The 144,179-nt window shown below is 38.2% G+C and overlaps 7 protein-coding genes and 1 long non-coding RNA gene across 13 annotated transcripts in view; 1 reads left to right on the top strand and 7 right to left on the bottom strand.

Moving 5' to 3' along the window:
* Positions 1-12,488, bottom strand: part of LOC111585931 (histone-lysine N-methyltransferase SETDB1-B-like) — a 13,438-nt gene extending 950 nt beyond the window's left edge. The window contains exons 1-8 of one of the 3 annotated variants that reach the window (XM_023295583.3): positions 9,394-9,709; positions 8,664-8,774; positions 7,787-8,056; positions 6,247-6,420; positions 5,044-5,245; positions 4,839-4,912; positions 3,987-4,117; positions 791-930 (exon numbers count right to left, since the gene is read on the bottom strand). In XM_023295583.3, coding sequence (XP_023151351.3) covers positions 928-930; positions 3,987-4,117; positions 4,839-4,912; positions 5,044-5,245; positions 6,247-6,420; positions 7,787-8,056; positions 8,664-8,774; positions 9,394-9,607 — 1,179 coding nt within the window. In that variant the 5' untranslated portion in view covers positions 9,608-9,709 and the 3' untranslated portion in view covers positions 791-927. Of the gene's footprint in view, positions 1-739; positions 931-3,986; positions 4,118-4,838; positions 4,913-5,043; positions 5,246-6,246; positions 6,421-7,786; positions 8,057-8,663; positions 8,775-9,393; positions 9,710-12,171 lie in introns of those variants that run through there. The other 2 variants (XM_023295584.3, XM_023295581.3) reach the window with 2 other exon arrangements.
* A 6,309-nt stretch (positions 12,489-18,797) lies between these two features.
* cers2a (ceramide synthase 2a) lies at positions 18,798-42,007 on the bottom strand. Its single transcript, XM_023295577.3, has 11 exons — positions 41,615-42,007; positions 31,603-31,776; positions 31,371-31,488; positions 29,487-29,605; positions 27,958-28,015; positions 25,906-25,956; positions 25,691-25,783; positions 24,868-24,996; positions 24,536-24,642; positions 22,738-22,891; positions 18,798-20,517 (listed from the first exon to the last, which is right to left on the bottom strand). The coding sequence occupies exons 2-11, from the start codon at positions 31,773-31,775 to the stop codon at positions 20,377-20,379; spliced, it is 1,143 nt and encodes a 380-aa protein (XP_023151345.2). The 5' UTR covers position 31,776; positions 41,615-42,007; the 3' UTR covers positions 18,798-20,376.
* A 5,627-nt stretch (positions 42,008-47,634) lies between these two features.
* Positions 47,635-96,878, bottom strand: celf3a (cugbp, Elav-like family member 3a). 4 transcript variants are annotated; one of them, XR_004846127.2, is made up of 18 exons: positions 96,738-96,878; positions 94,019-94,189; positions 93,812-93,871; positions 87,956-88,488; positions 86,700-86,852; positions 84,382-84,464; positions 70,001-70,049; positions 65,772-65,900; positions 62,638-62,717; positions 59,093-59,236; positions 56,984-57,128; positions 55,955-56,104; positions 55,662-55,721; positions 52,951-53,055; positions 50,612-50,755; positions 50,371-50,503; positions 49,813-49,909; positions 47,635-47,849 (listed from the first exon to the last, which is right to left on the bottom strand). XR_004846127.2 is itself a non-coding variant. In XM_055017764.1 (18 exons), exons 6-17 carry the CDS (start codon positions 86,842-86,844, stop codon positions 50,376-50,378), a joined length of 1,362 nt encoding a protein of 453 aa, XP_054873739.1. In that variant the 5' UTR covers positions 86,845-86,852; positions 87,956-88,022; positions 88,252-88,488; positions 93,812-93,871; positions 94,019-94,189; positions 96,738-96,878; the 3' UTR covers positions 47,635-47,849; positions 50,371-50,375. The 4 variants fall into 4 exon arrangements, 3 of the variants coding, with proteins under 3 accessions (XP_054873739.1, XP_035797546.1, XP_023151344.1); XM_055017764.1 differs by lacking the exon at positions 49,813-49,909 and having other exon boundaries at positions 87,956-88,022; positions 88,252-88,488; XM_035941653.2 differs by lacking the exon at positions 49,813-49,909 and having other exon boundaries at positions 50,361-50,503.
* On the bottom strand, positions 96,052-112,429 carry rprd2a (regulation of nuclear pre-mRNA domain containing 2a). Its single transcript, XM_055017763.1, has 10 exons — positions 111,946-112,429; positions 105,056-105,185; positions 104,647-104,798; positions 104,380-104,432; positions 104,112-104,238; positions 103,790-103,965; positions 102,146-102,488; positions 100,078-100,269; positions 98,941-99,132; positions 96,052-98,833 (listed from the first exon to the last, which is right to left on the bottom strand). Exons 1-10 carry the CDS (start codon positions 112,118-112,120, stop codon positions 97,068-97,070), a joined length of 3,306 nt encoding a protein of 1,101 aa, XP_054873738.1. The 5' UTR covers positions 112,121-112,429; the 3' UTR covers positions 96,052-97,067.
* A 4,827-nt stretch (positions 112,430-117,256) lies between these two features.
* Positions 117,257-125,804, bottom strand: ciarta (circadian associated repressor of transcription a). Its single transcript, XM_023273250.3, has 6 exons — positions 125,588-125,804; positions 121,356-121,706; positions 121,201-121,276; positions 121,012-121,090; positions 120,752-120,905; positions 117,257-119,622 (listed from the first exon to the last, which is right to left on the bottom strand). Exons 2-6 carry the CDS (start codon positions 121,704-121,706, stop codon positions 119,260-119,262), a joined length of 1,023 nt encoding a protein of 340 aa, XP_023129018.2. The 5' UTR covers positions 125,588-125,804; the 3' UTR covers positions 117,257-119,259.
* Positions 125,805-130,028: 4,224 nt separating this feature from the next.
* On the bottom strand, positions 130,029-132,883 carry mrps21 (mitochondrial ribosomal protein S21). The gene is made up of 2 exons (XM_023273225.3): positions 132,199-132,883; positions 130,029-130,448 (listed from the first exon to the last, which is right to left on the bottom strand). Exons 1-2 carry the CDS (start codon positions 132,279-132,281, stop codon positions 130,268-130,270), a joined length of 264 nt encoding a protein of 87 aa, XP_023128993.1. The 5' UTR covers positions 132,282-132,883; the 3' UTR covers positions 130,029-130,267.
* A 270-nt stretch (positions 132,884-133,153) lies between these two features.
* LOC129350742 (uncharacterized) lies at positions 133,154-137,375 on the bottom strand. Its single transcript, XR_008604234.1, has 2 exons — positions 137,234-137,375; positions 133,154-134,963 (listed from the first exon to the last, which is right to left on the bottom strand). It is a non-coding gene; the product is annotated as an uncharacterized LOC129350742 (long non-coding RNA).
* Positions 137,376-138,791: 1,416 nt separating this feature from the next.
* The window catches only part of crabp2b (cellular retinoic acid binding protein 2, b), a 7,124-nt gene continuing 1,736 nt past the window's right edge, over positions 138,792-144,179 (top strand). Inside the window, exons 1-3 of the mRNA XM_023273235.3 lie at positions 138,792-138,999; positions 143,207-143,385; positions 143,736-143,852. Of these exons, the coding sequence (XP_023129003.1) occupies positions 138,918-138,999; positions 143,207-143,385; positions 143,736-143,852 (378 nt within the window). The 5' untranslated portion in view covers positions 138,792-138,917. The remainder of the gene's footprint in view (positions 139,000-143,206; positions 143,386-143,735; positions 143,853-144,179) is intronic.

Below are 144,179 nucleotides of genomic sequence, written 5' to 3'. Positions count from 1 at the left end.
ACTGAGAGATGCCCTGAGAAAAGCCTGATGTGATGCAGAAAAGGTAATAAAGTGGTTTGATGGGTTGGGAGTAGAGCCAGGAGGAACGGGGCTACCTCCTCCTGGTGAAACTGCCCATCCATCATTAATTTTTGGAAAGTACCGAGAAGCCCAGACACCATTAGGAACGGAACAGGTGGTATAACAGTGACAGATTTATGAGGCCTGTCGTAAAAGAAGGATGGGCCTGGGGCGTGGAAACCACCAGAACCGGACAGTATAAAAGCCAGTGCATCAGGAGGGATCTTCAGACATACCCCGGGGTATCTCTCAGTGTGTTTGACCTGTACTTTGAGGAATAAACACACTTCTTTGAATCTGAAGACTGACTCCTTGACTCTTCACTGCCTCCATTGGAGAGACATTGCAACTATCACATTTGAACCTGTAAACCCTTTAGAGAATTAGAACTTAGAGTCAGAACTGAAGAAGCTTCAAGTTGTGAAGACATTTATTCCACAACAGCAGCAGCTGATTTTTTTTTTTTTTTTAAATTTCCAATGTTATTTCAATGCAAATCTTTTTCAAATTTCTTTTTTTTAAAAACTTCTTTAAATTGCAGCATGTGCTCTGACTTGAAGGGGGGTTTGCTGTTATGTGTGCCTTTGTTTTTATCTTAGCGGTATATATACATGCTTTAAAACCTGCCTGAAAATCAATAACAATAAAATATGTAAAATAAACAAACCCAGAAACGTACCTGAAAAATGACCTGCATCAAGCTGCTGTCAACCAGCTGCACCTCACACCTCTGCTGCTCTCCGTGTAATTCTACATTAAGGCTCCGTCCAGCGCTGTAATGGGCTAAATGAGGGTACGGCCAGTCTTTAAGGTACTGCTTCATGAAGCACTTGTGAGGGCTGTCTGGAATGTCATCTAGGACATCTTCTACTGTTGAAAAAAAAATTAGACAAGAAGTTTGTTAATCCTCTTCCTGTTGGGACCAGAAGAATATAACGTATGGGGTCATCCATGCTCAAATTGTAAGCTTTTGTGAGAATAAACACACATTCATTCATCCAAAGGTCTACTAGTGGTCAAAAACTCGACAGTGTACCCTAAAGGCACCGTCTGATATAAATAATGAGGAAGCAACAGGTGGAACTACCTGCACATTATTGTCTCATATGCATAATCTGCACAATGTGAATATCAACAGATATTCCTCTTTTCGTTAACTATAACACCTTCTACAGCAACAAGTCAAAGAAGCACAGAATTTCACAGACGGGTCAATATACATTATTGTGGGACTTTTTGTAACATAGTTGACAGGTATCATAGTTGACATTTTTGCTGTTTCCAGGCTTAAAATCAACATGGCTACCTATAACCAAACACCACACGGCATTTTTACACAAAGATTCTTCTAAATATTATATACACACATAGACAAAAGTGTTGGTTCCCCTCGGTTAATGAAAGAAAAACCCACAATGGTCACAGAAATAATTTGAATCTGACAAAAGTAATAATAAATAAAAAATCTATGAAATTTAACCAATGAAAATCAGACATTGCTTTTGAACTGTAGTTCAATGGAATTATAAAAAAACACTCATGAAACAGGCTTGGACAAAAATGATTGTACCCCTAGAAAAGACTGAAAATAATGTGACCATAGGGACATGTTCAATCAAGGTGTGTCCTCTAATTAGCATCACAGGTGTCTACAAACTTGTAATCAGTCAGTCGGCCTATTTATAGGGTTACAAGTAGTCACTGTGCTGTTTGGTGACATGGTGTGTACCACACTAAACATGGACCAGAGGAAGCCAAGGAGAGAGTTGTCTCAGGAGATTAGAAAGAAAATTATAGACCAGCATGTTAAAGGTAAAGGCTAGAAGACCATCTCCAAGCAGCTTGATGTTCCTGTGACTACAGTTGCACATATTATTCAGAAATTTAAGATCCATGGGACTGTAGCCAACCTCCCTGGACGTGGCTGCAGGAGGAAAACTGATGACAAAACGAAGAAACGGATAATACGAACGGTAACAAAAGAGCCCAGAACAACCTCTAAAGACATTAAAGGTGAACTCCAAGGTCAAGGTACATCAGTGTCAGATCGCACCATCCGTTGTTGTTTGAGCCAAAGTGGACTTCATGGGAGACGACCAAGGAGGACACCATTGTTGAAAACAACTCCTAAAAAAGCAAGACTGGAATTTGCCAAACTGCATGTTGACAAGCCACAAAGCTTCTGGGAGAATGTCCTATGGACAGACCAGACAAAACTGGAACTTTTGGGCACATCAGCTCTATGTTCACAGACGCAAAAATTAAGCATATGAAGAAAAGAACACTGTCCCAACTGTGAAACATGGAGGAGGTTCTGTTATATTCTATCTATTCTAGAGAGAAATGTGCTACCCAGTGTCAGAAAGCTTGGTCTCAGTTGCAGGTCATGGGTCTTGCAACAGGATAATGATCCAAAACACACAGCTAAAAACAGCCAATAATGGCTAAGAGGAAAACATTGGACTATTCTGAAGTGGCCTCTATGAGCCCTGATCTAAATCCTATTGAACATCTGTGGAAGGAGCTGAAACATGGCGTCTGGAGAAGGAACCTTCAAACCTGAGACAACTGGAGCAGTCTGTTCATGAGGAGTGGACCAGAATACCTGCTGAGAGGTGCAGAAGTCTCACTGACTGTTACAGAAATCGGTTGATTGCAGTGATTGCCTCAAAAGGTTGTGCAACTAAATATTAAGTTAAGGGTACCATCATTTTTGTCCAGGCCTGTTTCATGAGTTTATATTTTAAAATAATTCTGTTAAACCGTGGTTCAAAAGCAATGTCTGATTTTCATTGGTTAATTTTCATAGAATTTTTATTTATCATTACTTTTGTCAGATTCAAATTATTTCTGTGACCATTGTGGGTTTTTCTTTCATTAACCGAGGGGTACCAACAATTCTGTCTATGTGTGTATACAACTGAGGAAAATTTTAACTGAAAGTTATTTATCAAGATAATTATAAGTACTTTTGCTTCCCTGGGGTTCCCTTCCATGCACATCTGCTGTAACTACTTTGGTAGAATATATTTGTCTTTCTCTGTGCATGAAAACAAAATATTGTAGTAAACCTGTTGACATTTGACTCACACACTACTTTCTATTAAATAACTCAGAAAGTCTTGGAGTCTGTCCAGTTTTTTCTTCAGGAGGAAATGACATCATGTGGAGCAGGTCATGTGATCTGGAATTAACACACTTCCTTGAGAGGTGTTTTTGTAATGGGGAACTTAGTTGAAAGGGATTTCTCGGACACAGATACATTACAAATTTGATATATTGGCAAAAAAGAAATATCTGTCATGATTATCTCAACTTATTAAAAAGAACGCATTCAAAATAATTTTTGAATAATCTAATTTTATTATTGTTTAGCTAATTAGAAGGTGGTTGTTATTCAATTCAGACGGTTATTTAGTTGGCATTTTAGTGATATCCAGTAGGGGTGGGATGAGACAATTTCCACGAGACGAGACATCTCACGAGATTGAGTTCACGAGATCGAGACGAGATTTTAACTACCGTTTTTAATAATACATGAAACCTATTTTTCACAATATATTTTCTTTTTATTAAGCAGACTGCAACGTCATTAACAAATTTAACTCTAAATATCAGCTCTTAACAATCAGGAGTGTAATTCTCTCTGCAATAAAATTGTTTTTTAGCTGAGAAGGTTAACAAACTAAAAGTGCTTTCTTTTTAAAGTGCAAAACAAAATGTGCAAACATTTGTGGATAACTCAAAAAATAAATAAATACTAATCTGTTGTTGTTTCGAGGTTGTTTTTGGTGGCGTGGTCAGGTTCAGGCTTTTGTGATAGTTCTGTAAATGTCTTTGCATACAGCTCGTGTTAGCTCCTGTATATGGCAACATCTTTTTGCAGTGTTTACAAACGGTTTGTGTCTTGTTTGCGGATATTTTACCATCTTTTTCTTCCACCGGAAAACCAAAGTGTTGCCACACTGGAGATTTAAAAGTTGGGGATGGATCCTGGATTTCTCCTTCGTACTCCATTGCATTTCTGGCGGTTCTCTCTGTCTCGACTGCAGCACGTCTGTGCACACACCGGCACACACGTATCAAAACAACCCGCGCACTCATTGCGCACTGTTGCCCCTTAGTGGTGGGGGGTGTCATTGCATAACTCAGCAGTAGTATATTGAACAGGCCAAGATAAAATAAATACTAAAGGACTGTTACTTAAACTACAATCTCGTGGAAGGCGTGCACGGGAATTCTCGTGACATTTTGATCTCGCGAGATCTCGTGCCACGAGATCTCGTCCCATCCCTAATATCCAGTCATTTTTTATTAATAAATGATTGCTTCCATAATAAATAATAATGGAATTTGTAAAGACGTGATCATAATGAACATAAAAAACATCAGTTTTTTAACTTTTAATAAAAATGTATGCAAGATATATCCCATGGACTGCAAAAGTCCCTCAATTATATGACCCAGATATTTTACACTAAAAACCTTGCTTAATGCCACATTTTGTCAGTTTTCTTTTAAAGTAGAACATCTACAGAAATTGAAAACAGTTTCTCTGAAGAAACACCACAAAACAACATACAAGTGAGTATGACACAATTATGCTATTCTTTAGACAGATTTTGTGCTGAGGATGCTTTTTATGGAGACATTATAGAGGTATGTTTCTAGTCTAAGCCTGTCTCAAACAAAGGCATGGCTCTCTGTAAATAAAGGCTCTGAATATGACTGGAGAATTTGTTGGTGTGATAAACAGCTGATAAAAACAGTCGACTTACATGGTCTGCACACCAGGCGAAGGGAAGGTAAACCAACATAGACGGGTGTGTGATCATCCATAAAGACCAAGAACCTGGAAAATTAAACAGAGTTTGCATCAAGATCAAACTTTTAATAGTGCATCTGAGTATTTCTCTCTTTTAAATAAGCCAAAGACACTGTTGGATCGCAGATGTAGGGACAAAGACACATTTAGATGCATACCTTAAGCGGTTCTTTCTGCTGGGGAGCTCACCCAAAACGCCAGGCCGGAACCGGAACTTGTTCTCTTGACACTGAACCACCACACGGGCGCCGATGTACAGCTGCTCCAGCTTGGGTGTTTTGTCGAAGGCGATGTGGTGTCCAGATACTAGACTCTTTCCCTTTTCCTCAAAATTAACTTTGTACTTCAACCGTCCATCTTCTGCGAAAGAAAAACAAAGAAAAAGTAGTTAGTCTATTGAGGTTTAATTTAATTGTGAGAAAACTAAGAAGCATAATTCATTCTAAATATACACTGGGGGATATTTAGCAGCTCCATTTCTGAATATACAAACAACCCGATATGTATAAAAATTTCAAATATAGCACAAAACCCTAATTATTAAACACAGCAAACAGCTGGATAAAATAAATAAGGTCAGAAAAAATGTGGTGGACAAGTTTAACAAATGAAACTTGTATCAAAAGAGCTGCAGTTTTTAAGAGTAAATAACCTGTTACTTTATTGATTAAATATAAATCATGGGTCACTGTAGTCACCTTAACTTGACTCTTATTGAGTGTATATAAAATCACAGGCGTATCAGATCTACATGATGACTTGTTACCTTTACGGAACAGCTGCATTCATTTATTTTTTGTTGTGTTGTTCCACCACACATCCATTGTCTTCTTCACTATCGGTTATTATATTCTTAATTTATTTATAGCACTTAATCAATTAACAATTAATAGTTAACACCTATACAACCCACACAAATGAAATTGACCAAAAAATAAATATTAAGGCAACAAAGAAGTATCATCTTCTCCTTCTGTAATTGTTATTCTATGATTCCTCAAGAATCATTTAATCTATAAAATTGCAAAACAAATATCCCACCACACTGCCACAGAGCCCATAGTGACATCCTTAAATAGCATTTTTTTCTCGACCCACAATCCCGAACTCTAAAATTAATAATTACTAATTTTTTGTGATTCAAATAATGCATTTACTAAATGTTTCAGCCAACAGCTAAACATCAGAGTTTTCAATGAGCTTTATTATTCTACAACTGAAAACAGTTTCTTTCAAGCTGTTTTGGTTTTATTTGAGTCTGCAGCTATGAAAACACAACGCTTGTTTTAGTGTTTTGTCATTTTAGCACATTCATTGCTTTAAATTGTATTATTATTTTTAATTCAGTGTATTTTTCTTACCTTTCGTAAGTATTTCCATTATTTTTCCCCGCTGCCACCTCATGGGTCTCTTCCTGGCCAAGACAACCATGTCCACTTCGACTTCTTCCTCTGGCAAATTGAGGCGACTCTTGGTGGCTTCATCAGAGCAATGGGCGAAAGCTGATGATACTATAATGGGGGTTTCTGGCACAGCTGCAAAAAAAAACCCCAAAACACTATGTATAATTGTAAGTCCTTGGTGAATGCAAGTATATTGTTATAAAATTAGAATTATGTTATGATTAAATGCTCTTCATGATTTCAAACTACTGTATAACTGTGTGACTGTGAACTCATATAACCCAATGTACCCAGTAAATTTCCTTGATCTAACTTTGACCTTGAAAATATAAAAAGTTGGTCCTGCAAGCAGCCGCCTGAAACTGGCTGCTCAGAAACTGATAATACAAATGTAACTTGGTTATGTGCTGCTTAGAAACTAAACTGCTTCCACCGATTGCCAGTCACTCGTTCAGACTCTGCTCTGTTCAAGTGATTCCTTGCGCAAGTAAAACTTTGCTTTGATTTGAGAGACGACTCTGAGTATTAATTTGGAAAAGTCAGGACTCCACTGAAGAATTTTCTTGACACATATCCTTGTGAGACCTGGTCCACTCGTTCATGTCCTCTGTACTTGACATTTGTTTTTGTTCTTGTTCTATATCTTTTGACTCATTTGAGCTTCCCGACTAAATCCTGATGTGTTCAATAGAGGACATCCTGGCCTTTCCAATGATATCTCATGATTGGGTGGGAAAATGGGAACTTTGTTTTTATGCTGAGATAAAATGGAGACAGCAGCAAAACTCGCTTGCCAGGAAAAGAGAAAAGTTTATATTATATATTTTATATATAATGTTAACATAGTGTTTTACTTCAGGTAATCATATATTTTCTTGTTTCTGAACATGTCAAGAATACAAATTGGGGTCAGAGTTCAGTTAAACTTTTGGTCAGGAAAAATAATAGCCCCTTTATGAATGTCAGCTGTTATGGACATGAGAACGATTTAATATATTTTCTATATAAAGTAATTAATGTAATAAATAAATAGTTGTTTATGACTATGTTTCATTCAACCACTTAACTTTTACACTATTGTTATTTAATTTAGTTTCTTAAAGTTCCATTAGAAAATCAATTGGCATGTTTTCTTGTCAGCCTGTTTTGATTTCGAAGTGTCGCTGTTTTTTTAATTTATTGTAAATTCATCCTGTTGTCCACTACAGTGGACATGCTGTAAAATCTATTCTATTTTTTATAAAATTCTAAACTGTGAGTTGTTGTTATAGCTCGGAAAAAGGCAGGAAATTACAAAATACTTACATTTTGAAAGACGCTTTTTCCTCAGTTCTCAGGAGGATAAACCATACCCGACCCCACTTAGCTTCTCAGATCACACACGTCATACATCCTGAGGGTGGCGTGGTTTTAACATTTTAAAGTAGATTCTTTTTCCAGTGGTTTTCACCTGTGACTGTTAGTGGTGATCATGTGTGGATGCTGTGTGTGTCTTTACCATTGTTGCTGCTGCCCGCTGGTGATGTTTTCTGTGTACTGTTCTGGGCTAAAAGTTCTGAATCACTGGAGTCGTCTTCTGGTTCCCACTGCATGTCAGAATCAGAGCTGCTGAGGGACTCATCTTCACTGTAGAACTGCTCAGGTGTCGGTGGCCGCAGACCGCTGATCTTGGATTCAGGGAGTTTGGTCAAAACTACCACTGCTTTTTTCTTTAGATTGAGAGAGTTCTCCCACTGTGTCGTCTCATGTGGAGATTCAGACATATTTTCTGCAAAGAAAAAGGCATTAATGAAATTGTGATCTGCAACAAAGAAAGAAAAAAAATATAGCTGGCATTATTGCATCCTGAATTCCTTTCGCTTTGCTGCAGTAATTGACTGGAATTCCCTCCAAAAATCTCTGAAACTGCAGAAGCTGCAGCAGACCCTCGATGACCGCTGCACGTTGACTGTTTTCACTGAATTGCTAGCATTAATTTATGCTGCTTTTAATCTCTGTTTAAACACGTGTGCATCCTTTTTTGTATATGTATTGTTTATTTGTTTTCTTTCTTCCCACTGGGGCCTCTTGCCAGGTCATCGTTGTAAATGAGAAATTGTTCTCAACTGATCTTACCTGGTAAAATAAAGAATTTTAAAAAAACTATTTCGATAACTAGCAGTCACACTTAAAGCAAAATGCCAAATATTTTCCGGTTAAAGTGTCTCATACATAAGTGGATTTTAAGCTTGATTGTGTTATTGCTGAAAAACAATGATCACTTTGAGCTTTGGAAAGATAATGAGTCAAAAATAAAAACAACTGTGCAGCCCCCAACTTCAACTGGGTTAATAAACAACACCATTATTTTTCTAGTGACACAAAAATGTACTTACCATTTTCATCTCTTTCACCATCAGACTCTGTCCTTCTCTTGTTTTTTATCCTCTCTCTGGTCTCCTTAAGCTCCAACGTTCTCGTCTCCGACTGCCCAACCTCCATAACCACTGCAAACAACACATTTCAAAACATCTAAAATAGGAGGTTGATTGATTTCTGGTCTGACATGGGACTGATTGATTGGCGACATTTTACACACGCAGGACACAGTTGACCACTTAGCATCAAGATTTATTACTAGGGGTGGGACGAGACACAATTTTCACGAGACGAGACATCTCACGAGATTGAGTTCACGAGATCGAGACGAGACGAGATTTTAACTACCGTTTTTAATAATACATGAAACCTATTTTTCACAATATATTTTCTTTTTATTAAGCAGACTGCAACGTCATTAACAAATTTAACTCTAAATATCAGCTCTTAACAATCAGGAGTGTAATTCTCTCAGCAATAAAATTGTTTTTTAGCTGAGAAGGTTAACAAACTAAAAGTGCTTTCTTTTTAAAGTGCAAAACAAAATGTGCAAACATTTGTGGATAACTCAAAAAAAAATACTAATCTGTTGTTGTTTCGAGGTTGTTTTTGGTGGCGTGGTCAGGTTCAGTCTTTTGTGATAGTTCTGTAAATGTCTTTGCATACAGCTCGTGTTAGCTCCTGTATATGGCAACATCTTTTTGCAGTGTTTACAAACGGTTTGTGTCTTGTTTGCGGATATTTTACCATCTTTTTCTTCCACCGGAAAACCAAAGTGTTGCCACACTGGAGATTTAAAAGTTGGGGATGGATCCTGGATTTCTCCTTCGTACTCCATTGCATTTCTGGCGGTTCTCTCTGTCTCGACTGCAGCACGTCTGTGCACACACCGGCACACACGTATCAAAACAACCCGCGCACTCATTGCGCACTGTTGCCCCTTAGTGGTGGGGGGTGTCATTGCATAACTCAGCAGTAGTATATTGAACAGGCCAAGATAAAATAAATACTAAAGGACTGTTACTTAAACTACAATCTCGTGGAAGGCGTGCACGGGAATTCTCGTGACATTTGGTCTCGCGAGATCTCGTGCCACGAGATCTCGTCCCATCCCTATTTATTACTGATGATAACTAAGGGGTAAATGCCACTGGGCCTAATTTATTTAAAAGACCCTTAATGTTTTATTAGCCCATTACATTAGTTCTTTGTTGTCTTTGAAAGTGAACCCTTAATGTACATGCTCAAATGACTGGATCACTCTGTAGGTGATAGCTGTTTTTACTGAATGTGCCCCTGCAACATGGAAAAACATGCTGAACAACCTAAAGCTTGCTTTGTTTTTATCCTTCAGTGCACATCTGATTTCTCATCTTATCTTATTTTACTTCCAGCTGTTCTTGTTTTAGTTTATTCTGACATTTTAAATGCTCCAAATTATGTTTTAATTGTTTTACTAACTTTGCTGTACTTTACTGGTATCCAAGTTTCTTATTCGTGTGCCTACGTTTATGCTTTTCTGAATCAGCTACACTGTCAGTAGGGACTACATAACCATAATGTATTGTAAACTTAAAGAAACTTTATATGTAAAATGATGACAATATTTTTTCTTTTTTAAAGTAATTCATTAAGATAAGATAAGATGAGATAAGATAAGATCAACTTCATTCATCCCAGAGGAAATTGTTTTGCCAGAGTACAATACAATAAACAATAAACAGAGGTTAGTGGAATATGCACACATACACAGAGGTTAGTAGTAAAATAGAAATTACAAAGAACGCAAAGCACAAAATGCAAAGTGTCTAAATGTGTTTGTGTGAAGTGTCTTAAGTGTGGAAAGTGTCTAGAAAAAAATGCAAATAAAAAATAAAATAAAAGATAACACAAGTACAAAATGTAAACTGAAAACTAATAACAAGAAACAGATTAACAGAAAATGAACTGAAAGTAAGAGTAAACAGATGTATCGCAGTAGAAATATTGCACCTGAACAATGATAATACAGATGGTGAGTCTATTTGGAAACAGTCCGATGATATTGCACATGGAAATAAGTTTGTTGATTATGTATCTCTTCTGCAAAAGGGGGAGGAATTGTACAATTTGAATGCCACAGGTAGGAGGGACCTCCTGTGGCGTTCTGTGTTGCACATCGGTGGTCTACGGTGCTCTGACAGGACGTCAGTGTGGCATGCATGGGTGAGAGGGGTTGTCCGTGATGCTGAGCAGCTTCCTCAGCATCCTCCTCTCAGACCTCCACTACAGACTCCAGCTCAACCCCGAGGACAGAGCCAGCTCTCCTGATGAGCTTGTTAAGTCTGTTAGTGTCAGCTGCCTTCAGCCTGCTGCCCCAGCACACTACAGCATGGAAGATGACGCTGGAGACCACCACCACATCATTAACTAAACTGACCATGATTCACAGTTGATGAGCAATAGAAGGGGACTGGACTGGACAGACAACACAAACAGCATCTACAGGAAAGGACAGAGTCGTCTGTACTTCCTGAGGACACTGGGGTCCTTTAACATCTGTAAGAAACTGCGGCAGATGTTTTACCAGTCTGTCGTGTCCAGTGTTCTTTTTTATGGTGTAGTTTGTTGGGGAGGGAGCATTAAGAAAAGGGATGCTGCACAACTGGGCAGACTGGTAAGAAGAGCTGGTTCAGTGGTGGGCACAGAGCTGGACTCTCTGGTTTCAGTAGCAGAGAGAAGGACCATGGAGAAGCTGCTCTCCATCCTGGACAACATCCAGCATCCTCTGCACAGGACTGTGATCAGGCAGAGGAGTGTGTTCAGCTCCAGGCTGCTGTCTCTGACTTGCTCCAGTAACAGGCTCAGGAAGTCTTTTGTCCCCCATCAGACTGTACATCTCATCACTGAGTGGTCAGGGGGGTCTCATTCTCCATCACATTAAGACTGATCCAATGTGATTGTTAAATGTCATGCACTTAATGTAGTTTAACACAACTGTGGTCTTACTACCTGTCAAAGTCACTTTAAATAGCGGTGCCTCAAAATGTGTACATACTGTATACTGACCTTTAATATATTTTATATTTCTATAGATTTTAAAATTAGAAGTCTTTTTTATAGTATTGTGCAGCATGTTTTTCAGAGTATACACTAAGCTTTAATGCTACTAACCTGCTTGTCTTGCCTGTTTGTTATTTGTGTTGTTACAGGTTGAACACTTGGATTTCCCCCGGGATTAATAAAGTATCTATCTATCTCTATGGCGATGTTCCAGTAAAAAAAAACAGCTGTTTGCAGCTAGAAAACTAATTTACCACATTCACAATGTCTAGACTGTATTTCTGTTTCATTTAATGTTATCTTCATTGAAAAAATGCTTGTCTTTCAAAAAATAAGGATATTTCTAAGCGACCCCTTTTGAACGTTAGTGTAAATTCTGAGACAGTCCAGATGTTTAACTCAACATAACATCTGTCAAAACTCACTGATGTAGAGACAGTAAAAGCTAACAGCGTAACAGTGGAGCCAAAACTCAGAGCTTACCTGTTGTCAGGTCTTGAATTATCCTCCTCAAAGGGAAAAAATCTGGCCACACCACAATACAAATAATTTTATTCGAAGCTAGCTGTCAAGCTAGCACCACTAGCATACCTGCTAGCTAGCACCAAAAATATAACGGTTCAGAAGACGCACCGTTTGACAGTTTTAGAGGATTTCAATCCCAGCTTCACGCAAATTATGTACAAACGCTGAATCTAATCAGCTAAAGAGGTACATTACAGTAAATTAGCATTAAACACGGTTTCATCCGTCTTCTGAAAGTCTTCTCTTTCTTCTTCTACTGCTTTTATTTCTTCTTCTTTTTCTCCTACTGCTTTTTCTTCTTCTTCGGAAACTATTAAATTCTGCATCACCGCCACCTGCTGTTCTGGGTCAGAATGTATGTTTTACGTCAAATTTACATTTTTACTTACAAAATTTAGTGTAAGAAACTGAAAAATGATTTTAAAACGCTGATTTCTTGAGTTCTTTTGTAGAATATCTATTATATGAAACTATGTTCGTCTCTTTCTGAGGTCTTGGATTAGCTACTTTCTGTCTGCCTCCTATTTCTGTCATTCTGATGCTTTTTTTGTTTCTTCTTATCTACTATAGTCACATTTATCTCTATTATGTCTACTTATTTTGGGCAGTGTACTGTTGTGTGTCCTAATCTAAGTATAAATATTACTATCTCATCACTGCACACCTCATTTATCCCTGTTTACTTTAAACGCAGAAAAAACTATCATTCTTTCCTTTCTTACTCAGATCGCTTTTGCCTCCTTTTCTTTAATTTCTGCTTAATAAATGCTCTGAATTTCTGTCCAGCTAAAGCTAACTGCCAACTCAGTGTGATTATTATTTGTTAATGTCAGTGTGTGCCACAAAAAAAACCTCACTGTAAGTCCTATCATTTGAATTCTGTACAATTTTGTTGTTTTTCTGTCACATTGTTGGGTTTGCTGTCTGTATGACTGAAAGTAATGGTGGTTTTTGATCCTCTATTCGCTGCACTGCTAACAATATTGCAAGAATTCCTTTTGTTTCACTTTAAGACATTGCCGCAAACTTGTATGTGGATTTAAAATCAGTTATTTTGGATTGTTAGCGGAGACTTAAAGGATGCTACAAACTCAGAGGCTACATCACATTCAAATAATTTACTGTACAAAACAACATTAACAATGTCATTTGTTAATGGTTCTTTTCATTCATTATCTTTTTCTGTGAAATTATTAAAACAGTAACAGTAGTTTTCATGACTCTTGATAGAAATATATTCATTAGCTTTACCAGACGGTTCTGGTCACGGATTAAAAGGCATTTCAACTCTGGTTTTTACCTCGTCAACATGTGCATATGCTGTTTTTTATATGCTGGAAGACTTGTCATGAGGGAAATGAGCAGTGGCTGAGGATGTCCACCTCAAACCTGCAGTGACATTCTCAAAAACACAGATTCAGACTTCTAGGGTTTCATACGTAACAAACCGAAGCAGCTAATCCTCTCAGCTTTCAGGTGGGGCTTCCATAATAATCCTTCTTCGGACTCGGTGTCCTCAGAGCATGTCTGTCTGAATCAGTCCCATATTACATCACGCCATTTTGTAAATTAGAGTAGTTTTACAGCGTCAGAGGAGGTGAGCTGGCAGCTCGAGTTGCAGCAGGTGGGTGAAGGCAGAGGTGGGCAATTCATAGATCTGCACATTCTAGAGGAAGCAGCGGTGTAGAGTTGCATCTGAGACACCTGAAGGCAGGAAGGGATTACTTCTTGGGGAAACCATCTAAATAAATAACTTGGATACACCGAGATGAGGTTTTAGGGGTTTAACACTAAACAGATGTTATGAAAATGATTGTATTTTGTGATTAAATGTTCTTATTCACTGTAATGCTAAATAACTGTGTGGTGTGTAACTCATATGAAGCTGTGCTCAGTAATTTTCCATGAAGTGCTGTAAAAAGGAACCAAGTCCTAACCGGCAGCGACCTAGAGATAAAACATATGAAGATGTGTAACTCATGCTTATGTGCCGGTGTAAAAACTAAGCTGTTTCTCTCCTTTGTCAGTCACTTTCTCAGACTGTGTTCTGTTCATGTGATTCCTTGTGCTAGTAAAACTTTGCTTTGACTTGAGAGATGACTCTGAGTGTTAGTTTGGAGAAGTCATGACTGTACTGAAGAATTTTCCTGACACCAGATGGGGACTTTACCATTTTAATTTAGGCATTTGGAAGCCACTTTATAAAAATGTGTTTTGACACCGGATTTCTCTTAACATTAGCTGACAAATATACTGAACAAAAATATAAACACAGCATGCAAATGATCTTTGTTTTTGACTTTGAAAACGTTTTTTAAAACGTGATTTCCATTGTTTTTGAGAGAAAATGGTTCCATTTAGCCAAATGTGCACAAAAAAAGCTTATGAGCTGTTCAACTTGTGACCAGTGAAACTAATAAGGAACGGCTTTAGAGAACAACGACCAGGAAAGTGATCAGCACACAGATACTCACATGACTATAAAAGTCCAGCATAAAATGCGGCTTAATTCAAATGGTATGATGCCACAGATGACAAGAGAAAGATGAGAACGAGCTTGTTGCTTGCTGGATGCTGGGACGTCTATTAGGGTCATAATCAGGCACTAAAATATCTAAAACGCCATCATTTGTCATCTAGGAAATCGTTTCAGACAGAATCCTGTTGTCCAAAAATGCCCAAAAAGTTTGCGAGGCTCTTCAGGAAGCGTGAGAAAAAATTCCACAAGCAGCATCGACAACCGCATCGTTGCATTGCAGATTAATGATTTCTGGTCCTCACATTATCATGCCCAAACTAGTATGTATTTCGTTGGTTTATGACGTCCATTCTGCTGTAGAGCTACCATGTGCTGGAATAACAAATACCGATTCCTTTACATTAAAAAATAATTGAGAATTTACTAAGAAACTATGTGGTGCATCTATCACTCAGATCATCATCAGAGGAAAATGAAAATGAGACATAAATGACTTGAAACAGAGGTTCAGGGTTGGGTTGGTGCTTCAGGCTGTGGGTGTGTGCTCAGTCTCAGTATTCACCCCTGGGCTGTTCAGAAGGAATTTAAGTCACAAACACTCAAATACAACCTCAGTCACTGTCTTGTGACTTCCACGAGAGTGTAGTTATGACTTCCTGCTCAAAGGGCCTGATCCTAGCGTGTCATGTAGACCTCTTTCTGGTTTAAAAATATATATTCTATTAGAGCAGTGAGAGTGCATCTTCATTTTCCTGCAGAGTCTTTTTACTTTACAGATTTTCTCTCTTCTCTCAGGTGATCTGCTCCTCCTGGTAGGTGGAGGTGGAGATGGAGCCGTAAGGATCCACCACCGTCTGGGCGCAACGAACCACCGTCACCAGCAGGAAGAAACACAGCAGGAAGAGGAAGAAGAGAGCAAAGCCGAGGTCCACGTCCACCTCGAACTGAGGCGGCGGGTGAGAAGCCTGGTCCATGACGACTCGCTGATCCTTCTGGAACTGGTTTCTTCTCGTCAGGTCAGCAGCATCACTTCAGGAAGGCCTGTATACACGTGTGCTGCTGAGATGATGGCGAGGACTTGGTGCAAGAAATGGAAATCAGAAAGAAAGATGAGGATAGACACGGGGAGGTTATGGTCTTGGATGCTTTGAATATAAATATAAATGTCTGTGGTTTTATTTCTGCCAAAATACAGGAGAAATAAACAAAAAGATCCCTAAAAAAACATTGGTTCCCCATTAATTCCTTAAATATGAGGGGTTTTTTTTTTTAACCCTGTAAAACCCACTCTTGAAAAATATATCAGCCTATTTTTTTATTATTATTTTCTATTATATATATATATTTTATATATATATATATATATATATATATATTTTATATATATATATATATATATATATATATATATATATATATATATATATATATATATATAAAATTTTGAAAAATATAGAAGAAATGAGCAATAAAAATATGTTTTTTATTTTTAGTTTAATTTTTTTCTATTTTTTTTAGTTTTATATTATTTTGCTCATTTTATTTTCTATATTTTGGTATATATATATATATATATATATATATATATATATATATATATATATACATATACATATAAACACATTGAATTTTGTTTATTATTTTAGTTTATTTTTTGCTCTTTTTTTAATATTTGGGTCTTACAGGGTTAAGAGCTGCATTTATTTGCACCACTGATTAATGTAGAAGTTACTCCTAAGATTAATTGTGTTCTGCAAAACATCAGAAAACTTTCTAAACTACATAATAAATCAGCCAGAACAATATATTTGCCTACAATAGAGCCCTGCATGGATATTGCATCCATTTATACGTCACTGATTCATAACTGCCATGTCAACAGTGACACTGACAAGTTGATTTTGATACTAAAAAAATCTACATCTCAGTATAAAATTTAGTCACAATTAGGTCTTTATGTTAAAACATACCATCAGGATCAAATTTGACTGAAAATGTTTACAAAATAATAAATTAAAGATCAAAATTTTACGTTTAAGTTATTAAAAATGCTTAAAGACAAATTTAGCATAATTACTAAATAGCTGTTAGTGATTATTGATTGATTTCAAACTCACCATCCTACCTGCGCTGTCATCCTTGTGTTCTTTGCTGCAGAGTCTTTCCACCACCTGTCCAAACCTTTGAAAAACTGTCACAGCATCTCCGTCTTGGTCCCCTCTGAAGTTCCTTACAACTCAAGTTACATAAGACAGTCATCAGTTACCAGAGTCTTTACTGTCTCCCCCTTTCATGATCATCACAAGAAAAATGAGCAGCCTGCAAATTAGCTCCAGCACTCCAAGACACATGCACACGCGAGATACACAAGCATACACTTGCACCTTGCGACCTCCCCCCGCCGTGTAAAGCTTTATTAATACTTAAGCAGGAATTGAATAACGGTCTACACAGTTCACAAGTGAATCAAACACCCCACTGCCTTTGTTCTGCTGTCAACAGGACCTTCATCACTGTCACCAATCAGACTTAACGCCACCATAACTGAGGCACCTTAGGTGCAACTAAGCTTATTCTTTTCACGCGGCTGAAAAGGCAGCAGAGAAAGGAGGGGAAGCTTAATGTGAACGGAAAGGCAAAGATTTAAAGAGGAGAAAGAGTGGACACTGAAGGGAGGCGTGGACAGGAAAGCCCAGACAGTCATAGCGGGAGAAACAGGAGATGCATTAGCAATTAAACTGCAGAGCCAGATGCAGGAGCAGAGTGGAAACTGACCCTGCCGCTTTAAAATGGAGATTGTTACAGTGAGGCTGCCAGTGGTGAGAACAGTGGGGAGGATGAAGTGCAGGGCACGCTGGTAAAGTGATCCTACTCCATAAGCAATTAGCCAAGGAGGCCTTTTAAGGCTGCAAAACACTGGAGGGGAGAGTGACAGAGAGGAGGAAGAAACAAGAAAAGAGTCCTATTAAGGGGAGAAATCTCAAACTTTTACCTTGAAACTTTTTTCTTTAAACTCTCTTGGCACCAAAGATCATCTTAAAAATGTGCCAGTCAGTGTGTCACCACCACACTGTGCCATCTGATAGTGTAATAGCTCCACGGTGCCTCCAGGTCTACTCTACACCAGTGTGGAACCAATGACTGATGCGTGGTGCTCCTGCCAGACTGTATTTACCCCACTTCCACAGGGTTCCTGAGTTATGGATACGTCATTTTGTTTTGTCCAAAGAAAGGAGTGCACATCCTCTGATTAACAAACCTGCACTTTAAAATGTCAAAGCAGATGAGGATAATCAAAGTCCACAAAAGGGGCTTTGTTTGCATGGAATACAAGAATAAAATAGAATTGAGTGGAACTAGTAAAGTGACCAATTTTTACTGTTTCAACTGTTTTATCAGTGCTAAAAGTCATAAGATGTGGGAAGTGGAAAGCTGGAAAAATTGCAGTGCTATTCATTTTTTATCAGATTGGTTTTGTAGAATTTTAGACAGATTTATACATGCAGGCTGTCTTAATAGATCACAACTATGCAGCAGGGCTTCAAATATTATGTGAGATAGAGGACATTACTTCCACTATGAAAGAGATTTACTAAGTTTTTTCGAGTTTACACTATTTTTGTGCTGCAAGAATCAGTTAATATGCTTAGAGAAAAAACAGGGGCAACAATTTCCATCCTGTTCCATCTTCTCCAATTCTGTAAAGATTTGCTGCCTTTTTTGAAGACTCAAAAATGAATCATTTAAATTATTATTTAAATCCAGCAGATTAAATGTTTAAACTAATCTGACCATAATCAGTTCGGTTGTTGACAAAGACTGAATGCAACTAATGAAAAGTCATTCCCATTTTCCTTTTTTTGGCTTTACTTTCCCACAACAGCAGAGAATATGAAACCAGTCAATATTTGACATGTATGAATGAAAAAGAACATTATTAATAGCTTAGGAACCTTCATTATATATACCTCTTATCCATTTCTTTGCATTTATGTCCATATAACTTGATAAAACCCTGAATGTTAAAGATCTGAAACTAAACTTTCAAGTCAAACTGTAGCTTCATTTTCAAATTAAATGAATAAACCATAAAGAAAAGACAGAATAGTTATCCACAATTATCTTTATCATCATCGTCATAATGATTTTACAACTCAGCAACACACTGCAGAATAAAAACACTTCAGTAGAAGCAAAGCTCTTTAGAGGAAGCTGCAGCTGATTGGTCGAGAGGCGCTCAGGATGTGGGATACCTGGAGAAGTGTCGGATGTGTTGGTGCAAGAAGTCGACAGAATCAGACAAAGGGACAGATTGTTTTTCTTTTTAACAATTAACTGAAATGATGAAGGCACTTGCAAATGATGAGGTTATACAAAAATGTAAACAAACCTTTGGTGTTTCATTTTTAATTTACTTAGGATTTCCTTTAGCTCTTCTTTTTTAATTACTGTATTTTTGTACAACAAAAACCAAAACTAATGAGAATAAATATCAAGCAAAATTTAAATCATATTCCAAACCTCTCTAAACTAAAAAGGAAATCACATTGAATCAATCGCCGTAACTAAGCTTGTTCACTAGATTTGCAGCCGATGTTGATCTATAGAAGAAACCATAAAGTGCATCTTTGGATGATAAACAACACTGAATGGAAATGCGACTGACTCTTCCAGCCCATAAAGAATTAATAAACAATTACAGATCGCTTTGGGTTACACTCAAACAAATTGCTCCCAAATTTAAACCACTGACTGGGTTGAGGGAAAAAAAACAAATAAAACATAAAGTAAAATAAAATCATACAACTCAAAAGATATGAAGCATAAACGAAAGAAACGTTTAAAAGGATCTCTGTGCGTTGTGCTTCCCAGAAAGACAGAGCATTTTAAGACAAACTTCCATACAAGGCACATTTCAGTACACGTGGCAGATGTAGCACCTTCTCTAAAACTGTTAAAAAATATTATTTATCACCAATTATTCAGCTTTAAACCTCACGGGAACAAATATATTTTTCAAACACCGTCTCAAAACCGTTGGCGTAAACTAAAGTGACAAAATGGCAGCTGCGGATTTATTATTAAACTGAAACTCTGGACTTTAGTAAAGAGGCTGAAATTCCTGTTATGGTCCACAGAAAGTCACTGCCACATTCACACGAGTGCTCATCACAATGTCACTGACTTCAGTTTGGATATTTAAAGCAAAAAAAACCAAACAAAAAAAACAATCAGTCAGGTTTGAGGGCAGTGACACTTAGAAGACTGTTAACTGACTGCAGGAAGGGAAGGAAATGCCCGTCCTAATGGCAGAATCTCCTGAAAACACTTCCAGTCATAAAACATAAAGCTACGAAAACAGGCAGGAGTTTGGCAACTTGGTCAACAGCACAAAATCCTGGTGAATAGCGAAAGAAACTGGAGAAAAGAGGGCAAGAAATAAAGAGAAGACACTCTGCTGCTTCGGCAGATCATCGTGGTTCTCCTCAGTAGCCTTTTAACTCTTATTTAATTTAGTGTAATCCACAGAGAGGTGAAATTATCCACACTGGACTACCAGAAAGGAGGATATGAGTGTGTACATGTGTGTGTTTGTGTGCCGCCCGCTGCCTCTTTCCGTTCTCGTTCACATTCTTTGGCTTTCAGGTGTCGCTCCTCATACAGCCTCAGCTCTCACTGTCCCATCAGTCCGTCTTACTGTGGTTATTGTTGAGGACGGTGTGGCCGTTTTGCACGTGGCCGTTTTTAGACTTTCCCCTGTGCTCGTCTTCCTCGTCCTCGGACTCCGTCTCCTCCTTGTCGCTCCGCTCATCTTCAACAATATCCTATCAAGACAAGGCGAGGCAACTTTATTTGTAGCACATTTCATACAGAAGGGCAACTCAATGTGCTTTACATTAACCCTCCTGTTGTCCTCATTTACAGGCACCAAAAAATATTGTTTCCTTGTCTGAAAAAAAAAAAAATTCTGCAAAAAAGTTAACTGAATTTCTGAAAATCTGCAAAACCATCAGGAAGAAAATTCCAATGACTCCTTAAAAATTTCCCTTAAAAGTTTTATTTTGAAAAAAAATCCCACAAATTTGGCAAGAAAATTCTTGTAAATATTTTTTTAAAATGAGTAAAAATCTTTTTAAAAAAAATTTAAAGTGATTACATATATATCAGTAAAACTTCTAATATTTTCTTTAAGAACATTCACATAAAAATCAACCAAAATCCAGCGAATCTCGCTGGATTTTGGTTGATTTTTATGTGAATGTTCTTAAAGAAACATTTTTAATATTTCTTTTTTTCCACCAAAAAATACTCAAGGATGTCCCCAAAATGTTGAAAATGTGGACATCAGAAGTTTCACTGTGAAACTATTTTTTCCCCACATTTTCAAACTTTAAAACGGGTGAATTTTGACCTGCAGGACGACACGAGGGTTAAAACATTAAAAGCACCGGAAGCATTCAGACAAGCATAAAAGAGCACAATTAAAATGACAAATATAATAAAACATAAAAAAGAAAAGGAAAATTTGAAATATATTAAAAAATAAAATTACACTTTGCATTTAAAAATGAGGTAAAATAAGCTATAATAGGAAAGCAGCGGCAAACAGAAAAGTCTTGAGCTTTGATTTAAAAGAATTGAGAGTTGGGGCGAACCTACAGCTTTCAGGGAGTTTGTTCCAGATCTATGGAGCATAAAGAGTAAACGCTGCTTCACCGTGTTTGGTTCTAACTCTAGGGACTGAAAGCAGACCAGGACCTGCTGACCTCAGAGGTCCAGATGGTTCATAAAGTGACAGCAGATCAGATATGTATTTTGTGCCTAAACCATTTAGTGCTTTATAAACCATCAGCAGGATTTTAAAATCTATTCTCTGGCAGACAGGAACCAGTGTAGAGATCTAAGAACTGGAGTGATGTGATCTACTCTTTTGGTCCTTGTTAGGACTCCAGCAGCAGCATTCTGTCTGAGCTGCAGTCGTCCTGTAAAGTCCTGTAAAGACACCGTTACAGTAGTCTAGTCTGTTAAAGATAAATGCATGGAGCAGTTTTTCTAAGTCCTGCTGAGACATTAGTCCTTTCATCCTTGATATATTCTTAAGGTGATAGCAGGCTGATTTTGTGATTGTCTTAATGTGGCTGCTGAAACTTAGGTCTGAGTTGATGACTACAAAAAGGTTTCTGGTTTGCTTTGTACATTTCATCAGGCAGAATGTAATGTGTCATTTGTATACATCGGAGTGATTGTGTTTAGACCATGACACACTGTGTGATTGTCAGCCATCCCAGACAAACGATAACAATCGTGATGATATCTTTGGTTTTGGCTCTAAATCGATGGTCCTACGTCGCACTGTGAGACAGGTTCAAGGACAGCCGTTGTCATGGTCTTGCGAACAAAGACAAGCTGTGATAAAATTCTGACAGTGATCGTCTCACGGTGTGACTGCTGCTGCAACCTACGTCAATTAACCAACAGAAATGCAGTTTGAAATGATGTACCCAAATAGATGATTTGCGGTGACAATGGCAAAACGCATCAAAGCTAGTATGTGGGATTTAAACAAAGAAAATTTGTGGCAGCAGAAGTCTTTCTGACGTGTCCTCCAGCTCGAACCACAACCGGACAAAAAAAGACGAAGCATGGAAGGATATAGCAGCAGAATTGCAGCATCCATATTCTCCTCCTTCTCTTTTTTTGGGATTTCTCTCCAAACACATAAATGTCCCAAGGGCGAGGGCTCCCTTCATGTTTCACTAGTTTCCCTGCTTCGGTTGTTTATTTTTCATGGATGGACGGCGCACAATTCTGACATTTTATTCTTGCGCATTCACGTCGACTCACGTACATCGTAGGCTGAGATTCAGCTGCGTTTTCATCATGCAATCTGCACACAGCAAACTTCACGTCGTGTCCAAAGATTATTAGATTCATGTCGTACAGTGCAGCAAGCTGTGAACTTATAACTATTAAAATTGCACAGTGTGTAGAGGCCTTTACATGAGAAGTGTTGCGTAGAAAAAAAAAAAGTGGTCGTTTCTTACATTTCCAGGCAGGAATTTGATGACCATGCGTAAGATGAGCCCGGCCCAGAAGATGTGCAGAATCTGCAGCACGAACAGCAGCCCGTTGAAGAAGTAGAAGCCGATGAAGGGGGGGTAGAGAGTCAGCGGGTACACCCACGTCGTATGTATGATCCTGGACACAAAAGAGGACAAAGAGGCCAGTCAGAGCCACCTACAGTCACCCTCAACAGCCCATTGATGGAGGCCAGGAGCACAGACAATAGCGCTGTTGTTGTGATTACAACAAAAAAGTCTGAAAAGGTTTGAAGTTTCTGCAGAGAAAAATATGAATCAATGCGTGTTCCAGTCAGTTACCTGTGCGGTAATACACTGAGGAGGACAGGAGATTTATACTGCATAATAAAAATGAGCATCCGTAGCTGTGAAATACATCGTTGTGTCTCGCTGCTGCTTCCCACCTAAGATGGCATTTGTTTGTTTTCAACAGCATGTACACAGCTGCTATTGTGACACACAGGGAGGTGACAGAACGGCGGATGTTTAACCCACTTGTTCTTCAAACAGTTTTCTGGTGGAGTGGACGAAGTGAGTTCTGGCAAGCTGGAGGATGAAAGGCTTTAGTCTATATTTTGCTTATTGTCTACAAATCTGATGGAAAGACTGAACAAATAATGTATTAAGTGAGTTCCATTCATCATAGTAATCTGAGAGAAGCCTCAGATTTTGAACTTCTCAATTCTTGAACTACTAATCTGTGGCACGCTGTTTGACCAGGTTTCATCAATTGTCATATTATATTTAATCTCAAAAATTTACTGCATTTCTCATTTAAAATTCATCAAAAATTAACAGTTTGCTCTAAGCACATTCTGTGAAAAACAAAATATTTTGTGGTCCAAACGCAGTCAGGAAGCCATTAGTGATTAATCTGCAACCAACAGTCACCTAACACAAATTCATTGACTTTTTCTGGGTCAAACTGGGTTGAACTGCAGGCTGTACTTCCACAGAGCAAATATATGGAACTAAATTAAAAACACAAATATCTATAGTATGTAGAGCTACTATTTTTTCAGTATTGGTAACAAAATGTGGGAACTTACAAGCATATTCTATAAGCTGATTACAGGTTTGAATTTTTGTTTGTAAAATAAATGATCCAAGAAATTAACTTTCCCCCTTTTCAGGATTCTTGGTATTACAACCTTGTTATACTGCACTAAAGACGTGTTTGAGTCATGCTGTTTCCATAGAGGTGCAGGAATAATGTATAATACAGTAAAAAAAAAAAAAAAAAAAAAAGTCCACAGTGACTTAAAACATGACAGGAGTAGAAAACAAACAGAAATTTCCTGGGGTTTAGAGGGTTGGAAAAGGTCATAAAAGACTAAATAACATCTTAAAACATTTTTTTTTTTTTTTTGCAAAAAGCATTTCTTGGGGGACTATTTTCAGACACAGCATTGAAATGACAGAAGTGCCTGTGTTCATTACACTGAAGGCACATGTTATCCAGTGCAGTAGTGCAGCTTATGAATGTTTGAGCACAGGACATAATATTTTAGACTGATAAGATGTACTGTTAGTGCATCTCTTTTTGTTTTTTAGTAGCTTTTCTGTTTCAGTCACGCATTAAAAGCCTAATTCCACATTACTGCAGGTTTTCAGTTTTCTAAGTCTGAGCACTGCAACCTTGAGAAGAGCAGCTGCTGTTACCAAAGACGTGCAAAGCAGTCATCACTCGAGTCTTGTCATCCTACAGGAATATCAGCGGCTCATTTCAGTGACAGAAAGTGTGATGCAACATCATTTTTACCAGAAGGGGAGGATGACGAGGCGTGTGATGATGAAAACCGCAGCGAACAACGTGAAGATGAAGTTGCAGGTTTTTCTCCAACCTGCGTAGTTGAACATTTTGGCTGACTGGAATTTTTAAAAAAAGAGAGAGAGAGAGAAGACGATTAGCTTTTCCTTTTATTCTCCTCTAGAGGGCAGACAGTGAATTGTGAGAGGAGCTGAGTGCTCTTAAGCTACTCAGCAGGGAGCTTTAATGGTGTCTGCTGCTGCGTGATTGTAATTAAACTCTTAAAACATGCATTCCCTGTTGCAGCTGGATGAAAATAACAATCCAGATTTTTAGAGTCATACCTCCATTAGATAGTCAGCGGCATCATGCACCAACATGATCAAAGTTCCTGCCCGGATGTAGTTGACCAGCCAGGAGAAACCGATGAGGGCGATGGTGGCCAAATGGTGAATTATCTGCTCTTTGAAATCCTGCAGAGACGGAAAGAGACGATACAAAACCCCAAATCCACCAGAGTTTGGTCACTTATTGATGAGGCTGTAAAGATTGGTCACTAATCGACAGCGTGCCACTGCTTGCTGCTGGTATTACAAATGATTAACTCTCTGCACACAGCAGATTATGCTGATTTTGGGCTATAAAAAGAAACTAAATCCACACGACAAAAGGATAGAAAAGAAACTCAGCTTGAAGTTACAAAATAATGTCGTCAAATTCGAGGCTGATTTCAACAGAGATAAGCAGAAATCAGTTGTTTTGGTTTAAAAGATTAGCTACTATTTCTCAAGTGGAGCTATAAAATTAATGCTGGCACAGACCACTGTCCACAACAACATTCAAACCTGCACAGTGTGATTTCTAACAGAGCATCTCAAGAAACAACATCTATCAACTGAAGAGGCTTACTTACTCCTTGTGACTTTACAAAAACCGAGAAGTGGAAGTCAACAGTATCTTTAATGGCCTTCTCAACGCTGACAGCTCCACTCAATACAACACATAAAGTCAGGACTTAACGGGGAAATCAATACTCAAAACACGCTACCAACCGCTCAGAGCATTATTTTATGCACTCAGTGAGCGATCCGTCTGGATGGAGGGCTTCCGAGGGGTTTTACAGTATGGAAAGCTAACAAAGTTTATAGACAAAGCCGTATCATTTACCTTCCGTTTGACATCTGACGCTACGCTGAAAAGCAGCGAGACATAGAAGCCCAGTTCGATCATGTAGTACCAGTACTGTGAAGGCAACAGCGGCTGGATGCAGAGAAACAAAGAGTTCAGAATTTGATCAATTATTCATTTCTATGCTAAACATATCAATCAATTAAAATACTTTGGGATGTATCCGTGTGCATAACAAATATAAAATGAGTTACCATTTTTGGGAAATCCTCCCACATCATCTTCATTTCGTAGAACCATGGTTTCTGAGAGGAAATAGATGGTTTTTAAGTGTCCAACACAAAACCACACTCATGTATCAACAATAAGCTCAAAGAGTCTGTTGACTATAGCTGCAAATATAAGCTCCAATTCTCTATATTTCTGTGTTATTGTCAGTCATGTGTAATATGTAGCAACTATAATTCATTATGTTAAAGGTCCCATATTGTGCCCCTTTTTATCCAATGAATGAAAGTCTCGCATGTAACCAGAATGTGTCATTTAGTTGTTTTGGACTGCAAAAATGGTTCATTTCACTATGATTGTATGACCTTTAGTTTTTGCTCTGTTAAATGGAGTTGAGCTGCTGCTGTCCCCGCCTCCTTCAGGAAGAAAACTCTCTCTGCATGTGTTTGACAGCACGGAGCTAAACAGTTGACCACCAACAGCAGGATATCTGGTGTATTTTGCTCGTGGCTGAGTCCTGCGAGTTCTTCTTTAATGCATGCAGTTACTGTTCATGCTAGTTGCCTAAAGTTAATTACGGGAGCTTCGCTTTCGGTGCCTTATTGGCGTTCTGTCTCTTAATCGATTTGTTCGGATAGTGGTTGTCTGTGCAGAAGTCACAGATGATGTATGTTTTCTCTACTGTATTTAAGCTTTCTGTGTGTACTGTTAGGATGTTTTCAGTTGGTATGTTGATAACATTGATACTAGCTACTTTAGCTTTTTGTGTAGATCCGAGCTGAAGCTATCTATGTTGTAAAATCTAGAGTTAATTAGCATTTGCATTTGAGAGTACCATTGTTTGCCTGTCCGTAGTCATTTTACTATATTATTACTCCACCAAGGAGGTGGAGCCTCGGCGGAGTTTGTGACGATCGGCGTACGTTCATCTGTCTGTCTGTCTGTTAGCAACATTACTCAAAAATGGACTAATGGAGTTGGATGAAATTTTCAAGGAAGGTCAAAAATGACACAAGGACCACCCGATTAGATCTTGGCAGTGATGCGGCTTGTAGTCTGGATCCACAGACTTATTAAAGATTTCTGTATCATTGCGAGATAGCAGAGTAACCATGACAACAAGTGAACACTACATCAGCTGCCTGCTGACGATGCGTCAATGAACGCCGACCATTGCGGATTTAGCCGTCGGAAGAGATACAAGGAACAACTGATTAAATTGTATGGGTGTTTCCGAGTCCCATCAATTCCGCCCGCTACGTATTTAGGTCACATGATTCGGTATCTGTACATAACGTACACATGCATAACACATGCCTGTGTTCAGCGCCAGGTCACTTTGTTTGTGGGTACATCTATATTAAATGGCCACATTCTATAGTGCCGTGATTTCTGCCACAAACATTTTCAAGATTTCAGCTGTCAGAAGTGACACAACGAATGAGCAGCCTTGGCGGAGTACTGCGTTCTCTGAGTGCTTTTGTTGTTTATTGCCTGTTGCTACATATAAGGAGGCAATACAGGAGGTCCTCAGTTTACGACATCCTCTACTTGCGTCGCTATGATGGAACTGGTTCAGTGGAATTAACTGGCGAGCGGAGTGGACGAATACGTCGTCACGCGTTGAGCGGAGCGGATGAATACTGCATATACACTAGTCATGCGACGCTATAAGACGGCTTTGTTCACATTTCCCGTCACACTGGATTATGCTTCTACTCAGCCCTATAGGGCAAAACTCAAACACTGAGACATTTTGAGAGCAGGATTATAAAAATATTATACAAAGTCTGAGCTTGAAGACTACTGGAACTAGCTGGAACATTGCAACTCAGTAAAATTCTTAACAGTCGATAAAGTTGTGGAGTTTTCGAGAAATGACACAGCTTTTACTTTACACCTACAAGTTCATAACGAACACAAAACACAATGAAAATGGATTTTCGCCATATGGGACCTTTATATCAATATCAGCATCAGTAAAGATGTTTCTACTCATGATAAAAGTGTGTCTCGTGTTTGGAAATAACAGATTTTTTTTTGTTTTGCTTATTGTAAAAACCAGATGGACTACTCACATCAACAAGGACTGCCAGGCCAGCAAAGAAAGCAAGAAGGTAAAAGGTAAATCTCCAACTGTAAGAGAATGCACAATGATCTCAGAAAACACCGCTCTAGCAAAGCATCATTTCACAGAGAACAAAACCAGCAAACCTTCCCACCCGCGCACAAACAATATTCAAACAAAGGCACAAAGCTTTTGGGTTTCCAGGATGTGAAGAAAGAAAAATCAAACAAAAGAAAATCTAAGGACATGCGCCAAGTGTGCTCATGTTGCTGCTGAAGATCACTGAAATAATCAACCTGTGCTTAAAGCTTCTGGCAAACGTGTAATTTATTTTTTATTTGACATTTAAAACAACTGATATAGAAGGAAATGATAAATGAACTGTTTAAAAAGCATCACATATCACATCCAGCACACACGATGAATCACATGGGGAAGGAAACTTCCTCTAACAGCTGCTGGGAAACACCAGGGTTACATTCAGTGCGTCCCTCATCACTTTACAGCTTCAGTGACTATCGCATTGTCACTGTGGCTTGTGTTGCAACAGCTTTTTGAGAAATCTCTGCTCCCATTATATGTGGGTGCGTCTGGGTTGAAAGCCAAGACACTGATGAGGAAACAGTCACTGGTGCACCACGGAACACTTAAATACAGCGTAACTACAAATGTTCTGCAGCGGCAGCTCACACCGAAGCTTTACAAGAACACACTCAATAAACCACTGTTACTGTTTTACTTTCACACCCACAACTGGGGTGTTTCTAGAGGTCCAGGATTTCAAGGTCAGTGTTGTAAAGCACTTCTTTCTAACATTTTCAGCATGTGACCTCATTAAACAAAGCAAGGCCTTTTCAATGCCGTTCTCAGGCTGCTTCATGTCCAAGCCAAGGACACATTTTCTCTTCCTGGATCAATTCTTTAGAGTCATTTCTGCAGGTGCAATCAGTCATGCCCAAGATACACTTTTCTGTACATCCATGACCTCTGAAATATACCTTGCTGGCACTTAAAGAAACTGCAAAAGCACATCAGGACCTCTTCAAAATCAGCGTTTTTTTCTCTGAGCACCTGAATTTTCATAAAAAATTTCCCACTGAGGAAAAAAGGTGCTGCAGCCAGTGTCTTTTTCAGAGCGCTCCACCTTCTTTGTGCAGCTGTTTCGAGCGTTTGAAGATCGTAAAGTTTTAAGGAGGGCACAGGTGTCGTCACCGTCGCTTTCTTCAGGCAACCAATCATAAGTGAGGAACTTGTCGCTGTGGCAACCCAGAAAACGGAACAGTGTGTCTATCTCGAGCTATATGAAAAGTCAGAAAGTACCACACCAGTGTTAGTCTGTCACACCACCGTGATATGCTGTCAAGATGTTGTTGTCATAGAAACAAGAGATTCTAGGAACCTGGAAGCATTTTTCTGCCAGAAAAAAAACTAAACTCCATGGGCACACATTCTTAAAGAAGAAAACACCATCGTGAGTAGTTGTATATCAATAAAAGAGGTGGAAGGGTGAGTTTGAGGTCTGGAAAGACGTTAACCTACCTCGCTTCCCGAAATTTTTTGACCTTGCTGGGTCGGTCCTGGTTTCTCCGCCGCCTGAACCACCTCTGGGCCTGCCGCACCGAACAGCCCGTCTGTTTACTTAAACTCTCTATGGAGCTCTGAGGATTAAAAGCAGGACACGAAGAAGAAGAGTCAGCGTAGGAGCCATGAATGAATAGCTGTTTTTTATATGGTTAAGAGGCATACTGATTGTTGTTTGTGTTTGTTTGGTTATGATATTATTTTGCGATCATGTTGGATAGAGGGATAGCGGGTCACATGAATATGGGTGGGCATAATTAAGCAAATATGTTCACCTCTTCATCTTTCTTGACTTTTTTTCATTATATGAGAGGGGGTGAGCTGGGTCGCCGGATTTTTTGTTGACAAAATGTAGCGACTTTAACGAACAAGAATTGCTGAGGGACGAGGCAAACAAAAGAATTCACTAAGATTTCGAAAGAATAAATGTAACATTTTTTGAAAGAAAAAAGATAAACAACTCATGATGATGTGCACAAAGTCATAATCAAAGTAGTCAAAGTGATCAAAGAAAAACAGTGGTCAACAAAAAATGCGGCGACTCAGCTCACCCCCTCTCAAACAATGAAAAAAGTCTATCCAACACAATCACAAAATAATATCATAACCACGGAAACACAAACAACAATTAATATGCCTCTTAACCATATAATAAAACAACAATTCATTCATGGCTCCTTTAGTCAGCGCTGCATTTAATGTCTAGATAAAGTCCTGCACCTGTACAGAAACAGCTCAGTCATAGTAAGAAGTAGAGAGAACTAAAAAATGTCTTTTGTGCAGTATAATAAAGTTATAATACCGTAAACTATTTTTAAAAAGACAGAACTTCTTTGATTATTTACTTGACAAAAAATAGAAAAAACTTTAAAGTGCCTCTGGGTGTTACAAACGCTGGGAAAAAAGGATGGTTCTATACACTGAAGGCGTGTTACTACTTGCATTTTCTAAATTGGTTTCTATACAGGTTTCCCACCTGCTTGCTGTCAGCACCTGCAATTCAGCCCAAAGTCCCTGAATTTTTGCTAACTGACTGTTGGCTACAGCAGAATCAATCGTAGCATTACGGTCGTGTCAAGGAGGGCAGAATTCTTGGCTTTTTACAAAATCTGGTCAGAAGAAATCTTAAATAAGACACATAGAAAAGGGTGATTTTGATGAAATATATCAGTTTTAAGCTGAGATTTGGTTCATTTTATGGTAGAAAATCAACAGCAGCAGAGATTTTCCAGGAAACTAGACTCTTATCTTAAAAATAAAAAAGCCAAATCAATCTACAGAAAGCAAAATTTCTGATCCTTTTTTCCAATCGCAGTAAATATCACGTACAACGGCCTAAAGCTGCTCATGCCAAGACTCATATTACACACAGTGTCAATCAGGAGTCTGCTGCTGTTTCTCTCTTACCTCATTATTCTTATGAAACCAAAAGTCGCACATGATACCTTCAAGGACTGCCAGAAAGTCCAAATTCGGATAATTTTTCCTATTTTCACTGTTTCTGGTGCTGATAAATTATGTAATTTTGGCACTTAAAAAAAAAAATAACAAGCTTTACCAACCCTTTGAAGGGTTAACATGGCGGTCTATGGGCACCATTTGAGAAAAAGCAGTTTTTGCCACTTCCATTCTCCAGCCTCAGAAGTTGCCGCTTGTTTTGAAGTCATGAACTGATGTTAGTAGACTGTCCACAATAAATTCAAGCATGTGAAAATATGTTTTCCATCTAAACATCAAACACCAGCATCTCTGACTTCTGTAAAGCTCAAGGTGCGCTAGTGTCGGAACACATACAGACAGACTAGAACGCCTATGAGGCTCCGGTGTTCGCAGGAGGACTACCTGTGTGGGGTGCTTTGATGTGCTGCAGAAATAGGACTCCAGGACGGGATTAGGAGAAGCACGGACGCGCTGCTTGTCGCTCACTTTCATCAGAGAGGCCAGAGGAATCGCTACCGTCCTGGAAAGAGGACATGCACACACCATTTCACATTTGTCAGCAAGAAACATGCAAATCAGGCAAGTAAAAGGGTCGATTAGCAGGCAAATGATGCCGCGATTAGCGATTACTCACCGCTCAAATATCTGTCTGATGACTAGGAAGCAGAGGGCGATGGGTATAGTCGCCCAGAGGTCCTGCGTTTTAGGGAAGACTTTGCCATCGTGATCCTTCAAGTCGTCCCAACCGTGGCCTTCCGGGAACCATATCCAGTCGGCCCATATCTGCTCTCTCAGCTCAGAAAACATCCTACAGACAAAGCAGAGGCAGACTGATTCAGAAGGTAATTAAAACAGGTATTAAAAAGACGATTTTGTTTGCTCTGCAACCTCTATTCAGATTTTCCATTAGATAAACACATCAGCCGACTCAGCTGTGACAATATCCTGAGAGGAAGCAGAGGAAACAGAGAGGAGCTGAGAGGAATAAGTATCGATCGGAGGTTATTAATCTCACTGAACATCTGCGACAGGCATCGTATCTGCTGGGCATTTCCAGCTCCAGATGAAAGGGAGTAAATGAAGGGAGGATTTTAGCTTTTTGCTGCACACAAAGCAAAGAAAAACCCCTGGAGAAGTCATCTGGGACAGTAAACTGAACTCAGCTTGACAGCCATTTCCCTTCTATAAAAAAAACAAAAACACTTCTGCACCTGGGTGACAGCGACCATGTAGTTTTAACCCTCCTGTTGTCCTCATTTACAGGTACCAAAAAATATTGTTTCCTTGTATGAAAAAAATACAAAGATTCAGCAAAAAAAAAAAATCCCCAAATTTCTGAAAATGTGCAAAACCTTCAGGAAGAAAATTCCAATAATTCCTCAGAAGTTTCCCTTAAAAGTTTTATTTTAAAAAATCCCCCAAATTTGGCAAGAAAAGTCTTGTAAATATTTTCAAAAAATGAGTAAAAATCTTCCAAAAAATATCCTAAAAATATCTAAAGTGATTACAAATATATCAATAAAACTTCTAATATTTTCCTTAAGAACATTCACAAAAAATCAGCCAAAATCCAGCAGAATTCGCTGGATTTTGGTGGATTTTTTTTGGTGAATGTTCTTAAGAAACATTTTTAACATTTTTTTCCACCAAAAATGTTTAAAGATTTCCCAAAAATGTTGAAAATGTGGACATCAGAAGTTTCACCGTGAAAATATATTTTTTCCCCACATTTTCAAACTTTAAAACGGCTCAATTTTGACATGCAGGACGACATGAAGGTTAAAAAAATGTCACTACAGTTACAGGGTTGGGCATCTCCAAAAGGGTGGCAGAGAGGCCTTAACAGACCTTTCTAAGGTGCAATTAATTTATCATGTTCTCGCTGATTAATAGCACACTGTATCTTAACCTGGTAGAGGAAATTGCACAATAAACAGCTAACAATCTCTTGAGCAAGACGACTCGTGATGCTTCCTGCTGACTGTTAATTCATTCCCACTATAACCACTATGGGAAAACAAAGCAAAGCACTGGAACTTCACAAAGCAATTCAAGTTATTAACATAGCAGCAGATCAGAGAGTGAGTAACAATATTGTGAAGAGCCCCTATTATGCTCATTGACGTGTTTATACTTCTATCTGGGGCGTCTCCTAGATTACATTTACAGGCTTTAAAGGTTCCATATGGCGCAGATCCATTTCTATCGTGTGTTTTGTGGTTGTTATAAACTTGGTGGTGCAAAATAAAAGCTGTTAAGATAAGAAGACGTTTACTTCCGCCAATGCTCAAGCCCCTCTACAACTAGAGGCCTCTCAGCTTTACAGGCCAGTTAGAACTTTATTGAGCTGCTATGTACCAACTGAGGAACCAAAAGTCTTTCAGCTCAAACTTTAGAAATTCCGGCCACCTTCAAAGGTGACCCATTCAGAATGAGAAGCCGTTTACAAGTCCACCAGGTTTATTTACCATCTTAAACCGCTTCTGTTAACTCAAATATGTTTCAGCCACAAACCAAATGTTCTGCTGTTGGCTGCAAGAGTGAATACAACAGTATTAATGCACTTCCAGCATCTGAAGAACTGAAGAGCCTGAGGATTAGTTTTATTTATTTTGTACAGCAATGTCCCCACAACAATAGGAAAGTCCTTAGTGTTAGCATGTTGTGTAGCTAATGTGGCTAACGTTATCATTAGCTTTAATCGTATGCAGGTCAGAGCTCTGTGGAAACTGTCAGACTGAGGGATGTTCAGTGGTGGTTGAAACTTTATGACCCATTTAAAACAAGTAAACAAGGACTTAATGATTTACTGTGTTTGCATGTTGTGTGCTTAACTAAAAGTAGTTCTGTATATCTGTTTGCTTCTCTCCTCACATATAATGCATTTTAATACAATTAAATTCCCAATAAAGCTGTTTTCATTTACATATTTTGCTGCCACTGATTTCATATATAACTGGGTCAATATATAATTGAAAGACTTTTGAAGTCCATGGGATATATCTTGTATACATTTTTATCAAAAGTAAAAAAAAAACCTAATGTTTCTTATGTTCATTATGATCATGTCTTTACAAATTCCATAATTATTTATTATGAAAACAATCACTTATTAATAAAAAATGACTGGATATCACTAAAATGTCAACTAAACAACCGTCCAAATTTAATAACAACCACCTTCTAATTAGCTAAACAATAATAAAATGAGTTTATTCAAAAATAGCTTTGATTGTGTTCTTTTTGTTAAGTTGAGATAATCATGACAGATATTTCTTTTTGGCAATATATCGAATTTTATATGAAAAATAAATTGTATCTGTGTCCAAGAAATCACTTTCCACTAAGTTCCCCATTACAAAAACACCTCTCAAGGAAGTGTCTTAATTCCAGATCACATGACCTGCTCCACATGATGTCATTTCCTCCTGAAGAAAAGACTGGCCAGACTCCAAGGCTTTCTGAGTTATTTAATATAAAGGAGTCAACAGGTTTACTACAATATCTTTATAAACAACTTTCAATTTCAATTGTATATATAATATTTAGAAGAATCTTTCTGTAAAAATGCCATGTGGTGTTTGGTTATATGTTGATTTTAGGCCTGAAAACAGCAAAAATATCAACTATGATACCTGTCAACTATGTTACAAAAAGCCCTGCAATTATGTATCGACCCAACTCACCACACAGATGAGTAAAAATACAACAGCTGTGGATTCGGCTGAGGGGAAAGAAAAAAATTGCAAAGACACATCAACTCACCTTAAAGCAACAGCAGTCAAACATCAACTATCCTGTCTTTTAATCAGTGTGTTGATTTCAGTAAACCTGCTTCCTCTCTCTTGGGTCACACATATAAACCCGTCCTCCTTTCCCTCAAACTGTCCACGTTTCTACTCAGCTGACTGCAGATCGGGTTAAGTTCTTTAAATGCTTCACACAGAGAACGGCTCTCTGTGGATTGCATTAAAATACGTTAATGAGTGCAGGTTTGTATTCAGTGCTGGAGTGAATTAGGGGATTTGGGTGAACATGCAGAAGGATTTTTTGTCTAACAGGGGGAACTGGAAACCAACCTGGAGGGCTACACGAGCTCTGGTGTGGATCTCACTCCTGAAATGCAAAGTACACCTGAAGTTGATGTGAACTTAAAACAGCTTGCTCTCTTTGTACAGGACAGCAGATCAAAGCTAACTCCCAAACTGGCAACATTACAACCAAGTAAAAGCAAAATATGCACAAATAATTAGCAATAGAAATTCTCCAAGAGGGTCTTATGTATGACATGATAAGCAGCAGCCTTTCAGCAGCAGAAGTTCTAAAGTGCTGGTGGATGATCTCCTCGAGGATTTCCTGACTGGAGGAGATCAATCATTGGCAGAAGAGCAGATCTGGCACCAGCAGCTACAAGCTAAAGTAAACTTACATTTAATTTTGTTGGCTGATCATCTAGTACAAAGTGCAACAAACAAGTGCAACGGGTGTTTCATTTAAAGCAGAAAAAAGCACATTTAGACTGATCCACTGCATGAACCTGTAAATGTATTTAGACATTAACTGGTTTAACTGGTTGGTGGCGTCATTATTTCTTCTTATGCTGCTTGCTACTCTGCAGTTGTTCAATTTAGTTTTACTCTGCCAAGGAGGCAGAGTTATGTTATGATCGGTGTACGTTTGTCTGCCTGTTAGCAAATTTACTCAAAAACGGACTAACAGATTTGGATGAAATTTTCATGGAAGGTCAGAAATGACACAGGGACCACCTGATTAGATTCTGGCAGTGATGCAGCTTAAAGTCTGGACCCATGGATTTGTTAAAGATTTCTGTATCATTGTGAGATAGCAGCACAGCATCACTGTAACCATGACAACAAGTGAACACTACATCAGCTGCCTGCTGTGGATCACATGATTGTGATCCTTCTAAAAATCCACCACTGCGGACTTATCGGGACTCATAGTACATGTCCACAGGATCCAGTAGAATAGCATTACTTTTTTTAAACGACAACGAAGTAAGGAAAAGGTGCTTTTTTCCTTATTTTATTGTCGGTTAAAAAAAGTAATGCTATTCTAAAGTGAGAAACAACAAAATGAACATAATCCAACGTTCACAAGATCCGTCAATTTCACGCATCTCATTCATTGTCTATGTGAAACGCATCGCATTGCATGCTGGTTCCGTTGCAAATGCATTTCGAGCTGCGATCCGGTGCGTCTCCCCGGAGCTCATTTGCATAAAGTAGACCTGACTTCTACTTTATGCAAATTCGGTGCGGCAAATGGAGGTCTGAGGCATCGCGAAACTTTCGTCAAACGTCTAAACTAGCCGTCGTTGAACTAAAACGAGGATATTTTCAGCTGCTGCACAGGTTATTTCTCCCCTCAAATGCTTTCAGAAATACTTTTCTCTGAACTGTTGTCATAATAAAACAGAAAGTTTGCAATCTTTTATTATGAGAACAGTTCAGCAAAAACTATTTCTGATAGGGATGGTCCAAATAGCAATTTCTGGACTCCAGATATTCGAGTCCAATTACTGACGAATATCCGAATATTCGGCTCGTCAGCCAGGGGTAGGGGGAGTGCATTTTTGAGAACTTTGATCTTGTTTCTCAGGGTGTTCAACGTCACAGTCCAACAGCGTTACCATTAGCATGGATGTCTGCATCTTTGGCTTTTGTCTTCTGTTTACTAACACGGGCGAAGTGAAGCATGACGTCAGAGCTGGTAGGTCCGGGTGCTACAGCAGGGAAATCCAAGCATTCAGATTTCAAAATAAACATACGGACACCACCACAACGACTGAATATTTGGATATTCGGGTCCAGCCCTAATTTCTGAAAGCATCTGAGGTGAGAAATAACCGGATAATCGGTAATCGATAATCGGACCTCCATTTGCCGCATCGAATTTGCATAAAGTAGAAGTCAGGTCTACTTTATGCAAATGAGCTTCGGCCCGCTCCGGGGAGACGCACCGGATCGCAGCTTGAATCGCATCGCAACGGAACCATCGTTCTCCTTGAGTACTAATCATCAGTTTTGCTGTCAGCCCTGAAAAGAAACACAAGTTGACCTCTAACCTCTGGCCTCCTCTCCCTCTGTGTGAGCGTCATCATGGCCTCGTGTTTCAAAGTTGTCTTTCAGTGTTTCCTACAAAAGAGATCCTTTAACTATTCAGCGTTGCTTCATTAACGTGGAGCACTCACAAAAGAGAAATTTTGAAAATAAAAAGAGGGTCAAATTCTGTGTCATTGAGGCCAGGAAGACTTGACTTTTAGTCCTTTTTTTGGGACGAGCTCTAAAACTTCCTGTAATCTCCACGCTGCCGGTTCATAGGACAGGCTTCTTATTAAAATGTACCATGTGACCACTTGCAGCACCACGGAACCCATTTTTTGGATGATGCAATACATATCCAGCTAATGATTGAACACTACTCCACTGATCTACAGCCACAAGGATCCACACAATGAGTTGCAGAGAGCGATACTGAACAAGAAACCTCACCTCCCCAGGGCACACAAAGATCTCCAGCCAAGGCTAATGGCAGGTTTGAAAAGACAAAGTAGCTCAGGGTGTGTCCGTATGAGCACGTAATTTACATATTCTCATCCTACTGCACGGTTGTTTCTTGGCAGATCCGCTCCGTACCACTACACATGCATAGTAGTTCATTTCCTGCTGCTCGTGTTTTGTTTCCTGAGTACACAACAGACTTTTTAGTCTTACTGGAACTGTTAACTGAGTTTTACTTGGAAATGAATGAGCCTTTGGTTGCACACAACTGGAAGCATAATCACTCCACATACAGCAAAAGCCAATGAGTTGTATTCTCTTATTTGACAGAAATGTAGGCACTTTTGTGTGTTTTATTCTCAGTCCTCATCATTTTGGTTTCTGTTGTTTTTCCTTTGGTGCTGGCTAAAACCTCTTCGGTGCATTATCCAGTGAAATTCCTCCGTGCAGGAAAAACCCTGCTTAATACAGCTATGACGCCAAGGCCAGGCTTCTTTCACAATGAGTAGCAGCTGTAGCTGGTCGAGTGTCAGAGCCGAGTTACAGTCTCTCAGAACTACTTCTTAGGATCTGCTCTCTAACCATAGAGGAAGCAAAACAGGTTTATTGTTATTCCAAACAGCTGCGAGGGAAAGTGGACGGAAAAGCCGACTGTCGACTGTAGAAAGATGGAAGGACAGAGGGAGACGAGATACTGCCTCAAAACTCACAGATAGTTTAGGCAGCAGCATCCTTATATGTGCAGTTACAGGATAAAATCTAAACCCATTGGTGGTGGCAGTTTGGTTAAGTGGAGCAACATAATACACAATAGTCATCAAATTAAAAGCATGGACAGGAGATGAAGGTGATTTTTCAACGGCAGCTTCATCAGGTTTTAGTAACTCCATGTAAAGTGACTGTACAGCGAGGCTAAACAAAAAAACTCTCATTTTATTAACAATAATAATAATAGTAATAGTCTGCAGTCCTGCATTTAGCAAGATAAATGCAAACAGGTGGCAAAACAAAATCTTTAAAGAATGTTTTGAGAGTCTTATTAATTTTGGGGAATGTATTATTTTTAATTATTGTTTTCTATTATTTATGTATACTTATATATATTATTTTTGCTATTTTTTTTCAACATTTGGGTTTATATTATTATTATTATTGTTTTCATTTTTTTGCATTTTTTTCTATATGTGGGTTTCTATATATGTATATATGTTTATTTTTTTGCTAATATTTTATTTTTTTAGATTTGGGTTTACATTTTTTTTTCTTTTTTTTGGATCTTTTTTTCCTATATTTGGGTCTTACAGGGTTAAAAACATTTTTGGCCTTAACGTCCATAACGTAAACTCCACAAAAAATATTATCAGTATAAACTTTCATTTTAGAATAATTCTGCACACAAAGTCCATTGTTTGTACAGCAGATGTAGCAATCTGCAAACAATAAAGTCACTTTTAGGATCTAAACGTTTTGACACTGTGTTAATATTAGGTTAAGGTGTTGCCTCTTTTGTGTTAACAGTGAACCTGTTTGCATTCTGGCTTTTGGCCGTCTAGAACTTAAATCATGTGTAAACATCTACACACATAGGTGTTTTTTTCCCACCACAGGTCACTGCACCTGCACCTGGAATAAACTAGACATAAACAAATACTGTCATGTTTTCAGAAATTTTCCTTGGACTTGTTGGTGAATGTAAAATCAGCCTTCTCCTCGACCACCTCTGGTTTAATTGAAACTTTATTTTCATACACTAAGAACACTTGAAATGGTACCTGTAGAATTTAAGACTGATATATCAAGTATTTTACAAGTTATATAAATATTTATTTCCTGTTGACCCACTTTGATTAAATTTTTTTGCACTTTGAAATTTGAGGCTACGTCCGCATGACAGTATCTCAGAAACTCCGGACAAGAAGATAAAACAATCTCATGAAAAGTCATAAAAAAGTAGCACCTTTGAACGCAAATTAATGAAAAAAATTTGAGATAATAAACGTAGTCTCCTTTGCATCATCCACACTGGACGTTGCCACATTCACGCCTCACACATTTACTGAGCATCTTCTTGTTTTTTGCCGGTAAGATGAAGCAGCTGAACGGCACATTTTGTTTTGTTGATTTTAAAAAATAATAATAAAGTGTTAAAATTGAATTCATTTTGCTGCCACTCTTAGATCCTACAATATTTTATGATATTTGCAGGTTTTATCATCTGAGAGGTTGACAAGCAGGAAGAGGTGAGGGGAGGTCAGAGGGGTTTCCAGAGATATAGGTCAGTATAGAATTGCAGGACTTTTTGCATCATAGTTGACATTTTTGCTGTTTTCAGGCCTAAAATCAACATGGCCGCCTATAACCAAACATCACATGGCATTTTTACACAAAAATTCTTCTAAATATTATATATACAATTGAGTAAAACTTAAAGTTATTTCTAAAGATATTGTAGTAAACCTGTTGACTACTTTATATTAAATAAGTTAGAAAGCCTTGGAGTCTGGCCAGTCTTTTCTTCAGGAGGAAATGACATCATGTGGAGCAGGTCATGTGATCTGGAATTAACACACTTCCTGGAGAGGTGTTTTTGTAATGGGGAACTTAGTTGAAAGTGGTATTTGTTATTTTCCATCTAAAATTTCATATTTTGCCAAAAAAAGAAATATCTGTCATGATTATCTCAACTTAATAAAAAGAACACAATCAAAACTATTTCTGAATCAGCTCATTTTATTATTGTTTAGCCAATTAGAAGGTGGTTGCTATTAAATTGGGACAGTTATTTAGTTGATATTTTAGTGATATCCAGTCATTTATTATTAATAAGTGATTGTTTTCATAATAAATAATTATGGAATTTGTAAAGACATGATCATAATGAATATAAAAACGTTATTTTTTTAAACTTTTAATAATAATGCATGAATGATATATCCCATGGACTTCAAAAGTCCCTCAATTATAGATTGACCCATATTCAAGAAACAGATGGCAGATCTTACTCATGATAAATCTGATGAGCTAATCAGGTTTATTTTTTTTTTCTTTTTGGATTTTGGAAGCTTCTCTCCAGAGCCACAGAATATATTCTATAATAGTTTTCACAGCATAACTAGTGCCCTTCATGACTAGTTAACTCCATGTGTAACAAGTCAGTACATTTTTTAAAGCGTTTTATTGTTATTTTTTAATGGAGTTAAGTAAAACCAAACGGCAGAGGCTGTCATGTGCTGTCCAGATTGTAAATTCCTTCGGGGCGAATACGCGAAGTTGATTATTTCAGACAAAAAAAATGACTTAAATCACGTCTAATATATAAAAAAATTAAACCCTATCAGACAGTTAAAGATGTTTACGGTGTTAATTTAACCGGGAGACGGTTGTAGAAGCTAAAATTTCATTTGAAGTGTGTGTCTGAGTCAGTCTACGCCGTTTGCGTAAACTCGTGCAGGGAGTGGCTGCGTGCGCACGCGTGGCGCAAGCGGGGAGTCTCCCGGACATAGCGGGACAGAGCCGTGAGATGGAGCTCCGAGTAACTTTCCAAACCTCAGAGGACCTGTCACTGATTGCTCCTTACAAAAGCGCCCCAAAAGGCACCAAGGCTACTGAGTCTGGTCGCTGTGCGTAAAACGAACCAATAACGGGGCAAAGTTCCTGCGCGGCGACATCTCCAGTTTACGCAGGAAAACTTTTTGGCGCACACACACTAAATTACACCCCCGGCGATATAAATGGCCGTTTATCTTTTGCAAACAAGTCGCCTGTTTCATCAGAGGCGACTGTTGAGGCCGTGTTGGTTCGGCTTTCACCTTCCTTTATCGCGGTGTTCCTGTATAAACAGCAGCGACATGAGGACACGCTGAAGGGCCTGTTAGCTCGAGAAAACTTTGATGAGCCTCTTTAAGCTTCTCTGGGAGGGTGTCAGCACAACTTTGATGCGTTTAAAACTTCACATAAACCCTCCTGGGAATCGCACTCTCCCGTTTCTGTCTAAAAATAGCAGCATTCGTCCGTGCGCAAAAGGAGAATGTTCGGTTTGAGCCTCTCCGTGAGTGGTTTTTACAATCTTTCCTGCCTCGGTTGCTTCGTGTATCATGTAACGGTGCAAGTCGCTCCTCTTACCTCTCGTCTTCACTGTTCTGGTAATGAAATGTGAAAATCTACGGCGGCTCTGTTTCTGCTGCTGCTTCGTCCTCTGATCCCGCGGCAGGATTTCATGTAGTTCTCGCCATTAAACGACTTCTTTCCTCTCTCTCTGATCGTTCAATGAGCTGCGGTCCGCCTTCTTTCTTTTCCTCCAACCTCAGGTTCGCCACATTCTCAGTGGAGAAAAAAAAACTATGTCGCGCTTTCTTTTCTGCTCCGAAACTCTCTCTGCTGGTCGTGATTTGATCCAAAGAGCAAGAAAAGAGTCGTTTCCACTTTTCCGTGAGTGCAGAGTTTATGTTTAGCGTTGAGGGGTACAGCTGAATTGGAGGCATATAGAGGATATCATGGTAGTGTGTTAAAAGAGTTTTTTTTTTTTTTTTTTTTTGGGGGGGGGGGGCTATTTAAAGTGACGTTAGACTGGCTGTTGTATGAGAGGCGATCAGTGCCACACAGAGAAGAACTTCCTCAGTGGATAAAGTAGAACACAGCACTGTTTGAAACGGCCAATTTCATCCCTGTCACTGTAAAAATACAGCTTTACCCCCTTTAACCCTGTAAGACCCAAATATAGAAAAAATGGAAAAAAATTAAATAGAATATATAAACCCAAATATAGAAAAAATTATCAAAAAGCAAGATAATAATAATAATAATACGTATAAACCCAAATACAGAAAAACTATTTGCAAAAAATAAAAATAAATGTTTATATATATATATATATATATATATATATATATATATATATATATATATATATATATATATATAGTTACAAAATTTAACTGATGTATTTTTGCAACAGTAAATTACAGGACAGGTTAAAGGACACTCACTGAAATATTTCTGTAGGAGCCATATTTCATTTTGTTCTTGTTTTTGTAATTGCCCACCCAAGACCCCAGGGGGCTGTATTTCTTTTACCTGAGGCTGACAGCCTGGGGTCAGATTAAGGTATTTAGTTGACTGTATGATTTGGTTCAGGTGTTGTGCACAGAAACAGGCAGAGGCACACAGTTTTCGACTGTGCTCGACTTTTTTGGGGGGTTTTATTATTTTGTTTATGACCAAGTTTAAGTTACGGGTGAAGAGCGATAATAAAGAACTGGGATTACTTTGATTCTTATGAAGAATCCATTTATTTTTAGTTGAGTGCACATCAAAACTCTCATATAGCCACCATCCACAACCAGTAGTGCCAAGTAAAGGACATAGCCACTGCAAAAAAAGAAATGCTAAAAAAATGTTTCTTTAGGAACATTCAGAAAAAAATCAACCAAAATCCAGCAAAATTCGCTGGATTTTGGTTGATTTTTTTTGTGAATGTTCTTAAGAAACATTTTTAACATTTCTTTTTTTGTACCAAAAAATGTTCAAAGATTTCCAAAAATGTTGAAAATGTGGACATCAGAAGTTTCACTGTGAAAATACTTTTTTTTCTCCACATTTTCAAACTTTAGAACGGATTAATTTTGACCTGCAGGACGACACGAGAATTAAAGAAAATATAAGAAGTTTTACTGATATATATGTAATCGCTTTAAATATTTTTAGTATTTTTTGGGAAGATTTTTACTCACTTTTGGAAAATATTTAGAATTTTCTTGCCAAATTTGGGGTATTTTTTTTTTTTTTTAAAAAATAAAACTTTTAAGGGAAATTATTGGAATTTTGCAAATTTTCAGAAATTTGGGGATTTTTTTTTCTTTACTGAAGTTTTTTTCAGACAAGGAAGCTATATTTTTTGGTGCCCGTAAGTAAGGACAACAGGAGGGTTAATACACCACCGATGCAGGTACTTCAAGTTTTGGCCATCAGGCGACCTGAGTGTGTGACTAACTGTGCGTCAGATCGTCAGCGTATCAGTGCTGTTTTTATTTTGACCTCATATAATTGGATGAATGCCGCTGCTGTCTCTCTCTCTCTCACACCCACTGTTGACTCAGTGCTGACATTGGTTCAAGTTACATTACACAAGACTGTCTGTGATGGAATTTCCATATTTTCCACCTTAGATTGATATCATTCCTTTCTGCGTAGCCGTGTGCAGCTTTCATGTAAAGGTTTGTCTCTTTTCTAATCACAGTTGGCGCTGGGAGGCGAGCTTGACCTTGCAGAGGAGGCCTTATCTGGTCTCTGTGGTGAATGTAAATCAGAAGGGCCAGATTAGGGAGGAAGAATCTGAGATAGACCCACACAAATAAGTCTGTGAAGTAACAGTTGGAATCGATCAAAATGGCAAAAACACGAGTAGGGGTATGAGAAACAGATTTACTTATAAGAAGGATTTAAAGCTTTTGTTCTATATACATACTTATGGTTTATTGCAATAAATAACTCTGACAGGTCAAAAAATATCCTTCTTATGACTATAAACATAGTTTTCCATGAGTCGGGCGTAAAATCTGTTTAACCCTCGTGTCGTCCTGTGGGTCAAATTGACCCGTTTTACACTTTGAAAATGTGGAAAAAAAAAAAATATATATATATATATATATATATATTTTCACAGTGAAAACTTCCACATTTTCAACATTTTCGAGAAATTTTTGAACATTTTTTGTTTTTTTCTTTAAGAACATTCGGAAAAAAATCAACCAAAATCCAGCGAATTTCACTGGATTTTGGTAGATTTTTTTCCAAATGTTCTAAGAGAAAATATTAGCACTTTTACTGATATATATGTAATCACTTTAGATATTCTTATAATTTTTTGGAAGATTTTTATTAATTTTTAAAAAATATTTACAATTTAGTTTTTTGTTTTTTTTGTTTTAATTTTTATTTCTTGTCAAATTTGGGGATTTAAAAAAAAACTTTTAAGGGATTTTCTTCCTGAAGATTTTGCAACTTTTTAAAAATAAATTTGGGGATTTTTTTGCAGAATTTTTGGATTTTTTTCAGACAAAGGAACAATATTTTTTGGTGCTGTAAATGAGGACAACAGGAGAGTTAAAAACACTGGACCCATTGTGACGACCCTCCAACTGCATAAAACCTCCCTCTCTTCTGGCATCTAGCTCTCTGACAGAAGCTGCGGCCGTGTGGAGCTCCAGCAGCATGGTTCTGGGTTTTGTTTGGGTCTTTCATGCCCATTTGCGTTGTTTTGCATGGCAATAAACCACGTTTTGTCACCACACCATTGTTGTCTCCTGGTTTTGTTGCAGCTTTTGGAGCCAAGTTGTAACAAATGGGGGCTCGTCCACACAATTAAACTCGTGTAAACTGCGGTAGCTTCACTTGGTGAGTACCATCGTGCACAGAGACTGGGGTTTGTTGTGAATGAGGACAGGTGCATTGTAGTGTCGGGAGTGACACTGTGTGTGGCCTGTTCATTAATCGTTAAGGAAGAACTGAGCATTCTGGTTGTTCGGAGACAACGTGTGTGGTGAGTACTTTCTGGAGTTAGTAGACAGCTCTTGGAATTCGGCGGCAGAGCAAAGAGCTGATCCTTCACTCAGAGCCTTGGTTGATTCTGTGCTCTTGGGTGGGGAGAGCTCTGCACCGGATTATCTGGTAAACAACAACCTGTTACTCCAGAAATGGGTGCCAAATTGGAAAAGTTTTACTGGTGACCCTGTTTTTCAGGTTGTTGTGCTACAACATTCCGAGGGGAGGTACTGAGGACGTCATATGGTCGGTGTGGACATCTGGGAGTTGGTAAGATGTACGGTTACATCCGGAGGTACTTCTTTTGGCCTCATATGAAAAGAGATGTGTCCCAGTACATTACAGCGAGGAAGAGCCAGCCCTCCCCTCCTTGTATTAAAGGGTGTTTGTGTGATCGTAAAGCTGAGGTTAACCAGTTCGACAGTCTGCTTAAACCTAGGCCCAGCAGCATCAGTCCTGCGAAGGGGTGGAAAGGGGTGCAGACTGCACGAACTGGTAAGTGAATGCTGGCCACAGTCGTGTCTTTGTTTTTACAGTTTGGCTGTCCAGAGCCCTGGCTGGTGAAATGTGCTTAGTGGATCCAGTGCGTAGATCTCCTAGGCCCTGTCTGTTTCTTCCAACCCCAACACTCTTAAAGCGCTTCTCCTGTCGCTGAGGGTTGCTGGGTGTAGGATTGGAAAGGCGGGTTGCCTGGGGGTGGGGAAGGTCTGCACAGGATAGCCTGGACATGGTGTTCCGGAAGTTATGGGATCTGCAGAGAGTATTTTGGTGACCATTCAGGGGAAGTCTCATCTTTAGGGGAGGTGTGTGACGACCCTCCACTTGGACACCAGGTGTGCTTGTTCAGGAGCTGAGGGTCGACAGCTGATTGAGCCACACCTGGGACCAAGTGGCTCAAACTGCATAAAACCTCCCTCTCTTCTAGCGTCTGTCTCTCTCTGACAGAAGCTGCGGCTGTGTGGAGCTCCAGCAGCACGATTCTGCGTTTTGTTTGGGTCTTTCATGCTCATTTGAGTTGTTTTGCATGGCAATAAACCGTTTTTAGTCACCACACCATTGTTGTCTCCTGGTTTTGTTGCAGCTTTTGGAGCCAAATTGTAACACCATAAACGCCTTCAGTTGGCCAGAAGTGCATGGTGGTTCCACAAGCATTATTGTCATGATTTTCTGTCGTCAGCACTCATTTTAAATGCATTCACATGGCAGAAAAAGTTCACATTTAGGAAAAGTTGCAGTGATTGCACAAAATTGCAAGGTGGTGCAGAATTCAAGGAGACTGGTTGAATTTGCATTAATTGTTCCTGGAGGGACTGACTTATGCTTCAGAATATAGAAGATATTCTCGTCTGTTTACAGTCTTTTGCCGTTGTTTCTCTTGTCGTTTTGCAGCAGCACTTTGTGGCACTAATCAGCCCTCATACATCCAGACATGCCAAAGAAGGCCGAGGCGAGTTGGGACGCATCGGACCAAACCCAAAAGGCTGTGGCAGCAGACTGAGTGCATACCCCAGCTGTGGCTCCACACCTCAACCTGTCCTGTATCCTGCAGACCTGAATATTTACGCATCAGAAATAATGGTGGAAACCTGCAGAAGAGGCTCAGTGTGGACATTATGTACACCATGTTTGTAACTGTATTGCACTGACTAATGGCAGTTTATTTAAAAAGCATGAAACTGAATACAACTACGGAAACTCTAAATATTTCTGTAATTTCACTCTTGTGATTTTTTGTCAGTTTGGTCCAGAGTTTAAAATGCAACCAGAACTAGAAGCCAGATGTTTTCCACTTGGCTCAGTACTCCTTTAGGCCTATAGAGAGCAGCAAACCTCCCAGAATAAACCTCCCATGATCACACACCCAAACATGACAGCAGAGATGGGTTTTTTTTTTTCTAAACTGTACTTTATTTTCTTTTAAAGACATATGTTTTAAAACAGCGATTGTAGAGAATAAATAAAGAAACATGTTTTTGTTTTTTTTTTTTACTTCCATAGGTACATTTATGTAATTAAAAACTCTATAATAAGTGTGTTCATTGTCTTGAAGACCACGAGGAATCCTCCTATTTTTTTCTTCTTCTTAAATTAAAAAGAAATTGTCACATCTCCCCACCGCCATCAGATTGATTACCAAATAAATTAAAACGTAAAAAATCAAGATAGAAAAATTCCCAGCCCTTCCTTTCCTCTTTGTTAATTTTTAAAAGTAGTGGCAGCAGAGAATCTGAAGTTTTGAAGTCCTCCGTTTTTAGAACTAAGGTATGTACACAGCGAGAAGAAATCCGTCCCTCTTCCAGTTTAATTACCCCATGTTTTTTTTCTTTAAATTTACGTATAAATAATAAAACTAACTCTACATAACAATATTACCAATGGTAATCATACAGAATAGTATTTTCTTTTGCCTCCGGCTGTGTAGACTGGCCCTCTGTTAACGCCATAGACCACAAATCACACTATACAGTAGAACCCTGTTCAGTAGAATAACATCAGTGATATGCTTTTTCTTAACATGTATATCTTGTTGCCGACAATAGAATATGTACATAATATAAATGAATCCAGCTGTGGAATGATAGGAACTCTGGAGCACTTCTGGATATTGCAAATGCTGATTCTGTTCGATGTATTTGTTGCTGACATTACTGCTGCTGTAGTTTCTTTTCTCTTTTTTTCTTTCTTTTTTAATTCTGTAAGCGCATACACGTGATACTGCTTTTTGTGAAGTGTTGCTCCTGTGCTATACGGTTGGTCAAACAACCAAAAAAGGCTGGGACATCCCAAGTGGTTTTCTTGATTGAACTCTTAGGTTTTCCTGGAGGTGAAGGAGAGAGAGAGAGAGGAAAAAAGAGAGAGAGCACAGAGCGTTTTAAAGCAAATCCCAGAAATGAAACACATAAATTCAACACTTTTGGAAGTGGAGTAAGTGTCTGCAATACACAACTGCTTGCACTGATGCCTCAGGGGGAATCTCAGTAATCAACTAGTGTCCATGCAACTGGAACAGTGACAGTCATACTGCTGCAAGTGTATGCACGTTCTTAATAGGAAATACTTTGTCATCTCTTTTTTTGGCAGGCAAATTAATTCAGAACATGCACAGTAGGAATTCTGGTGAGGATCGACTCGCCAATTTAAAAACAAAAAAAAAAAAAAAAAAACACTCAGATAATTCCACATTTATTCTAATGATATTCCAAAAACATGCCACTCACCAAACTGTAATTTCACAGCGAAGTGATATTTCAAATCATCTGCCAGATAGCTGATTTGTAAAATGCAGATTGCTGCAAACAGAGCATCTGCAGGTACCAGAGAAATCGATTTTGGGAAGTTTTTCATGCCTGTTTTGACTCAAATTGAAACCGATTGTGTGTCAGAGCCGTGGATGGGAATCTTCTCACCTTTATGAATATTGGCTCTATTAAAAACCCCTTAACAGGCAGGTAATGCAAACTCTTTTCACTTATAAATCCTGCTCTAATTCAAGAGTAGAAATGGGACATTTCAGATTTCAATTTAAAAGATGCCTGTATAAAATCATGCATGAATAAATCAGGATGTATTAAATTTGATATAATACTGTAGCCATGAAAATTTAGCTTCAATGACGAGCTGGAACAAGTTGTCGACGTGAGGCAAAAGCAAATAAAATATATGTTAAGGGGTGTTTAAAATGAAATTAAATGTATTCAGAATTTAATTTAAAAAGGTTTTCCAAAATCCAGCTTGTGTATTTGTTGTTTTTCAGAACCAGAAATATCATCAAATTGAGATTTACAAACAAAGCAGCAGATTTAACTCCCTTAGAAACACAGTTTTAAGGCATGACAGTGGATTTCTTCTTGATTCTAGATGTTTTAGTGACCTGCAGATACCCTGTGCATGAGACGCATTATGAATGTATGGTTGTTGTTGTTGTTTTGGATTTTTATCATTTGAACATTACGAGTATTTATGGTTAAATTTATCGTCTTTGGAGTCCCAGAATTCCTACAGAGGAATGCAGTTCCTCAGCCAGTAGCACGTGTCACAGGAACCAAACAGCTTTACCCAAAACCTTTCAGAATAAGGTTAGTGTCTCAGTTGGTACGACACACACACGCACACACACATCAAAACACTCGCACAAATTTCAAACACACACACCTTGTCTTCGCCTCATCACACACAGTCGTTCACATATAAATACTAAGTTGTCGACCAGATACAGGGGCACGTTCAGTACATTTTCAGTCTCACAAAAAACCAAACAAAGTTCAGGCACAAAGTCACTTGGAATTGAGTTACAACCAAACGAAAAAATCCCGCACTCACCGAGAAACTACCACACCAACCAACTAAACAGAGGGGATGTGTAAGAATGATAATCATGACAGACAACAAAAAGGAAACTAATCGAAAAACCAAAAGAGCCTAAAAGGAAAAAAGCCTAATAGATCCATATTTGATGGACAGATTTTTAGCTCTGAAGCTTTTAGAGAGAGTTTTTAAAAAAAGGAAAACAGCGTGTCATGATAATCAGTTGCTTACAGATGCTGAGGTAAAGTGACAATTATTGATCAGTGTTTGCAAGGATTAAAAACCAGGACAAAATAATAAGAGGAAACTCACAACGCACCAAACACAGTTCATGGTCGCCACAGTAACCCGCCATGCAGTAGAGCATGGTGAATCAAGGCAACGGCCCAAAATAAAGAAAAAATTAAAAAAAATTGCTAATGGCAACCATCACAGGCAATATCGCCACAGCAACCAACACAGGCCAATTAACTTACAACGCAGTGAGAAGGAAGGGGGAAGGTTTTAGCGGTTGCTAGGCAACCGTAGCCATAGCGACGCACGTCTCCACGTTATATGTATGGACGGGACAGTCTTGAGAGTGGTGTGATGTTTTTTTCAGGAAAAATGGCATATGGCACAGCACAAAAACAATAAATGAAAATAAAAACAAAAAATTAATGACGAACAGTAGTTGGCATTCAACCCTGCGACAGAACACTGGTTAGACAGAAACATTTGAACCCAGTTTAAAGTCTAACTTGTCAATAACAGTGTCCCTACATACTGAGCAACAACAGAGAAGGAGCCACGTTTACACAGCAAAGGTATCTTCTGATCCTTCTAATGTATTTCTAAACTGGTGGTATTTTTAGTGCTTCCACCTCATTAAAGTTAATCTACTGCAGGGTTATTGACTTCTTCAGTTCCACATGAAAGACAGCCATTTAAACACTGAGCCCCCAATTACATCCACTCTGTCTGTTTAACTTGCACACACATTTCCAGCTGTCTATCAATCCCCTCCCCCGTCCGCTCCACGTACAGTAGCTCACCTCCTTCAGTAAGGCCTGTTGGCGTCCTTGGGCCTCTTCAGCTGCACCTTCAGCCTCTTCATGCCGATCTGGAAGCCGTTCATGGCCTGGATGGCAGTCTGGGCGCTGGACGGGTTGTCGAAACTCACAAAACCTGAAGAAGAGACGGCAGAGCGGAGAAACAAAACACAAGCGTCCATGTTAGGGCAAAAGCTGCATCGCTTGTGGAGAAACACGACGCACAAGAATCACCGAGACTCACCAAAGCATTTGCTCTGGTTGGTGGCGCGGTCGACGAAGACCTTCGCGGAGATGACGTTTCCGAAGGGCAGGAACATCTGCAGGATCTCGGAGTCGGTGAACTCCTGCGGCAGGTGGTAGATGAAGATGTTGCAGCCCTCCGGACCTGCAGTGACACACGGGAATAACATGCCAAGACATGTGAAAGTGTTGGGTAGAAACTGAATGTGCAACAACAAGAGCGATTTTAATTCTAATGACACTCAACGATGCTTTATATGACAAGTTAAGAAGATGAAAAAATAGTAGAAAAGAACACAAAGTCAGACATTAACCCTCGTGTCGTCCTGCGGGTCAAAATTGACCCGTTTTAAAGTTTCAAAATGTGGAGAAAAAATATCTATTTTCACAGTGAAACTTCTGATGTCCACATTTTCAACATTTTTGGGAAATCTTTGAACATTTTTTGGTGGGAAAAAAGAGATGTAAAAATGTTTCTTAAGAACATTCACATAAAAATCAACCAAAATCCAGCGAAATTCGCTGGATTTTTGTTGATTTTTATGCGAATGTTCTTAAAGAAAATATTAGAAGTTTTACTGATATATATGGAATCACTTTAGATATTTTTAGGATTTTTTTGAAGATTTTTATTCATTTTTTGAAAATATTTACAAGAATTTTCTTGCCAAATTTGGGGAAATTTTCTTAAATAAAACTTTTAAGGAATTATTGGAATTTTCTTCCTGAAGGTTTTGCAAATTTTCAGAAATTTGGGGAATTTTTTTGCTGAATTTTTGGATTCTTTTCAGACAAGGAAACAATATTTTTGATGTCCGTAAAAGAGCACAACAGGAGGGTTAAGAGACGTTTAAAGGACTAATTGTTGTTCTGATGTTTTCTTGCTGTCTGGCTCCAACCTGCAGCTATACATCAATACACAAGACTATTATTAAATTTTCTCATCTAAGTGTCACCAAGAAAACAAACATATAGACATGTTTTCCAAAATGATTAAGAAACTAAGAGCTCAAACTGTTGATCTGCAACCGTTACTAGACATAACACCTCTGAAAATGTGTTTAATGTGCATAGTTTTGAAGAAAACATCCCAAATCTGATCTTCTGTAGACCTTAAATTACAATAAATTACTCCTTATTTTTATTTCTCTTGACAGTTTTCAAATGCATGCAACATAGAGTTTGACTTTCTGCTTTTAAATCAGTGTTATATCAGAGAGTCTAATTTTTGTTAGTGTTGCTTAGTAATGTAGAATGATTTGCACTCGTTATATTATAATAATGAGTGGGATGACAGAAAGATAGTTTTCAACAGTTGAAACTACAAGTTGATCGACAGGAATACTGTCTGGTTTCAGCTTCTCCAACATCAGAACTGTCTGTTTTTCTGTTATTTTATAAAACTGTAAATCGACAAGGGAGCGTCACCTTGAACTCTGGTGAACTGTTTTGAATATTTTTCACTGTTTTCAGACTCAAACGTATTGAATAATCAAAACAGATTATGAGTTGCAACCCTGAATACAGAGGTTATCTTTAATGTGATAAATTGCATAACTCAAACAACTTTTAGAAATCTTAATAAGTTTAAACAGCTGCCCAGAAGCACTGTTGGTTATCTGTGATCCAAAGTATGTTTGATTTGCTGTAGATGAGTTAACCCTCGTGTCCACCTGCGGGTCAAAATTGACTCGTTTTAAAGTTTGAAAATGTGGGAAAAAAATATATTTTCACAGTGAAACTTCTGATGTCCACATTTTCAACATTTTTGGGAAATTTTTGAACATTTTTTGGTGGAAAAAAGGAAACGTTAACAATGTTTCTTCAGAACATTCACAAAAAAATCAACCAAAATCCAGCGAATTTCACTGGATTTTGGTTGATTTTATTGTGAATGTTCTTAAGAAAATATTAGAAGTGTTACTGATATATATGTAATCACTTTAGATATTTTTAGGATTTTTTGGAAGATTTTTACTCTTTTTTTCTTTATTTACAAGAATTTTTTTGCCACATTTGGGGGATTTTTTAAACAAAACTTTCAATGGAAACTTTTAAGGAATTATTCGAATTTTCTTCCTGAAGGTTTTGCAAATTTTCAGAAATTTGGGGAATTTTGTTGCAGATTTTTTGGATTTTTTTCAGACAAAGAAACACTATTTTTTGGTTCCTGTAAATGAGGACAACAGGAGGGTTAAACAGCTGCCCAGAAGCACTGCTGGTTATCTGTGATCCAAAGTATGTTTGATTTGCTTTCGATGAGTTAAACACACAAAAACCGCTGCAATGTTTCTCTAAGATACGGCAGTGATTATTCCACATTTGCTCATGGCTCTTTACCTTCTCTCTGCTGCAGCTGCTGCGGCTGTTGCGGCTGCTGGGCCACCAGGGTGGGTTGGTGGGGGAATGGTTGTCCCACCAGGCCGTAGGCAGCAGGGTAGGTGGCTGGGAAACAGGAGGAACAGGTGAGCAGAGGGCACCGCAGACTAAGCGCTTCTTTTTCCGATTCTAAACAACATCTGACAGAGCCGCATCCCCACCTACAGATCCACTAGAAGCGGGAGATGTTTTGCATATAGTCTGTGACTCATCCTATAGTGCCAGAGGTTATTTACAGTCGTTAATGTATGTGCATGTTTTGATTCTGGATGGAAAATCTCTGCTTTACACATGCAGTGTTTAGTCCAAAAGGTAACGTAGCTGCATATATTACGTTACATAAAATGTGTCGTGTCCTGGTGTCACCGTCTGGAGGGTTATTTCTAGCAACTGAAAAATGTGAAGGGATTATTTGTTTGTACACACTTCCAGAAGCACTTGAACTATTTTTCTCCTCTAATAGTGCAGTTTACTATCAGGGGCTGTAGTAACTCAAACACACGGCAATCGTTGATTCTATATAAAAGATGGATGTAGCCTCCGGTCTGAAAAGTAAAGCCGGTGTGGAAGTGACTCACGATGCAGGAGTTTTGAAATCCTAGCAGGTTTCGAAATCAGGTTGCATCATACACAAGAGGAAGAAAAATTCACAGACACTCTTCTCTCTAATCTCAGATATGAATAGGTGACAAGATTTCACCCCCTACAGGATATTATTAAGATTATCGTGTCTCAGGTGATCTCATGGGGAAACAGATGGAAACAAAGTGGAGTTTGGGTTGCATCAACTTGCTCTAATAATACTTTGCAGTGAGAAAAAATGGAGCAAAAAGGAGCCTGGATGTGAAAATGAATGTTCAGGGAGATGTGGTTAATACAGTTTGAAACAGCCTCGCATACCCAGACCATGGTAGAACGATGTGGTTGCACCTCATTATCATTCTGCTACAATGGAGAAAGGGCTTTGATGTGTTTGTAGCACTTTAAAACAATTAAAACAACAATTAAAACAATTACAATTAGGGATGTCGTATTGATATTGGCATAAAAATGTAATATCGGTCAAAATCATTATCTTTTTTTTTTTTTTTTTGCCTATCATAAAAATCGATAAAATAATTCCTGGATTTGCTGGCATTTATCGGACTCACAGAGGGAGTGAGAGTATGAACTGGGGTTTGATTTTAAAAAAAAATCAATATGGCACAAATATGGCATTTTTTCCATAACTTAAGTTGAAGTTGTTTTCTTTTTTGCACAGACAATGTTTGCATTTGAAAGTCTTGTTGCATATGAGAATGCATCCAGTGGGGCATCACAATAAAATGAGGCATGATGTGTTAATTCCACCACAGGACATATGTGATGTTTCCTAAAATTAGTTAAATAGTCCACATATATCAGTATCGCTTAATATCGGAATCAGAAATTGAGAGTTGGACAATATCGGCATAATGATTATTGGCAAAAAAAAAGCCAATATCGGACATCCCTGATTACAATCATCTTGCAAAGAATGCAACATTCACCCAAAATAGTAATGGTGGAACTGTTGTGGTCGACTATTTGCATCAAGGGGAGATGAACACTGGCCTGAAAATGGTTATTTCACAAAAAAAACGATCTAAACCTTTGGCAAAATGAGAACATTCCTATGTAGGTTGCTGCCTGGAGGTTGTTTCTTGTAATAAAGGTAGTAGCAGCAGGAGAGAAAGCAAAAAGCCAAGCCTGCATCCGGTGAGCCAGACCAGCTCATCAGCCAGGACTGGAGGTGAGATTCTGTCTGTTTCAATATCTAGCAAACCGTTAGCCTGGAGGGCCAGAATTAGCATCGCTTTGCAACAGTATCCACTGCTCCAGGCGCTAACGTGGTCATTCTAACATCCGGATTTTAGCTCATGAACATCAAAAAGTTTCAATCAGACTCCCGCACACTGTCAGAAGTACCAGACCTTTATCAGGCACATAGTTTGGTGAAAAGAGTGAGAATATCTTAAATAGGGAGTGGCTGTGACTCCAGTGAGCATTACCCACATACCATAAGGAGGTATGAAATACCAAAGCAGTCCACCAAATTACTATCCTCAGCTCTCTTCAGAAAGAAACAATCATATATTATTTCCTTTTTCTGTTGGATTCTTTGCTGTATGTTATTGAAAACAGTCGTGCCGTGGAATGTTTAGATATTTCATACTTCCTTATGTTATGTGGAAATGTAGGTGAGTCTGGCCTTAAACCTGCATTCTTTTTAATGACCAGCAGGGGGCGACTCCTCTGGATGTAAAAAGAAGTCCAGTTGTGTAGAAGTTTATGAGAAAATGACAAAATAATCTGACTTCTCACTTAATTTGGCACCTCAGTAAACATTATTCTAATAGGTTTATGGTCTCAATCAGTAGCTCCATGTCTCCATAAATACTAGATTATGTTAATTTTGTAAATTATGGTCCAATTTAGAAGATATTAGATGAGTTATGCTTTAGTCACGACCATGTGATCGCAGTCGAACCTCATTCGTCACGTCTGGTTTCCAAAAACAAAGACGGCAACAGTCAAATTCTGGACTGTGTGTGCCTACAACAGTGGCTACATCCTCCTTATATACACTCAGTACTGATTCATGTCACAGTTCGTGGTATTAAATTGATGACAGCAGATTCTGAGAGGCTCACCTGTGTAGTGCTGCATGCCTGTATAAGCTTGCTGCAGTGGGTCCAGGACGGGACTCTGAGCTGTGGCAAACAGCAAACACATGGTTACCGAATGCTTCATGCATGGAAAAAAAAAGAACCCTAAATGTTATTTGGGGCACATCAGCATGCTCCAAATAACATTTAGTGCTTTAGTTTCATTTCATTTCCTCTTAATTTGGCCCTCACTGCTGTGCATGAATGCAGGAAGCCTGTGAGTCTGTGGAGGGATATAATATGACAGCTGTAATGTGTTTAGGATGCGATGGCTGTACCTTGATAGGCATGAACCCCGTTGGTGTACAGGGCCTCTGTAGTGGATTGGCCATTAGGTGGAGCTGGAACAGAGGGGTAGCTGTTCACTGCGATGGGTGGAGGCAGAGCAGGAACAGGTGTGGCAGCGATGGAGGGCGGAGTGCTGGTACCTGCAGACAATTTGAAGGAAAGACATTAGTTTCTTCTTATTTAAAGGCCCTGAAGGCTTTTTTTTTTACCATCAGCTCCAGACTATGAGTGGCACGATTTCCTGCCAGTTCTTGACAGATTTGGGTGCCGTGCAAGAAAGATTTCTGCATTTGTGTCATTTTAGTCTGTGATGTGGGGAAAAAGGTGATGTTACGTCGTTTCATGTGTGACTCAGAACATTTGATGAAACTGAAATGACAGTCCAAAAATGAAAAATATGCCCATATTTTAAAAAGATATCTATTTTCTTAGTTATATTCAGTTATACTCCAGAACTCTGTTCTATTTGGATCAGGCTATCTAGAAATATTTTAGTTATTTTGGGTATAAGTTGATATACCTAAAGTATTCGATATATTGATGTAAAATTTTACAGATACCAGTTTAAACATCCATAGATTATGATGAAAAGATTTCAAGCAAATAAAGAGACGGCTGAGCAGAAGACTCTTGTTGAATTTGTAGTAAAATTAGTTTTATCTTGTGCACATTTTCTATCAAAATGTTTGTTTATATAAATTACTATTAAGCAATAGATTGCTTTAAAATGTCTAATAAACCTATCTATAACCACATCTATAAAAGAAGCTATCGAGCTAAGTGGGTTCAGGCCACTCTGACACAATTTCCTCTCACTGCTTTTTATACCTTAAAAGTAAAAGCTAGCATGGCTAACGGCATGATAGAATGAAAAAGGAAGAAAAAAACAAAAACACTACAAAATAGATGTTTGTAATTTTGTCCTCTTGAGTCCACCTCTCCTTGTGTATCTGTCCTCATATTTCAAGCAGAAATCTAATCAAGGCCGGCCGGGGCCAGACATCTCTGCCTCTCATTACCTGAGGATGGGGTGATGGATGCAATCGGCGTGGCAATGATGCTGCTGGGGTTGAGGGCGGCGAGCTGCTGCATCTGAACCGCCGCCACCGTGGCAACAGGAGAGAGGTAGGCCGACTGCGCCACCAAGGCCTGCTGCTGCATCAGCTGGAGAGAGAGAGGGGGAATCAGGAGACGCTCAGAGTCTCTGCTTTTACGTGTAATCTCGGCTTTTGTAAAGACAAATACAAATAAATTATAAAAACAGCTCAACATCTGACATTCGGGGAGCGATTTCTGCAGATTACGGCTGACGCGCCTCGCTCGGATTTCCATTATTAACGAGCTCAAATAACGGGACCCAATCATAAAAATTGAACGGGTTTAATATAATTGCGACGGCTCCAGACTCAGCCTCAATCAGGAGTCAATATATTTAAAGTTCACGCCTAAGCACGCTGCATCTGTCCTCGGTGACCTGCTCTGTTTTTGCAAACCGGTGCAGATGTTCATGATCAGTCATTACGGTCAAATCAGGGGAATAATTGGTCTTGATGTCATGCTGTGTGCTCTGTGTCTGGGCTGCAAGTGTGAAAGCAAATTATTTTATTAAATCCTGCCTCTGCTTTTCAAATCTACCTGCACTTTCTGCACTAAAGCCTTTCAGAAAACACGTTTATTTTGAGTTCTGTGTGTGGTTATTGGATTTTTTTCCTTTACTAAATTATATACCATTACTATAAATCAACACATCCATCACAGGCAAAAATTCTGTCAGGCCTCTTTAAGCATCACAAATTGAACAGCTTTTAAATGAGGCAAATCTGAAACCATTTGCAATGAACGGTCAATTAGCAACGACGAGAACAGCGATCTTGGGTCACTTTATGTTGTAACTTGCCACTTTTCCAATTAAAATCATCCAGTATGACATTAAATATCTGAACAATCGAGGTTTGCTTTCCGGAAAATTAATTTTGTGTCTTTTTATGGTGTACGGGTTATGCAAAATACCTTCCAGCTTTTGCTTTGAGTTTTAATTTTCTCTGCGTTTTTTTATACATCTTGTTGTGTTTTTATCTGTCCTTTAAATTCTGATGATTTCAGGCCTGTTCGCTTTATTTTGCTGCCTTGGGAAACACTAGACTATTATGTTAACTTTAGTGCTTTTATCTCTATTCTAGGAGACATCTCTTAACCCTCCTGTTGTCCTCATTTACGGGCACCAAAAGATATTGTTTCCTTGTCTGAAAAAAATATAAAACTTCATCAAAAAAATTGCCCAAATTTCTGAAAATTTCCAAAACCTTCAGGAAGAAAATTCCAATAATTTTTTAAAAGTTTCCCTTAAAAAAATTATTTTTAAAAAATCCCCCACATTTGGCAAGAAAATTCTAGTAAATATTTTCAAAAAATGAGTAAAAATCTTCCAAAAAATCCTAAAAACATCTAAAGTGATTCCATAAATATCAGTAAAACTTCTAATATTTTCTTTAAGAACATTCACATAAAAATCAACCAAAATCCAGTGAAATTCACTGGATTTTGGTAGATTTTTTTGTGAATGTTCTTAAGAAACATTTTTAGCACTTCTTTTTTTCCACCAAAAAATGTTCAAAGATTTCCCAAAAATGTTGAAAATGTGGACATCAGAAGTTTCACCGTGAAAATATATTTATTTTCCACATTTTCAAACTTTAAACAGGGTCAATTTTGACCCGAAGGACGACACGAGGGTTAACTCATGGCTTTCTATCTTTTCTGCAACCACAGACTATTTGCTGGACAAAGTGCCAGTTGCCATGTAAATGCTCTTCAGACAATCAGTGTTCACTTAGAGGGATAAAGTTACACAGGATGTCTCCCGCTAGTCTGTTAGCGAGGTCACATGCGTGTTCACAAATTGCGTCAGGTTCAAACATAATCTGTGTCTGTTTTCCCTCCAGCACACAAACAAGGCCGGATGCCGAGTTAAAGTCAACGTCAGAGCAGAGAGAGACGAAGAGACGGCGACACAAAGAGCTCAGGACGGACAGAAGAGAGCGACGTAATCCTCTCAGCAGAGCGAGTTAACGTCCTTCTGACAGGTAGAGTGTGTTTCTAAATAAAAACGCAGCGTGTGTGTTTCTTACGGCCTGTGTGTAGGCGTTGTAGGCCCCGAGGTGCAGGGTCATGGGGCTGATGACTCCCAGCTGAGAGGCCACCTGCTGCATCCGCCTGAGTCCTCGCTCCTTCTCGGAGTCGGCAAACTTCACCACCAGGCTGGACGAGGCGCCCTGCGGAGGAAACGCACAAAATCACAGACAAATCTGTCGGAAAGGTTTTCACGTCAACTCTCAAACATCGCATCACAAGTCAGAGACGCAAAAACACCAACCGTGTAACCACAAAGTCCCCGAAAGTGTTGAAAATAGGTCAGTACAATACTAAAGAACAAAATGGAGTTTCTTTCGCTGTACTTGACAATTTTCATTTTATCCTTTCACTACATTACATTTCAGAGAGAAATCTTGCACTTCTTACTCTACTACATTTATTCGTTCTGAGATTAAACCATTTTTTCCGGGCTTTGTGGCTTCTAGTATAGAACAAAACTCTGTGTACAGTCTGTCTCACATTTCAGATGTCTATAAGTTGTTAAAAGCTCCACCAAATAGTGACGTTTCCCCTTTAAATTTCCCACATGGTTTCATTGTTGGATATATTCGACTGATCCACTAAAAATCTAAAAATTTAAGTCCAAAAGGGTCAATATGTAATTGTGGGACTTTTTGTAATATACTTGACAGGTATCCTAGTTGACATTTTTGCTGTTTTCAGACCTAAAATCAACATGGCCACCTATAACCAAACACCACATGGCATTTTTACACAAAGATTCTTCTAAATATTATATATACAATTGAGTAAAATTGAAATTGAAAGTTATTTCTAAAGATATTGTAGTAAACCTGTTAACTACTTTATATTAAATAACTCAGAAAGCCTTGGAGTCTGGCCAGTCTTTTCTTCAGGAGGAAATGACATCATGTGGAGCAGGTCATGTGATCTGGAATTAACACACTTCCTTGAGAGGTGTTTTTGTAATGGGGAACTTAGTGGAAAGTGACATAATTTGTTAATTTCCATGTAAAATTTTATATGTTGCCAAAAAAGAAATATGTCATGATTATCTCAACTTAACAAAAAGAACACAATCAAAACTATTTCTGAATCAGCTCATTTTATTATTGTTTAGCTAATTAGAAGGTAGTTGTTATTAAATCAGGACGGTTATTTAGTTGACATTTTAGTGATATCCAGTCATTTTTTATTAATAAGTGATTGTTTCCATAATAAATAATGATGGAATTTGTAAAGACATGATCATAATGAACATAAGAAACTTTAGTTGTTTTTTATTTTTAATAAAAATGTATGTAAAATGTATCCCATGGACTTCAAAAGTCCCTCAATTATATACTGACCCAAAAACTGAAAATAAATTTGTGAATCAGAGCTTTGTTTCCTTTTTCTCAGCTCCATCTGCTGCAGCTGCAACAATAACATGCTGCTGACACACTGATGGATCTGTATTAACAATCTAATGATGTTATTTATAAAAATATTACAGTTAGAGGGACAAAACATGTGCTTTTACTCTAAAACTGTAACTACAACCTTCTGCTGACAGTGTAATTTTAATAGGATTTTTCATGCAGTGGTGTATTTGTACATTGATGTATTGTTATTTTTTTTAAACTTCAGTAAAGAATATGAATAAATCTTCCACATCTGGTCTCTGATGCATGACTTCTGTTGTCACCTCGATTTCCCCCTCATTTCTTGTCAGTTCTTTACTGTCTATAAGCAAATAGAGGCGAAATACCAGAGAAAATGAAACCAAAAACAACAACAAAAAAAATGATTATAATGCAATATTGTTATAGTGCACACAAATTGTCTCCATGATTCAAACACTCACAGTGTTTCCTGGAGGAAGTATGCAAACCTCGAGGCTAATGACATCGACAAAAGCTACTTGGAGTCAGGAGTTAGTGAACCTGGAGTCCAATCAATGACACATGAGAGGAGATTAGAGCTCTGCTGACTTGTAAGAAAACATTTTGAGTTTGCTGATGTGAACTATGCCTCGTGCAAAAGAGATCTCACAAGACATACAATCAAGGATTCACTGATTTGCATAAAGCTGGAAAGGGTTGCAAAGTAATCTCAGATTTTTTTTGTTTTACATATTCATCAGTCCACAGTTAGACAAACTGATGATTTAGTTCTGTGGCTACTCTTCATAGAAGTGGGAGCTGAGATGACTCCAGAGGCACGAGGCAGAATGCTCAATGAGGTTAAAAAAAAAAAAAAGAGGAAGCTCTGAGAACGAGCTAAAGGCTTAAATGAATGGTTGGAGCTGTTTAACATCTATGTTCATGGATCTGACAGTCTCAGATCTCAGTGCACGGCTGCATGGAGGAAGCTGCTGCTTGAAGAATTCATTGCTGCAAAAAGGAACCTGATACTCCACAAGAGGAAAACGTACTCAAACACCAAAACAAACAAACAAAAACATGCTGACCGTGAGTTTGGGCGCAGCATTACAGCTAACATACAAGAAGCAAACTACGAAAACTGCCAATGTAATTTTCCACTTTATAACCACAATAAAACAGCTGCTGCTAACATGGAGGAGAAAAAAACATGCTTCCCTTAATCCTGTAAAACCCACTATTGCAGAAATACATCAGTTTTATTTTTTTAAATATTATTTTCTATCAAACAGAATATATAGATATTTATAATGAGCAAAAAAAATACATATATTTATATACATTATTTTTGTTAATTTTTTTCTACATTTGTTTTATATATTATTATTTTTTATTTTATTTAATTTTTCTGCTCATTTTTGCAAATTAATTCTTTCTATATTTGGGTTTATATACATACATACATACATACATACATACATACATACATACATACATATATATATGTATATATATATATATATATATATATATATATATATATATAGAGAGAGAGAGAGAGAGAGAGAGAATTTTTATGTTTATTTTTTCTTTTTTCTATATTTGTGATTTATATATTCTTTTTGGCTTTTGTTTTTTATTGCTCATTTTCTTCTATATTTAGATTTATATATTATTATTATTCATATTTTCAAAATATTTATAATAACACAGAATATGTTGATATTGTACCAAAGAGTTTCTTCACGGTGCTGCTTGTACAAACCATGACCGCAAAAAACCTAAAAACTCGGCTTGTTTTTCTTCCTGCTGTATAAAATGATGCAAAAATATACTTCTGGCGTAAACTAGGATGGTCTTTAAATTTAGTCAACCTGCGTCAAATCGCAAACCCACAACGGAAAATAAAAATTACCTCATTTTAGAAAAAAGAAACTAATAATGTTGCCCTCTATATTGTGTGTGGATGAGGGGGGGACAGAAATGAGAAGTGGTGACTATTAGCTGAGTCACCATGTTGAGTGTCTAAATGACTGGATTTGGAGCATCTGAGTGTGTCTGTTGGATCTCATTGAAAATGTGTGTAGCCATCTGTGTGAGTGTGTGTGTGTGTGTGTGTGTGTGTGTGTGTGTGTGTGTGTGTGTGTGTGTGTGTGTGTGTGTGTGGGTGTGTGTGTGTGTGTGTGTGGACTTACAGGTAAAGTACGACTCCCGTGCAGAGCGTTGATGGCGGCCTGGGCCTCTGCGTTGCTCTGGAACTTTACAAATGCACACCCTACATGAAATGACACACCATTAAACACGGCCTCGCACACACACAGTGTAACAAAACCACCTCCCTTTAAAAATACATTAGAAGCCGTCTTACATCCAGTGCTTCATCAGTTACCGTGGCATCATTAAACATGGTCCACAGAACATTCATTGCTTCATCAATCACAGCCCGTAAACCACCAAACGCATCATTAGCCATGACCCATAAAACCTATTGCACTATTAGTCATGCCTCACGCAACAAACGCAGAAAAATCTAGCATCTGTGTTTGAACTGTCACCGGACTTTGATTTACACGGCAAATATCATTAGCATTGTTGTTAGTGACAACCGTAATTTATATCACGTGACGGTAAATGTGCCGCCGGCCTTATTCTCGGGGCCGGATACAAATACAAACAGTTAAGCAAAGTCAATAGCGGTTTCACAGTCGTGGCCCGGAGTCCAGCTGCAATCATTTCTACCCAAAGTGCTTTAAAGGACACTCGACTTGAGGCTGCCTTGGGAAATCGCAGAGGGTGTCGCTTTACAAAATCTTCTTAGCGCTGAACTTATTATTCACTGGGACAAATCTAAATTATTGCTGAGGGTTTAAAGCAGTTGAATCAGCCTGGGTAATTTAAACAAGATGACATGTTGCATCTTATTGCATTAAAAGGCCCATATTATGCACAATTACAAGTTTATAGTTTTATTTTTGTGGTCTACATGCATTAAGATTGTGAAAACCCATTATTTATCTGTACTGAGCACTACTGCAGGGTCTCTTTTTACCCTCAGAGAGCTTCAGACAGAAGCAGCCCCTAGTGAAAAGTCCAGTTTCCTCTAGGAAGTTGCTCATTTTTTGTTTGAGGGCGATCCAAACTAGCTGCAAAGCAAGCGTTATGCAAATGTGCTACGTGATGATGTAGCTACGTAACAGAAGAAAAGCCTGGGCTTGAAATTAAGTCTTTCAGGCTGCATTTTCTGCAGGAGAGAGTAAATTCTTCTAGTAAAGACTTTGGCCTTAGTAGGACTTTCTCCATGCACTAAAAAGCAGCTATATAACACACTATAGAAAAGGGAGGAAAAGCCAAAAAGCATAATATGGGCTCTTTAAGCAGAGAGCATTTAAAGTTAAACATTGCCAACAGTTGATTATGTGCACTGGCGCTATCTTTAACATGGTTAGAATTCAGAGATATGGCTCTTTAAATGTAATTTTATAGTGCTTCCTTAAAAATTTTGTTTCATTTGTGGTTAATTATTACGTATTAAAGTATGGGTAGGCAGTATTTTTTTGGAGTCACTGGACAATAAAGTTCCATAATAACCTTTAGCATGTTGTAATTCAAGTGATCTTAGAGCAAACTAGAGTTCTTCTCTTGGCTCAGTTTTCAGGCTTTAGAAATTCTAGCCTGTGACTGAAGATTCTGGCCAATCACAGGGCTTTTCAGAGAGAGAAGGCCATTCCTATTGGCTGTTCTACAAATGCAGATGTGTGAGTTTAGATGGTAGAAACACCTGCAGGAAAGTTGGTGTTTCAGCTTTGGCAATTCATGTCTACACTTCAGAGCAACCCCAAAAAAGGAAGACAGACGTAATCAAAAAGAAAATCTGTTAATAACTGCAATAAAACACCTGTCAGTAGCAGTAAAGCAAACTCATTTGTTCAGTAACTTCTCCAATCTGAGCTTCTCGTTCATCTTTTTGACAATTAAGCTGCACATTTCATTTTCCTGTGTGTTCTAGTGGTTGGCTGGATTGAGCAGGTAGATTTACAGCCCAAGTTGGTGATGAGTGGCTACACTAAATGTTGTTAATAGCGTAAACTTCCTATAAACGAAGCCAAAATCTCATCGCTGTGGCTAAATCAAAATCATGTTTATCTTCACGTTTTGCTTATACAGGGGATCCTTGATTTATGTCGGAGTTCCGTTCCTAGGGATCAACATAAGTCGATGTTCGCCATAAGTCGGAACTCCGGCGAAAATGTAAACAAAGTTGTTACGTGCATCATGATATTGATCAGTTCTCCAGAAAAGCCATGAATCCCAACGACTTTCATGTATGTATGAATCATTTTACAAGACAACAGAATATTGTAACGGACTGATATTGTTGTTGATGTTGATGTTTCAATGTTTACTGTTCAGTTCCAGATTTACCTAATGTCAGTGAACGTGCCATGTTTAGTTAGCTCACCTCTGATTGGCTGAGAGTCAGCAGTAGAGAGAGCTGAGAACAGCGGCTAATTCTGGAGCTAAGTGATGGGGTTTTTCTATTTTGGCGTTGGCTACGGCCCACAGTAGAATATGTGAAGGTTCAATAAACTACCGAGAACCAGATATTCATTCATCACAGAGGGTTGCTACAATATGTTGACCTGTTTTTACAACTTGACCAATGTTCGTCATTGTTTCGCCCTGTTCCAAGTGTTTTATTATAGCTAATTTCACGTCCATGGAGACGGCTTTCCTTTTCTTCGAAGCTCTGCCATCAGAAGAGTCTGACTTAGGCTTGGGAGTCATAATGAAGGGCAAAAGTTAGCGAATGTAGCACAATCCGAGGTGGCGTACAACCAGAGAATGTAAACAAATCCATCTTATAGCGCCACATGAAGACGTATTCGTCCGCTCCACTCACCAACTAGTTCCATGTGAACAGTTCCAACGCAACGATGAAACGCCGTAGATGGATGACGTTGTAAACCAAGGACCCCCTGTGTTGGGTGTGTGTGTGAAGTACATGAATATACATGTGCTTGCCTTCTGCAAGGGGCAAAAAGTTTAGAGCTGCAGGAGGAGGGCACTGTCTTCCAAATCCTTGCCTACCCCGGCTTTATATTTGCATGTCACCAGTCTACAAAATGACAGTTTGATTGGTTATAATTTAGTGGCAGATTACTTTTTTTTGTTTACACCCTATGCCAGGCTTCATTTTTATGCACAGCCCTTTGTTTTCTTTCTTTCTTTTTTTTTTTTTTTTGTTAAATTTCCTTTGTTTATTTTGTGAGTTTATCCTCAGGTTGGGTTCAGCCAATTTTACATTTTTTCAGGTAGGATTTGGCATTACCTTTGCTGGTCCCGTCAGGCCCGCGGAGCACCGTGCACTCCTCTATGCTGCCAAACGGCTCGAACATTTTCCTCACGTCGGTGTCCGTCTGCTGTTTCCCCAGCATACCCACAAACAGCTTCCTGTCTTCTAAGGGGAAGGAGATCACCAGGATGGGAGGGAGAATAAAAAAAAAAAAAAAAAAAGCAGGATAACGTGAGTGAGATTAAAGAAGTGATGCAAGAAGAAGAGAAAAGGGGAGATGTGCCATGTCACTGTGCACGCATGAATAACTGAGAGCAACAACAACGGTGCTACAAGACAGGACTGCGATACTTCGGGGCGCCACCAGAGTGCAGTAACTTGAACGGCACAACAAACAAACAGCATCTGGCGGTGACTCAAATGTTTGTCACCCTCTGCGTTGTCAGAGAAGCTGCTCCGTCTGTCCCCGTCTGTGAAGGATCAGATCAGTGTTTCTGCATGTTGGAACCCATTCACTACAAATCACATACGCCCTTCATTCCTGCACACTTCTCCCTAAAAGAACACGGCACACCGAGAGATTCTAACCTCGATTCAAGCTGCCATTTCATCCCAATTCACTTAAGTCTGGTGTGAAACTCAAACACCTGAAATTTGTGGATTTGGCTCTATTGTTCACTCAGACGCAGCTTAAATGCCAGCAGTGACGCTGCAGGTTTGAATACTTGAAGCTGCCAGTGTGCTGTGTTGATTTAAGTGTTCGGTGATGAAAAGCACTGAATTCACACACAATCGATGCCAGACTGCAAATAGAAAAAATGGACGATGAGAGAAGAAGAATCTGGTAATTTCTTGGATGAAAAGTCACAGTTTGACAGTCAGGCCTTGGATTTTGGACACATTTTGGACGTATTTTTGCCTCTCACCACCACAATAACACACTGTACTGTTAAATTATTACAACTATTCCCATTTTTCAGCCACATTCTGTGAAAAATTAACAGTTATGTTGACTGAAAGCAAATTTCTGCAAGTTAATTGGAAAACCAAAGCATTACTAACAGTATCTGTCCAACAAGATGTATCGTATGTGATTTTAATGAGCTACAAAACACAAAATGATGATCTTCAAGGCGGTATAAAATCAAATGTAGAGAATCTGAACTGACTTTAAGGACAGTGGACAGCAGGCGTTTTGATTTGTCACAGTGTGACAACGAGCCAACGTGCACAATACCAGGACCCTGAAACCGAAGCGGCTATATGGAATTCAGCCATCAGTAATTTTATCATCTACACCTGTGCTTCTCCCACTGTGGCATGTCCAAGTATATTAAAAAAAAAAAACAACAGTCCTTATCAGAGGCAGAGGATGCTGCGAAAAGGAGATTTGGATTATTTCTTCGATATTAAAATCCAAGCAAAACACGTGATGGAGCACTGCCTGCATCTTAACCCTCCTGTTGTCTTTTTTTATGGGCACCAAAAAATATTGTTTCCTTGTCTGAAAAAAATACAAAAATTCAGCAAAAAAATTCCCCAAATTTCTGAAAATTTGCAAAACCTTCAGGAAGAAAATTCCAATAATTCCTTAAAAGTTTCCATTAAAAGTTTTATTTAAAAAAAAAAAAAAAAAATCCCCCAAATTTGGCAAGAAAATATTTTCAAAAAATGAGTAAAAATCTTCCAAAAAAATCCTAAAAATATCTAATGTGATTACATATATATATATATATATATATATATATATATATATATATATATATATATATATATATATATATATATATATATATATATATATATATATATATCTGTAAAACTTCTAATATTTTCTTTAAGAACATTCACAAAAAAATCAACCAAAGTCCAGCAAATTTTGCTGGATTTTTGTTGATTTTTTTTAATGTTCTTAAGAAAAATTTTCCACCAAAAAATGTTCAAAGATTTCCCAAAAATGTTGAAAATGTGGACATCAGAAGTTCCACTGTAAAAATAAATTTTTTTCACACATTTTCAAATGTTAAAACGGGTCAATTTTGACTTGCAGGACAACACAAGGGTTAAGTAAAGTTAGTTAAATTTTAAGTCAAATTTGTGAGGCCGACAGCTGAAACTAAACTTTGGTGTGCTTTGGGAAAATGAGCAACAATGATGTATAGTCACTGGATTTTTTTGTTCCAACACACACTCAGATCAGACGGTAAGCAACCCGTGACAAGATATTCAGTGAATCTGAATATCTTGTCACGTGCTCATAAATGTTGAAAGGTGTATGAGAATGAACTGATTAAATAGCTACTGGGACAGATGGATCTTTGTTGTAAAAAATGCTGCGCAACTTCAGCAGCATATGTATTGTCATTTACGCATGCAGCTTAAATATTGTCCCCCTTTTCAGCAAATTAATTAAGGTCTCTCATGTCCCCACTGTGTGTTTTTCAGCTCAGAATACTACAAAATCGGTGGTTTTAGGGCTTTTCTGAAAGGGCAGTAATGCTCTGAAAACCAATGAGCTGCTGTCCTATTCAGGAAGAAAACTCTCTCTGTTTCTGTTACTGGCAGTTTGAGCTGGATGACTATTGGTTAGCTAGGCTATATATAGCACCTGGGTCGAGAGCTTGAGGAATGTCAGAAGTCTTCATATCTTAGGAGCTTATTTTTTACCTACAAGTTTATAACAACCAAAAAACACAATAAAAAAATGCATTTCCACCATATGGGACCTTTAAAGCTGTTGAGGTTGTGCACAGTGTGGGATGGCAGCAACAAAACATCCAGTTTAATAAGTCTCTAAACCTACTGCTAAACAAAAATCTGCTCAAAGGATGATGAAATCTTGCAAATTTTATAGTAAGTCACATTATTGCTAGAATATTTCGCCAGCTGATATGATCTAAATTCTGGTGGTGCTTTCAGAACAACATTCTTAAAAGCTGTATGTCATATCTTCATTGTGGAGTGAGTTACTTTTACGACCAAACTGCAACTGGGAATAATGGGAAAGTTCGATTGTGTACATTACAATTGTAAGACCATCATTTGTTCATTGTGAATTTTCTATCTCTTGGTAAACTAATATGAGCATCAGGAAGAAACACCAGAATATTTAGGGTCAAACATGCGGCACGTGGGCCAAAAACAGCCCGCCAGAGGGTCCAATCCAACCCTCAAAGTGTAAAAATTTAATATAATTTCGAGGCCATGACAAGTTGTTTTGATCATGAAGTAAAATACTAGATTGTTCAGTGTTGTTTTGTCGTTTTGTGTTTCCTTTTTGTCTCGCTTGGTTTTTTTTTTGTCTTATTTTTGTCATTTTTTGTTTTGCTTTATCCGTTGTTTTGTGTCGCGTTTTTGTCACTTTGCAGGGTTTTTTGTCTCGTATGTGTTGTTAATCTATTTTTGTTGTTTTGTTTCTTGCTTCTGTCATTTTATGTCTAATTTTTGTCATTTGTCAATTTTTTTGTCTAATGCTTTGTCTCCTTTTTGTTTTGTTTTGTGTGGTTTGTGTCATTTTTTGTCGTTTTGTTTCTCGTTTTTCTCGTATTGTCTCATTTTTGTATATTTTGTCTTGTTCTTGTTGTTTTTTTGTCTTTTTTTGTCTGACTTTTGTTGTTTTGATCATAAAGTAAAATACTACATCATTCAGTTCCAGATAACTGTGACTAAATGTTGTGTTCCTTTGTAAACACTCTGTGATCTGTAAGCTGTAACATGTAAATGACAAACTTGTTGAAATTGCATTCCTTTTTCTGAAGAAATTTCAGGTTGTTCATGATGTTTTGTAAAAAAATAATTCCTTAAATGTGAAGATTTTCAGAATATACTTTTTTGCACTAAAACAAAGGAAAAACTCAGAGTTGTGGTTATTTATAAGTTATTATGCTGTGATTTTACTGATAACTGGAGATCAAACTGGGCTGAATGTGGAAACTGAACTAGAATGAGTTTGACACCTCTGGTCTATAAAGTCTAGGTTTCTGTTTTGTGAGGATTTACCTCTTTTGTTCCTTTCTCATTGTATTTTTATTAACATTTTGGATCCTTGTATGCTTATTTTAAATATACATTATTGCTAAATTTGCATTTTGTAGAAGCCCATTTAAGCTCTTGCCCTATACAAAAATCTTGAGCTTTAAATTTCACCTTCTTGCAAGTGTCACTGCAGGACTAACGGACATGTCAACAGGGATTTTATTTTTGGTGGTTGACACAGTAAAGGTGTTGCTGTTTGAACAGGTGCTGTGGGGACAGGTGTCTCTTACCCCCTCTGCTCTCGCTGTCTGCTGGCTTCACCTGGATCGGGCGGTTCATCTGCAAAGAGGCCACACAACACAGCAGGGTCACTTTAAATGCATACAGGTCAGGAGTCGCGAGCAGCAAGGCGGAAAGAAAAAACAAAACAAAAGGAATTCATACGGCAAAAGAGCTTTACAAGCTAGAAATAAAGTGGCACTAATTGGAATTTGAGCGTGGCATTTAATCAAAATGAACCCCCTGCTGTCTTGTGAATTACAAAACGTGATATTTATGTGTTCTCGCTTCATGTAACCTTTCATGTAAATGTCATTATTGCTGTCACGAGACATAATAATGACAAATCCGTGCTTGTATGGATGTTTATGGATTTATCCTCTGCTCTAGTTTCCTATATTTAACCTCCTGAGACCCGGCCCATTCGTTAATGTCCTCTGTACTGTTCTATAGCTTTTGACTCATCTGAGCTTCCCGACTAAATACTGATGTGTTCAATAGAAGACATCCAGGCCTTTCCAATGATATCTCATGATTGGGTGGGAAAATGGGAACTTTGTTTTCATACTAAGGCAAAATGGAGACTGTGGCAAAACTCGCCTGCCAGGAACAGAGAAAAGCTAAGCCAAATATTGTTAAGATAGCGTTGTTTTACTTAAGGTGATCATATATTTTCTTGTTTCTGAACACGTCAGGAATTATAAATTGTGGTCAGAGTTCAGTTAAACTTCTGGTCAGGAAAAATTATGAATGTCAACTGTAATGGACATGAGAACGATTTATTTTCTATGTAATTAATGTAATAAATAAATAGTTGTTTATAACTATGTTTCATTCAACCTCTTCAATTTTAGACTATTGTTATTTAATTTAGTTTCTTAACCCTCCTGTTGTCCTCATTTACAGGCACCAAAAAATATTGCTTCCTTGTCTGAAAAAAACTCCAAAAATTCAGCAAAAAAATTCCCCAAATTTCTGAAAATTTGCAAAACCTTCAGGAAGAAAATTCCAATAATTCCTTAAAAGTTTCCCTTAAAAGTTTTATTTTTTAACAAATCCCCCAAATTTGGCAAGAAAATTCTTGTAAATATTTTCAAAAAATGAGTAAATATCTTCCAAAAAAATCCTAAAAATATCTAAAATGATTCCATATATATCAGTAAAACTTCTAATATTCTCTTTAAGAACATTCAGAAAAAAATGTGAATGTTCTTAAGAAACATTTTTTTAATATTTCGTTTTTTCCACCAAAAATGTTCAAAAATTTCCCCAAAATGTCGAAAACGTGGACATCAGAAGTTTCACTGTGAAATATATATTTTTCCACATTTTCAAACTCTAAAACAGGTCAATTTGACCCGCAGGACGACACGAGGGTTAAAGTTTCATTAGAAAATTGATTGGCATGTTTTCTTGTCAGCCTATCTTGATTTAAAAGTGTTTTTACGGTAAAATCATTCTGTTGTAAATTCTAAAATACAAATATTTTTTATAAAATTCTTGTGAGTTTTAGCTCCAAAACGGCAGTAAAGAATCATAAAAAGATATATTTTGAAAGATGCTTTCCCCTTCGGTTCTCAGGAGGCTAATGTCTCTCCTTTCCTTTTCTTTTCTTTTTTTTTGGCCAACTCTACTCCAGCAGACCCGACTGACACTGATATGTGTGATACTACATTTGCAGTGTCATTCAGTCTCTCTTTCTCTCCCCACCTCCTCTCTCTCTCTCTCTCTCTCTCTCTCAGAATCTGCTCTAATCCTGCCGTCTATTGGTCCCTCTCCCTCTATCACACAAAACCAGGAAAAGCACACACCCACGTGGGATTGGGGAAGTGATAAGATTAAGAACACTCGCCAGCTAATCTGGATTAAAGGAGCACACAGCATCAGAGTAGGGGGGAGATTTTGAGCCTGACAGAGAGGCAGAGACGGACGTCTGCAGGGCTACACAGGAAGGGAAATGATAATTGAGAGAAACAAAGAAATAGCAGAATGATGAGGGGGAAAAAAAGCACAACATGAGGGGGGTTATGTAACCTTTTCATTTTTTTCCCCCTTTACTTCTCCATCCTCCGCCCTGCTGTTTAACTAAACCCCTACGTGAAACTGTGCACACATCAGTGCTTTGGCAGCTTGTCCTTCAAAACGTATAGAGCAGAGAAAGAAACGCTGAATGGAGGTATTGAATGAGGTGAAGAGAAAGAACGAACAAGAGAAGAGGAGGGGGAGAAGGGTGGGATTGAGAGGGGATTGAGGGGAAGCAGAGGAGCATATGGAAGCAAGGGGGAGGCGGCGGGGGAGAGAGGGAGGGAGGGACGAGGCGTCGAGGTGAGAGCAACAGAGTGACACTCTGTTAACTGCGGCTTAATGAAGGTCTTAATTATGGAGCTGGTGACATTTCAGCCAGTCACTGATCCGGTGTCACTGATTGATCCGCTGTGATCGGTCACCGGGAGACACTATTGATCGGCACCGCCAGGACCCGCATGAACAAACACTGAGTACAGAACCGCCAGTTGAAAGCAGCACCGGGGAGCTCCTCAACGAGAGCGTCCAATTGATTGCACCAATTAATAGGATGATGGAGGGGCCAAAGTCTCAAAACCATCTTCCAATCAGTCAAGCAAATGGAGGTTCTGCTCCTGCAGTCAGTGGATGGTAATTTTAGTTTAAATTATATAGTGAAAGTTTGCTCCTAACATACCATTTGCTGCAGTGAAGATAACATCATCCCTACTGGGCCTGCATGCTAAAAAAAAATCATGTAGCGAGGGTGAAGCTCTCAACAAACAACACTTATGTTGTTCTAAGAGCTAATTCATGTCTCTTGTCCAGTGTTTACAACACTAACAATCACTTTTTGTGCTATTTGCACACCTGAGTGCAGCAACAATGTGTGCAGAACAAGTGCAACATTATTTACTACCACACGATGTTGTACAAATGTATTTTCTGCACACAATGAGATTACATTCTTGATTTACATTTTGTTATTTTACAATTCCTAATCTCAATCTATCTCTTTTTAATCTCACACTGTCGTTGAGTACATGCTGTTCTATGTAGCCCGGATTATAGAAAATCATTCAACCTGTGCTTTAGTGTTATTTAATGCAGGTTTGAAAAGGAAAAGAATATTCTATTAGTATTTGTAGCATTTGTTAATTCATCTAATTTAAAGTTGAGGTCCCTAATTTAGAAAAAAAAGCTTTAAATTAATAAAACAAAAGCTCATTCATAATAGAACTAATTTTTTTACAGATTAAATGTGGTAATAAGAACTGATTTTCCTAAATCATATCAAACAGAGATGTGACACACAGGCCTGAATTCAAAAACATGATATAATGTTTAAATAACTCAAAATAGAAACCGACACAGAGAACAAGATTCTTCAAATCTCCAGTCAAACCAGCCTCCGAATCAAACCGGGTTGGAAAAGACACTCCGTCTTTGACTTGAGTTAAGCGATCAAAGCTGATGACACAAACTCATGGCATTAGTTTGTGTGACATGTTTGGCTGATAGCATGTTTGAACGACGCTTCCATAAAAAATCCCCTGGCCCATATTTCAGCTTCGGGAAGACAAACAGCGAAGGCCGTGGAGCCGGTGATAAGGAGGAGCGCGGCAGATGGCTCAGGAGATTGGAATTAGAATATACAAGAGGGAAAACTGCGAGAAGTGGAGGCCATCAAGGCTGCGCCACTTCAGATCGGCACGGCAACCGGCCGCTGCCTCTGACGAAGACCGCGCTCACATGGCTGTCGTCATGACAACCCCTAGTGATGAGAAGCCCACATCAGGTAAACAAGGTTGCCCTGAACAACGTGAAGAAGAGACGAGGAGAGAGAGGAGAGGAGAGGGGAGGGAGGGAGCAAAAAAAAAAAAACACAAATGAGGAGGACAAAGGGTGCTTCTAGGTCAAGAGATAGGGGTATTAGATGTGTGAGGGGAGGAACAAATGAAAGGAGGAAGTAAAAAACAAGGGAGGATGATGATGGAGGCAGCGTTCGTGCCTGTTGAATGTTGGCGCTGCCTCGAGAGCAGATGCAGGAGCAGGGAGAAAAATATCTCCCTCTAAGCCTCAACCACTAACACACACTTTACAGTAATTTGCTCTCTCCCCTCCTCCTCCTCCTCCTCCTCCTCCTGTTGCTCCCCTCCCTTCCCCTTTTCTCTCTTAGGCTTGTTTACAAAAACAGTCCCATACTGTGCACAGACAACACACAGGCAAAAACCTGCCTGATCAACAACCCATCTCACCAGTGTGTGTTTTATTTTTTCCTCTGCTATTTGATTTGCTGTGTTGTGTTGTTTTTTTTTCTCCCTTCCCTTCCCTCTTGCACTGCATCTCCAGATATTACATACAATCATCCTCCGACCAAACACACAATGCTCCTGTCGGTCATGGCAAACATGCAGCTACACATCTTTAATCTTTTTTTCTTTTCTCCGATGCCGTGGGGGGATTTCACCGGGATTATGAGATATTAAATCCATAGATTATCCAATCAAATCCCAGCTCGACCCTTTCGCCATAATGCATGACCCCCACCCTCCCTCTCCTCCCCTCCCCTTCGAGCCATCAACATTCATAAACAGAAGAGGAGTGGCTCTCGCTGCGATGTGTTTTCATCCACCACGGCATCACAAATGTGTGTTAGATAGAGGAGTGTTTGCGGTCTGAGTGAGTAAAACATATTGATGATGACATTTTTCTCGCCTTCCCATTATGACCCACAAAACAGATGATAATCTCTGGCGGCTCAGCGCGGCCCAGTGTTGTTAAGTCTATACAGTGGGCTGCTGCTGCTGCTACTGCTGTGTGAGGGTGACACATTTCTGCCGCCTGTTTTCTCTCCAATTTCAATCCATTCTGCTTGTCTGCCCCAAAAGGCGGCCACTCTGAATGGTAAATATATCAGCGGAGACCATCACCCCCCTGCTCTTTCAAGAACGTTTACAGCAGGAGTGGAGTTGGGTGTGTGTGTGTGTGTGTGTGTGTGTGTGTGTGTGTGTGTGTGATGGGGGAGGGTGGGAGGAAGGGAGGGAGGTGCAGCTGGGTGGGTCTGGAGAGGAGGAGGAGGAGGAGGAGGAGGAGGAGGAGGAGGGAGGGAGGGAGGGGGGACCACAAAGACAATTTTCCGTCTTCGCCTCCCCTCCGCTCCATCACACAGCGCTGGTCATTGCATCGTGCCGGTCGCCTAGCAACCTGGCATCCCTCGTCCCAGCCGTCTCCAGGCAACGAGACCTGCGACCGTAATCAACCTGCCACCTCCCGCCTCCCCTCCTCTCCCCTCCCCTCCCCGCTCTGTTCCTCTCCCATCATCTCTGCTGCTTTCGCTCCCTCGGCTTCTCTATCCTCCTCCTCGTTGCAAAATGCACTTACGGCCGAGACGCACTTGTGAATTCACCCGAGGGAAGAAGAAAACACAGGTGGAAATTGGTATATTCACAAGCACAGAATGAAAGAAAAAAAACTGAAAAGAGTAAAAAAAAATTTTAAATAATAAAAGGGGAAGGGGGAGATTAATAGACGCAGTTGATTGTGCACTCGCACAAAGAGTTGGAACAAAAGCGACAGAGGCTGGGATGGAAAAGAAAAAAACGCAGAGAGAGATGCACAAGAGCAGTGTGGTAATGCTTCCACATGTGGATGCACACAAAGCAGAAAGAGAGAGAGAGAGAGAGAGAGAGAGAGAAACCTTCTCCTGAATCCAGCCAGCCGCTAAATCAATCCAACACAAAGAGACTGACAGCTTGTACAGTTTAATAATATTTAATCAATGTCCCAGCGTTCAGAGTCAGAGCTGCTGCCGGCCGTCGTCTCCTACAGGGTTCACTAGTCTGTCCAGCATTAACACGAAGCTGACATTCAGCCCTTTTGTCAGACGGACAACTTCAAATAAAAAATAAAAAAAATCCCTCAAAGTGGAGAAAACTGTATATCAAAGAGTAAATTTCTAACAACACTCGAGCTGACTTCCAATTGTTTTGTCTCTTCTGGCTGTTAAATATTCATGTCAAGTGCTGTTTGACTCGATTCAGTGGAGCAGAGGGGGAGAAGAAGTGAATCACGGGCAGATTTCTGCGGATGTGTGTGAGTACAGATAGGGTCCATGTCCTACTTTTTATGTTAGTTATTTATTTTTCATATCCGGGCACAATTTGCATACTTTACAACCAATACCATCTATATATATATATATCTATACATATGTACACTACCGTTCAAAAGTTTGGAGTCACTCAGACAATTTCATGTTTTCCAAGCAAACTCACACTTTTATTCATGTGCTAACATAACTGCACAAGGGTTTTTGCTTTCTCTTTTCACCATTAACTAGCACAATGTAGCATCAGAACACAGGAGTGATGGTTGCTGGAAATGTTCCTCTGTACCTCTATGGAGATATTCCATTAAACATCCAGCTAGAATAGTCATTTACCACATTAACAATGTCTAGATTGTATTTCTGATTTATTTCATGTTATCTGCATTGAAAAAAACGCTTTTCTTTCAAAAATAAGGACATTTCTAAGTGACCCCAAACTTTTGAACGGTACTGTATGTATATATAAATATACTTTATGTTAAGTATAATTTAAGTAAAAGACAGAGATCCCTGTGTGCACAGTTACGCTCAGGAACATTACCATTTGTTCTAGAGACTGGGAGGTTTAAAACTACTCCAGAGAAGGACAGACTTTGTTTGTTGTGTAATTTAGGTGAAGCTGAGAATGATCTTCATTGTATGTTTTATTGTCCTGTTTATGAAGATGTATGAGAGGTGCTTTTCAGTAAGAAGACCTCTGTTTATTTGGATTTCTTTTGGTTGGATGACCATAAAAAATTAGAGTTATGTTTTAGAACAGGAACCTTTTTGATGGCAGAATTTCTTTGCCAGGCCTGGGATAAAAGGCGACATATTTTGTTTAACCCTCGTGTTTTCCTCTGGGTCAAAATTGACCCAGTTTAAAGTTTGAAAATGTGGAGAAAAAATATATTTTCACAGTGAAACTTCTGATGTCCACATTTTCAACATTTTTGGGAAATCTTTGAACATTTTTTGGCGGAAAAAAGAAATGTTCAAAATGTTTCTTAAGAACATTCACAAAACCAAAATCCAGCGAATTTCGCTGGATTTTGGTTGATTTTTATGTGAATGTTCTTAAAGAAAATATTAGAAGTTTTACTGATATATATGTAATTACTTTAGATATTTTTAGGATTTTTTGAAAGATTTTTACTCATTTTTTGAAAATATTTACAAGAATTTTCTAGCCAAATTTAGGGGATTTTTTAAAAATAAAACTTTAAAGGGAAACTTTTAAGAAATTATTGGAATTTTCTTCCTGAAGGTTTTGCAAATTTTCACAAATTTGGGGAATTATTTTGCTGAATTTTTGGATATTTTTTCAGACATGGAAACAATATTTTTTGGTGCCCCTAAATGAGGACAACATGAGGGTTAAAGACTGAGCAGCAGAATATTGTGTGTTTTGGATGTATTACTGCAACGTTACTATATACTGGTGTCTTGTAAACTCATGAGGGTTGGGCATGCTTGTGTGCACGACATGAAAATAAAGAAATCAATCAATCAATCATATAGATGGTATTGGTTAAAAAGTGTGCAAATTGTGCCTGGATATAAAAAATAAATAACTAACATAGTCTTTCTATATATAGACTATGCCAGTCTGTCTCTCTCTATATATACACATACATATATGCATGCTAGATAGTCAGTCCTGCACCAAAGTTCAAAGAGCTTAATGAGTTTTGCCACAATAGAACGTCACCACACACACTCTCCCCCCAAGAACCCACTATTGCCCAGTGACAGATGTCTGCATTTAAGCTGATAAACACACTGCCTCAATGCACCTCCACCCCCCCCCTCCACCCTTTCTGCCACCCACCGTTCATTATGTCAAACTTTCATTCATTTCTTCCTCCCATCCCCCCTCCCCTCCTTCATTACTAAACCTTCCCCCCTTCCATCCCTCCTTCATTTATCCAATTTCTCTCAAATTCACACCCATTTACCACCTCCATAAATCCAATCTGCATTCATCATTACAGTCGCCCCAGAGTGACGTACAGAGGACAAGCCCCCTTTCTCTCTCTCTTTTTTTTCCTGCGCCTGTCCTGCATCGTCCCTGGCATGCATTGATATGCATATGTAAATGAATGGACGCATGAATGCACACTTAACTCTGGATAGATTCATCAAATGAATGCGTTGGCTGTAATTGCCATCATCATCATTGGAGATATGGGTTACATATGTAGGCGCTGCTTTATCTGCGCACACATAAAGTAACATCTCAGCACATTTCATCCACCTAAATGCCAGTTTTCTCTCCTAACAGGTATATAAGAGCTTGTTAACCCTGCCACAGCTTCATGTGTGTCTACAGTAAGACGTCTTGCTCATGCATTAAGGCCACAAATCACAGCACTCTGCGCTACAACTTCCCATCTCATATCCTGTGTAAAAAGCCTGGGCTATATTTAGCATATGCAATTTTTTTTTCAGACTATTGATAAAACCCCTCTGTCTGCTCCGTCTGAGTCCTTATGTCTGAGTAAATGTCAGGCTTAGTCAGATGTTCCACCCAAAGCGAGCTCCTGCCTCTCATATGGGCAGCTTAAACACAGAAGGCCTCACAGCGCAGATTTTACGCTCGCAGATAGTGAATGAAGAAACCTGAGAGGGGCTCATAATAAAACCCTGCAACTTCCATCCCTCCTCCTGTCCACATCTTTGGATGTGCGCTCTGCACGGAAACCACGGTGCACACAAAAGCAAACAGACAGTCACACTCACACACACACACACACACACACACACACACACACACACACACACACACACACGTACACAAAAGCACACACACCCTTCATTAAACCGTGTTAACGCCAACACCTGCCCTCCCTTCCCCCGCCGCACATGCAAATACACAGCAAACGCTCTCACACTTTCCAACTTGGCCACGGTGCCGCTATTAAATTTAGATATTGTTTTTATTAATTTTGAATTTAAGCCTTAAAAAATGAAAAGAACATGTTCTGTGATGACTGAGGCACTTATGAGCTTCAGGAAGTCTCGTCCACATTGATTAAAGGAAACATTTTTGGAGATAATTTGGTTTCCTCGACGCCGTTCTTGTGTCTGTATGGTATATAAAAACTACAGTTGGTAGCTGATTAGCTTAGCTTAGCATAAAGATTAAAAGTACTGGCAAACAACTAGCCTCATGCTAATCTATGAGCTTTGGAGGTGCTGCTCAGCTAGGCCAGGCTAGCTGTCTTTATGCTAAGCTAGGTAAGTCTGATGCTGGCTGCAGGCATGGACTGTAAGTAATACATGGACATAGCAACCATTAGCTTGTGGATTACTGTTTTTAAACTTCAAGTTTGGCTTTTCGTTGTCACCATCTTACAAAACCAGCCATAATTAACGACTACACACACAAAGCATACCCTGATTTATCATCTATTTTCTGCTAAATTGGACCGTAATTTACAAAATGGACATCACATTGGTTTCAAAGAGTCTTTGAACTAGCGACTGTAACTGTAAAATAATTATAAAAATACTTAATGAGGCAACAAATCAAGTGAGAAATCTTTGTTTTTCTCACGGACTTCTATACAATCGGTAACCCGAGGAGTCGCCCCCTGCTGGCTGCTAGAAAGAATGCATGCTAAGTCCATTTTATCTATACAGGAAATATAAACTAGACAGTAGGTGACAGTGGTTTTGATCTCTTCATGTAAATTACGACAAAAATAAATAGAAGAAAGATAAGAGAAGAAAATAAATAGAAGTAAACGTACATCACAAACTGTCAATTTTCCTTTAATCTACTAATTAACTTCCCAAATCCTAAAACATTTATTCCAAAATCTAAATATCTTAATTTTACCATCATGTAGTCCAAAACAAGCCATGAAATATGAATGCAAAGTGATTTTTGCTATTTTTTTTTACTGAAAAATGACTTATGTTAATGGCATGTATAAATAATATTAATTTCAAAAAAGCTAAAAAAAAAAGCTACAAAATACCAAATTAGATGAATAATAAAAACAAATTTAACAAATAAATGCAATAAAAAAAATAAAATAGTTTAATCAAGCCATGACTAATGAAGACACCATCTTCATACTGCATTCTCGTAAAAAAAAAAAAAATTATGATTGGCATTATGAAAGTAACGTAACAAGACTAAACATTGCAGTTAAGACCCTGCAGTGTTATTTAAGGTGTGATTTTGCCTGATTTTACTATATAAAAATCATTAAAATACTACTTTACTTGACTATAATCCATATAAAGGCTGAGACCCTAGAGTGTTATTATGTAGAATATTCTAACTAATCTAATAATAAAGCCACTCACTACTGCGTTATAAATTATGGATCTTAACCTAATTCATGTAAATATTGTGGTAAACAAACACGACACTGGTAAAATAAAATCGGTGGTTCCACTTTCTCAAATATGGTCCTTAAATTTCAGTTGATTTCTAATTTGGATTTGATCTTTTCATGTAAATTACGACAAAAATAGAAGCAAGCGTGCATCACAAACTGTCAATTTTCCTTTAATCTACTGATTAACTTCCCAGATCTCAAAACATTTAGTCCAAAATCTAAATATCTTCATTTTACCATCAAGTAGTCCAAAACAAGCGATAAAATATAGTGATTTTTGCCATTTTTTTACTGACATATGACTTGGGTTAATGGCATGTGAAAATAGTGCTGATTCATTTTCAATTATGTGAATTTATTTCAGCCCCGACTACCGTTTTCAACACGTATTTATTTAAAGTTGTCGACTTCTCAGCTCAGTTTTGGAGCCTGCTTTGTGAAATGACTCAGTTTAATGTGGCACAACGTGGATGTTATTGCCTCTATGAGCCTCACAACAGCTGACCGGACCAGACAAATGACCTGAGACAGTACACAGATAAAGCGATAAGAACAGAGGGGACAAGAGTACAAGATGTCCAAGTAGGACAGAATGAGTGCAGCTCAGGAGGAGAATCTTTTCTTCCGTTGCCACACTCACAGCGGCTCTGTTTTACTGCTCCCTGCTATTTTTTCCTCCACCGTTCTCTCACTTTCTTGGGCCGAATGTGCTTCTGACACTCCTCTTCCCCCTCTCGCTTAGAGACGGACTCCCTCACCTGAAATTAAACACAAGGCCAGGTGCCACTCTGATACAACCATCTGCTCACCCCCGCCTGACTTTTACCTTCTTTCTTCTGTTCCATTGTTAGCGGGGAGGAGGGGGAAAAAAGCAGCAAGGACCGACCGACTCTCCAGAAAAGGAGAAATGCTTTAAAAAAAAAAAAAGAAAAAAAAGAAGCGTCGACTGTTAATGACATCTTTCAGCTTTCTCTACATTCAGGTGTGCTTTCATTTAAGCTCCCTCATCTCAGTCCTCTAATTGCTATCATGTTATTCCTTTTGTATCGCCCTGGCCATGAGATGCCAAAGTTAATTATTCTTTGGCAGCGCAGGTGCAATTAGATGACAATTACACCACAGCTGGTGGCAGGGGTGGGAAGCAGATCCCGTCCGTGTGGGCGTGTATGGAGCTAATAAGATGGTTTTCATTCTTCTTCGCTTTTTTTTCTCTCGCTCTCTCTCTGTTTTGGCATTGGAGGGGGGGAGGGCAGGGAAGGACTGGGAGAGGGTTTAGCTTGTTCCACACGGCTTAGAGGTAAGAGGTTGCGAGGGAGGCAGTGGAAACACTGGGTGGGGGAGATGAGGGCTTTAGCACGGGGCATCAGGCCCTGCTGATCCCCTACGAGAGGTCAGGAAGGTCGCAATACTGTCACGCTAACAATGAGATTTCTTTTGTCGCCACCCTAATACCAGCCTGCTCCTTCAAACTGCCTCCCCCCACAGAGAGCTCACAATGTTCTCCTGCTGAGACGATTAGTCGATTGACAGGCAAAAAAAAAAAAAAGTCAATAAGTTAAATAATCGAATCAAAGGTAAAAGACAAATATCTGTGGGATGAGCTTTTTCAAAATGACATGGCTGGTTCTCCTGTCTGCTTTGGGATTACAACTAATGGTTCTAATCTTTATTGATTGCTTTTTTTGAAGAAAATGGCCAAAAATGGTGAAGAACGTCCTTAATCCTGTAAAACCCACTGTAGCAGAAATACAGCATCAGTTTTATTTTTTTTTAATATTATTTTCTATTATATACATAAGTATATATACATATATGTATATATACAGTGTGTATATATATATATATATATATATATATATATATATATATATATATATGATCTTTTTTGTGTTTTTTGCTCATTTTATTCTATATTTAGGTTTATATATTAATATTATTTATATTTTTTTGTTGTATTATATTTTTGATGATTTTTTTCCTACATTTGTTTTTTTATATATCAATTTTTTATTTATTTATTGCTAATTTTTTTTCTATATTTGGGTCTTACAGGATTAACAATATTCTAAAGAGCCCAAAATGACAAGTCTGGCAGCTAGCATTCATATTTTAGAACATGGAAACAGGAAAACTGGTACTTGGTTTAAAGACTTAAAAAAAACAACAACAATAATAATAATAATAATAATAATAATAATAATAACAACAACAACATCAACAACAACAACACTAATAATAATAATAATAATAATAATAATAATAATAATAATAATAATAATTTTAAAAAGATAAAAGAAGCTACAAAATTTCAAATTAGACGAATGATACAAATTTAATAAATAAATGCAAGATGAAATAGTTTAGTCAACCCATGACTAATGAAGACACCATCTTCAAACTGCCTCATAAAAAATATGATTGTAATTATGAAAGTAACAAGACTAAACATCGCAGTTAAGACTCTGCTGTGTTAAGGTGTGATTTTACCTGATTTTAACCTATAAAAATCATAAACATACTAATTTACTTGATTATAATCTATATAAAGGCTGAAACCCTTCAGCATTATGAATTATGCAGAATATTTTAACTAATGTAATAATAAAGCCACACACTACTGTGTTATAAATTATGGATTTTAACCTAATTTATGTAAATATTGTGGTTAAAACACTACAGAGGTAAAATAAAATCGTTGGTTCCAGTTTCTCAAATGTGCTCTTTAAATTTCAGCTGATTTCTAATTTGGATTTGGTTTTTTAGACCCAGAAACTACGAGAGAAATGAGAGTTTTTGATCTTTTCACGTAAATCTGGACAAAAACATAAATATCAGTGGTTCCAGATTCTCAGATTTGTCCTCTAAATCTCAATCTTCGGGTTTTTTAATTCGATTCAATTTCAGTTCAGTTTTATCTATATAGCGTAGATACTCAACATCTCACAGCACTTAGCATAATAAGGTACAGACTGTACGAATTAGAAACAGAGAGCAGAAAATCCAAAGGCTGCCTGGGATAAGGAGGGAAAAAATCCTCCAACAGAACCAGGCACAGGGAAGGCATCCATCTGCCTCGACAGGTTGGGTGGGAGTGGGTTAGGAAGCTGAAAACAAACTACATGACGATGTTTTCTGGAATTCTGCAAACTTGTTTTTGCCACATTTGGCTGTTTGTAGGTTTTAGAATTAATCGATACTGAAAATAATCCCTCTTCAAAAAAACTACATTTATGAGCTGCCATTCAGAAGAGTTGAGGAGGAAGGAATAAAAAAAGAAGTGAATGATTTCAACAAAAATAACCAAAAGGAAACAGGAGTAAAGCCTTGTTAGTAAAAGAGGAAGCAGCAGCAAGTCTGGGAGCACACTCTGTCTCAGTAATTCCTTGCCTTGTTGCCTTGTCTCCCATATAGTCGGTTATTATAGAGACGCGGCTGTCATGTCATATTTAGCTCTGGAAATGTCATTTGGCAGCACACCTGCTGCCTGGCTATGCTAATAAAGCTAGGTTTAACTTTGATTAGAATTCAGAGGGAGAGATGGATGGAAAGAGAGGAGAGGAAAGAGAGAGAGAGAGACAGAAAGGAAGAGAAACATCAAAGAGAATAAGAACTGGCAAAGTCACTCCAGCAGCGAGCCTCATAGCTGTCTCTTTCGACCCGTGACATGCAGCAAGATGACTCATGCCTTAACTGGATGGATATGTCTGGATGCATCACATATGAAACATAAGAGGGAGAGAGCAGCCTCTGACCTTTATTGGTGCGTATCAGCTTAAAGGGGAAGTCGGCCCCGCATGTCAAACTCGGTTAATTTTCCCCACGTCACTGTGCGTCCACGTGTGTTCACACAGAGCGGCGTGCCAGTTATTCTGCCGTAAACATGCGAGCTGTCGAGGACTTTAAAGAGGGCAAAAAAAATAAAACAACACAGCAACACACTCACCCCTGGTAGCGTCTTCTGCTCGTGCAGTGCATTCTGGGCTTTGAGGGCAGATTCGCGAGCGCAGTACGTCAGAAAGGCACATCCTGGAGACAGAAAAGAGGCGAAATATACCATAATATCAGGCGTTGTTGTGTTATTGTTGCATCACTGTGCTTTGGTTTTATTAACATGGATTGATATTTGCAGCGATTCTGGGTCAGGTTTAAATTCCCTAAAATCGCCTTTAATCAGAGGCAAAAAATTTAAAAAACACAATTGTCATTTTGTTAAGTAGTTATCCCAGTGGCACCGGAGATCTGTGGGATTATTAAATCATAATATCTAGCAGTCTGAATGGGTATTTAATATCACGCTGTTCAAGCAAAATGTATGCAGCCCCACATAATAGAGAAAGGCCTTCATTAACCTTTAGGACTCGCAGAAATCATGAATATGGAAATGTATGCAGAATAGGTGTTATAGGTGTTAGAGGACTGATACCACCTGGCCTATACGTCTCCCAAATGACTGATGGTTTATGTGGATTTATAAAAACCCTTTGTTTTGCAGCGCTCAGATTTGCATTAGAAATGACAGCGAGGATTCATTGTTTAGCTTAGATCACTTCCCCGCAGCTCCCGTCCATCTGTCAAACGGGATTTTTGTCGAGTTTTCCTCCCAAAAATGTGAGAAGCCCGCTGGCCATGTGACCAGGAGAAGTAGTAGCAGTAGTGGGTGGCACCGACACTTTTCAAACTGATTGATATCGCCACGGGAAACCAATTATTGACTGACAAAATACTTTTTCTGAGACTGATCCCAGACAGCTACCTTTCTGTTAATGATAATTATCCCGACATGGAGGGAGCTGTGTGACATTTCACACTGTAAAAAGTACAACAATGCTGCTCGCTGGCGTTATTTACTTCTTTAAAACAGCCTGGAATGATTAATTATGTCATGGAGTCTGTTTTTAATTTAAAAATGCTACTAGGTGTGAAGGAAAATCTTCCAGCGTGCACTAAAGCTAATCGATTAATTGACTAGTTGGCAACTTGTTTGAGTATTTGAGTATTTAAGACAAAAAGCCAAAATTTTCCAATTCCGGCATTTAAAGGTGAATATTTTCTGGTTTCTTTACTAAATATTTTTGGGTTTTGGAGAAACTAGACATATAATGACGTCATGTTGGACTTTTGGAAACACTGATTGACATTTTACAGACCAAACAACTAATCGATTAATCAAGAATGCAAACGATTATTAGTTACAGTCATTTCATGTGCATGTTTAGTTGAATTTTACATGATTTCTACAGTTTCTACATTCTATTGTTGCTGTTATTTCCACAGTAAATTGGAAGATAGCGCATGGAGTAAGGCTGAAAAGAGTGTCGGCCTTTAACCCTCGTGTGTCCTGCGGGTCAAAATTGACGCATTTTATAGTTTGAAAAAATCCAGCAAATTTCGCTGGATTTTAGTTGATTTTTTTGTGAATGTTCTTAAAGAAAAGTAAAGTTTTACTGATATATATATGGAATCACTTTAGATATTTTTAGGATTTTTTCTGGAAGATTTTTACTAATAGTTTGAAAATATTTTCTTGCCAAATTTGTTGGATTTAAAAAAAAAAAAAAAAAAACTTTTAAGGGAATCTTTTAAGGAATTATTGAATTTTCTTCCTGAAGGTTTTGCAAATTTTCAGAAATTTGGGGATTTTTTTTTTTGTTGAATTTTTGTATTCTTTTCAGACAAGGAAACAATATTTTTTGGTGTCCGTAAAGGCGGACAACAGGAGGGTTAATCCAACAGTTAGCAGAAAAACTGTGCTTCCTCCTGTGCATAGTCAGGACACTAAGTTGACATTTCAACATACAAAACCAAGCATTTAAAGCATGGCAATGTGAGAAAATAGTGTTGTAAATGGTCATGTCGTTGAAAAAAGTCAAACAGTTCGACATATTCTGTAAAAAGGTTTGTCTTTAACCTGCAAACATCCAGTTTCAGAGAGATGATTTGAACTAAATCTACATTTTTTAAAGTCAGAATCCATAACCAATGTAAACACACATTCTTTACACCAGCTGTGCATCAGATTTCCTCTTTAGATCGATGCTACGGTGGGCGTTTGGCCTCTCGGGGGCCTTTAAAAAACCTCAAAAGTGAGAAAAGCATTTACCTTCACTCATATTAACTGGAGCTGAAGGATACACAGGAGAAACTGGAGAAACTGGTGTTGACTGTATGTTTGGCCTTCACCACTAAATAATACACATAAAATCAACAGTACCACCCCCCATCCTCCACTCTGGCCTCCCTCTGACCCGGCGGCTCGCTCACCTTTGTGCATCCCTGTATATTTATCCTTTATCACGGTCAACTCGTAGATCTTTCCAAACTGCTCGAAGATGGGCTTCAGGTCCTTCTCCTCCAGGTTTCGGGGTATCTGCCCGATGAAGAGCTTGATTGCGTCAGGCTCCTTCATTGAGAAGTCTGCAGGTGGTGGTGGAGGAGGAGGAGGAGGAGGGGAGAGAATAAAAACACAGAGTGGAGGCGGTCAGGAGGAGCAGACAGGAGCCTGCGGGCTTAAATTCACACTGCACAGGAGGTGCAAACAGGAGGCCGGGGATGGAGGTGCAGATGGGAGCGTTCAGTGGGGATGGGAATAGTCTGAAATAATACTTTCGACACCCCTTGGAGACGTGGCAGCGCAAATACTGTGGTAGATTTTAGCAGCGTGTGGCACAGAAATCAGAATAAAGCATGTAACTGTTAGATTTCTGTGATAATATCTAAATATATTAATGAAAATGCTTTAAAAAGAGTCACTATCGACTATTACACATACACTGCAATACAGAATTGAGTCATTATATGTGGCTTTTTGACATAACTTTATAAACTATTGCATTTTTCTTGCATAAAATACATTCAAATGAATAAAAAAGTCACCTATGAAGTCACTGTTGACTATGACAGATACACTATTATACCAAAAAGAGCAATTACATGTATTTTTTTGGACATATCTTCTGAATTATTGCATTTTTTTTAGCATAAAGTACATGCAAATGAATGAAAATGCTTTATAAAGTCATCTGTGGAGTCACTGTCAACCACTACAGATACACTGCAATACCAAATTGAGCAACTGTGTGCAGTTATGTGTGTTTTTTCTACATATCTTGAGGAATTATTGCATTTTTCTTGCATAGAACACATGCAAATGCAGAAAATTCTATATATTATTGGCTGGAAATGAAGGTCCATACATTGGGCGTCACATTGGACGCTATGAATCAGATCAGATTAGATATTTTGTCCTTTTTTTCTACGTTAAAATCATATTTTTTAAAATAAAATAGATCCCTGTGATGTTGTAGTAAATACTAGTAAACAAAATCTCCCCTTGTTTCGTGTCTAGGCCGCCTATTTTCGAGCCCATGACAGTGTGTGTCAACACAGCTGGAGACCTGCGCTCTCTTTGTCAAGACACTGGTGACAACAACAATGACTCGAGCAGGATTTCACACAATTTCAGCGATAAAAAATCATTTAAAAGCACACAACAAAGAGTTAAAGAGGAAAATAAATACCTGTGGTGCTGTTCGTGGCAGAGAATCGGCGTGATGTGTGGAGATGATCTTCTTCTTCTTCCCTCCGCTGCTTATTTAGTTATTAGAGCTCAATTAGTCAGTTCATGTAATAAGTTAGGCCTGCTCCCCCCCTAAAACACAACTAACACCCAGCCACCGTCCTTTATTCGGCATGAGCGAGCTTTTTTTTTTCCAGATCTTGTTTTTTTTCCCCCTATTCCTCCCCTTTGCTCTTCCCTAACGCCGTTTTCTTTTTCTTTCTTTCTTCAAATAATCTAAATAAACAGATCTCTTACTGGTTTGGCTGCACACACACTGGAGTGATGGATGGATATTGAGGCTTCCTTCACTAGACCGTAGGGAATTGTCAGTCTGGCTGGCTGTCCTCTCTCCTCTCACGGTGCGTGTGTGTCTGTACTCCTTTGACGTCGTAAGCCGGTGTCTCCCTCCCTGTCCATCTCCTTCCATCCCTCCCCTGGGCTCCGTGAGCCGTGATGTCTGCCGCCGGGGACCGTCCGCAAAGTACCGGCCCGCTGACAGCCGCATAAAGTGGAGAGAGAAGAGGGGAAAAAAAGCCCACAACGGGCAGGGAACATCACGTACCAGATTTAAAAATTACATGTATAATAAAGAATTTATAATTTATAATTTACATATATATATATATATATATATATATATATATATATATATATATATATATATATATATATATATATATATATATATATATATATATATATATATATATATATATATATATATATATATATATATATATACACACACACACACACACATAAAATGATATTAAAAAAATAAAACTGATGTATTTGTGCAGCAGTGGGTTTTACAGGGTTAAGCAGCAGGGATAAAAGGGGAGTGACATAAGACAGCAAAAAAAAGCAAAAGTATTCAATTCTTTAATTTTTTTAAAGATGTAGGTTTTGTTAAAGATGCATATAAGCTGGTTCAGTTTGTTCAGTCATTATTTTTTAAAGTTCTGCACCTCATTTTAAGATGTACAGTTATATTAAAAGTTATTTATTAATAAATGTTGTCAAAATGTGTCTGAACCGTACTGAATTTATTGGATTTGACGATCAGTTACTGATTACATGCAGACACTAATAAAACTACCAGGTTACATCAACATACATCACACTAATTCAAGTTAGACATTAAGATTTTCTGGACCTTTGCTTTAATAAATTTTCTCTGACTGGACCTCTTTGAATTTATTTGAACAAAATTGTGCTAAACAGCATATTGGCCCTCTTTTTGAATACAAAAAAACCGCCAAAGACAGAACAGTCTACCAACTTACAGTAATATGAACACTCTGTGTTTAATAAACTCTAATAAAATGTTAAGCACAGATATATTCCCTTCTTTGTTGAATCTGTTTGCTCACGCAAAATGAAATGCGATTAATACAGATTAAAAATGATATGTAATCGTGATTAATCGAAACCACGCCACAGCAACAATGTGATTAATCTGATTAAAAATTGTAATATATATATATATATATATATATATATATATATATATATATATATATATATATATATATATACATATATATATACATACATATATATATATATATACATATATATGTGTATATATATATATATATATATATATATATATATATATATATATATATATATATATATATATATATAGTTCATTATGAATATTTTGCATATTTAAAAACCACAAGTAATAGTCTTTTTCTTTTACATTTACATTTGTGCAAGCAAAACTAACCACGAGCTCTTAGGCTATCATTTATAATCTTTCTGTTTGTTTTATGTCATGTATCTTTGTAGCTAACCTCAAACAGAAGAGTTACCCAAGAGATCAAAAAGGTTAAAATTTGAGCCCAATCAGAGAAAATATGTTCACACCTCTAAAATGTTTACGTCCTTGGAAACATTATTCAAATATTAAAATTATGCTGAAACATTCATTTTGAATGAAGACATACAGCCAAGGCAGTTTACACATTAGGGTTTTCAATACTAAAGAGGGCTTTTTATGTTAATAAGATAGAGGAGCAAACATGGAGGATAAAGAAGCAGCAGATGTTTGCGCTGAGACTTTTTCGTTTTTCCTGCGGAGGGTGAAAACGCAGACGGTCCCTGACATCAAGAGCTGCAAATCCGCCTTTTGTTCTCTCCGTGGATCTGGCCGTGGTCCTGAAATCTACCTCCTCAACTCATGACACACGACCGGGGACGCGATGTAATAATAACCCGTCGGAGTGGCGGGGGGGAAAATGCATCGTTCCCGTTAAAGCGTCGGTAAACGCACAGAGCCGTCTGACAACACGAACACACGCCCTCTGTGAAATCTGGGCAGCATGTAAACAATGAGCCCACATGACAGCAGGCTGCACACACCCGACATGCGCACACGGACACACTTCAAAGGAGTCACGATTTTTGGAAACGCTGCTGCTCAGAGCCATTTCTGGTGGTTCACTGGAGAGCTCTGGGTGCAGATCTGTCCATTAAGTCCTCTATTTCCCCCTAACAGCAGTAGAGCGGCTCCTCGGCTTGTCTCTCGTGTTAAAGCCGCCATCTGCCATCGGCCACTAAATCCTACCCGCCCTCCAACACAACCCCCCACCCCCCTCCCCCCCCCACCCCGAACAGGAGAGGCTTCATCTGGCGTCGATCAGGTACAAATGGATGTTCAGGAGAGTGGGGGGGGGGGGCGTGATTTGTGTCACTGTCACAATGGATGTGCACTTTTTTAAATTTATTTTTATTACAGAATATGACCAACAACGACATCTGGTGACTGAACGCACAGAAACGCAGGAAAACATGTTGGATCTGGAGATTTAAGGGTACTACATTTAAACTTTTACCAAAAAAAACCCTTCAAAGTATCAACCAAATCACCTCCCATTTCATAGTTGGCCATATAAATTCAATTAATGGTTTCAAACTAGTCATGTATTAATGCAAAAGTAGCATTTTACTGTAATAAATGGCAGAAGTGCAGTTTATTTTTACTACTTTGTACACAGTTGGACAGTAGTTCCGTCTCAAACAATGAAAAAGCTCCAGTCTTATGGACTAAAATATAAACATAGAATGCTTCTGTCTTGCTTGTCTCTCTAATAAGAAGGTTTAAGTCGAACGCAATCATTTAAAAATGTTCTTTACAGTGATTTCCATCTAAAAAGGCTGAGATATTTTACAACATTTGTGTATTTTATCATCTGTTTTGAAATCATTATTAAAAATCATGTTGGTAAGTAAGAATTTTTGGGAAAAAAATGCATCAGAATTAAAAAGGATCATGTTTTCTTACGATTAAACCCCTAAAAATAAATTTTCCTAGATTTATTTCCATGAAAATAATCACTTTCTGCCTTAAAATAGCTCCGATGTGACTCTTCCCCTCCTTTAGTTCAGATCTTAAGCACACCAGCTCACCTACAACTTAAACACTCAAATTAAAACCACTCTACGTTACACAATGATACGTTGTGATATGTTTTGTACTTACAAAAAGGCCAGAAGTCTGAATTTCAAGGCTGTCATCGGTACACTACAGCTCAAAGGTGGTAATAATCAGCCAGCATTCTATAATGTGCTTCTCTGACCAAATCTCTTGCTAATTTCAATCACAACGTGTCTTCTAGCATATAAAACCCACCATATGGACATGTTGCCAAGGTAAAAAAATTGATTTTCACTGGTCTTTAATTAATAATTATAGCCTTTAAATGCAACTGGGTGGGAAAAAAGTGATCCCTAAAAAGTTGTGAAGTAAAAGTATAAATGGAAATACAAAAAAAAAAAATGAAATGAAAGTGAACTTAAGAGCAGAAGTTGAGTAAAATGCACTTAGATTATCAACTTGGAAGCTAATTACAGAAATGCTTCCTGGAACACTGAGATATTCCAGGAATAATTCATCAAAGTGAGGAGCTTTGTCTTTTTGTCTTCTCAATTTGGCTGATTTGGACATTTTGATATGAACTGAAGAACTCAGTTGTGAGCTGATGAGAAATTCTAGCCTTAAAAAGCGTCACAATGCATGAAAACTGACCTCATGGAGACACGTTTTCAAACAGCATAAGGCACAAATAAATAAACACACAACAAAACTGTTTTAATTTCATATGAACGACGATACTTTATTTCACAAGAGCACTGATATTGATATTTTTCCATAATGGAATACCCAGGTTTGTTGAAAGCAGTGTGAGGAGAAAGAAAATACAGTTAAATCCATATATAACTGAGGGAGTTTTGACATCCATGGGATGTATTTTGCACACATTTTTATTAAAAGTGGAAAAACTAATGTTTTTTATGTTCATTATGATCATGTCTTTACAAATTCCATCATTATTTATTATGGAAACAATCACTTATTAATAAAAATGACCGGATATCACTAAAATGCCAACTAAATAACCATCTAAATTTAATAACAACCACCTTCTAATTAGCGAAACAATAATAAAATGAGCTGATTCAAAAATTTTTTTGATTGTGTTCTTTTTATTAAGTTGAGATAATCATGACAGACATTTCTTTTTTGGCAATATATCAAATTTTATATGGAAAATAACAAATTGTATCTGTGTCCCAGAAATCACTTTCAACTAAGTTCCCCATTACAAAAACACCTCTCAAGGAAGTGTGTTAATTCCAGATCACATGACCTGCTCCACATGATGTCATTTCCTCCTGAAGAAAAGACTGGCCAGACTCCAAGGCTTTCTGAGTTATTTAATATAAAGTAGTCAACAGGTTTACTACAATATCTTTATAAACAACTTTCAATTTCAATTTTAATCAATTGTATATATAATATTTAGAAGAATCTTTCTGTAATGATTTTTATTTAACTAATAGGCTGGAAATGACTAAAATAAATGACAAAAGATGGTAAGACTGTGTCAGAGATGCACTCTGGTCCTCAGTCAGCCAACATCTTGATACTCGTTAAACCATTTCTCCACACGTTCAGCCAAGTTCCTCTGCAGACGTCTGACATTGCCCTCCTGAATCTTCATATCCTTTTTTCACATTGCAGTTCATTTATTTCCACCGCCAATGTATGATAATGCCACCACCATGCTTGACTGTGCTCCTCTTTTGGAATGCTTCTCCTTTCTTTCACAAAACCATATCCTTCTGTCCAAACAACTCTATTTTCATCACGTCTGACCACAGAATTAATTAATAAAAATGGCTTTCTTTCTCCAGGTGAGCAGTTGTGAGTCCTCTTTGGAAAACATCCACAGAGACCATGATATTTGTCATGACATGTTGCTACCGGAACTGCTCCGACTCACCAGGATGGCCTCAGTGGTGATCCTTCGGGGTTTTCCTCGATCCATTTGCCAGCACATGGCTCCCTTTGGCTTAACACCACCCCCTCCGAGATCTTTCACCACGGAACTCCATGTACTTTTAGATTTTAATTTGCACAGCAGCCACTGACACTTAAAAACACTTGGATTTAGCTTCGGATTTAGACAATAGATCTTCACTAAGCTCTTCGGTTTTAGCCATGACTCGCAACTGGCAAGTAACTGAGCAGATAACCACTGCATAAGCTCTTCTCAGTTTATAGTGTATTAAATGCTCCGGAGCATGTTGGAACAAGGGCTATGAATAACTTTTTGTGGCATTTTCAGTAAAAGTATACAAAATACATGTTTAACACAAAATCTCACCATCTTTAATCACTTGTTTATGCAATTTCCCACCAGAAGAACCCTACTGGCCAAATATAAATCACTATAAATCAAAATATGGCATGTATATGAGTAAATGTAAGTCTTAAATGCATGTTAATCCTGGCTGTACTTACTCACACGGGCCTCTTTGTGGAACCTTCTAGTCCTCCTGTGTTCTCCTCTCAAACCCACAACTGAGCACAGACACACATAGAGAAAAGAGAGAGACATTCTCAGCATTTTTTTTTTAAATTTTTCCCCTCCCCGCCCAGTCCGCATCGATTGTTTTGATTTCCTGCAGGTGGCACTTAGTTTTCTGATGTATTAAACTGCGAGCTTACTCAGCTGCTGCGGCGCACAGCATCCATAACGGACCATGAAGAGCCATCAGTGGGAGCTGCGCGGGATTCAAAGAGGAGAAGCCACCACAGCATCAACCCCCCACCTCCATCAGTTAACATGTTGGAGGGGGGGGAAAGGTTTCCATCACATCAAAGTGCAGCCGTGGATCCCTGAGGATGAAAAACAGGAGCAGAGGAGGGAGGGGATGAAACGAGAAATGGGTTAGAATTCAAAAGAGAGAGAGAAAAAAACATGTCAATAAATATGATTTCTCACTTTTTTTTAAAACGCACAATTCGCACGTCAGGTTTGTGCGTAAAAACGCGCATTGACGCCAAATGTGAAAACGTCCAGAATATAAAGGAAGACAAATGTTACATAATTTAGTTATTTAATTTTTCGTGTTTGTGTAGCTGCTGTTCCTCTGACAAAAGCAGCAGCATAATAAAGTGAAAGATCTGCTGACATCTGGCGACGGTCGCGACGCCTCGACGTTTTTGTCTTTTACGCACGAAAATACCGAATAAACTTCTCCCTTTCTTTTATTCGTTTCATGTAACGCAGCTTTGTTCTGTGCAGATACGTGAGGAACAGGATCAAAACGTTAAATTCTCGTTAAAATCGATACTAATTCCCCCTCCTCTAAAACACCACCGCGTTAATTAAAGCCGAGCTGAGTGAAGGGGGCATTAATCGAAGCGCATTTGGATCGAAAAGTTTGGATAAAAAAAACATTCATGTTTACTGTCTGTTTCTGCACCATTAGGAATAAATTCAAGTTTTAAAAAGACTACAATGGGTTTAAGATTCACGTGGCACCACTGGGTCAATGTGATGGTTTAATTATTGCAGTAACTAAAACATTTTCCCTTTTTTCTTTTGTTACAGGTGAATTAGTGAAGTAGGAGCGTTTTCTAACCGCCTTATCAATCCCACTGATTACTAATTTGTCTCTCTAACCGGTTCCCTCTGTGCAGTCGGTTTGGCCTCAAATCAATTTGGCCCTTTTTCCATTAAATCTGTCTGAGTCAGAATGTCTTACACCTGCCACAGGGGATCGAAACATCTATTTTTACAAAGAGGACTAATGAATCCTTTACTCTAAATGTGTTTATCACACCAGCAGCTTAACTCCAGACAGCAGTGTTTCACACGAAAGCCTCACATAAACACATCTGACAGACTTTTAACTGCTATAAGGAGCAATTTATACTTTTAAGAAGGTAAACTGCAATAAAAACTTTCAAGAGCTCAACCGGTACGAAATATAGTCAGTGGAAAATGAAGACTAATGGGCTCCATGTCTATCAGTTCTACTAATTTAGCTTCATTTCCATCCCAAATTGATGCTTTGTCCCACTATTATTGTACTAGTAAAAACTACTCTAAGTAACCTATACAGACTATTAGGATCAGCTGGATTGACTGAGACTGAGTGAAAGTCTGAGATTAAACAACAAACTACACAAAAGCACTGATGTTTAAGAGAAATGTGCACACAGGTTGAAGTTTGCAACCTTAGTGTGGACATTACTACATTAAATGGATTTCTTCATCATAAACGTAAAGTTAAAATGCAGATTTTTTTGGTCACTCGGTATTTAGAGGATTTTAAATATTATTTTTAAGGATTTTAAATCAACTTGAGGGAAAAAAAACATTTTTTACCCCAAAAAAACAACACATTCTATTCAGCTACTTACTATTTAAATCCTATAAATACGCCCAAGTTGCTGTTTTCTATTAGTTGAGCATAAAATTACTTTATCTGGAATAACGTGGTAAGATGATAAAATCTATTTTATTCCCTAATTAGAACTAATACTTTTAAGGATAACTTATTATTAAAACAGATTACAAAACATACTTTTACAAAAATGCCCTAAATTCTGCAGTGTGCTTTGTCTTTTTAGTGGCACCAGTTTGCTAATTTCTCTGCTAATCACCAGAAGTCCTATTTTTTCACTCACAAGTGATGCAGAGATAATAGTTCAGGACAGTGGTCACAGGGTGGGAAGAAAACAACAACACATTTTTCAAACTCAGATCTTTATTAGTCAGTACAAATAAACGAAACTGATGACCATCTTCATCCCCTCCAAGAAACGCACCTCTTCTGTGTCGGTCTCGGAGGCTGAAAAAAATATAACTCACACCTTTCTTTCTTCTTTCTTTCTCTCTCTTTGTTTAAACTTGTGACGTTTTCCTTCAAGGAACTAAACGAGACGTGGAACTACCGCCGAAGGGTTCTTGCGCACTAGTGGAGGAAGCGTTCCTTCACAGACAGAACATTCGGAACACTGAAAAATAATTCCCCAAATATGCCTGCGTGTGTTTGTGGAAGAAACCAAAATTCCCTGACATTACACTCAGCTTGTCACTCCCAAAGTGACATTTAAATTGATGTTTTACCAAAACCTACTGGAAGCTGCTGATATGGGAAGAGGAGCAGTTAAAATCGCTCACCGAAAAACTAAATGACAGCAGAAACATTGCACCGACGACATTCTTCTGTTTCTTTCTTAGCAAAAATAAGTATCATCGGGTTGGAAAAAAATGCTGAACTTTTTCTGACTAGTCGACTTACACTTGACTGCATGCGCACACGCACACCATGCACACACTCTGACCTATATCAAACTGACGCTCAATTACATATTTAATGCAATGCTTCATACTGGAAGCACATAATACAAAAAGTGAATTATATATATCCACCTCTTATTTTCTTTAATCTTCTTTCTTCACTCTTCAGTCCAGCAGCCCTCTCAGAGCCTCCGCCTGCTTTATGTCTCTTGCTGTTGTCTCTCAACCCTCTGCACATCCTCTATTCTTCGCCATTTATAGTTTTCTTCTGGTAGCCGGTTAATTAATTCCTCTTCGGTATAACTTTGTCTTCTGACGCCCACCTCGTTATTTGAACTTTTATCCACCCACGTTCTCTTCAGCTTTTCAGAAATCTCTCACAGCAGCATGCGGACCTCAACAACAACCTGCCTCTTTCCTCCTGACATTAAAGAGGTCAACGCTACATGTCCAGTCAGTCAGTCAGTACCGTGGGGGCAGAAAGGGTCTTTTTGGGGGGAACATTGGACCCCCTCCTCTTGGACCAGGACCAGGACCTGGACCAGGACCAGGACCTGGACCAAGACCTGGACGCTTGCCTCTTATCATCGGGTTGGGGCCGTGGAAACGAGGAAACGGCGGTCGCGGTGGCCCTCTGGGGTGTGGGTGGTGTGCAGGGTGGGGAGGCCGATGTGGAGGCCGCATACCAGGATGACGGATTTCATGACGTGGTGGTGGGGGTCTCCTTGGAGTGTAGTGTGGAGGAGGGGGGCTGTGCCGCTGGGCAAAGTAAGGGTCCTCAGAGGGTGAGCATGGAGGAGTGAGGCGTCCTCGGACCATGGGGTAGTGGTGAGGAGGACTACCTGGTCTGTAATATGAATCATCTTGGTGGTGGTAGGGATTGCCTTGGCGGAAAGGGGCATCATGTGGGCGGAGCTCATCGTGGTCGTCCTGGTAACGCAGGTCATCTGGGTGAGGGTGTAAATCCTCAGGGTGCCGTGGCCGATGCTGGTCGATGTCATACGGCCGATCAGCGGGATGAAGTGATGACTTGTGTTGGTGGTCGTGGACGACCATCCCGCTGATGACGCTGTCAACTCTGCCCCCAAACACCGGTCCTGCTTCAGCACTGGGACCTGGCTGCTGACGCTCAGGAGGAACCATCACACTGCTGATGGAGGAAGGAGGGCCGTCAAAAAGATGAGGAGGGGGAGGTAACCTTGGGACAGGAGGAAGGTTGTTTCTAAAGAAGGCAGGGGATGTAGAAGAACCGTGCTCGGTCACAAACTCCTGAGGTTCCTGAGTTTGCTCGGTTTGGTATGGATAAAGTCCTGATGTCTTGTTTTCTACAGCCCCTCCAGGCACTGTCACATTGTAGCCGCTGGGCTGCTGAGAGCTCCCCTCTGGGTAAGTGTCACCGTACCAGCTCCTTTCACTCGCCCCCTGAAAGCCCTCAACTGTCTGTGCGCTACTGGCACTGCCTGGGGCTCTTTCTCCAGGCACTGGCCCCCCGGTTTGTGAAGATATCTGCTGGTAATGCGCAACTGGTGCAGTGATTCTGTGCTCTGACATCTCCTGTTTGCTGTACGGACGCGGCTGGTAGATCTGCCCATTCTGAGCCACGCCTGGCTGCAATTGAACTTGCTGCTGCGGATTGTTGGCGTTCTGCTGGGTGTTATTCTGGTATGCAATAGGAGCTGTTTTAGGCGCAGTTTTACCTACAGATGACGAGTTTGTGTTGGAAGCGAATGGGAACACTGCTGGTTTGTCCATGATCTCATCTTGAGTTGGGGTGCCTCCTCCCTCATCTCGCACAGGGGTCCCACCTTGGGTGTCAGTGCCAGTGGCTGGGCTCAGATTATCTCCTCCCACAGGTGGGTTTGCAGAAAAACCCAGGTCAAATGCACTGAAAGCAGGGTTTCCCTGCAGGAAGCTATGGATCTTAGACTCTAAACTCACAGAGGAGGAAGACGGCTCTGTCTCGGCTGTCAAATCCATGTCTCTGTGAAGAGCCTGGACCAGGGCAGAGGCTGAGTTGGAGGTCTGAGGGGGTTCTCGGGTGCTTGAGCTCTGCTTTGTAGCGGAGGTGAATGAAGAAGGCACAGGTGCAACAAAAGGGAGAGACTGGCTCTGAGAGGGTACTGCTGATGCAGATGTGGATGATGGAGAGGGAGTAATCTTGCCTGTACTGGAGGAGGAGATGTCTGGGGCGACATTTGCAGATGAGCTGCCCAGAAGAGAAGTGATTCCTAAGCGATGGAAGGAAGAAAACACACATGTACTTTAGTCAAGTGTGCTGTTTTCAGTGTACAGTAGGAAGCAAATTTTTTATTTTGAAGTGACGCAAATGACTCACTATTCTCACCTTCAAGGCTACTTTGGCCCTGGACTTTGGACAGAGCACTGAGGAGATCTGCAGGACTCACATCCACCTTGGACAGGAGGTTTACCAGTGAGGTGGCATCTTGTGAGGCCACAGGGGCAGCAGGTGTTGTCTTCACTGAGGACCTGGCAGGAGCAGCTGCAGGAGGACTCTCCACTGACGGCCCTGCAAGACAAACGGGGGCACTTATTTCTATTATAAACTCCCATACAGTAACCGATCACTGAGATAAATGACTGTTATGCAATAAGATGCACTTGGAACTTTTAGAGAAACTACTTCAGGAAGATGCTGGAACTTAAGCTACATTTATATGCAAGAAAAATACTTTGAAGGCAAATTCGAAACCGCATTTATTCACTTGTATATCGCACTGAAATTACGGTTCCAATCACATGTGGCAAAGTTAATTCTGTTCTGTGTCACAACAGACTCAATCATGGCATGTGACATAAGAAAGTCTCTACGTTATATTCCTATACCAATTACAATTTATTTACTTAAATAGAGTTCAATATTATGAAATCTGAAGTAACAAAGAGGCACAAGTGTAACATCAGAACAGTTCAGACTTAACCCTCCTGTTGTCCTCATTTACAGGCACCAAATAATATTGTTTCCTTGTCTGAAAAAAAATCCAAAAATTCTGCAAAAAAAGTACCCAAATTTCTGAAAATTTGCAAAACCTTCAGGAAGAAAATTCCAATTCCTTAAAAGTTTCCCTTCAAAGTTTTATTTAAAAAAAAATCCCCCAAATTTAGCAAGAAAATTCTAGTAAATATTTTCAAAAAATGAGTAAAAATCTTCCAAAAAAATCCTAAAAATATCTAAAGTGATTCCATATATATCAGCAAAACTTCTAAAGTTTTCTTTAAGAACATTCACAAAAAAATTACCAAAATCCAGCGAATTTTGCTGGATTTTGGTTGATTTTTACATTTCTTTTTTTCCACCAAAAAATGTTCAGAGATTTCCCAAAAATGTTGAAAATGTGGACATCAGAAGTTTCACTGTGAAAATATTTTTTTTCTCCCACAATTTCAAACGGGTCAATTTTGCACCACAAGACAACACGAGGGTTAAGTATGCAGAAAGGCCTCCAGCACTCACCTGTGTTCTTCATCACTGAGCCTAAACTGTTGAGGATGGAGCCAGTTTTACTCATTTCAACATTTTCCACGGCTGCTGTAGGAGCGGCTACGGGGAGCGTGACCTGCGCCGCCGCCGCCACTGATGGCTCACTTTTTGCAGGGACTGCAGTGGACATCTCTGAGTCAGGGACGGATTTAATCTGCTCCTCAACTGAGGACAAAAATATGGCAGTGAAAGCAGTGAGAGAGAAAGTCTGGATGTGCAAGCAGTCTATGAAATGACACATTGTTTTAGGTCACACAGTTACACTTTCATTGGTTTTCTATAATACAGTCTTACATAAGAGACTTTCTTCTAAAAGCATCAGTGACTTGTAAAGTTCGGTTTACTGTATAGTTGTCACAGCAGGTTTCTACAGTGAATTTTAAATAAAACACTGACATAACAGGTGTTAGATTTCACAGTGCTAGACAGATGCTTCATATGTGATAACAATGCAATCACCTAAGCAACTGCATTCACACTCTCTCACCTCTGTGTGACAGAGTGAGGGTGGGCTATGGAAATAATTATAGAACTAGAGATGAACTCTGGTGACTGATATTTTTCTCATTACATTACTTTATATTACTTTGTGAAGCAGCTGAATTCTTGTAAGATCATTAGGTCACTTGAAAATTACTGTTGACTTGTGGCAAATCCACAGCTGATCGCACGAATCAGTGCCTTTGGAGGAACTACTGGCAGCTATGGGCATGTTGTAGACGTGAGTAACGGCTAATTCATGCTTTTGCAGTGGACTGTAGAGGCGGCTCGGCTCATACTACAATCGTGCCATGCAGGTCTGCTATGTGGCTGGTTGCATTTTGCCTCGTAGGAAAGCATGCACAAATCAAAGCACCTCCAAAGTCCAGCAACGGCTACTTCAATTACAACTCTGTTAATGATAAATTACAAAAGGCGTGGACGACGACGATGCATCCATATACAGTCTGTCCTCATACCAAACATTTGTTTTAGGCAACACTTGTTTTCACGGCACTACACAATCTGTGATCCTATTTTGTGGTCACAGATTTTGGGCTACATATACCCATATGGACTTGGGTGACTGATAAAATTCATGCCACGTGCACCCTTGCTGACACATATGTGCACGTGGAAAGCATGAATTGGCCTTTAGCCTTGAACAGAGATTGACAGACAGATGGTTCATCCAATCTGTCAAATATTTTGTCAAAGTGCCAGTCTTTTTTGCAACAGTTTGTCAGCCAAAATCGAGGAGAAACACCAGAAGAAGACAAAAGGATGATTGTTGAATTTAATATTATCCCCATGATTAACAAATTAATTTCAAATAAACAACACGTGCTCAATACCACCCAATGCCGTGGTTTGTTTTAATCTCACTCTGCTCCATTCTTAAAACCCCAGCATGTTGGCACAACTAAGCGCTAGTGTCGACTTAAAATTACGCTTTATTCAGGCAAATTGTTTGTCTCATTGGTTAGGGAAAATCAAATCCCTGCTTCCTTGGAAATCAGTTAGAATAGAGGGAATGTCAGACTGACGATGGAAACGGAGTCTGTCTGATATCAGGCAAGCTACTCCCTGAAGTACAACAACAAATCAATGCTAATAGTCTTATCAACTTTCCATGAAAAAACTCAATAGGTTGAAATCTCATCATCCTCGATCATTATCCATATTATGCAGTTTTACGGCCAACTTTTTATCTAAATATATATAAATGTATTATTATTATTATTTATATAAATATAAATACTTGGCTTCTTGAAATGTAGATGATATGGTGGGTGCTTGTACTCTGGCTACAAGATATTTAAATGATGGTAAAAATGTTTTTCTTTATATAAAAGACAAGATAATACAAAACATTCCAAACAATTACAGACCTGTGTGAACACTGTGATATTTTAGGAGTTGTGTGTGATTTTCTGCATCATTTCAGGTGTGTTGGTCATTTTTATTTTTTGAAACACATTTTAGAAGAATAATCATGAATGTCTTTTAATATCCCACTTAAAAATAGTCACTGAGCCCAAATCACTATCCCACTCCTTACCTATGATGCCACCGCTGTCCATTTCTTCCTCTGAGAGCTCCATGTCCTCCACTTGGCGATTGTCGTTCTCCCCGAGAACGTCTGCGTCTCTGGGGGATCCTCCAGGTGAGGACAGTGGGCTCGGGGCTGGCGGCTCGGCCTCATCATCCATAGCAGAGCCATCGAGGTCTGGATCGGGATGGGCCATGTCCAGACCGTGGAAAGGAGACTCTGAGCCTGTAGGAGACGGTGCGTCTGCAGAGGGTGAGGGGATGGGCGAATCGTCCAGGTCTGGTAAGGTGGCCTTCAGGGAGTCCAGCTTACGCTTGAGGTGGGACACTCGGTTCGCAAAAGTTTGGTAGGCCTTGAGAGGAGATGTAAGGCAGTTTTAATAAACGAAACGTTAAAAAACAAACACAGACTACAAGTCCAACCACAGACTGGTAACATTTATTATTTTTTTCTTATGTGTTACTTAAGTTAAAGTCCATGTAAAGGAAACTCAGAGATTTGTTTGTAAACACATTATACAGGTCAGAAAATATTGGCTTAATGGCTGCGAACTATGTAGCACTTAATTGTTGAGCTGCTCCATTTAACTGTTTTTCATAATTTTAGCGTAAAGGATTTTCTGGGCAGCCCAGAAATCATTTCTCCATGAAGCACTGAAGCCTCCCTGTAACGCCAACATCATAAAAGCTGGAGTGCATAAGCATCAGTGGCTCTCTCCTCCTACTACAGCCTACAGTTTGCTCAACAGCAACTGCATCTGCTCTGGATGCCAGAATTTTTCAAAACGGCTCAGATTCTTTATTAAAAATTTCTCAGATTGATGAGATGAAGAAGAGGTGGATTGATGGAGGGCTGAAGATCACTACAAACACCTCCTTCTGAAGCAATTATTTTACACCTGGTAACTGCACAGACTTTATTCAGAGACAAGGGAGATTTACAGATAATCTGCTGCTGGTTAATGGACCTGACCCGGCTACTTCCCCCTTCCTGTTGACATGTGGTTCCTTTATCAGCAGTACCTGTCCACCAATGACTGGAAGTTGCCTGGTGTGTTTAGTTTATTACAGCCGGTAACTCATTCCACAGCTGCAAACTGACAACAATATCCCGTGACTTTTCCATCTAACCAGAAAACAATTTGGTGAACATGAACTCAACTTTGCTTTGTATGGCTAATACGATTTTATACTCATTGCAAATTCTCATTCAAATTTGGCTGGATGATCAAAAACACAGTTTTCTTTGGTTGGAACATGTATCTGTTACTGCTTTACGTGGACATTAAAATAAAGTTTATCTATGTTTATAAGGTCTGTACACTGGTATTATAAAGTATATTTTATACTGAGCATCTTTATACATGCTTTACATAAACAAAATTTCTGCTCATACTGTAATAAAACAGAAACAAGAGTCGACACAAGTTGTCTTGCTTTGTGTCTTCATATAGTAAATACTGGTTCAAGGTGGTTCTCCATGCTATGGGCAAATACAGCGGCTCAAAAATGAGATCCTCCCTAGTTAAAATGTGACGTGAGGGTTGCGTATTATCCTACTTGACCTGTATAGAACCACAGGTAGCTTCCATTTTAAGGTTTAGAACCAAAATATGAACAATTCAACCTGACTATAAGCACCTCTGTCACTTACATTAGCAACAATCTTGACCTCCTTGTACTGCATCTCATAGAAGATGTCTGCGTTGCTCAGTGCCTCCATCAGTGGAGGTCCTGTTTTGCTTTGTTTGTCGAAGAACTTTACAAACTCCTGCAGTTGTGTGCTTCCTTCCTCAAAGTCCTTGGAGAACTTTTTTCCTCCCGCTTTATCTGCAAGAACCAAGTAAGTAGAGGTGAATTTGGAGGGATTGTGAGACATAGAAAGAAACACAGGCAGCAGAAACTTTGGCAACATCCATCTGTGTATTGCATTAGGCTGAGACAGTATGGCAGTGAAAGGCAACTCAAACAAGCACCTTTGAGTTTCTTCAGGGCATCAGAACTGCAGATGTCAACCCTCATAGCTGCCAGCTGTTTTTCTCTGAGGTCGACCTCCTCCAGAGATCTCTTGTACTTGGACAGTTGGTCTATGAGTGCCTGGGGCTAAAGCAGAGGGAGCAGTCAGTCATAACATCAGAGCAATGCGATATTTAGGTGAAGGACAAAAACAGGACGATTCTGTGCTTGTAAAATGGCAATGCTGCAGTTCAGCGGGTTTATTTTAACTCAAAACATCGTACTTACCACAAATTCAGCAACAATCTTGGACCGCAGATCTGCTTTAGACTCAACTGGAGCTTTAAAAAAAAAAAGAAAGAAAAAGACAGAATGAAAGGGAAGCATACGAAACATTTAATGTTTGGTAATAGAAACAGAACGAAATAAAAATACAGCAGCATTTAGGAAAAAAATAGACGCTAACAGAACCACACATCATAATAAATGACGTCAAGTTTAATGTTAAGATGAAATATTAATCGAAATGTCAAAAGGAATAATCAACACGCTTACTTTTTTGCTCCATGGGCGTCTCAGGAGGAGACTCCTCTTTCACTAAAGTAGTCCTAAGATCAGAAATGAGCGTCCCTGAGTACACAGCCCTCTCCTCCCAGATGGATAGGATCCTCTCCACTGATTTAATCACCTTGGGGTCACCTTCATAGCTGGAGATAACAGAATAAGAACAGGGGACACTAGACATGTGTGCTCTTTGGTATAATGGCACCTGCTTTATTTATGTGCAAGGCATGTCTTTGCTTGAATAGAATGAATGGAAGGACCAATGAAGGAGAAGGGAGGAAAAAAAAAGGCAGACATGAAGGGCAGGAACATACACAATATATCACTGCAAATGATGTACAGCAAATTAGGATGATTTCACCGTCTCCTCTGTAAAATCATATCCATAGAAATGACTTACTTGACCAGCAAGAAAGCATCTGGAAGCACCTCTGCGAATGCCGTGCGGTAAACGATGGCGTTTTTCCTTTTACAGTTCTGAATGACGTCGTTGGCTAGGTACAACAGGTTGAGTCTGTGTGCGGCATCAGCTGTTAGAGGACAGAAAGATAGTAAAGCTGAGTCCAAATAACCCGAGAAGATGCTCATTTTTAAAATATCTGTCAACATCAGTAGCACTTCAGTCACTTTAACCGATAAATTAAACTTTTCTACTAAAGGTCAGTCTGAAAAGGATCCATGCATGACTACGTTACACAAAATATTAATTTTGCAATGATATTTAAATCTCAATACTTTTTAAGCTGTACATGTAAAATGTTTATTTTTAGTTAACAAATTAGAAAAACAATTCATAAGACTGAACTAAATGGCACATAAATATCTAACAGGTGCCATTCATTAATAATTAACATCACAACTGATTAAGCCTCAGTCATTAAACTGGTTTCGTTAGAGACCCAGACAGCAAGTCATGTAAAGACAGCATGCAGTCAGTGGCTATAAATGGTATTTCAGCAACAGTAGACTACAAACATGACATTAAACCATCATCACAATCTTTTTCAGATACGTTTATGTGATCAAAACAGAGAGCTTTCAAACTATCAGCCTATTTATAGTTTATACACACACAGAGTATCATTTAATGAATTTGATACCGGTGCCCAAATGATACCAATTTCTGGGAAAGACACCAAATCAATATTTTCAGTCCCACTCGAGTAGACACGGTGCCATGCTTCCCAGAAAACCCTTTCTTTGGTTCACCAAATGAGGCTAATGCACATATCTCAGAAAAAATTAGCAAGGAAGACTAAAAACCAAAGCAAACATTGTCGCCAACTTGGGTCGTGACAATTCTAGAAACAGTGCTGCAGACGTATAATTTCATCAGTACTTTAAGAGACAACAAACAGCAACACAGATGCAAAGTAACTCGTTTAACGGATTCAGTCTATGAAATGTGTGCGCTGCAATACAAGACTTTTGAAAAGAAGCAGAAGGACAGCAAACTGATTACCCTGAGGGCCAGTTCATATCAAAGAATTTTGAGCATCAATTCAAATATATTCTTCGAATGCAACTAGGTTCAATTCTGCCATTTAATTTCCACTGAAAGACAAACAGCTGGAAACAGACAAGTGTACACTGACTTGCTATAATTCTCCAGGTAACAAATGAAAGTTTTTACTCAAAGCTCTAACGTCACAATTGCTGCCTGCTAAACACCATCACCAGGAAAGTATTTACGTTGAAATTCACACAATGCAAACACCAAAATGCAAAGTGTCGCATTTTGGTGTTCTATTAAAAACCTACTCGAAAGTTCTGTGATCTTCCTGAAAGATAATTTATAACACACGACTAAAAACACAAATAGCAACTGTGAGAAGCGTGAGCCAAGAATCCTGAGTTTCGACAAATTTAACCACCGTCATCAAACACGGGAGCAAAGCCGAAGTACACCAGAAGTCAATAATAACACTCCTAATCTCTTCAGACATGACAAATGAAAACAATGTAGAAATGGTTTTGGAAAATCACACTTGCAACATTTCAAGAACGCAAAATTCATTTAGTACATGTAAAAACAGAAGGTTTCTTGTATTCATCACAACACATGCAAGTGTTGTCGAAAGAGCAACTGTTAAAATAATGTGAATTTCATTTTAAAACCAACGCCGCTATTCAAAAACATGGAGGCATGTAGAATAAACCTTTCTAAACAAAACTATTGCAAACACATCAAATAAAAAAGATCACTACTGGAACCATGAGCTGACAACTGGCAAGAAATGAAATATCTGAAGACTATCACCAAAGCATTAATGAATCCTATTAAATGATGGTTGTTATGGATTTATCTGTCAGCTGTCTATTCCAACTGTTTTGTCTAAAAAGTAAAGAAAAATAGCCATAAATTTCCCAGAGACAAAGTGGGCATCTGGAAATTATTTGTCTATTCAAAAATATTTCATTTACAGTGATATAAAAGAGATAAAACCAGCACTGCCTAACATTTTGAGTGGCAGGAAAAAACAAAAGTTAAGCAGGTGGTCACGTTAAATGAATTTGACAGATATATCTTCTACCAAATTTATCATTCCAGCATTTAAGACTTGTAAACATCTGAGCTTGACATTGATTATTCCTTTATCCCAGCACCACTTAAATCCCACTATTAACTGACCTTAAAACACATGTACAAACAACTCAAGTTTGCAGGTTACTTATTGTCAGATATTGTGACAAAAGCTCAAACAATATTTAAACAGGTGCCTCAAGGCCAACAGGAGGACAACACCATACTGCAAAAACAGACTGAGAAGCACAACGCACTGCTGTTAAGAAACACACACACTTAACAAGTCCTGCTATCCCGCTCAGTAAAAGAGCAACGATAAACTTTACGATCAGTCCTTACAATCATGCCTTGCTCAGTGCTCTCACACACACTCAGACGCACACACAGCAGAGACAACAACAATCGCTAAGTGCAAATAGAAGTCATACAAGATAAAGACTCATCAATCAATAGGCTGCAATGCAATTCATCATCCCTGTTTCAAATGATGAATTTATTTTGACTTCAGGACAGCCATGCTCTCAGGCTCAGCTAAGTACAAACACTAACCTGGTTAGGGGCTCTAAGTGAAGATTTGTTCTGCCCCTGTAGCCTCCAAAGTCCACATAAAGCCCCTCTCTGATCATTGATTTAACCTCTGCAAAGTTATCTCTTTTTATAGAAGTTACACATTTAATGCTCTCCTGACTTTCTGCCTTAAAATGACTCAGATTTAACTCTAGAATGTTCAGATTTATGAAGTCCCTGTCTGTGTCTCCACACATCCCTTTTCAACTATGTTTCAAAGAGAAATACAGCAGTCCATCGTCTATTTTTTAATGTTTTATTTTTATTATATTGTTTTTCATTTTTCAGGCTAGAAAATGCTTATTTTACCACAAAAATAATTAACATAATATAGATCACAGAGCCGGTCGCTATGACTGAACTGTTGTGCTGCAATGCACCATGGAAGTTGTGGGTTTAAATGTCATTATTTTGGTTTATGTTAGTGTTATAGTGCTATTAGTGTCTGCGTTTTTGTGGTTTAGACAGCCTAGCTAGTTTGGCTAATGTTGTCAGGACCGTGAGTGTGAAGTGTGTTTCATGACTTCCTGCCACATTTTCTTTGGTGCTGCTCTCTGTGTATCAAAATAAAAGCATCTGCCAGTTACAGAGTGTATAAAAGATAGATATCCTTTCTCCAGTCGCTCTTCAATGCAGTTTGCCACAATAATAAATATTAAAAAATACCTATATATCGCAAAATCCCGCGACTTAGCAAAAAATCCACGATACCAAATGCAATTTAAAAATGCACGAAATGTGAACCACGATATGGCGAGGGACCACTGTATAGTAATTGTTTGGCCAAAAGATTTACATGACAACAATAGGTTGTATAATAAACAATTACAGACTCTACATACTAAGATTAAACAACCTAAACACATTGAAACAATTAAAATTAACAACTAACCAATAGTTGACTATTTACATTGATCACACCTCTCTTGCAGCACCTAGGAGTGGAGCTTGAGTTTTTGGTGGAGTTGAAATAGAGGAGGAAGCCACTCAGTATTCAACAATGGTGTCACACCAGAGCATCCTGAGCTCTACACTGAGACCCTAGAGGTGCAGCACAGAATGCAACAGGAGGTATTTTCTACCATCAAACTGTATAACTCCTTCCCCTGTTGCTGCATCATCAGACACTGAATAATAATATGGATATCAATTTGTAATATTTTCTCAGTTGTACTACCAGTTTGAGTATCATGTGCAATGCTTCAATTTCCTGTGCAATACTTCATTATTAAATTCAACATTTTACCACTTCAGTATCATTGCCAATATTAGTTCTTATTTTTCTTTTCTTGTTTTATTTTAGCTTCCTCAGCTATTTTTATACATAAATAATGTTTTGCCAGTAACTTCACTCATTATGTTGCTTATATACAGCACACACCTATGGCCTAAATCTAAAGATAAATTCATCAGTACAACTGGTAGCTACATTCATGCATGCTCCATAGAAATACCTTACTGTTTTTGTTGCTTTCCTCTCACAATTACCTGTTTACAACTTTTTTAAAAAGTTTTTCTACCTGTACTATAACCGACCTCTAAATTGCAGCAACAAGAAGTAAAAGATTAGATGTATTTCATAATTAATTTATACATGTGACTCATTTGTAAGGTTATATAATTTCCCAGAGGTTTAATGCTTTATTGCATGTTTTTGTAGTTAAACAAATACTAAAGGACAAATTATTGTAAAACAGTAAAATGTTCTGCCTGTAATTCATATCTTTGTTGTTGTAAGCACTAAGGGACCAAAAAATAAGTTATTTTATTATATTGTTTTATTTTTTATATACATATATATATATATTTTTTTTTTTTATTTATTTATTTATTTTTAAATTAATCAACCATCATTTTATTATATTGTTTTATTTTTTATATACATATATATATATATATATATATATATATATATATATATATATATATTTTTTTTTTTTTTTTTTTTTTTTTTTTTAAATTTATTTATTTATTTTTAAAATTAATCAGCCCATTAATTTGTATCAAATTTTTTTTCTTCCAAATATCGGAATCGGCCTCAAAAAATCCATATCGGTCAGGCCCTAGTACTTATATCTTACTGTTATCCTAATAATCACTGCATCTATTCTCATGTTATAGTATTTCTTCTTAGCTACATTTGCCGCAAAAATTTCCTCAGGATTAATAAAGTTCTATCTTATCATGTCTTATATATTATACTTATAACTGGGAGTAATAGTATGTTTTGACGCTACATTGTACATTTTTCTCACATTACTTGCATGCTTTTAGTAAAATCAGTGAGTATTAGTAGTCAAATTAATTTTTACCAGAGGAAATCTTAAAAAATCTTTTGCACAGAGCCGGAGAGATCAACTAGTACGCTTATCTTGTATTACACTGAGTTTACAGTGATTTGATGATACGTTATCTAGAAAAATGTACCTTGTGAGCTTATAATAATAACAAAAGTGTTAAAATCTCTCCAAAATAAGACAACATAATTATATATTAATGCAGGACCCAGCTGGTTCTCTACTGTACTGGAGGGTACTGACAAAGCTGTAAGTAACTAAAGTGTAAAAAAAAAAATAAAATTAATACAAATTGAATTTATGGCTGCTGTTCCCAGGGACTCTTTACCCGGATGGAACTCCTGCCTGCAGGTAACTACAGAAAATTGAGCAGCATTCCCCATTGGAGAGCTCATTGAGAAGAACTATGTGTATATTAGTTTCGAAAATATTTTGTAAAGCCACAAATAGGTCACCTTAACACAGCTGTATGAAACTGCACATTGTGGTTTCTCTCCACTGACAGCACAGTAGGAGCACGTGTTTTAGACTCCACAGTTTTCCGGTGCTCCACGCTAGGACAAACCTACCAAAAGACAATAGATGTGGATATCTTCTACATCCTTCTGAGACCCGGCCCGTTCATTTATGTCCTCTGTAGTGGACATTAGTTTGTGATCAGTATCTTTTGACTCATTTGAGCTACCCTATTAAATCCTGGTGTGCTCCTTAGAGGACATCTCAGCGTTTCCAATCATATCTCATGATAGGGTGGGATGAGGGGAACTTTGTTTTCATGCTGAGGCAAAATGCAGGCCTCTTGACTGCTGAGAGTTTCATTTATGTTCAGTTTGATTTAGTTTCTTAACCCTCCAGTTAGGTTTGTTTCTCAAGAGCAGCAATGATGTTCCTGGGTCAAGTTTAATTATCCAAAAGTGCCAGAAACAAACAAAAAAAAATCACGATAAATATTGCTTATATCTCATTATTAACTCCATTACTAATCATTTCTATCAATATTTAGTGCAGTGGTGTTCTTTATGTCTCACAGATCATGGTTCAATAAGGATAATTCACTTGTTTTTCCATTAAAAAAAACGCATGTTAAAGCTTTTTGAATGTACATTGGAAAGATCTACATATGAAACACAATCGTTTTACATGACATTGATTATTAAAAAAAAATATTTTGCAGTTTTTCTTTTCCTGGAGTTGATAAATTAACACAAAACACCTGTTTTGATCAGGGTGGGTTTGCAAATATGTGAAATGAACCATTTTCATTTCATATATTGATAATACCTATTAAGTCAAGCAGAAGAAGTTTCATACGGAAAAAAATAGCGTTAACAATGTAATTTTTTTTACTTTAAAATGGGTCAATTTGACCTGTAACGTGACAGGAGGGTGAAAGTTTCATTAGAAAATGGATTGACATTCTTGTTTTCCTGTCAGTTTGTTTCGATTTTTTAGTGTGTGTTTGTTGTCTACTACAGTGGACGTGCTGGAAAATCTAAAATAAAAATATTTTTATATTGTGAATTGTTGTTTTAGCTCCAAAAAGGCAAGTATGACTGTGTCTGGTGTATGCTTGTGTTTTTGTTCAGTTTTGTTTTTTTGTTTTGTTTAGTCTTTTTAACTGATCTTATATTTATTTTTACCTTATATTTATTCTTAACTTTTTATAGTATTACCTTTATATCCGCACTGCTACGTACATTGCTGAATGACAATAAAGTTGAAGTTGAAATTACAAAAAAAAAGTTAAATTGAAAGCTCCATTTTCCCCTCGGACCATGTGTATGGTCTCTTTCTATATTATTGTATTTTTAGCCACCGGAAGCGCTGAGGAAGGCAAACGTTTTGTCCAATCGAGTCCAAGCAGCAACCGTTAGTGAAGCAGGGGGTAAATCTACTTACATTTCTTCAAATACTTCATCCAGTGCCGCACGATCAGGCTGTGATACTTCTTGTTCTCGATGCACCAGGTGGACAGCCCTTGGATTGAATCCATGGTGTTGGTCACACTCTGAAACTTCCTGTCTAGCGTAGACTCCAGAGAGCCGCCAGAAGAGGCTCTGTCTCCCGCTGCCATGTCCGCTACACCTCCGGCTGCGATCTACCATTAGCAGTTAGCCGAGGCTAGCACTTAGCTTAGCATGCTAGCTTAACGAAGCACAGACTTCATCGCGTTCAGCCGCCGCTCAGCTTCCACTAAGAGGTTACACAGGATTAAATGCTCGGTTTACCGTTTCTAGTCCCTTTCTTTCTTCACAAGCCACCCACCATTAGCTTCTGTATAATAGCTAACTGTTAGTATCATTGAACATTTTCGGCTAAAACTTAGCGCCTTGCGACATCCTGGAGGTCTGTTTACTCGCTGCTGGTGGGGTGATGAAGAGCACTTCCGCAAACACGACGGGGCTATAGCGCCCCCCAGCGACTCGGAAGGTAACACGTTGTTAGCGCCACCTGCTGCATATACGATGACTGTTCAGTAGCGACAGTAGAGGGAGATATTCTTTTACTTTTACAGTTTTTCTCAGTCGCTTTGGTGCATTTCTCCAATCTTTCTCGACATTTGCAGAACAGTAAGTGCATTTCTCAAAACAATTCGTACAAATAGCATAGCTCCATGGATTACCTACAAAAGCCAGTCTCTTGCTCAAAATCCTTAGTTCATCTCTCAAAACTAAATATCTGTGTCAATGAACATGTCAGTGCCATCAGAATGACCAGTCCTGGTGTCACTGTGTGGGTCAGACAGTCAAACTGCTGAGTCATGTTGTCATTATAACAGTGTTCTCTGGACGGATGTTCTGATGGAAACTATGACTAAAGTTAGATGACAATTATTGTAAATTGTAAGTTACACCTTAGTGTATGTAGGAGATTGATTGCAAGAGACTGGACAAGATTCACATTTACACTTTTACTGTTTGTATTGTAATTCGCTGACAGACCACGTCATTGTGATACAGAAAAGAAAACAGCGCTGCATAGCACAGAAAAAAACAAAAAAGTAGAAATGTGAACATAGGACAATCTCCTGAGGGAAAACTGTACATGCAGTGCTGCAGGAATTCCAGTGCAGTTTTCCTACACCTCCTGATGTTTCTGTCTGTTGGGCCACAAATTCTCATTCACATCACAAATATCTTCTCTTGCGTCTTTGAGCAATTTCAGAAAACCCGAACCCTTCAGACATTTCCTTTTGTTAGAGAAATTCAAGATTCACCTGGGAGCAATTTACCAATTCAGGGCAGATTTAGAAAAAAAAGTCTAATGGAAATGTGACACAATGATGTGAAGATTGAACAAGTAGTTTTGAGAATTTCAATTCTGATCTGAGAAATGAACCAAAGCGAATGAGAAAAACTGTATTATTTGAGTTAAAATAGCAATACAGTATGGAGTACTGAGAGTGTCAAATTACAAAAATAAATCTATAAAAGAATAAGCAGATAAAAGTGGGGGCGAGACATTTTTAAAAGTACAGTAAGATATGTGAACATGTAGTAGTAAAAAATATGCAAGAGTGTATGAAAACAGTGGGGTAGCTTATTTAGTATTAAGAAATATCAAAACAGTAGTTTAATTGAAAAATCTACAACTCCAGGAAGAAAACAAGAAGATTCATGAAGAAATCCAGGAGCTGCAGGCAAAAAAGAAAAAGACAGGATGCTTCGGGTTCCTCAAGAAACAGAAGAAGCCTGAACAGACAGAAGAGGAGGAAGTGAATGAGCAGACGACGACAGAAAAGGACAAAGAACAGAAAGACCAAGAAGAGATGGAGGACAAGGGAAAGAAAGGTCGTTTGAACCAGTGGAAGAAGAAGTAAATGTTGGTTGTCAGCTGATCGACAGCCTCCTGTCTTTCCCTGTTCAACCTCCCTGTTTACCCCATCTTTCTACCCTCACCCCCATCTATCATCCCTCTTAAATTAACTTGGGATGTTTCCAAAGCCCTCAAACCATTTTCAGAATGAAGAAGAAGCCTGAACAGACAGAAGAGGAGGAAGTGAATGAGCAGACGACGACAGAAAAGGACAAAGAACAGAAAGACCAAGAAGAGATGGAGGACAAGGGAAAGAAAGGTCGTTTGAACCAGTGGAAGAAGAAGTAAATGTTGGTTGTCAGCTGATCGACAGCCTCCTGTCTTTCCCTGTTCAACCTCCCTGTTTACCCCATCTTTCTACCCTCACCCCCATCTATCATCCCTCTTAAATTAACTTGGGATGTTTCCAAAGCCCTCAAACCATTTTCAGAATGACAAAAAATGACCAAAATGACATCAACCTGTCCAAAAGGACAAACAAATTTGGCCGAAATGACTAAAAATAAGTCAAACATAATTCATAATGACTCAAAAGTTGTGTAAAATAACAGAAACTTGTCCAAAATGACAGAAACTTGTTAAAAATGACAGAAGAATAGTCCAAAATGACTCAAAAGTCATCCAAAATTCTTTGAAAGCTTCTGTCCAGACTAACTCAGTCATCCAAAATGACATAAATTTGCCTAAAATAACTGAAAAAAGTCCAATGTAACTCAAAAGAATGTCAAAATGATATCAGCTTGTCCTAAAAGGACGAACAAATTTGGCCAAAATGACTCAAAATAAGTCAAACATAAACCACAATGACTCAAAAGTTGTGTCAAATAACAGAAACTTGTCCAAAATGACAGAAGAATTGTCCAAAATGACTCCATAATCATCTAAAATTCTTTGAAAGCTTCTGTCCAGACTAAGTCAGTTGTCCAAAATAACAGATATGTGCCTAAAATAACACAAAAAAATCCAAAATAACTCAGAAAAATGTCAAAATGACATCAACCTGTCCAAAAGGACAAATCAATTAGGCCAAAATGACTGAGAAATAGTCTGAAATTACATATTTGAAACAAAATGATGCAAAAAAAAAAAAACACTCCAACAAAACAAAAACCCATCTGAAATGGTTTATTGGTGACCCAAAATAATTGCACTTGCTAAAAAAGAACTAAAACAATTAAAATACAACAACAGCTGTTGTTTTAAAATTGCTAAATTTCCTTCTTTTTTTAATTTTGTTTTTACATCTTTTTCAGTTTTATATTGTTTATTTGAATGTGTTTTTACTGTTTATTTTGTACGGTGTCCTTAGATGCTCTGAAATGTGTCTATAAATAAGATGTATTATTTTTATTAATAAAAAAAAAAAACTTTTTTTTTTTAAAAACCCTTATAAAATGACTTGACAGTTGTCCACTTACTGCACCCTCACAGTACTATGTGTATGTATTGGCATTAACCTGCTGACATTCTCACGCTGCACATCAGCATTTTACACAACCTCAGTGTTAAATAATCAGTCTCTCACTGTATATATAATGTCTCTTTTTCAGCTTTTCATGCAGCTAGACCTCCAAGTCGAGGTCTGAGGGCTCACATGCAGTATAATAAGCTGTTTTGTGTAACCCTCAATTGATCAGAAACCTGGAAAGGTTGCCAACGTTCTGCTTTTTCAATTGTTGATAAAGGACAAAAGATAATTCCAGTTTAAATAAATTTTAAAAAGCACAGAGATAAGAAAGTTGTGTCAGAAATGTCCTTGTTCTGCTCAGGAGATCCACCACACTGTGAGACTTTCAAAATTCCTGTTTCTTTGTTTTTGGCTGCAGGTTTTGGGTCAGAGCTTCAAGAGCTTCATCTTAATCCAAAGCTAAACCTAAACCATACAGACTTTAACTCATAAACACCAACATGCTCTTCATTTACAAATAGAAACAGATACATTTTTATCTGTTTGCACATTGTTCAGTGACAGTAAACCAAAAAACGCTCTGATCTTCCAAGTGCAATAACAGGAATGTAGCTGTCATTCTGTTAACATGTATGTGTGTGTCCTACGAAAGTACTATGACGGTGGATACACTTTTAAAACTATAAATAATTGGACAGAAAGTGGCGTTTTGAATGAAATATACCTTTAACCCTTGTGTTGTCCTACAGGTCAAAATTGACCCGTTTTAAAGTTTGAAAATGTGGAAAAAAATATATTTTCACAGTGAAACTTCTGATGTCCACATTTTCAACATTTTTGGGAAATCTCTGAACATTTTTTGGTGGAAAAAAAAGAAATGTTAAAAATGTTTCTTAAGAACATTCACATAAAAATCGAACAAAATCCAGCAAAATTCGCTTCTCGCTTCGATTTTGAGTGTTCTTAAAGAAAATATTAGAAGTTTTACTGCTATATATGTGATCGCTTTAGATATTTTTAGGATTTTTTTAGAGGATTTTTACTAATTTTTTGAAAATATTTCCAAGAATTTTCTTGCCAAATTTGGACGATTTTTTTTTTTTTTTTTTTTTTTAAATAAAACTTTTAAGGGAAACTTTTAAGGAATTATTGGAATTTTTTTCCTGAAGGTTTTGCAAATTTTCAGAAATTTGGGGACTTTTTTTGCAGAATTTTAGTATTTTTTTCAGACAAGGAAACAATATTTTTTGGTGCCTGTAAATGAAGACAACAGGAGGGTTGAGACCATAAGTCATTCATTAGGAAAGCACTATTAGTGTGGAGACTCCTTTAAACTTAAAAATAACTGGACAGAAAGTATTATTTTATTAATATCTTTATTAAACTAACAATGAAACAGCCGCAGCTTGGCAGTTTAGACTTCCTCCTCAGACTGCATTGGACCAGCTGAGTGACGTCTTTGAACTTGTGTGAGCTCTGTTGCGTCTCTTTTTGTGGAAAAAAGAAATGTTGAAAATGTTTCTTAAGAACATTCACAAAAAAATCAAACCAAAATCCAGTGAATTTCGCTGCATTTTGGTTGATTCTTTTGTGAATGTTCTGAAAGAAAATATTACAAGTTTTACTGATATATATATGTAATCACTTTAGATATTTGTAGAATTTTTTGGAAGATTTTTACTCATTTTTTGAAAATATTTACAAGAATTTTCTTGCCGAATTTTGAAAATACTTTCTTGCCATGTTCAAAGATTTCCCAAAAATGTTGAAAGTGTGGACATCAGAAGTTTCACTGAGAAAATAGATTTTTTTCCCACATTTTCAAACTTTAAAACAGGTCAATTTTGACCCGCAGGACGATACGAGGGTTAAAGAAACATTAAAAGGTCTTTTGAATGGTAAAGCAAATGAAGAAGCTCGTCTGTCTGACTTCAGACATGTTTAGGCCGCCAGCTGATTTCATATCAAAAACTCAACAAAGTGTAATTGGATGAGCCATGTCAGTCTTTTAATATATAAAAAATATGTGCATTAATCAAGCAATCAGTGGCAATGGTAATTTTATTTTAAGACAGTCTAAAACCAATGAAATTAAACATAAGAAAAATCATAGACATACAACTTTGAAATAAGATTTTTACTCCCATTCCACAAATGAAACGTGTAACCCAGCACAGCAAAGGTGTACTGCGAGATGCTAAGTTTTACATACAAAAACAACACTAAGCTACTCTATTGTTCTCTGCCTTGTGCTTACAGTTCACATTTTAAATAACATAAATCACTAATGATGAAGCCTGAGAAACACCTACACAGCAGCACATTTGGTTTGCAATGACATATGCGGTGAACTGATGATTTTTATCATCTTTACTTGAATACTACACATTATGCATTATGTTTTATGTTGTATGATGTAATGTCAGGCAAGTGTATGGTTACCTTTATGTGTAGAAAGTAAGGCTGACTGGTGACAAACCACCAGAGATGAAATGTCATTCAACATGAATGATACCTGATTTAAAATATGGTGGTACAATACCCAAATACAAGGGAAAAAAAAAGATTTTTGTGTTCAGGAATGAATGTTTTGTTTATCTTATCTCCGTGATTTTTCTTAATCAACAGTAAAGCACTTTAAGTTCTAAATTTTGTAACAGCAAGTCAGTGTTACAGATCTATTTTGAATAGGACACAGACGCTGTTTTTTGCCCTCATAATGACACACTGTATTTGGAGCTTCTCCTACAAATATTAAGCCTTGCAATGAGCTAAATTCACTACTTCAGCGCACGGTGCCACGATAAAACACAATCAAAGGACAGGTTTTGCCTGTAAAGCACTCATCTCAGGTGTAACACACAACGATTGGCTCCCCAAGTCTGCCGATGGAATCAAGGGTTTCAAGTACAGCTTTCACAAATAAAACCACAGATATTTTTTTTCTGACGTGTAACATTTCCTCATTGTCATCCAAAGTGCAGTTGCATCGATTTAAATTCAATCAGGCTCAAATAGGTTACTCCCGAAAAAAGTGACTCAAGAGTAATAAAATAATACGTTTTCAAGTCTACCTACAACGAGTTCACTCACTGGCTACATAAAGAAGCAACTGACGGAATAACGTCTAATCAGCATCCTCACCAAACTCAATAAGTATTCATCAGTCAGGATGCAGTATTTTCTGTGTTGCAGCTAGAAACAAAGATGCTACGTGTGCGTTACAGTGACGACAGAGTAAGCTGCGTAAGATAGGATAATGCAAAATGGTTTTGTTTGGCACACTTTGGCAGTGGCTACATGTCTTTTACAATCAGTCAGCTGGAAAACATATTTAAGTATTCCAAATGGCATTTTTAATCACCTGTGTTCACTACTTTAATATTTTGTAATGGCATCGGGACCACTGATAAACTCAAATACCAAAAATGTCCTTCTTAAGATACTGAAGAAGAAGGAACATTTGGCATGTTTTCGGCAGTTGGAACCAATTCAGAGCATTTACAGCTAAGTATCTTACATACAACTGACTGAATTGTTTGAGCTTTGCCAACAATAATCCTCTGTGTTTCCTCACACTCGCTAAAGCAATCAGATCCTTTACCGTTACTGGTCGAGATGCATTACATGATATAAAAAAGGTACAAAACGGAGCACAGACTGCTTGAACGCATCACACTTGTAAAGTACTTCCAACATTTTTTAACTTAAGTCTTGAAAAGTCGACGTGTACAAAAGTGTTACTCTTACAAACAACATACAGTTCCTGGTAAATGTAGTGCAATAACTCAGGTGTTATTAAAAACCACGCTGGACAGTTAGGGGTTAAAGAGTGTCTCTATTTTTCCTCCTCCTCCTCTTCTGGTTTAATGTGCCTTGCAGCCATCATAGGTTGGCTCAGCGCCTAACTTCATGCTTATGCAACCGAGTCCGCCCTCTGCCTTCACTCCGAGGCACCTCCATGTGATAGCAAGGTCAGCTAAGGCCAGCTAAGGTGAGTCAGTTGTAGTTATGGTATTGCTTGAGGACACTGAGCTGTCCTGTGTAGCTGGACTGCCGCACAAGGAGGGCGGACAAATCTGAGGCTGCTTCCGACTCGGATTTTCTCTCCTGCTACATAAATAAGACGGCATGCCTGTAAACTCATGTCCGGCTGCACGGCTGTCCCCAGCTGCTTCGGCTGTCGCGTCTTCCGGAGTTTTCTGTTTTTTCGATGATCCAGGTAGACACGTGGAAACCCCGTCGAGCAAAGTTGCAGCGTGGCAGCTCCCATGCTTTCCATGTTGACGGTGATAATGCTTGGCTGGAACTTTGCCCGGCTGGTCAGGGTCAGACCAGCTCAGTTTTCTCTTCTGCAACGGTAGAGATAAACTAAATATAACAACTATAACAAACCAAGACTGTGTGTGAACTCTGAACTACTTAGTCAAAGTTGTGATAAACCACAGTCTTTTTGAAAATGTTACTTTGAGAAGTGAAAAACACAACAAGGCAGAGGAGTTTAAGTCTGCAAACTGAAATAATATCACATTTCTGAGTACATTTCAAGGCCCATACTACCATATCATACAGCGTGTCAGAGAAAGAGTTAGTATGTCTCGAAAGACAGCGTGCAAAATGCTGTATGCCAAAAAATACACAGACAGGGAGGTATATTTAAGGTGCAATATTATCACTAAGTAGTATGTCCCAATTGCACTAATATTGTAACGGATTGATATGGTTGTTGATGTTGAGGTTTCAATGTTTATTGTTCAGTTCCAGATTTACCTAATGTCAGTGAACGCACCAATGTTTAGTTAGCTCACCTCTGATTGGCTGAGAGTCAGCAGTAGAGAGAGCTGGGAACGGCGGCTAATTCTGGAGGCAAATTATCAGTTTTTGTAGTTATTTTGGCGTTGCCTACAGCCCACAGTAGCCTGTGTGAAGGTTCGATAAACGACTGAGACAAAGTCTCACACATTCATCACAGAGGGTTGCAACAACACGTTGCATCGTTTTTGCAACTCGTCGGTGTCTCGCCCTGTTCCAAGCATTTTATTATATCTAATTTTACTTCCATGGAGATGGCGTTGCTTTTCTTTGAAGCATGGCCATCAGAAGAACCTGATTTATGCCTGGGCGCCATAATGAAGGGCAAAAAGTTAGTAAATGTAGCACAATCCAAGGTGGCGTACAACTGGAGAATGTAAACAAAGCCGTCTTATAGCACTGTGTGACGACGTATTCATCCGCTCCGCTCATTAACTAGTTCCACGTAACCAGTTCTGACGTAACGATGAAACAGCGTAGGTCGGGGACCCCTTGTATTTGATTTAGAATGCAACCATTGTTTTTACTTTATTATTATTTTATTATCTTGCTGTACTGTCCTTAATCTAACTCTCAAAAAATAAAGAGTATTTTGTTTTGCTATGTCCAGTTTGACTAATGCACCTTTTAAAAGACAGTAACAAAGGTAACATTCATTAGGAAACCCACCTTAACTGGCATGTGGAGTTGATTTTGGTGCCAGTGCGGTCCAAGTTTAGGAGTGGTGGTTTCATTCGGCGTGTCTGAGGACTTAAATGCCATCTGAGGGAACCACATTTTGAGCAGGATCTCTATTTGCAGCAGATTTTGAAGATATTTCTCACTGCAAAAAAGAGAACATGAATGATGACACTTTGTATTTGTAATAATGACACTATCAATATGTTTACTACCATTAATATTAAGCTTGCTACTCATGATGATCTTACCCCATTTCAGGTTTCTGCAGAATCCCAAGAATCCTCTGTAGTCTGTCAATGGCGACACTCTGCTGGAAACTGGTTAAACCTATTAACACATACCATCCAAATGTCAATGCAAATAGGCATGATGGTTTAACTACGTGATAGGATGTACTCAATCATGATAATCCTGTTAGACATTGCTCGGCCGCGTACCTCTGTCAAATCGTCCGCTCTTCAGTCCATGCAGAAGCTCAAGCAAAGGATAGGTAAACCTGTGCAAATCTGCACACTGAAAAAAAAGGATAAAGTTTAACAACTACCACTCATCTGTTATTTGGCTGCAACAAAAATGATACCTATCAGCTCACTTTCTGAGCGAACGCCAGATCCCCCGGTGTCGCTGATGATGATCTCAGGGCGGCAGGTCCCAGAGAAGACACTGAGTCTGGATGTTTGGTTTTGTCGGGGCAGTGTTCCGACTCGTCACACTCTGACTTTGAGTGCAGCTGATCTGAACGAGGTGGGGAATGGAGGTAATTCCCAGAAAGTGTGATTCTCTCGTAGGCCGACGCAGACTTTCTCATTCCGCCGTCCCCCTCTCCCTCCGAGAAGACATCTGCTTCGTCCTCAGTCTGCTCGCTCTCGCTGGGGAGGAAGCTCGAGGTGGAGGGTAGTGAGTCATAAGACGGCCATTTGGAAGATTTTCCCAATGAGTTCATCTGTGGAGGCAGGGAGACGACACAAACACATTAAACTAGTATCACACAGAAAAGAACTCATCCCCAAACAAAACTTAAGTTCCAAAGTCGAGGCTTAAATCTAAGGGTGACTCAGCGTTCTCCATCAGAGCCCTTCGGCTTTGGAACGACCTGCCTGAGGAGATCAGGCTTATAGAGTCAGTAACTTCTTTTAAATCACTTCTGAAAACCCACTTTTATAGTCTTTCTTCTATGTCAAGTTTACTTGTAGCTTAGTTTTAGCGTTTTATTCTGTACTATGTCCCGTTTATTTTAGATGTTCTCTCTTGTTTTATTTTATTTTTAGCTGCCTGGCTCTTTAGTGTGATGTCGTCTCTCTAATTCTTTCATTCTCTGACTTTTTTGACTTTTAATTTTAACCCTCAATCTTGTTCTTTAATTTTCAAACTGCCTAGTTCCCTTGTTCGAGTTGCGTGCTAATCTTGCTAATTATTCATTAAATTTATTGTCATTTTTGCTATTTATTTTTAATTGACTGCTCTGATTTGTCTCCTATAGCTCATTTGATTTACTCTGTGTTGCATGTTTTAACTGTCAAACAAAGGTGCTATATAAATAAAGTTATTATATTGCACTGTGTATTGGTGTCATTAGAAGTTGTACATTCATTTTAACACCAGTATACCGACTGTACACACAAAGCAAATCTGCTGATGCACAAATCAACGCATTTATAGGAAATATCCATCCCTAATTTTCACTTCAAACTACTACATTTAATACAATGTGATATTGGCTAAAAGAAAGATCACAATACTTTTGTAAGTGTTTCAATTTTGCTGCTTTTGGGGATGATTTTCCAAATTCGCTGTCTTGCAATTTGTAGTAATCTCTTACTCTGACTTACTTCAACGACAAAATAGTGAAAGTAAATCTTTAATAGTACTGGCATTTCTTTTCAGTATTATTTAGATGTGTACTTCATTACACAAGACACATATCACAGTAAAATTACACCCATATGGCAATGAATTCTTACTAGTAAACACTGAATACAAAACTTAACTTAGCCATATTGCAGTCTCAACATTCTGCTAACGGACCCAAACAAAGTGCTTTTATCAGTTTCCTGCAATACAAATTCAAATGTACTTGTTGCCAAGAGCTGTGAGTAATGTTCTGACCATGTCTGAGCAAGCACAACATAATCAGACGAGGACTGTGCCAATGATCACCTTTGACAGAGTATTACTCTGCAAAGAGGCACACAAGGAACACGATCTGCTCGTGTAGCGCCATGCCCGCGTGAATCTTCACTCTAAAAACAGACATTATGATCAGAAGCTGCAGAAAAAGTCTATTCATCTGTTTCTGTGGACAAATATTTGTTAGAAAGCAACACAGTGAGGACACTTCTGCACTGTGAGAACATACTTCACAACTTCAAATAGCTGTTTGAAGCTTAGATAAGAGTGAGGGTTGGGCATTTAATTGTGATAGTTAAGCTTAGTGTAAGGGGATTGTGAGTACACTGTGTCCTCGCAACTTGTGTGTGCTGCAGTGGAAAGTAGTTGGGTCATCTGAGGACAGCTGTGGACACTGTTGATCTGATTTCCTGCTGTAACCTCTGCAGCAACAGTAAACATTAAACTGGCCACATGATTTAACTGCTTTGTTTACAGTATATTTTTACCACCGCAACACTTTGTGCAGTCAGTGTTTATTAAACAGAGCTGCAATGATTGATCGATTCGTTGTCAACTATTAAATCAATCAAATAACAAGTTGGAGTAATTCTTTAAGACATAAAGTCTAAATTCTCTGATTCCACTTTCTTCAATGTGATTATTTTCAGTTTTTTTATGACAGTGAACTGAATCTCTTTGGGTTGTTGACGAAACAAAACCTCTGTGGATGTCATCTTAGGCTCTGAGAAACACTGACAGATATTTTTCAGCATTTTCTAACACTTCATAGACCAAACAACTAATCGATTAATCATCTGAGTTATGTTTGTTAGTTATTTTTTTCAGAAAAATATGTAAATACACCTTTTTAAACATGATTTTGTTTCTGCTTTCTTTACATTATGACAGTAAATAGAAAACCTTTGGTCATCTTGAGCTTTGGGAAACACATTTTCTGGCATTTTCTGGACCAAACACCTACAACAATAACAATAAAGCTTAGGTTCAACCCTAACGGTAAGTGAAGATAACTCTGACTTATTGGTTGTCCTACTAAATACCTCCTAAATTCTTTTTTCCATCTAAAACTGGAATATTTTCTGGTTTCTTTATTCTTCTGTGACATTTTCAACATTTTCTGAAGCTTTATAGACAAAGCTACTAATTGATTAATCAATCTCAGTTCAATTCTTAAGAACAAAAAGTCTAAATTCTCTGATTCTACCTTCTTCGATGTGATTATTTTCAGTTTTTTATGACAGTGAACTGAATATCTTTGGGTTGTTGACAAAACAAAGCCACTGTGGATGTCATCTTAGGCTTTGAGAAACATTGATAGACATTTTTCAGCATTTTCTAATGCTTTATAGACCAAACGACTAATCGATTAATCATCTGAGTTATGTTTAATAGTTAATTTTTTCAGAAAAATATGACATTACTTTGATTCCAGCTTCTTAAATGTGTGTATTTACAATAGTAAACTTAACATCTTTGGGTTGTTGACAAAACAAAACCACTGTGGATGTCATTTTAAGCTTTGAGAAACACTGACAGACATTTTTCAGCATTTTTTAACGCTTATAGACCAAGCTGCTAATCAATCAATTAATCGTTTTTTTTTTTTTTTGGCAATAAAAAAAATCTAAATTCTCTAATTCTGGCTTCTTGAATGTGAATACTTTCTGATTTCTTCATAGATATAGAAATATCTTATTATTAGTTATAATTTTATATCTTAAAATTTACGATAGTAAAGTTAATAAATTCGGGTTGTGCACAAAACAAGACATTTGAGGATGTCATGTTGGTCTTTTAGAACACTGACAGACATTTTGTGCATTTATTGATGTTTTACAGACCAGAAACCAATCAATTAATTAGTTTGAAGCTTTTGTTGTTGTTCTTTTAAGTCTAAATTCTATGAATGCCCTCTGTATGTCAAGATTTTTTGGTTTCTTTACCTTATGACAATTTTCCAACATTTTTAGATGCAACAATCAATCAACCAATCAGTTTGAGTTATAGTAATTCTCTAATTCCAGCTTCTGAAATGTGAAATATTCCTGCTTTCTTTATATTCTGACATCATCTTTGGTGATCTTGGAGTTTGGGAAACACTGATGGACATGTTTATTAACCATTTTCTGACCTTTTATAGGCCAAAGTACTAATCGATTAATCGATACCACGGACAATGCTAAGTATGTTTAGCTTCATAACTTTTAAAGACATAGCAACCAATCAACTAATCAGTTTGAGATATAGTAATTCTCTAATTCCAGCTTCTTAAATGTGAAATATTCCTGCTTTCTTCATATTGTGACATCATTTTTGGTTATCTTGGACATTTGTAAACACTGATTGACCAAAGTACTAATCGATTAACCAAGACAACAATGGACAACGACAAGTATGATGAGCTTTTTTTCCCAGCTGTAAAGTCAGCAGAAATAGTGAGCATTTAACCTGATATAGGATTAGATTTCAGCATGTTTATCACAACTGGTACAATGTCTACAGCCCCGGCTATGCGAGTGAAGAGAACAGTTAGCTAGCTAGCAAAATATCTCAGTGATTACGCTAAAAAGCAAACATTTACGACGGCTGGAGCTTTTAGGAAGACAAGTAAAACGGAAGTTAATGTAAAAAGTTGTGATATATGGTGTCTATTTATTCTATTTAACGTAAAATACTGTCTTAGATAGCTCTTACCTTGCGGTCGAAGCGGGTTCCCTTCCCAAAAAAAACGGTTCGCTTGTTTTTAAACTACCTGAACAATTTGGAGACTTCCAGAGGGAAGTTGGGACAAAGCCGACGGCTCCGTTAGTTACTGAAGCACAGCCGTTGACTCGTGTTATCCAGCGTGCACTCGGTCCCTCCTTCTCTCTCTCCCTCCGCTCGTGTTTCGTTCACTTGGCGAAGATCTCCCCAACCTGCACGAAAAGCACCCACACAGCGCAACGGGCGCTACACGTGCGCAGCGGGTACGGGGCCGCGATTGGTCCGGGCGCGACGTGCCGAGCGCCCCGATTGGCTGAGGCGCTCGGCCAATCGGCGACGTTCGCTTCGCCGGTTGGCTGGAGCAGGCGCAGGTCCCGCCGCACCTCCAACGGGCGGCACGTGTCGCTGGTGTGGCTGGACAACGAGGGGAACAGCACGCGGCAGCGGGCGTCTGTTTTAAAATTTCGGTATGCAAATTAGGTCGCAGTGACGCAGCGAGACTTTGAGGAAAAGAACATCGTGGATTCGAGTCGGGGCTGATGGAATTAATGTTTTGGTCTTCTTTGTTCCTCTAAATGTCACAAATCAGTCATGTAATTTAAATAAAGTCCTCCATTAGGGGCCTAAAAGTGATGGAGCAAAACAAAAACATGACTTAAATGTGGTTAATAATTATTATGAAAATGAAATTAACATTACACATTCCTATAGTGGTTGAATAGTGATATTTGGGATTGTGTTCCGTGTAATATAATCTCTTTGTTGTTGTTGTTGTTTTGTATATAAATCCTAAAAGCTGGACCCTCTACGTTTCTTTACTGCTAATGTCAGTGAGACAGACAGGATTAGGAGCCTATTAAAGCCCCTAGAGAGAGACACATACACACAGTTTGGCAGGCAGTCTTACATAATTACATAATAAGATATACGCTGGAGGAGTGAATCACTTCTTTTGTCACATGCACAATGGGATGCTACCTGCAGTGAGGATGTGCTGTAACTGCTTAGACTGCTTACGGCCAAAAAAGCAGATGCTTGTGTTGATTGTAGATATTATCACTGTAAAAGTGGCAGGTAGTGAATGAAAGTGTGAGTGGATGAGCAGATTAGATGCTGTTCAACCTATACAGATGAATTGCAAATTTGTCAGTGTTTTTTTTAAAGTTTTTTTTATGGTGCATTATTGTGATCTTATCAAAACAGATGTGTTCCTTGAGTTTGCTGCACGGGGACATTTAGTTCCAGAGTTTTGATTGCAACACAGATGCTGTAATTATGCAAACATCACCTGCCGGCCAGTAATATCTCCTGATAAAGAAACTACGCAAACAACAGTGGCAATTACCAGCAGCTCTCTGAGGCCGGTCCGACCATGTGATGCAAAAATGCAGATACTCGACATGTGAGCTCCTCTGCTGCAACTGTTGTGGTGGGAATTCCATACATAGCTAGAAAGATGGATCAAATAAAATGCCTTACAGTCTGTTTTGTGGGCATTTTTGGTCTTTTTGTGGTCATTTTGTGCATTTTTGCGACAGTTTTCAGTCTGTTTGTTTTAATTTTAGGTGCTTTGTGGTCATTTTGTGCATTTCTGTGGCTGTTTTCAGTCTGTTTGTGGTAATTTCAAGTGTTTTTGTGGTCATTTTGCAATTTTTGTAGTTATTTTGTGTGTCTCTCGTCACTTTGTGTCTTTATATGATAATTATCTGTCTCTGCTTTTCTGTGGTCACTTTGTGTCATTTTTTGTCATTTTCTGCATTTTTGTTGTCATGGTGTGTCTTTTTGTGGTTGTTTTGTGTGTCTTTGTGCTCATTTTCTTTGTTTTTTGGCCATTTTCAGACTGTTTTGTGGGAATATTAGGTCTTTTGTGGTCATTTTGTGCATTTTTATCATCATTTTGCGCCCCTTTGTGGCCGTTTTCAGTCTGTTTATGGTAATTTTAGGTGTTTTGTGGTCATTTTGTGTATCTCTGTGGACATTTTGCAACTTTTTATAGTTATTTTGTGTGTCTCTTGTCATTTTGTAACTTTATATACATGGTATTTGGTTATAGGCGGGCATGTTGATTTTAGGCCTGAAAATAGCAAAAATGTCAACTATGATACAAAAAGTCCCACAAGTATATATTGACTCAGAAGTTAATATTCAGAGAAGGGACCTCTGAGAATTTATGAGTGATTCTTAAAACCAATTTGCTACAGTAATGATCTGATAATTGATAGTTTGCAGCCAAAAACTGCATGGCCAAGGCTGACTGCTCTGAAGACTTTTGTTTTGTTATTAGTAGATATTCAAACCAGGATCCAATATTAAAATAGTTTTCTATGAGACACGTGCACAAACCGCATGCAGTTATTCTGTCACAGACAGACAGACAGATAGACAGATAGACAGATAGATAGATAGTTTTGCTCTTTGCACATCCTGATGATCACATAGAAATAGAAAACCTCCATGTTAACACTACAGATATCTACCTATGATGTAAAACCACTGAATGTAATTATATAGCCAGTCAAAAGTATGAAAAATTTCCTTTTTGCACAAAATAACAAATTATGGAGTAACAAAACATTGCCTCCATATATTGGCAGAATATCAAATATCAAAAATTGTATTTTCCCAGCTCTGAAGCTTAATTTAGCATGATCAGTGGCATCCCTGCTGTTTTTATGCGCTTCCAAATAACATTTCTAAGTAATAAAATTATATTAAAACAACATAGAATCAAAGTTCAGTTCCAAAAAACTGAACTTAAATTTACAATAAGTAACACAATCTGTTACAGGTTAACCTTCTAACTTAGCTGCTAGCTGTTAGCATAGCCTTAGCCACTGTGAGAGGAGCTAATATCCTGGTTTGTGGCAACGACTTGTAGAAGCATCGAGGAGGGCTGTCCATCTCTTTCAGTCTAAAATATAGGTCATCTGTGGAACTGCTCCTCTCAGTAGTTTCAAAGCCACCCACTGTCTGAAGCCGCAGGACAGGATATCAACATGACCTGGTAACCCGTCAAACAAGGAAGCGTGGTGAAAATGTTTAACTTTCCCTGTGTGAGCAAGTGCACATATTACAGCCCCCCGTGGTGGAAGCTCGGCCTCCGACAGACGTGCACGGCCGCTGGGTCTCGCTTATGGGAGTTTGTGGGAGGCAGCCGACACCATCAGCAGACGCCACACTGTGCAGTGGTGACCTTGAACTAATTTACATCAAACTGCTGCTGAGCCGAAACCCAATTCACACAAAATCATTCACGGCATTGTTTGGACTTCACTGGAAAAAATGCTCCTCTCAAAACAAGAAAAAAAACTTATTTCAAGGAACTTTTACCTTGAAATAAGTGAAGAAATCTGCCAATAGAACAAGTGAAAAATGGCTTGGTAAGATTTATTGAAATAAGATATGATATTTTGCATATTGATATCTTAAAATTAGCTGGGAAAACTTATTTTAAGCTCTATTTTACCAGGATTGTCAAGCTTAGGTGTCTTAAAATAAGCCAGATATGCTTTAAAAAAAAAAAAAAAAGCAGATTTTCACTCAAAAATCGATTTTTGCTTTCATGTAACCTCCTAATTTGAGATGTATTAACCCTCCTGCTGTCCTCATTTATGGGCACCAAAATATTGTTTCCTTGTCTATAAAAAATCCCAAAATTCTGCAAAAAATTCCCCAAATTTCAGAAAATTTGCAAAACCTTCAGGAAGAAAATTCCAATAATTCCTGAAAGGTTTCCCTTAAAAGTTTTATTTTTTAAAAAATCCCCCAAATTTGGCGAGAAAATTCTTGTAAATATTTTCAAAAAATTAGTAAAAATCTTCCAAAAAAAATCCTAAAAATATCTAAAGTGATTACATATATATCAGTAAAACTTCTAATATTTTCTTAAGAACATTCACATAAAAATCAACCAAAATCCAGGGAATTTCGCTGGACTTTGGTTGATTTTATTGTGAATTCTTAAGGAACATTTTAAACATTTTTTTCCACCAAAAAATGTTCAAAGATTTCCCAAAAATGTTGAAAGAAGTTTCACTGTGAAAACACAGTTTCTTCCTACATTTTCAAACTTTAAAATGGGTCAATTTTGACCCGCAGGACGACATGAGGGTTAAACTTATTTTAAGTTTTCTTGTAAAATACAGCTCAAAACAAGATAATTTCAAGATTGTTTGACTTAACAAGATATTTAAGATGCGTTGTCTTAAAACAAGTCCCTACATCTGCTGAAATGTCACTTTATCTTAAATCAAGTGGGATGAGACCTTTTGACTAAAAATAAGAAAATTAGACTTGGTAAGATTTTGAGTTTTTGCAGTGTTCTTCCAGCAAACCGGATCGCGTTGAACTACTACATGGGCAAAATATCACCTCATGCTGGCTTCCATACACACCTGTGTTTACAGTATATATTACAGTGTATACCAGTTGGTCTGTGTTGTTTGTGTCATGTATTTATTAGGAAGTTCATTACAATCAGAATGAATGCAAGTGTTGCACTCTTCCTGATGAATTTAGCGAAGAAAATATTAACTTGACGACAAACTACAAACATGTAAAACAACGTGACAACAGTCTGAGTCTGTCCAGATGTGACACTGTGTCGATCTTTTTTGCTTCCTTCACTTTCCAGTCCACCATAAATGTTCTTTTTCAACACACTCCATCTCTCTAGCAGCCGACCCAGGGATCCTCTCTGTTCGTCCTGGAGATGAAGGCAATTTTTCTGCCCATTTCCATGTGGTAAATACGCCTGCAGTTCTCAAAGTTCTTCCTCTGTCGCTCTCGGCAGGGCTTCTCGAAGTAGCGTTTGCGTTTCACATCGTCAATAACTCCCTCCTGATTCAGGACCCTGGAGTAAAGAGAGAAAACATGTGAATAGCTGGGACTTGGGGATGGTAAACAGGTAGAATGGTGAAAGTGACATGGCAGAGCAGTCCCTTTACATTTCTGGGTTCTTCTTATAGATCATTTATATATTTACACATTAAAAGACATGTATGATGCAGCAAACGCTGCCTGTGGACTGACAAACCGCTTCAGCATAATAAATAAATTTTTTTGTGTTACAGCTTCAGAGGAGATTTTTTTTTCTACAAAGATTTTACAGAGAATGCAATGGACATTTTTTACAATCACACATCAAAACTACCTGTAAGGGGTGAACAATTCATCACTTTTAAACTGAAATCACCACTGAAAACAATGCAATTACCAAATGCAGCAAATTAAAAACTACGTTTCTCAGCGTTGTTGTGCTTCATCGCATTTTAAATCTATTAGATAATGATTATTAAGCTAAAGTTATTAAGCTTTTTTTTCTTCTTTTTCCCCCGAGTTCTAAAGAAAACCAGAGGGCGTTGGTGATGCAGCAGCTTTTTAGTCCTGTGTTTTTCAGTTTAGTGTGCTTTTTTTCTTGATGCCAAACATTTTTAACGGTTAAAGCACTTTGTGAACGCTGTTCTTCAGGGAGCTACATAAACAAAGTTATTATTATTATTATATTACTATTAAAGTCACTCTGAAAAGGCAAAATTCAACAATTGAAGTACTCAGGCACACATTGTATTTCTTCCTTGGAGCTAGGGTGACTAAACATCCTGTTTTCCCAGGACATGTCCTGTTTTCACGTCCTGTCCTGGTCGTTTTTTATAAAGTGATGAAAACGTCTTGGTTTTCATTGTTCTTCATTTGCCACTAAATTGACCGGTTAAGCAGTAAAGAAAACTGCTGGGAAAGATCAGCTCTACAGCAAAATATAGACAGGCAAACAAGAAGCATGAGGAAGAAAAGCAGGATGAAGGACAAAGCTAAAGATATAGATATTTTTGTTAGTTTGTTTTTGTAAGTTTGTCAGAGCTATTTTTAGTTAAAGTTGAATTGCTAATATATCAGAGGTATTTTTAGTTGTTATTCATTTTTTCTAATACAGAAGAGACATTATTTTTATCATCATTTCATTTGTTATTTTTGAAACTTGTCATAATAAAACATGCTGAGTAACGTCTGAGAAGCCTGTCTGAATTTGTGTCTTTGGTTATAGATAGTATTTGGTAACATAACGATTTTCTATCCATAGAGAGGAGGCGTACTTTAAACGTACTGAAATTATGAGGCACCTTTGAGTAAACTCTGAGTATCATTTGATGATCTAATTGCCAGTCGAGTGTCCTGGTTTTTGGTAGTCAAATATGGTCACCGTATTTGGAGGTTAAAAACAGAAAACACCAAATTACTGACTGCCTTTATAACAGAACTGTTACTTGTAGTATCGCGATAAGATGTTATTCTCTTTGAAACTGACTTGCTGGTTGTAGTATCGTGATAAGATGTTTCAAAACAGTTGATAATAGAGATTACGTCGCAGCACACTTTAACCCCTTTAAAAATATTTTTCTATGTCTATACGCAAACACATTTAAATGTACATATTTAAATAAATCCTTAATGCCACCAAAACACAAACTATCGCTTGAGTCTGTCTACTGCGCAGCCGCAGCTCTGTGACATTGAGCGGAAGGCTAACGGCTAATGTTAGCTTGTTCCTCAGCGGATAAAAACAAAAGTCGTGTCATAATTTAAACTAAATACACAAGTTTGACCTGTTTAAAGTCTTGTACGCCGCATCGACGTTTCCGTCTTGGACCATCACTGTCCGCGCAACGAAGCGAAGGTGTCTCGCCATGATGACGCCGGTGCTTCCCTCAAATGTCGTCCGGCTGCAAGCGCTGAACTACAAAAGGTTCCGGATCAATTGTCCGCAGGAATCGACGCTAGGTAGGTGACGCTTTGCTCAACCTTTCTCAGCAATGACCTCTGTTCTCTTAGAAACTGACTATATGGTTAGTTTCCCTCAAATATTGTTCGTAGTAACATTCGTGTAAAAATTGTAGTTATACTTAGAGATGTTTTAACACAAGTAAATGTACTTTGTCAACCTTTCTATCATTATCAAAAGAAGCGACTTTGTTTAACTTTTCACTTTATCATTCACAGAGGTTATTCAAAAGCATTCCAGGAAAGGTAGGATAAAAGTATGGGAAAATAATACAATGTTGTTAGAGAGAGATAAACCAAAATACTGTAATCCACAGGTTCTGCGCCTCTGCTCCGGTGGGGCGCCTCTCCACAAACCCTGCGTAGCTCTGCGTTGTGTGTGTGTTTAAATTTGAGTGCAGGGTGTCTTGCAGCGAGAAGAAGCAGACGGCGGGGCTCGGAGTTGCGATGGAGACCGGTTTATTATTATTATTATTATTTTTTTTTTTTTTATTGCTAACTGTCCTTGTACATACCACCTTCTTCAACAACAGTAAAAACGTATCTCCCCCCGAAACATGACTACCTCAGCTGAACGCCGGTCTAACTACGGTGTCCTCGAAGGGATAAAAATATAGAATTTGCTTAGTTCAACCGAACAACATACAGTGCTACAGTACCACCTAGTGGGATGTTTCTGTTACTGCCTTACAATACAACAGAGGAAAATTAAATTAAATAGATTAAAAATAATAATAATAATAATAATAATAATAATAATAACAGTACAGACCAGTTGAATAAAGTGCAAGCAAACTTTATGGAATAATAAAAACTGATTCAGTAAAAGAGCAGAAAGAGACAAAAGATAGGAACAATGGAAACAATTTTAAAAAATGAAGTACACAACAAAACAAAAACATACATATTTTTATTTATTTATTTGTTTAGAAATAAAACAAAAAATGGATAAAAGTTGAGACAAGTTTAATTAAAATCCTGGCAGATTAAAGACTTGATGATATAAAAGGGATTAATTAAGAGCCATAAATAACAGAACTGTCTTCCTTACTTTTAAAAATGGATACAGTTGGAGCAAATAGCTGGATCCACCAGTGGGCAGCAAACTGACAAATATACAGTTACATTTCCAAGAAAAAAAAACATGCTTTATTGACTTATTTACAGTTTCTGAGCCGCTGAATTTTTAGTTTTTAAATATACAAATTTTTATTTTCCATGAACTGTTAATATTTTTTGAATATGAATAATATTCTCTGAAGTTTCAGGCTGCAAATGATCAATTATCAGATCATCACCGTAGCAAATCAGTTTAAAGAATCACTTATAAATTCTTAGAGGTCCTATCTAATTTGCTGAATAACAACTTTTGGGTCAATATATAACTGTGGGACTTTTTGTAACATAGTTGACAGGTATCATAGTTGACATTTTTGCTGTTTTCAGGCCTAAAATCAACATGCCTATAACTGTCTATAACCAAACACCATGTATATAAAGATATAAAATGACAAGAGACACACAAATAACTACAAAAAGTTGCAAAATGGTCACAGAGACACACAAAATGACCACAAAAGCACCTAAAATGATGACAAACAGACTGAAAATGACCACAAAGATGTGCAAAATGACCAAAAATGCACAAAATTACCATAAAAAGACCTAAAATGCCCACAAAACAGTCTGAAAATGACCAAAAGAGACAAAATGAGCACAAAAACATACAAAACATTCACAAAAAGACACAACATGACCACAAAAATGCACAAAGGGACACAACATGACCCAAAAATGCACAAAATGAAAAAAATTACACAAAATGACCACAAAAAACACTAAATGACTCAGTGAGACAAACAATTATCATATAAAGGCACAAAATGACAACAGACACACAAAATAACTACAAAAAATATTAAAATGACCACAAAAACACCTAAAATTATCACAAACAGACTTAAAATGGTCATAAAAAGGCATAAAATGACCATAAAATGGATTGAAAATGACCACAGAGAAACAAAAGAGAAAGTTTAGAAGCAACAGTTTAAAATGTTCCGTTTTTAGAGTGTAACCTTAACTTTAATGTCAAACTTGATATGTAAATTAATAAAAATTTCTCTCAGTTCTCTTTTGGACAGCACGTTGTTTTAAATGTGATAACAATGACTTCTCTTGACCTAAACCTTGCAGCCTGTTCTTCTTCCCTCCCAGGTCTCCTCAGAGCGGAGAACCAACATTATTGTCGTCTGTATTCAGGCCGATAGCTTTCAGGGGAATCACAGATTTATGAAGCTGCATCTGTTGTCGCAGCAGCAGGGACAGCAGTGTCCAGTGTCATTCTTTCATCACGGCCATTCTCCTCATTTTCTTCTCATCCCCGAGCTGCTGTTGTCCTCTGCGTGTCTCAGTCCGAGGTCAGCCAGCGGTGAACGCTGCCTTGGAAGGGAAGTCTAATTTGCATTCAAAATTGCTTTTATATGCCCTCTGTGTGCACGAATCAGCCGATGAGCTTAATTCCCATGTTGCTGTAACTCTACACGGTGCTGTATCTGCATGGTGCCACAGGGAGGAATGCTTAGACAACCTGCACAGATAACATCGTGACTCCTTTTGTTGGGTGAATACAGTGCATCATGTTTCCAGAGGCGGCCCTTATGCTCCAGACCTGACGAAATATTCTTGACAGTAAGTGAGTGAATGTGTGAGAGAAGAAGAAAAGAAAGAAGAGAAAGAGGCAGTAGAATCTAAAGAAGCAGAAGTTTACACTGAGAGGCTCTGCTGTGGTCAAATACATCCCACTGACAACACTTGAGTGGATTTTGAAATAATTTATTCACGTTTAACCCTCCTGTTGTCCTCATTTACGGGCACCCAAAAATATTGTGCCCTTGTCTGAAAAAAATTCAAAAATTCAGCAAAAAAATTCCCCAAATTTTGGAAAATTTGCAAAACCTTCAGGAAGAAAATTTCAATAATTCTTTAAAAGTTTCCCTTAAAAGTTTTATTTTAAAAAATCCTGCAATTTGGCAAGAAAATTCTTGTAAATATTTACAAAAAATGAGTAAAAATCTTCCAAAAAAAATCCTAAAAATATCTAAAGTGATTCCATATGTATCAGTAAAACTTCTAATATTTTCTTGAAGGACATTCACAAAAAATCAACCAAAATCCAGTAAAATTCCCTGGATTTTGGTTGATTTTTTTGTGAATGTTCTTAAGAAACATTTTTAACATTCCCTTTTTCCCACTGAAAAATGTTCAAAAATTTCCCAAAAATGTTGAAAATGTGGACATGAGAAGTTTCACTGTGAAAATATATATTTTTTTCACATTTTCAAACTTCAAAAAACAGGATGACATGAGGGTTAAACAAACACTCTCAGCGGATGTTTCTGTTGTTATGACAGCTCTGATGAAACCGTTCCATCCAGAGGTTTGTCAGAGGTTTGACCAATCAAACATGCTGCTCTATTAACTGTTACCACATTTTATTGCTATTTGATGTCTGTTGTGATATTAAATTAGCTTTTCTCCAATCAGTTTAGTGCTTATCAAGTTATCTGTTCTGCTTTCTGCCTGCAGCTGCCGTGTTGTTGCCACAACAAATGAGGCATCTCTTCATTTATTCTTCTACTAACTGTTACATAAATCTGATTTTTGTGGGCTCTGCATGCTTTCACTGGTGATGCTTTTGCAAATGAAGGTTTCTTGGTGCTATTAACTTATTATGTCTTTACTTTAACTCTTGAAGAAGTTCCCACATCTTTTCCTTTTCTAATCAACAGCCTAATAGTTTCCTGTTTTATAATTTTATTGGAAATGTGTTAATAGTTTGTGGCTTAACTGTGCAACTACTGGCATAGTAAAAACAGAGGAACAGCTATTTTGTCGTATTTGTTTTCCTTTGTTTTCACATTTTAATCGCACAGCATGAGCTGAATATCCATTCTGCACGTGATACCAGTTAGTCAAACTTAATTTTTGATGTAAACACGGTTCATTCTGGGTGTTGTGTTTGCCAATTAATGACACTGAACATAAATGGGTGGTTTTCTCTAAACTGGTTTCTACTGTTTTGGTTTGAAAAGGGTTCAATTTACCCAAAAGCTGTGCAAAAGGTTTTTGGAGATCAAAATCAGAAAAAAACTATATTTATCCCCGAGTGACAATTAGGTAGACAAAGAGCGGCAAGTTTAAAAAAGGCACAATAAAGAAAAAACATAAAAAAGGCGGGTGGGCGAAAGCAGCAGATCATGTCAGGCCTGCTGATAGTAATTAAAATTTAAAAAATAAATAAATAAAAATAAATAAATGACTAAATAATAAATAAAATTAAAATAAATAAATAAATAAAAATTAAATAAGAAAGTAAAATCAATAAAAAGTAAAATAATATAAAACATTTATAAAACAGCAAGTATATGTCTGACAATGACACTGTAATATTGCACATGTAGCGGTTGCTGCAGAGGTAGTAAAGGCAATAGTGTGCATGTAAGTGTTAGAGATGAAAAAAACAGAAGATTATATACAGCAATAACTTAAAAATAAATTAAAATGAAAAATTACAAAAAATTATTAAAAATAAAAAATAAAATAAATGCAATAAATTAATTAATTTAACGTGTTTTAGTAGAAGATTAAGTCATTTTAGCCGGCTGTGGATGGACGTGTATAATTCCTCCAGGTACCGACAGACACAAGTGGCTTTCTCAAACTGATGAATTTATTGAATCCACAGATTCATAAATACCACCGTGAAAACTAAAAACACAGACGAAACAACAATTACCTTACAGAAAATAAAGACAATCGGCAAAATAAAACTACTACAAAATAAAACAGACAAAATACCTCGTTGGCTGAGTACCGAGAGAGGAATTAGCCTGGGTTTTCTTCGCTCTTCTTATTTATCTTATCTTCTTAAACTTTTTACCTTTCGTCTTAGCCCTTTTCATGCTTCTTTTCTCTCAGATCGTTTCTTCTTCGCTTTGAGATCGCTTCTTCTGGTGCAATTAACCTCTTACTCAGCACCACAGCGCCCTCTCGTGGCGTTGAACCATAATAATATCAAAATACACACAAAATACAGGGAAATGAAAATATGGCAGTTACAACGTGTCAGACGGCATGATTCTATCCCCTAAAATGTCAGTCAGCTACACTGAGCCCTTCAGAAAGAGCGGGGCAGCGTTTCACAAGCAGCATCAACAACTTCATTAACTCTGAGCTCTTTGTGTGACTCAATACTGACTGGTCGCTTACCAAACTCTCAGACTACCCATTTTTATTTCCAATATAGTGCATACTTCATTATTTTCACGATGTCCATTCAGTTGTTGAAGAATTTGTGTCAGAACAACAAATACTTACTGCTCTGTGTTACAAAGAATGAACAAAATGTAGTTGAATGTTACATGCTGTGTTTATATTTTTGTGTAGTGTAGCTTTTGTCTAATTTGAATTCAACTTGGCACTGTAAAGAAACACAAACTTAGTACTGATCATTACTTAAATGACTAAAAGTTGTAATTATGCTACTGGTGCAAAAATATGTACCTAATGTACCATATACTTAAATAATATGAATGAATATGAATTACCTCAGTTATAGGACAGCATATTTTTGTATAAATTACCAAGAAATAAGTAAGCAATGATTCACTGAAGGAGTCTTATGTTTCTGTGAGTCTGTATGTCAGGAACAACAGATTTGTAACCTGTGAATTCGATAAAGACAAGGTGACGGGGAAATGTGAGTCAGAATCTGGTAAATGATTAACTGCTGTTTAATTAGAAGGAATGAAACAGACCATCTCCTCCGTGTGAAATTTTAATTGAGTGATAATGTTGATGGCACTTTCCTGGATGGATGCCTCCAGCTGGATGTCTTATCTTTTGCCTCTTTCATTATGGCTTTCCCACCCCCCAACTCACTAACCCTGATATCTGATTTCACATTCCAGCACTTTAAATGTTGAAAACTTAACTTAACTCATGACTTTAGGCTGGATTTTTACACTTATTCTGTTTACCTGTTTTAAAAAAGGAAAATAAATCAATGAATCCACAGTGTCAGTTATTTTCTGTGACTTTTTTGTGAAATAATTGGGACTAATATTGCACCATCCTGCAGAAGCAATTAACACTTTTCCTTAATATCCGAGCCTGCTGCTTATTAACAGCAAAGCACTTACTGGAAGTGCATTTTCCAGCTCGTATCCAAATCTTTCACCATGCTGACAGAGGTGGGAGGCTACAGTGGGAGTCAGGGGGAGGAGGAGGAGGAGGAGGAGGAGGAGGAGGAGGAGGAGGAGGAGGAGAAGGAGGAGGAGGGAAACGTTCCCTCCCTGCCACCAGCCTCTGCATTGGCTGGACCAGCATCAGATCCAGGCGAGCTGTCAGCCAATGAATGGAGGCACAGATGCAGGCAGAGGAGACGACTTTCCAAACCAGTTAACAGAGAGCGACAGACGCAAGCTGAGAGGAGAGTCTGCAAGCGCAATCTGCTGCAAAATTTACCGCCTCTGCAACCGAAATGGAGAATAAAGTCACAGATTTCTCAGGAAAATGGAAAATGAAGTCTTCGGAAAACTTTGAGGAACTTTTGAAAGCACTCGGTGAGTTCTTTTTCTGGATTATGCTTTCATTTGCTGACTACACTGCAAAAGCTCAAAATCTTACCTAGTCAAAATGTCTCATCCCACTTGATTTAAGATAAATTCACTTAACAAGTGACATTTCAGCAAGATGGAGGGACCTGTTTTAAGACAATGCATCTTAAATATCTTAAGTCAAACAATCTTGAAATTATCTTGTTTTGAGTTGTATTTTACAAGAAAATTCAAAATAAGTTTAATACATCTCAAATTAGGAGGTTACATGAAAGTAAAAATCTGTTTTTGAGTGAAAAATGCTATTTTTTTTTTTAGCATGTCTGGCTTATTTTAGGACACCTAAGCTTGACAATCCTGGTAAAATATAGCTTAAAACAAGTTTTCCCATCTAATTTTAAGATCTCAATATTCTATATATCATATCTTATTTCAAGAAATCTTACCAAGCCATTTTTCACTTGTATTGACAGATTTTTTTTTTTCACTTATTTCAAGGTAAAAGTTCCTTGAAACAAGTTTTTATTCTTGTTTTGAGAGGGGCATTTTTTCCAGTGTAGAAATGAAAATTAAAGCAGCATATAAGTCCTCAGAGACACTATAGATAAAAACAAAATGCCTAAATGCAAAAACTCTGCTGCATGTTGTTGGAAAAGGGATGCATCTCCCTCACAATGACCTGCCACTCATTTTGTCATTTGCCATTATCAGCTGGAAATCCATCCAGCCTCGAGGTCAGCTGGAGAGCCACAGTGGTTCCCTCTGTGGTTAAAAAAGAGGGTTTTGCTGCTGCACTGCTGCACTGCTGCCGTGTTCCTGGGAATATTGGTCATGTTAAGCTGTGCAGTATCCACTTGTAAGTCCTCTCTGGGGAGAGCAGGAGGTCAGAAGTGGGCCATCCAGTGGCATCCATTAAAAATCTGAAGACAAATAGCCTGTGGAGGAATGCTAGATTAGACTCATCTGAAGCAGGGCCCTCCTCATGCGGTTGTAATTAGAGCCAGTGTAAACGGAACTAAGCCTTGACATGGGCCCCAGCAGCCAGCCAGCTCTGAGACTGACTTTCCTCCGCCGCCCGGGGCCTCTCTGACCCAATCTGTGTGTGTCTGAATAAGTGTGTGTTGCTTGTGTTAGTACCGCTGCATGAGCAAATATGGTCTGAAGCGAATCAGATGTGTGGGGTGTCTGATTCTCTCTGAAGTCCACTCCACTCCAACATGAACAATGGCCGAAAACTGAAGGGTCAGCAAGGCAGTTATTTAACCCCCCTGTCGTCCTGCGGGTCAAATTGACCCGTTTTAAAGTTTGAAAATGTAGAAAAAAATATATATATATTTTCACAGTGAAAACTTCTACATTTTCAACATTTCTGGGAAATTTTTGAAAATTTTTTGGTGCAACAAAAGAAATACAAAAAAAAAATGTTTCTTTAAGAACATTCGGAAAAAAATCAACCAAAATCCAGTGAATTTCGATGGATTTTGGTTGATTTTTATGTGAATGTTCTTAAAGAAAATATTAGAACTTTTGCTGATATATATATATGGAATCACTTTAGATATTTTTAGGATTTTTTTGGAAGATTTTTATTTATTTTTTGAAAATATTTACATTTTTAAATTCTCAAAATTTTTAAAAATTTTTATTTCTTGCCAATTTTTTATTATTTTTTTTTTTAAATAAAACTTTCAAGGGAAGCTTTTAAGGAATTTTTGAATTTTTCTTTCTGACAATTTTGCACATTTTTATAAATTTGGGGAATATTTTTCATAGTTTTTGGATTTTTTTCCGACAAGGGAACATTTTTTTTGGTGCCCATAAATGAAGACAACAGGAAGGTTAACAGCACAGCTAACAGTGCTTACATAGAAGCACGTCTGTGGAGATTTGCAATCATTCAGGTCATTGTATTCCTGGGACCTTCACTGGATTTCCCTTTAGGTTCTTGAGGATGTCTCACCTCTCATCCAAGTGGTTTCTTCAGTCCAGAAAGTCCATTTGCTTTTAACTGAAGCTCCTCTGATGTTCATTTAAGCCGTTCATTCTACTTGCACATCAGTAGGTTGGCCATATAATGCAACAACTCAAAATCTTACCAAGTGTATTTGTCTTATTTTTAGTCTCAATGTCTCATCCCACTTGGTGTAAGATAAATTCACTTAACAAGTGACATTTCAGCAAGATGTAGGGACTTGTTTTGAGACAATGCATCTTAAATATCTTGTTAAGTCGAACAATCTTGCAATTATCTTGTTTTAAGTTGTATTTTACAAGAAAAATCAAAATAAGTTTAATACATCTCAAATTAGGAGGTTACATGAAAGCAAAAATCTGTTTTTGAGTGAAAAAATGCTTCTTTTTTTTTTTTTTTTAGCATGTTTGGCTTATTTTAAGACACCTAAACTTGACAATCCTGGTAAAATATAGCTTAAAACAAGTTTTCCCAGCTAATTTTAAGATCTCAATATTTTAAATATCATATCTTATTTCAAGAAATCTCACCAAGCCATTTTTCACTTGTTCTATTGGCAGATTTTTTTCCCACTTATTTCAAGGTAAAAGTTCCTTGAAATAAGTTTTTAGTCTTGTTCTGAGAGGGTCATTTTTTCCAGTGTATTTCTGACAGATTGCACCTTTCTGCAAAAAAAAAAAAAAAAAAATCACATTGCGTTATTCCGTTCTCTCCGTTGCAAATCCACTGATGGATTAATAAACAGGTCTGCCAGGCACAGGCTCAGCGGACCAAAGGTCAGAGGGGCCCAGGGGCCCAGGGGCCCAGGGGGCCAGGGCTTTCATTTGAAGTTACTGTTAACATCAGTCAGTGCAAAAAAGACATAAAATGATGCAAAATACACAAATACAGCTCCACAAAGAAGCCTATGCAACACAGTTCTACTAAAAATGGGCAACACTGGTCAAACACATTGTCCAAAGCATCTTAGCAGAAGGAAAATTGGCAAAAACTCATTGACCACTTGTCCAGTCATGATAAATCTTTATATATACGATCAGGCCGTGTTTGGAAATAGGTCTACCAAAGCATATTGAGCTCAACCCTTGAGAAATGCTACAAATTCTACAAACTTTTCAATTTTTCATGCACATATAAACAAAAATCTGAAGTGCCATATTAATTGATGGATGTAGGTCTGGTATATTTATCATTATCCATTTAATGCCTTTGATCAGAGACATAAAACAATCAAACATTAGCTCCTGTGTAAAGGGAAGCTACCCCTTTATCTCACAATCTGCTGGTGCATATGTCACATATTCTATAGCTGCCTTTGCATGTCCCACAAATTAGTGATTTAAAGGCCCATTCCAGTGGTTTTATATGTTGTGTAAGAGCAGATCTCATGTGCTCTGCATTAGTGGCAACAATTTTCTGAAGGGTACCATACTTTCTTTTTTTAAGATTTATGCCCCTGGTTGTTCAGCACAGCATAAAAAAAAGTCAGCATGCAGAGACTTGAAACTAAGAAGTTCATCACAATAGACTTCCACTGGAGTATTTCTTCATCAAAGTTGTGTCATTATGAGGCAAAGTAGTCACTGTTTTAAAACAGTAACAGGCAGATAGTGGAAGGGAGGCAGGCTTGTACTGAAGTCTACATTTGGTAAGTCAGAATATAGCTCAAAGAATCAAACTTTATCCGGAACCTATCTTCCAAGGTATGGATGAAAATCAACGCTCAGAGATACGATGTTTACGATGGATCAGCATTACAGTGACACACAGCCTCTGAGCAACAATCTACACACTGACAATTTCAAGTTTTGCTGAAGATCTGTTTTTTCTCTTGGTTTTTTTTTGTGTGTGTGTGTGTGTGTGTGTGTGTGTGTGTGTGTGTGTGTGTGTATTAGCCACGGTAATGACAGTGCTTGCCTCCCTGCATGCAAATCTAACCACCAAAACAATTCCCAGGGACACCATCACTACATCCTGGGCTTAGCACTGCCCAAGATGTTTACATTTGGTTCAAAAACATTCAAACAACCAGAATTTTTCCCCCTGTTATAGCAGAATAATACTGAGGCACAGTCAGACCATTCTCCAGCACTGACACAGCACTCTGGAGATCTGATTATGCAACACTATTTGGGCTATAACATTAAAAAAAAAACACTGGAATGCACTTGGATTATATTCATTACACAGCGCCACATCACAGCTGCCAGTTTGATATGAGTTCTGTCTGTGTGTGTTCAGGTGTGAATGTGTTCCTGAGGAAAATTGCAGTGACGGCTGCCTCCAGCCCGGCAGTGGAAATCACCCAGCAGGGAGAGAGCCTGTCCATCAAGACGTCCACCAGCGTCCGAACCACCCATGTGTCCTTCACCGTGGGTCAGTCCTTCAACGAGGCCACGGTGGACGGACGCCCCTGCACGGTTCGCAGCCATTTACTCTCCGTCAAACATTCCTGTTTCATGTCAATACATGCATACCGGAATTTGGCCAAGAACAGCATTACTAGCCACAGTTCTGCACAACAGAAACATATGGAAGTAATTTCAGAGCAACCCCAGCCCTGGTTATAATACAGGGATCTGTTCTGCATTTCTTTATGCTGACTGAGTGATGAAAGACACAGTTCCTGACAGGCAATAAAAATGTTCTGACATGCAGTAATCGGCACACTGAGCTCCAGTTATGACCAAACCCAAACTTTATTATCGGTCTCCAAAAGCCTTTCAGTGATCTCAGTTGTTAATTTTTCTTCCCATGTGAATCCCTACAGAGTTTTCCAAAGTGGGAAACGGACAGAAAGATCAGCTGTGAACAGACTTTACAGAAAGGCGACGGGCCTAAGACGGCGTGGACGCGAGAGCTGACCAATGATGGAGAACTCATACTGGTAATTATTGTGTGCACCACCAATACATACATTTATAGAGTGTTAATAAAGCTGTATTAATGTAGATTATAGACAAGTTTTATAGTAACTTTTAGGTTCTGAGAGTGTAGAATAGTTTGATCAAATGTTCTTGTTTTGTCACTAAAAATGTGGGCTGTCCCAGTTTTAAGGTATGTATTAGAAACAGACCACTAAGTAAACTAGTATTTTACATGACAAGAAAGACCCAGCAACAGAACTTACAAATCGTTGTGGATTCTCTTGACTCCACAACATCATTGCAGTTGTTTTTTAAAATATCTTTTCAAGACTGGAAAAAGAGAAGAA

The sequence above is a fragment of the Amphiprion ocellaris genome, chromosome 15 (genome assembly GCF_022539595.1).
Source record: "Amphiprion ocellaris isolate individual 3 ecotype Okinawa chromosome 15, ASM2253959v1, whole genome shotgun sequence".
NCBI classification, from domain to species: domain Eukaryota; kingdom Metazoa; phylum Chordata; class Actinopteri; family Pomacentridae; genus Amphiprion; species Amphiprion ocellaris.
This window is presented reverse-complemented; position numbering and strand designations above follow the sequence as displayed.

What these genes read in the sequence shown, in the direction of transcription:
- ciarta (XM_023273250.3), bottom strand. Translation starts at nt 121,706, where the DNA reads ATGAACTCATTGGGAAAATCTTCCAAATGGCCGTCTTATGACTCACTA. An exon ending in GAGCGGACGATTTGACAGAG is followed by an intron (nt 121,091 to 121,200) that starts GTACGCGGCCGA and finishes ATGTGTTAATAG; the next exon opens with GTTTAACCAGTTTCCAGCAG. An exon ending in AACTCCACATGCCAGTTAAG is followed by an intron (nt 119,623 to 120,751) that starts GTGGGTTTCCTA and finishes CTACCGTTGCAG; the next exon opens with AAGAGAAAACTGAGCTGGTC.
- mrps21 (XM_023273225.3), bottom strand. Translation starts at nt 132,281, where the DNA reads ATGGCGAGACACCTTCGCTTCGTTGCGCGGACAGTGATGGTCCAAGAC. An exon ending in GCGTACAAGACTTTAAACAG is followed by an intron (nt 130,449 to 132,198) that starts GTCAAACTTGTG and finishes TCTTTACTCCAG; the next exon opens with GGTCCTGAATCAGGAGGGAG.
- rprd2a (XM_055017763.1), bottom strand. Translation starts at nt 112,120, where the DNA reads ATGGCAGCGGGAGACAGAGCCTCTTCTGGCGGCTCTCTGGAGTCTACG. An exon ending in GATGCTTTCTTGCTGGTCAA is followed by an intron (nt 104,799 to 105,055) that starts GTAAGTCATTTC and finishes TGTTATCTCCAG; the next exon opens with CTATGAAGGTGACCCCAAGG. An exon ending in TGCCCTGAAGAAACTCAAAG is followed by an intron (nt 103,966 to 104,111) that starts GTGCTTGTTTGA and finishes TGGTTCTTGCAG; the next exon opens with ATAAAGCGGGAGGAAAAAAG.
- cers2a (XM_023295577.3), bottom strand. Translation starts at nt 31,775, where the DNA reads ATGTTTTCTGAGCTGAGAGAGCAGATATGGGCCGACTGGATATGGTTC. An exon ending in AAAAAATTTCGGGAAGCGAG is followed by an intron (nt 28,016 to 29,486) that starts GTAGGTTAACGT and finishes ATTCTCTTACAG; the next exon opens with TTGGAGATTTACCTTTTACC. An exon ending in CTCGTCATCCTCCCCTTCTG is followed by an intron (nt 22,892 to 24,535) that starts GTAAAAATGATG and finishes TTTTGTGTCCAG; the next exon opens with GATCATACATACGACGTGGG.
- celf3a (XM_035941653.2), bottom strand. Translation starts at nt 86,844, where the DNA reads ATGAAGGAGCCTGACGCAATCAAGCTCTTCATCGGGCAGATACCCCGA. An exon ending in GCCTGACGGGACCAGCAAAG is followed by an intron (nt 62,718 to 65,771) that starts GTAATGCCAAAT and finishes CATTTCATGTAG; the next exon opens with GGTGTGCATTTGTAAAGTTC. An exon ending in AGGCATGCAGCACTACACAG is followed by an intron (nt 53,056 to 55,661) that starts GTGAGCCTCTCA and finishes CCTGTTTCCCAG; the next exon opens with CCACCTACCCTGCTGCCTAC.